General features: G+C 43.2%; 6 protein-coding genes across 9 annotated transcripts in view; 5 read left to right on the plus strand and 1 right to left on the minus strand.

Annotated features, from left to right (window-relative positions):
* The window catches only part of LOC149303869 (cardiotrophin-2-like), a 9569-nt gene extending 6321 nt beyond the window's left edge, over nucleotides 1-3248 (plus strand). Inside the window, exon 3 of the mRNA XM_089480838.1 lies at nucleotides 2716-3248. Within this exon, the coding sequence (XP_089336964.1) occupies nucleotides 2716-3174 (459 nt within the window). The 3' untranslated portion in view covers nucleotides 3175-3248. The remainder of the gene's footprint in view (nucleotides 1-2715) is intronic.
* Nucleotides 3249-18990: 15742 nt separating this feature from the next.
* Nucleotides 18991-31675, minus strand: LOC149303870 (cardiotrophin-1-like). Of its 2 annotated transcripts, none has more exons than XM_089481000.1 (3): nucleotides 31601-31675; nucleotides 23223-23356; nucleotides 18991-20930 (listed from the first exon to the last, which is right to left on the minus strand). In XM_089481000.1, the coding sequence occupies exons 1-3, from the start codon at nucleotides 31614-31616 to the stop codon at nucleotides 20478-20480; spliced, it is 603 nt and encodes a 200-aa protein (XP_089337126.1). In that variant the 5' UTR covers nucleotides 31617-31675; the 3' UTR covers nucleotides 18991-20477. The 2 variants fall into 2 exon arrangements, with proteins under 2 accessions (XP_089337126.1, XP_089337125.1); XM_089480999.1 differs by having other exon boundaries at nucleotides 23187-23356.
* Nucleotides 31676-43664: 11989 nt separating this feature from the next.
* On the plus strand, nucleotides 43665-57572 carry BCL7C (BAF chromatin remodeling complex subunit BCL7C). Of its 2 annotated transcripts, none has more exons than XM_089480997.1 (6): nucleotides 43665-44366; nucleotides 48290-48368; nucleotides 48465-48573; nucleotides 50408-50569; nucleotides 51330-51406; nucleotides 52686-57572. In XM_089480997.1, the coding sequence occupies exons 1-6, from the start codon at nucleotides 44275-44277 to the stop codon at nucleotides 52836-52838; spliced, it is 672 nt and encodes a 223-aa protein (XP_089337123.1). In that variant the 5' UTR covers nucleotides 43665-44274; the 3' UTR covers nucleotides 52839-57572. The 2 variants fall into 2 exon arrangements, with proteins under 2 accessions (XP_089337123.1, XP_089337124.1); XM_089480998.1 differs by having other exon boundaries at nucleotides 44303-44380.
* Nucleotides 57573-58225: 653 nt separating this feature from the next.
* LOC149303872 (uncharacterized) lies at nucleotides 58226-73230 on the plus strand. 2 transcript variants are annotated; one of them, XM_089480956.1, is made up of 6 exons: nucleotides 58226-58415; nucleotides 59191-59267; nucleotides 62754-64039; nucleotides 64893-65019; nucleotides 67587-67700; nucleotides 69293-73230. In XM_089480956.1, the coding sequence occupies exons 3-6, from the start codon at nucleotides 62846-62848 to the stop codon at nucleotides 70846-70848; spliced, it is 2991 nt and encodes a 996-aa protein (XP_089337082.1). In that variant the 5' UTR covers nucleotides 58226-58415; nucleotides 59191-59267; nucleotides 62754-62845; the 3' UTR covers nucleotides 70849-73230. The 2 variants fall into 2 exon arrangements, with proteins under 2 accessions (XP_089337082.1, XP_089337083.1); XM_089480957.1 differs by lacking the exon at nucleotides 59191-59267.
* A 1803-nt stretch (nucleotides 73231-75033) lies between these two features.
* Nucleotides 75034-80529, plus strand: LOC149303873 (zinc-binding protein A33-like). Its single transcript, XM_089480971.1, has 6 exons — nucleotides 75034-75959; nucleotides 77401-77496; nucleotides 77609-77842; nucleotides 79198-79220; nucleotides 79312-79436; nucleotides 79737-80529. The coding sequence occupies exons 1-6, from the start codon at nucleotides 75606-75608 to the stop codon at nucleotides 80285-80287; spliced, it is 1383 nt and encodes a 460-aa protein (XP_089337097.1). The 5' UTR covers nucleotides 75034-75605; the 3' UTR covers nucleotides 80288-80529.
* Nucleotides 80530-84553: 4024 nt separating this feature from the next.
* LOC149303874 (uncharacterized) lies at nucleotides 84554-102363 on the plus strand. The gene is made up of 4 exons (XM_089480955.1): nucleotides 84554-84762; nucleotides 92111-92213; nucleotides 94626-94739; nucleotides 95983-102363. Exons 2-4 carry the CDS (start codon nucleotides 92180-92182, stop codon nucleotides 99279-99281), a joined length of 3447 nt encoding a protein of 1148 aa, XP_089337081.1. The 5' UTR covers nucleotides 84554-84762; nucleotides 92111-92179; the 3' UTR covers nucleotides 99282-102363.
* Nucleotides 102364-103940: the final 1577 nt, after the last annotated feature.

Here is a 103940-nt window from a genome sequence, read left to right on the forward strand (position 1 = left end):
GTTCAATGGCTGAATGAGGAATCGAACCCTCATTTCCAGAATCCTAGTCCCATGCTCAACCACACTCAGGTCTAGGCAAGAGGAAAGGGCCAGGTGCAGATTCCCAGCTCACCTAGCAGAGCAGCAGTTTACGACATTTTTGTAAGGCTTAAGTGATTAAGCCAGGTTTAAGCATGCTAGCCTTACAAAACTGTTGTAAGCTGCTGCTCTACTAGGTGATCTGGGAATCTACACCCAGCCCTTTCCTCTTGTCCAAAGCTGAGTCCTCCCAAAACTGGAGAATGGGAAACTCAAAAATAGGAAACTCAAGTCCAGGCCTTGAGATCTGGAACTTTAACTGGAACTGAGTGCCTGCAGATGGCAAGCCTCCAGGCAATTTTCAGCCAAGTAAGCTATGTTGCAAGCCACTAAAGAGAGGGCCTAGATCGTTGTCTTTATCTAAAACTGCACTCATTTCAAAGCTGCAGTCCCTTTGTGTACTAGCTCATCCAGACCAAACATGTATTGTCAGCAGATATACAGAAAGATAACCCATAAATACAAAATATTTATTAATACAAAAAGATAACCCATAAATTCATTGTTCCTGCAATGCTTCTTCCTTGGCTTTTTAGCTCTGGCAAAGGAGACGAGAAACCTATTCCCTTCCAAAACTGCCTTCGGCCCCTTTGCCTGTATTCTAATCTTGCAGACAGAGTGGCAGACGGCCCAAGGATTTCCCGTGATCCGCTTCCTGCAACCTGCCTGGGCATAAGATGCCAGAGGCAGTGAGGTCACCGCAACCCCAGGGCCCTGGCATGCTGGTTCTCTGCCAGCTGCATCCACGTAAAAGAGAAACTCACATTGGAGGAACTACGGTTGGTCAAACCGGGAAACAACAAGAGGCTTGTTTCTGCAACCCACCCCCGTGAGAAATTCCAAAGAAGTTAAGATGTCTGGGACGGGTGGGTGGGTGCCACTCCTCAGGATTTCTGAGAGGTGACAGGGGAGGAAAAGCATGCTACGCAGCCCTCCTGGAGCCTATACACTCTGGGCTTTCTGCTGCAGCCTGCCCATTGTATTCAGCCCCAGTGCAATCCTCCTATTTAGGCTCTGAATACATTTATCACCTTTGTTTTCTTGGTGTGTGCATGGGTGTGTCTTGTGCCTTTGGCAGAGGCTTAACACAGGCACAGTTTTTCCTCAGCCTGGAGGTATCAAGCTGGGAAGGAGGAGAAAGTGATGAGGATTTTGAAATACTTAATTATTTGAGAGTGGAGAAAGTTCACTCGGTCCAGGGAAGACCACCCTCTCAATGCAGGGCACACTAGCCCCCCAAATTGGTTGGAAGTCCATTTTTGATTGGTGCTAAAGGACAATCACATTTCCAGGAGTGCACTTCTTTTTTTTATTAAAAATGAGGGTTTCTGTCTTTCTTAAATCTGGGTAGAAGGCTACATATGGCTTATATGTTATTCCTGTTCCACTTGATTTATTTACTACGGTGGTATTTAGTACTGTACCTTGGTATCTGCTGGGGTTTGGTTCCAGGATCATCACTGCCCTGTGGATACCAAAATCTATGAATGCTCAAGTCCCATTAAATACAAAGGCATAGTAAAATAGTGTCCCATATACAAAATGGCAAAATCAAGATTTGCTTTTTGGAATGTGTGTGTGTGTGTGTATGTGTGTGTGCTTTCAAACCATGAATGCTCGAATCTGTCGATAAAAAGTTTGTGGATATGGAGGGTTGACTGTACATTTATGTACCATCTTTCTTACCTTACAGAACAGAAGCTGACATAAATTGGGTTGTCCTGTCAGACTAAGCAGGGATTCAAACCTGTCTTCCACAGTCCTAGTCCAATTCTCTAACCACTACACCATGCTGGTTCCCTAACTGTTAGAACTATTTATTCATTCAGCACTTTAATTCCCTTGGAAGTGGTCAGCAGAACAGGCTGTAGATCCAAATGCCTGGATCTCAACATTCAGACTAAAAGACACCCCAACACAAGTCACCCTCAGCTTTTCTCCTTCTTTTGAACTTTGTTAGCAGGCAGTAAAGGTACAGTACTTATAATTTAATCTTTAGAGCCCAAGCTTCTTGTGAACCAAATATATGAAAGTGGTTCAAGAACTGTAAAAAAAGAGCTCTGGATCTCTCAACTTTATTCCCCCGTCCAGGGAAAATCTAAGACAACACTTTAAGTGCTGCTACAGGAGATTCTGTGGTCTAAATACCCTAAAGGCAGAGATCTCATTTGATCTTGGAACCTAAGCAGGGTTAGCTCTGGTTAGTACTTAGATGGGAGACTGCCAATAGACACCAGGTGCTATAGGCTATATTTCAGAGAAAGGAACGGGCAAAACCACCTCTGAGTTTTCCTTGTCTAAGAATACCCTATGAAATTTATGGGGGTCACCATAAATCAACAGATGACTTGCAGGCACATGTGCTTTCAAGTAATTTCTGACTTATGGCAACTCTAAGACAACCTTATCATGGGGTTTTCTTGGCTAGTTTCTTCAGAGGGGCTTTGCCATCCTCTGAAGCTGAGAGACTTGCCCAAGGTCACCCAGTGAGTTTACATGGCAGAGCCAGGATTGGAACCCTGGTCTCCAGAATCACAGTCCAGCGCACAAACCACTACACCACACTGGCTCCCATATGTACACGCATACACTTTGGAGATTCTAACTGTGCCCTTTGCTTTCTCCTTTTCTTCCCAGCTGAGTTGCCAAGGTGGTCCATTTAGTGATTCAAGTTTCAGTGCCCCAAGACTGCACTATGACGGTGTGCCAACGGCTGCCATCCCATTTTGGAAATGGCGAACCCTTTCAGACCTTGAACGCCTGGACAAGAACTATGAAGCGTACAGTGCTCTCTCTGAATTCTTGCAACTGGTCTGGGATGACCAATTTGTGATCAACTCCAAACAAGTGGAACTGCTGGAGATGCTGAAAGTGACACGGTTGCGTATTGAAGGCCTGCTCAGCAACTTGACTGCCATCATGTCTGTCTTGGGTGGGTCACCTACCCCTGTAACAGATTCACTTATGTTGGATTCTGTTGAAGCCAGCACTTTTGAGAAGAAAATTCGGGGCTACGTGGTGTGCCACCTGTACAGACAGTGGGTTGATAGGACCGTGCGTGATTTTGCCCTTCTCATAGAGAAATACCCAAGTTAACGCTTACTCAAGGGGTTGTGGAAGAAAGGGTCATGTTCGTGCCCAACCCCTTCCTGCAGACTTCTCAGGGAAATGAACCTAGGGAGAAGACAAACAAAAGTAGAACTGAATGTGTTTAATGTCAATCTACCTATTTATTTCCAGAGCTGAGCTCTGAAAACATCTCCTTCTTCAAGATTTCAGCTGGCTGTTCATGATACTGAATGGCCACTACTGTCTGTAATGTGTCCTAAGTCCTCTCCCAGTTCTCAAAGCAGTTTGGCCTTTTTATATAAGTATATATATTTATATATTAATCTTTCTCATTATTAAATTATTATTATTTTATTAATATAGCAAATGAACTGATAAATGTGTAAATCTTCACAGGGTCAGAGCTTGGAAAAATTACTTCTCTGTGTATCTTGGAGAATTGGAGAATTCAGTCTCCAGTTTTAGAGCCAGTGTGACATAGTGGTTTGAGTGTTGGACTATGACTGTGGACATCAGGGTTCAATTCCCTGCTCAAGATAAAAACCCATTGGGTGATCTTGAACAAGTTGCACTCTCTCAGCCTCAGAATGGCAAACCCACTATAAAAAAAACTTGTCATGAAAAACCCGTTATGGCATCCTTAGAGTCACCATAACTCAAGAATGACTTGGAGGCACATGACAACAACTACAACTTTCCTTTGCTTTGTTATATCTGGTCAGGGACGTAGCCAAGGGGGGGTTCTTGTGGTCCGGACCCCCCCTTCCATTAGAAAAATGAATGGTGTGCGCTGCCACGCTGCCGTGCCCAAGCCCCATTATAATGGTGGCACTTAGTCTGGACCCCCTCCCCTTCCTAAAATCCTGGCTACGTCCCTGATCTGGTTAGGCAATACTCAGCTAGAGTTCTGATGCTGGCATCTAGGTTTCCTAGCTATGTACTTTGCCTTCATCCTGGGAGTGGAAAGTTGCAGACTAGCTACCATTACTCTCTCTCTCTCTCTCTCTGTGTCTGTATGATGGAGAGAGAAAAAGATAGAGAAAGAGAATATTCAGAGATATAACCATATTAGTCTGCAAAGGGCTCTTCTAACATTTTTGAGACCAACTGAGCAAAAGAAGTTATAGCACAAGCTTTTGTAGACTCGGTCTACTTCCTCAAATGTACCTCTTTGTGATTCTCAAAGGTGCTACATGATCATTTGGCATTCAGAAAAAGAGAGGGCAAGTGATATTTCTTTACATCAAGGGTGAGCTACTTTGGCAGTCTGGGGGGCTTTTTTCTGTCCCTGTGATAGTTTGGGTGTTGCTCAGACAGCCAGAAATGCCACCCAAAGCGGGGGGGGGGGGGGGGGAGGGATATACATAGAGTAAAGAATCTTGAAGTCCTCTTCTAGTATTGAAAAATGGGAATGTTTTGATAACAGACAACACAGGGGGGCCCTGTAATTTATTTAAAAATGACTTCTGCAAGCTGCCAGGTGAGGCAAATCATCTTTCTGGTGGGTTGTCTGGCAAAGTTTTGGAAACTTTGGCCTATGCATTTTGTCAGCCCCTCCTTTATACAGGGACACAGATATCACTTATGAATAAAATTTTGCTTATTTGGTTGTAACTGGATACTGGCAGCTGTGCCATCAGGCTACAAGAGACGAAGAAGAGAATCAGGGCCACTATCAATGCTACTAGGAAGCCACCTCTATGCACTACCAGAATGTATGATGTCCCAGCTTCCTTCTCCATCACCTGCCAGCCCACAGCATCATGTTGAGATCAGGGAGAGAAGTGGCATTCCTCCATGCATTATCCTTAAGAGACTAGCTCCAGTGGACTCCCACTTTCCCTGAACAATTTCCTTACCAGCTGGTTTTTTATCAGAACAACAATATAACTTTAAACATTGGTGCCTGGATTTGCTTTCTTCCTCTTCCCTCATCATCCCTTTTCCTTTTGTGTCACACCTTTTAGATTGTAAATCTGAGGACAAGGACTATCTTATTGCTCTTTATAGGCTGCTTTGGGAGCCCATTATTTTTCTTGAAAAGGAGGGAGGGAGTTAAAATGCAAATAATAATAATAATAATAATAATAATAATAATAATTTATGTTAAAGGGATGTTTACATGGGTTATTTATATGCTATTTAAATATGAGAAAGTGGGATGTAATTTATTCTGTATTTCTGATGTTCTGCAATGCTCTGGAGAATATTTTGGAGAATATTTCAGAAGAACTGGCAGACAGCAAACACTTCCAGAAAAGATTCTGATACCTGACTGTCACTGATCTGTTTTTCAAATCCCTTTGGATTTGACCCTTTCTAATGGCTGTTACTCACAAGTCCAGCAAAGAGTCTGATTCACACATGCCTGTTTGTCACTTGGTGAACCTTGATTGTTGCACAGACACAATGAGTGGGACAGCTGGATGTGTCTCCCCTGAAACAGTATTGCAGTTAAGGTGATGTAGACGGTCATGCGAGTTGTATCTGTGCTAGCCATTTGTACATACAGTCAATATGATGGGCATGCAAGTGTGAACCATGCTCAAATACCTGGGGACAGCAGGAAAGGGTAGTAAGTCAGGAGCCTTCTGTTACCTGCTTTGTGCCTTAGACACTAAACAATCTATCTATCTATCTATCTATCTATCTATCTATCTATCTATCTGTGGGCCCTTGGTATCTGCTGACATTTGGTTCCAGAATCCCTTGTGGATACTAAAATCTGTGGATGCTCAAATCTAATTAAATACAATGGCCTAGTAAAATGATGTCTCTTATATAAAAAAGGTAAAATCAAGGTTTGCTTTTTTGAATTTACATATTTTTAAAATATTTTCAAGCTGTGGATGCTTGATCCATGGATAAAAAAAATCCATGGATATGGACGATGTCTGACTGTATTTTTATTAGCTCTGAGGGGCAATTGCCTTGATAGGGGCATTTATGTCTAGGTGCGTGGTGCAGTGATTTGAGTGTTTGGATTTGACTCCCCACCCAGCCCTGAAACCCATTGGGTGACTTTGGGCAAGTCACAGGCTCTCAGCCTCAGGGAAACTGCCTCTAAACAAGTCTTGTCAAGAAAAGCCATGATAGGTTTGCCTTAAGGTTGCTATAAGTCAGAAATGACTTGAAGGTATACAACGGTCATATGGTCGGAGAAGGGACGTTTTCTCTATGAAAGGCTGTTGATCTATAGGAATGTTGGGTGAACCATAGTAGATGGGGTTGAAACCAGATCCAAAGGTTGGTAGAACCCTTCCTCTCCCCACCTTTTTTCTCATACATTTTCTCTCTTCCAGCCAACCTTTCCCTTCTCTGTATGCCGCCCCCTTTCCATATAACCCCATCCTATTGTATTGGAATGTTATTTTTAAACACAGTGTTGCTGTTTTTTTAAAGTTGAAAATAGTATATTTTGGTACCCTGCAGGGTTTCTTCATGTCTGACTTTTGTACAAGAGACTATTTTGTATAATAAAAAAAAACCAACATCTTAAAACCAATAACAGTATTTTGTATTTGTCTGTGAAAGTGGTGTGTGTGTGTGTTAAGAAATGATGACAGTTTTCTCTCTGCAGATTTAGGCTTAAAAAAAGGAACTGAACATCCAGAATCAAGGGTGAAACTGGCAGGCCCTGAGAAAGTGGTCTTAGCTTTCAAGATTTGGTGCATTTTTGGTATTTTTAAGCCCTTGATGATTCTTGGCTTCCTTCCATCACTTTGTCTCCTTCTCTGTAACCCATTCAAACATTAAAGGAGGCCTGGTGACACAATGGTTAAATGCTGGCACCGCAGCCACAAGGTTGTGGGTTCGATCCCAGGACTCCTAGGTTGACTCAGCCTTCCATCCTTTCACAGTTTGATAAAATGAATACCCAGCTTGTTGGAGGCAATTGCCTTACAGATTGTAAACTGCTTAGAGAGTGCTGCGTTCACAGATCAAGTGGTATAGAAATGTAAAATGCTATTGCTATCCCAACACATTGGTATTAGAGGGTGTGTTTGAGTCAGTCAGTTCTAAGGAAGGGAGAGTGAGAGGAGATTAGGCTGCTGTAGACAGACCTGAATGGCATGGTGCCCAGCATGCCCTTGGAAGATGGCAAACAAAGACACACATTTTTCCCCATTGCCAACAAGTTCCTTGTAAGTTCAAAAGTGCTTGCCAAAACAGTAGTGTCACTTTCGTTTCCTCAGGAGTGACATAGTATCAAGGATACACTGATAGGAGAGGACCTCAGAACATGGAGGGTTACTTAAAAAAAATTAATTCCCACTACTTATTGCAGTGTTTGAAGCTACAATGACTTATGTTTCTGTCACTTTCCATTACTTGCTGATATATGCTGACTACTACCATTACTTGCTGATATAAGCTGATGCTCTTGTCCTCAGATACCTTGCACTAAGAGTTGGAGACGAAAGTCCAGACCTTGAGATCTGGGATCCTACCTGTGGACCAGAGATACTCCTCAACTGTAGATGATGCTTGTGGTTTCTCTCTCCTTCTTCCAAGGAACTCATGGTAGCACACAAGTTTCTTTCCCCCTCCCATTTCCATTTTTAGGGCCTAACAATCCCATGAGATAAGATGAGGACTGGCCTTGCTCACACTTCCTTCCATCATCTCAGGGTCACCAGATGTCCTCTTTTTCTGGGGCATGTCCTACATTTCAATGTATTGTCCAGGAAGAATTTCAAGATCTCCATTTTGAGCATGACAAAGAAGCATGCATTTACATTTCTATGAGTGTTTTAAGCTTTTATTTGGTAATGTCTTACATTTTTCTTGAACATCCTACATTTGTGCAGTGTCTTGTCACCCTGTGTGGTTAAGACATCTGGTCACCCTGAAAATCTTCTCCTCTGGTGCAATTGTGAAGAGGCATTTGGCAGCTTCCATTTTGGACTAGGGAAAAAAATAATGTCAGTAAAGGCAAAAGGCAGTAGGAAACAAGAAATACAATGCTCCCTCCACATTCACTGGGGTTAGGGGTGAAGGACCCACACGAATGTATAAAAACCACAAATAAAAAAAAAACCACTATTTTTTTTACCTAAGAGAACACATCTCTAGGAATCTCCAGGTCCTCCAGTGCAACTCTATGGTCAACATCTGACAGATTTAATCATAGAATCATGCGGGAGGACCTACAAATGCTTAGAGAAGTGTTTTCTCTAGGAAGGTCTAGGTCCATTGTGGCGAACTTATGGCACGTGTGGCAGAGGTGGCATGCGAAGCCATTTTTCATGGTATGTGGAGGGCAGGGAAGAGGAGGAACAGGCGCATGCCTGTTTTTCCTCTTTCTTGGCTGTCCCAGGCTTTCAGTGGCCTCTGGATACACAGCTGAAGGTCTGAGAGCTGCCTCTGGCAGCTGAAGGCCCAGGACAGCAGGGGGAAGAAGTCCCACCCTGGAAGACCTGTCCCTTGAAGGTCCCACCCTTGGCAGAGGGTAACATTTGGTGCCGGAAGGCCTTTTAGTATGGGCACTAATCCCCTAAAAGGTCTCACTGGTCTAGGTTCTCCAGAACAATTCTATGCTCAACTTCTGGCACAGTTGCACTGGAGAACCTACAGACTCCTAGAGATAATATATTAATCAAAACCGCAAATAATCAAATCTGCAAAAGTTAAAGTGCAAATGTGTAGGGCCAACTGTATCTCATTTCAGGATAGGCTCCATCAAGGAAGCTATGGCCCAGAGTTTGCAAGACCTGAGCAGGGCTGATGACAACAGGGTGACTTGGAGGTCTCTCATTTGTAGGGCTGGAAGAGACCTAGGTAGAAATATTTTGCAAAAACAACAACAACACCGTATTTAAAAATAGCATTCAAATATGATGAATGCTAAGGATTCAATGGACAGCCAAAAAGACAAATGGGTCCTAGAACAGATCAAGCCGGAAATCACCCTGGGAGCCAAGATGACTAAACTGAGGCTGTTGTACTTTGGTCACATCATGAGAAGGCACAACTTATTGGAAAAAACAACAATGCTAGGAAATGTGAAGGGAAGCAGAAAGAAAGAAAGGAAGGTTGTATGCTAGATGGGTGGACTCTATTAGGGAGGTCACGGGTATGAATTTTCAGGAACTAAGCAGAGCAGTGGAGGATAGGGAGTCTTAGGGATGTCTCATTCACAGGGTCACCATGAGTTGAGACCCACTCAAGGACAGTTAACAACAACAACAACAACAACAAATGTTAGGATGGGGTTATATGGAAAGGGGGTGGAATACAGAGAAGGAAGAAGGGATTACTGAGAGAGAAAAAGTTGCATGCGAAAAAAGAAAGATCAGAGGGCTGAGAGACGAAAAGGAAGGGATGATTCCAGGTGAAAGCTTCCAGGTGAGGCAGGACATCATTTTGGAGGGTTGGCTGGTGGCCTTTTGGGGGCCTCAAAAACAGCCTTTAGGGGTGCTTGTGATCCCATGGCTGCATTTTACTGTACTTCCTTTACACATGTACACAAAGACCTAGTATGCCTTTGTTTGTCACCTTCTGAGGGCATATGTGTGGGCAGTGTGCCAGTCTCTACCCTCAGTCCAAGTCTATCTACAAGAGCCTAATCTTCTCTTGCTCACTCTCCCTTCCTCAGAACTGACTGACTCAAACACACCCTCTGATACCAATGTGTTGGGATCTTTGAATGGGTTACGGAGAAGGAGAGAAAGTGGTGGAAGGAAGCCAGGAATCTTGGGTGTCATCCACCCCCGCCAGCCCTGGGAATGTGGGCCTTGAAACTGTTTGTGGTCTAGGTTCTCTGAAGCAGATGGTGGTGTTCAGTTTCTCTCTTTGTCTTGCTCCCTTTTCCTTTCCAACATTTAATTCTGTCCTTTCCCCAATCTCCAGTGCCCCAGTGACTCAAGACTTGACTGCTGCTGCCCTCTCTTGGATAAGCCTTGTTGCATTTTATTCTCCTCTATGGTCACCTCCTTCCCTCTCACCTACTCAAACTTCCTCCTGTTATGCCTTTCATCTCATTTACATTACATGATCATGGCACTTTCATATCACATCATGAGCACATTCTATAGAATCCTGGGATTTGTAGTTTTGTGAGCTCTGTGGCAGAATGTTCTAAATACCTCATGGAACTATGAATCCCAGAGTTACATAGAAACAGAGTTGGAGGAGACCACAAGGGCCATCAACCTGTGTTCCTATAAGCTGGAAACACGGCAGGGACATCTGGGATCTCCAAAAGACTTCAAGGGATGCCAGAACCTGAACATCCATCTTTGCTGTAATTCCTGGATGATGCTCAGCCACCACCACACCTCACATCTGGACTCAGGCAACGTTTCAGAAACTCAGTTTCCAATGAGACCCTTTTAATGATTATTTAAGAGTTACAGTCAATGTGTTAAAGTGCTTTGGCAGTATTGTGCTAATTGAACATTGGGATCATTTTCTCTTTCCTCCATTTGATCTCTATTAAATCTGCTGTCCTGGGAAAAGTGGCTCTGTTTCTTTTTAGCATCCATCGTAGCTAGTTATAGGATAACAGAAACACACATTGCCATGCGGAGGTGCATTTCATTTCAGGAAATACCAGTTTAATCTAAACTGATTTTGAAGAGTGGAAATAAAAAGTCCTTGGAAGTGTTCTGAGTTCCCTGGGAATACTTCAGAATGGAGAAAATGCCATGTAGATCTCAAAATGATAATTAAAATAAATAAATAAATAAATAAATAAATAAATAAATCAGAAAGAACAGGAATAAAAATGGGGACTTTCACATTTTTCCAGTATATCCAGAAGGCTCCTTTGAATTCTTATATATATATATTGGGTGATGTATAAGTAGTCACCATACAGTGGTGATCCTATTCCCCCACAATTTCCACTGTAGGAAGGCTGAGGCAGGCAGCAGTAGTGGGTTATTGAAACCTTGCCAGCTGCCCAAGGCTGCCGGTTGCTGATACCATCCTGTGTACCGCTAGACATTTGCAACCTACACTCAGAAGTATCACACTGGAAAATATGCTTATCTGTAGAGCCAGTACTCTTTTACCAGTTTCTCAAAAGTAGGGAAAAGGCTATTCCACTCAGGACTGGATTGTACCAGCAGTTGCAACTGGATTGTACCAGAAATTGCAACTGGATTGCACCAGCAGTTGCAACTGGGTTGCATCAGCAGTTACCAAGCAACTGCCAAATCCTTCCTCCCAAACAAATGCCTGAAATAGGCCTTGGGGCCTTTCTCAATAAGGCATGGAGCTTGCATTTAAAGGAGAGTCTTCCACTTCATATTGAGATCAAAAAGAAACTGGCCCACTTACAGTATATCCTGAAATAGGGCATGGGACAAAAGAAGAGAGGGCAGAACCTTGCTTTTCCCAGTTGTTGTTGTTGTTGTTGTTGTTGTTGTTGTTGTGTGCCTTCAAGTTGTTTCCAACTTATGGTGACCCTAAGACCCTATCATTGGATTTCTTGTCCAGATTTGATCAGAGGAGGTTTGGCATTGCCTTTCCCTGAGGCTGAGAGAGTCTGACTTGCCCAAGGCTATCCAGGAGGTTTCATGGCAGAGCTGGGAATCGAACCTTGGTCTCCAGAGCTGTAGTCAAACATTCAAACCACTGCACTACCCCACACTGGCTCTCAGCCCTTTTCAGTAGACTGATGCTGAAGCAAACTGTTCCAGCCTTTCCTAGCTTGTGTCTTTTTCCTTATTAATAACTGTTGCAATCCTGACCACATTCTGATGTTGTTTGGCCACATATGTCCTGGCTTTCATATCTGAAATGTTGGAGGGGGGAGTATACCATCTACATGATCTATTTTATTTTGATGCCCATTTGCACTGGTATAGGAAAAGAGGCATTTGTAATTTTACTTCTTTATTTCTTTGAGATCAAAACCAAGCTGAACATACTGGCATTGGGTAGGATGATTGAGATCTGGACTCTTTTCTCAGGATGCTTTAAATGCTGATGCCTTTCCAATACATGCTTCCTCTCATCTTCAGTAGTCCATGTTCCATATCTGTGCTCTCTTTCCTCCCAGAATACTTTTAACTGTCTGTTTCATCATCGCTTGGCACTCTTTCACTTCCTTTGAAAAAGAACTTTCACCTTCTTTGAGACAGCCTCTGTTATCTGCAGTTTTACTGTTTTCCTGTCCTGACAGTGTTGATCTCCCATCTTAAGTTTTTAGAAAGAGGAGAAATTTCTGGAGGGGTAAATGCAAACCAAGATAAGATAAATACATTCTGGCTGTGACAAACAGTCACACGGGTTCATGCATATCAAAGGGAAGAGGATGGAAAGTGTTTTCCATGGTATTTATACACACAAGTTGCAGCCTATCCCAATGTTTTAATACTTTAATTTGAATGTGTGGAAGTTCAACAGTAACCTAAGGGGAAAAGTCACATATGAGTCAGCTCTCTTCTACCATGGTTGCAATTATATATATATATATATATATATATATATATATATATATATGAGAAGGATTCAAGATTTTCAAAACACCAGAGAAAGAAGAGTCTACATTTATGCATCAAATAATATTTTCTAAAACAACAAAGAGTCTTGTATTGCCTTAAAGACTTAGTAGTGCATAAACCTTCAAGGACCAGAGCCCATTTCATATGGGCAGAGATGAAATCTGAATTTTTGGGCAGCCGCAGTGGTAGAGCCAGGAGGTACTGAGCATAAGGGCCTTGTCAGGTCCATAGTGCATAGACCACAACCCAAATTCTACCTGTCAATGGGGATTAAAATTCTTGCCCTTTGCTTTTCCAGGTACCATGCATATAGAAGAAGAAGAAAACAAACTCAACTCTGTTGTCTCATTCCTTGTGTACTTGAGGCTTGCAGGGAAAGCTGGTAAGCATCTGAAAATTTGATCAAGACAGGTACAATTGAACTAAGGTAGATAAAGGCCTAAATACCCTATAGGCACCATATTCCACCTGATATTGGAAGCTAAGCAAGGTCATATATGGTTAGCACTTCGCTGGGAGACCACCAAAAAATAACAGGTGCTGTAGGCTATATTTCAGAGGAACTGTCAAAATCACCTCTGAATATTCTTTGTCTAAGAAAACCCTATGAAATTCATGTGGTCGTCATAGGTTGACAGGCAAATACACACACCCAGATAAAGTCAAGTCACAGTAGGTAAAGTCTAGGCAGAAACCTTCTTATGCAGAGAGCAGATGAAAACAGGACCTTGGATAGCTCCAAAGGAGTTCTGTTGGTTGAAATTCACTCTGTCTACGATAGTGATTCCCAAACTTTGTTCCTCCAGATGTTTTGGACTTCAGTTCTTAGAATTCCTGAGTTTGCCAACATGGCTAGGGCTTCTAGGAGTTAAAGTCCAAAAACCCAGAGGACCAAAGTTTGAGAACCACTGGTACAGGACAGCTATATGAAGATGTTGTCTTAGCAGGGAGCTAATCCAACTGAACCCTTATGAAAGCTGAAAAGTCCTGCAGAGAAGGTCTCGCCCCACTCCCAAGAAGCTGACTGGCTTGCAAAAGGATCCTCACCCAGTTTTACAGTCTAATTTGGGGTTTTATGAGGTCTTTAGAATTCACTGCTAGGTAACTCTGGTGCCTCACCAAACTATAAACCCTAGGAGGCTAGTATTTACAGCCATGACAGTTAAAGTGGTATCAAAGTGCTATAATTGTATAATATGAATGATACTTTAGACTTCAGCCAGGTTGAGAAGATGGACACACTAAAGTAGAGAGGGCTAGGGACATGATATCAGCTAGCTAGAAAGCTACATCCTGGGCTGTATCTACACTGTAGAAATAAATGCAGTTTGGCATCCCTTTAACTGCCATGGATCCATCCTACCGAATCTTTTTATATATTTTTATAAAACACTTGCAAAGATAATATAAGCTTAGACCTAAATTCAATTGCTGGTCTTGAAAGCTAAGTAAGGTCAGCCTTGGTTAGTACTTGGATGGGATGCCACCATTTAGTGCAATACCGCCAATGAATACCAGGTGCTGCAAGTTACATTTCAGAGGAAGGAACTGGCAAAACTATTTCTGAGTATTCCTTGCCCAAGAAAACTTTATGAAATTCATGGGGTTGCCATAAATCAACATGAGACTTGAAGGCACACACACATACACACATGTAAACATTCATTTAAAAGCTAAGAATAAAAGTAGTACAAAAGCGAGGGGGATCTATTTTCTTATAAGACCCTCAGTTCCCCAAACCCTGATGGAATAAAAAGGTCTTCACTTGAAAAGAGGGAACAAATTTAAAGGTTATTCAAATGGTGGAAAATAATCCAGGTAGAATCTGGATTGAATCTTTGTTGTTCACATGCATTTCAGATGCATCCAATTAAGTTGAGGGGGGCTGCCAAAAAAACCCACATACCCATGATAATTGATCTCAGCACATTTTTCTGAGTTTTTCTGAATGATTCACATTCTTGGATGTGTGAATAACTGATGCAAATAGACCTGGGATAAAGCAGGTAAACTCAGCATGCCTTTAATGGGTTTCAAGTATAGTGAGACCTTGGTATCTGTGGACTTGCCATCTGCAGATTTCAGTATTCGTGGATGGCAAGCCAACATTGTCCCACTTGCCACCGTGTGCTTGTGGCTGTGACGCCATTAGAAACAGCTCCCGTTTTCCCATTGGGAACAACATGGGTTGAGCATCTGTGGATTTTGGTATCCACGAGGGGTGGGGGTGGTCCAGAATGGATCCCTACTGATACTGAGGTCCCACTGTACATCCACATCATTGAATCCATCCTTATTTGAGTGCTAACATGTGTGAGCAACAGAACATGTAGAGATGTGCAGAGATGCAGTCCCATAGTGTGAACAACAAACCCAGAATGTGTTGGTGAGATTATTTGCATATTCACACTAAAAAGCAACAACGTCTGAATGTCCTCCTAGTCTGCCTAGTAAGGGACTTTCAGAGTCTGGAAGTGGCCAAAAAGAAGGCCCTCCCTTGAAAATGTTGGGACTCAGGAAGACTTATAGGGTTAGACACATTCAGCTATATGGACCCTGGCTATACAGAGCTCTGCTGGTACTTTACTAGTACTTTGAGCTGAGCTCAGAAAGAGACTGGCTACCATTGGAACCATTGTAACAAAGGAACCATGTGCTCTCTTATAACTGACCCCTGTTAAGAATTCGGCTACAACAATTTAGATCACACACACACACACATACACAGCTAATGCCAAATGTAACAAGCGTGGATGGAATTTCCCATATTGTGGAATAGGCAGCAGTTCACCTAAACCTAGAGGTAGACGTTCAGCCCAGTTCACCTAAACAATTTGTAAAGCATTGCTTCGAGATATTGGCTGTCTATCGCACTCGAGAAAGAACATGCTGACAGATTTAAGATGGGAATACATTTCCCAAACTGAAGTTTCTGAGACAGCATGTTACAGTAACTCAAATGGAATTTAACTCTCTGATGTTGCTTGTTGAAATGTTGTTATCATTCCTTTCAATCCTGCTTTGTCTTCAGTCACTGGGAATGAAATTTCTGAATGGCTGGGGGATGGGAACTTGATCCTATAGAACATGTAGAGAAAATACTTATCCATGGGTTTTAAGGGGTCAAAATATGTTGAGTTTGTAAATCAGTGGAGGATAAAATGAGAACCAGCATGATGTTGTGGTTTGATCATTGGACTATGACTCTGGTGATCAGGGTTCGAATCTGCCTCAGCCACAGAAACCCACTGGGCGACCTTGAGCAAGTCACACTCTCTCAGACTCAGAGGAAGGAAAAGGAAAGCTCCCTCTGAGCAAATCTTGCCAAGAATATCTTGTGATAGGTTCACATTAGAGTTGCCATAAAAAAACAACGTGAAGGCATATAAAAACAAAAAAGATGTTGAAGAAAGTCGTGAAGCCTTTGGCATGAAGACAGTGTGGGAAGGATTTTGAGGAATATTGACTGGGATAGGAGTAGTTTGAGTGCTGGGCTAGGATTTCAAGAGTTGTTGTTGTAGTGTGCCTTCGAGTAATTTCTGACTTATGTTGACCCTAAGGCACTCCTATTATGGGGTTTTCTTGGCAAGATTCGTTCAGAGGAGGTTTGCCATTGCTTTCCCCTGAGGCTGAGAGCATGTGATATGCCCAAGGTCACCCAGTGGGTTATATGGTTGAGCCAGGAATTGAACCCTGGTCTACAGTGTTGTAGTCCAACATTCTAGCCATTACGCCATGGGAATTTCAAGAGACCAGGGTTCAAATACCCACTTATTATTATTATTATTATTATTAACTTAGATGTGGAAACTCACTGGATGACCTTGGGTACGTCACTCTCTCTCAGCCTCAGGGCAAGGCAATGACAAAACCTCTCTGACTAAATCTTACTAAGAAAACACTATGATAGGGTGTTTTCTTGAAGGCAAATAAAAACAACAGAGCGGAGGTGAAGGGCTTGAAGGAGGACAGGCAATTTGTGTATCCCTAAGGGAAAGATGAGGAAGGCATTGGAAGAGGAAATTCAGGTGCAAACTGCAACTGATGAGAGGTTTGGATGGTGGCCTATGTTTGTGGGATGAGGAGCAATTTGACTTTATTTTTCCGTTAGTCATCATTCACTTTCCTCTTTTAAATGGATGAATTTGCTCAGTTTATTTGGATTGATTTAAGATATCACAAACCAATCCTGTTATACTATTGTGTACTGACCAATTATTAACAATGTATTATTGTTCCAATGACTGTTTGGGAAATATTATAATTGTTGCTGTTATGTTGTGAGTCCCTCAGGGCACAGTCATGCGAGAAAGCAGAATGCAAATAAACATATGACAATAATGGAGACTTTATTATAATTTATCTTTGTGTGATGAACAAACTTTGCTTTAGAAATCTATTGAGATTTGTCTGCCTTTGTGAATGACTTAGGCTGCTGCCAAACTGCAGAGTTAATGCAGTTTGGCACTGCTTTAAACCGTCATGGCTCCATCCTATGGAACCCTGGGATTTGCAGTTCATTGTGGCACCAGAGCTCTCTGATAGAGAAGGCTAAATATCTCACAAAGTTACAGATCCCAGAATTCTATAGCATTGAGCCGTAGCCGTTAAAGTGGTGTCAAACTGCATTAATTCTGCAGTGTAGGTGCAGCCTTCAGGAAAAATATTGCTGAAATGCGGCTTTTTCAGTGCAGCAGATGGCACTAAATGCTACCCTTCGGTAGTATTTCCTACTAAAATAACAGGAATGTTGCAAACAGATTTTTATTTCCACCTGTAAAACAGTGATGGTTTTTATCATGATGCTGCAACACACACATACACCACACCCTTTAACATTTCAAATTAATAACTTTTAACATCTTGACCACACTCTGGTGTTGCTTGACCTCATGTGCCCCAGGTCAAGCAACATCAGAGTGTGGTCAAGATGCTAAAAGTTATTGATGAGGAGGAACAAACAAGTTAGGAGAGGCTGCAGCAATTTGCTTTTGCCTGAGCCTACTGGGAAGGACAGGATTCTGCCCCCTACTCTCCTTTCCACTTGCTGAGTTTACTGAGTTCAAGCTATGTTTGCATTTTGAACTCAGTTTGCAACAACTGAAACAGGACAACAACAAAGGGGGAAGGAGAGATGAGGAGAGACAAAGTGGACATTTTAAAAGCTGAAAAAGTGCGATCATAGAGAATTAATTTGGACTGTCCCTGCCAAATTGGAGGGTATGCATACACACACCCCAGAGTCTTGTTGTGTGCTAAAATATGTTTCCATGCCAAACAGACGGAGAGCCTTGCCAGTCTACACCGCAGACACTCCACCCTTCTGCAACTTTGATCAGTGGTTTTTCTCTCTCCCTTGACACTAATTTTGCTAGCCCCGAAACTGACAGCAGGCCCAAAAGTCTGTAAAAACAAAACACCAGTTTTATAACAGCACTTCACGCTTCTCTTCTGTTCATAAATGACAAACTGATCTGTTGCAAAGCCAAAGTGCGCTGGCTACTAACCCATCTGTAAAGTCAGGATTGTGCTAGGACAGGACTGATGGACAGCTTAGAATCATCAAACCATACAGCCGGAAGAGACCGCAAGGACAATCTAGTGCAACCTTCTGCCATACAGAAATACCGTGGTCTCTTACAAAACCTGTGGATGCTCAAATCTCATTAAGTGCAATGGCATAGCAAAGTTATGTCCCTTATATAAAAGGGCAAAATCAAGGTTTGTTTTATGGGGTTTATATATTTTTTAAATATTTTCAAGGCATGGATGCTAGTCTGTGGATAAAAAATCCATGGATACAGATGGCCGACTGTAGTTTCCTGTGCTGTCAAAGGACATCAGCCTATGCCATCTTTTCCTCAACATTTTCCACAAAAAGAAAAAGAAAGATGGAAATTATATAGGCTGCAAATTAAAGAAGTTTCCCTTTCTCCTCCTAAAACAGATTGAATCAGACCAAGTCATCCTGTAGATAGTCCCAACTGGAGCAGATGTGTTAAATCAGTTGAATATACATTGAATACCCTAGCATTGAACCATGATAGTTAAAGCAGTGTCAAACTGCGTTAGTTCTGCAGTGCAGATTAGACCTCAACCATCCATCCAGCCTAATGTCACTTTCTGCAGCCCAGCTGCCAGCTTGTGAACCTCTGGGCATAGCTTTAGAAAGTTACTTTTATGGACTACAGCTCCCAGAACCCATCAGCCAGAGAGAGCAATAAATAGGCCAATGCTGTTTCAGTGAACTTTCTTGGTTGCTTCCATAGGCTTCATTAAATTCAGTATTTTACACAAAATGTTTATAAATCAGAGGGGGGAAAATGATGACAATAGCACATCCTGCTATAAATAATTTTATTAAGAATATTAATATAGATTTTGGCAGCTATACATATATAATCATATATATATATATATATTATATTTTATTATATTAATATCAAAACCAAGTATACATTAGAAACTAAAAATCTTTAGGGCGGGAACGTATGCCCTAAAGAGAGACCATAAAACCAGTGTCAAAGAATCAGAGGCTGTACGGAAAAGAGACTTCCCAACCCTTTATTAAATGGAGAGGGCTTGCAGAGGTTTTCAAAGGGCAGAATTGCTACTGTGAGCATTTTACAAGGACCAAAAGAGGTGAAGATTTCTTCCATTCTCTTCAACAGATGAGGCAATTTTGCAAAAGAATTAGTTCAATGATGAGGGGGTGAATTTGCCTAGGGAAGCATGCTCTGCAGCCTAGAAGTGGGCTTTAAACTGAGTGAAAATAACACCACTTATTACATCCTTGCTCATTTAGGACATGGTTTTATACTTATTTTCCACCTCAAGACGCAGACTTTTGCAAGGGTGACTGGCAGGAATGTGCTACCCCTATTGAATCTCTGTGTTTGCCACCCAAGAGCTCCAAAGACACACCGTTTAAATTAGAAAAACTAGCAGCCATCTTGTGTCTACTCCCAGCCCACAAATCCACTCCATCATCAGAGCTATTCAGCTATGTTAAAACCAAGGAACATCATTTCACGGTGCGTGAGGTGAAGGAAGACTTTCCCTTCCTTCAGGAAGCTAGAATTTGTTTGAACAGTTCCGACTGACTGAAACCAGACAACTTGGCACCCTTGTTCTGTTCTTCATCGTAGATGTCAAACTAATGCCATTTCCTGTGCTGGCTTGTCCTCAAGAACGCAACCTCTCTCCCCTTTTTTGCATTCAGAGGCCAATCTACCTCTCATAAAATTGCTGCTATGGGAGAGGAGTGCTTTCTTTCCAAAATGGTTGCCATCCCCCGCACCCATCTTTCTTCTCTCACAGTAATAAGGCTGCCAAGCCTTATCGATAAGTGTGATGGCGGTGGCAACTGCTGCTTTGGGACCAGCCCAAGCCATTTTGCTGCCTGAGGCAAAGGACAGGATACTGGGAATACACATTTTCCATCACAGTGGGCAATATGGCCTCTTTAGGGGAACAGAGGAACCCATACAGCAATGTCCTTCGGTACAACCAGAGGCTCAGACAAAAAAGTCAAGGGATTGTTGTTGCCAACCACCCCTATCTGCCATCTGAGGCAGCTGCTTCAAGATGCCCAATGGTACGGCCAGCTCTGGGCAGCCCCCTGAGAACAATTCCTCATCTGTAAGCTTGTATTAAAAGGAAGACAATAAGAGAAGATGGATAGCTCAGTACTGCAAGGGTGCTGGTACAGGATTAAAACCTTTGTACCACAAGGAAAGGGCTTTAATCAGCCTATCAGTTGATAGATAAAAAGATATCACCCTTCTATTTCCCCCTCACACACCCCTCTACAAAAATGACAACCAACTCAGGTGCCACCTGATGAAGTTTAAGAGCCACAGTGAGGAAGAAAATTCAGGCAGGGTATTTGGCAGCCAGGAGGGCCATATCCTTTTGGCAACGCTTGACCCAGTCCCGGTAGAGACAGCAAATGCTGTAGCCAGTGAGTTTCATGACAAAAATGGCCTCGATCCCTGGCGGCTCCGCTGGCGTCACAGGGCCAGGTACGATGCCCATAGAAGCCATGATGGCTTTAAGGTTGTTCACCAGACCGAGGCACTGGAGGCCTGAAGTGTCAAGCTGGTGATGGAGTTCTTTGGCTTCGAGGTTCATCTCGACCTGTTGGCGCTTCACAGCTGCCAGGTACTCTGGCAAACTAGAGAAGGCTCCGACGTTCTGCTGCAACCGTTCGGCATCGCTAAGGTCCAGCCAGGCTGTGGGCGAAAGCGTCGGCAATGGCAGCCCCGGGAAGGGCTTGACAGGAGGGTTAAAATCAGGATCCCCAAAGGGATTGTCCTGGTAACGTACCTAAAAGGAAGCAAACGAAAACACACAAGACAGTCAGAACTGTTCAACCCATTTTTGACATTTGGACCCCACCCTTCCTCCAAGGAACGTGGAGTAGGGTGGTGTCGGCGCATGAGGCGATCACATTTCCTCTTTACAATAAACGTGTCAGATTGTTTTAAGTTTGGATGAAATATTGCCATTGCTACAAGGTCAGAGAGGGCGGAAAACACATGGCCTTCCAGATGTGGTTGGGACAGTCATCATTACCTCAGGGGTGGGCCATGTCCAGATGTCTGGGGGATGTACGTACCACCCCACCAGACCTCAGAGGACAATATGCATGTGTGTACAGTTGGCTCTCTGTACCCACGGATGTTTTATCCATGGATTCAATCATCCACAGCTTGACAATATTCAAAAATATTATAAATTAACAAAACCAAGCCTTGGTTTTGCCATTTTATATAAGGGACACCATTTAATAATAATAATAATAATAATAATAATAATGACCCGGGACAGACGGTTCCGAAGCACCATGCCGCCATTGGCACACTCGTGACATCCGCCTGGTGACCCAAAAAGAACCCGTTTTTTCTGGGTTCTTTTTCAGTTGGAGGGATGCCAGGCAGTTTGGCTGCTGCAGCGTCCCTCCGCAGGAAAACAGGCTGCCACCAGCCCGGACATTCCCAGAAGTATGTACCGGGCCAATATAACAAAATTTTAATTTTTATCCTGCCTTTCCAACAGGAACAAGGCGGCTTACAATAAAATATTTTATATATATATATATATATATATATATATATATGATAAAATACAATATAAAATATACTGTAAAATACATCCCATTATTCCCTCCCTCCTAAAACAACACATAATAATTCCCCATAACAATAATAAAATACATTTAAATCATTAAAACCGTCAGAGATGGGCATCATTAAAATTGTCAGAGATGCTATTTCACTATACCATTGTATTTAATGGGATTTGAGCATTCACAGATTTTGGTATCCATGGAGGGTCCTGGAACCAAATCCCAGCAGATATCAAGGGCCAACTCTACATGTGTTCATATTGTGGCAAGCCCATAAATTTCATGAGGTATTATTTGGCAAGGAATACTCAAGAGATGGTTTGCAATTGCCTCCCTCTGAAGCATAGCCAACACCTAGTATTCCCTGGTGGTCTCCTTTCTAAGTGTTAAAAGGGGTTGACTCTGTTTAGCTTCCAAGATACAATGGGATCGGGTGCCTTGAGCGTATTTTGTCCACTTTGTTATTTTTAATAACATTTAATAACATCCCTTGTAATGATATTTTTAAATTTTTATATTGTGATGTTTTTAATTGTATTTTATTATCCTTCATTTTTGTAAGCCGCCTTGATCATGCCTTTGAAAAGGCAGGGTAATAATAATAATAATAATAATAATAATAATAATAATAATTATTAAAGATCCCACTGGGCCTAAAACAGCTCAGAGGGTCTCCTAAAACACAGTGAAATTTCTCCATGCCCAGAGGGCACAAGAATTATTTTAAGGTTAAAAATGATGGGTTATTTGGTATGTGGAGGGGACAGATGGGTAATAAAGAGCCACAAAAAGGGTTTGAAGGCCACACGTAGCCCACATTTTGGCCACCTGTGTATTAGTCCTTGTGAAGATAGTTAACAGGAAGCTACAATTCAACAACATCTGGAGGGTCAAATGTTTCCCGTTGCTGTAGGCAAAGGGATACTGCAGTGCCTTTGAGACTAAATGAGAGAAAGAACTTTACAGAACAAGCTTTCATAGATATTTCAGGATATTTAGGTGAACCTCCACTCCTAATGCTACATACCTTCCAACGTTTCACAATGAAAATCGTGACACTTATGGCCAAGCAACAAGATGGCAAAGATGGGAACATTTATCAATGAGGAAAAACACACAAGCCAGGTGAGGCTGCTGCAGCAGTTTGCTTTTGCCTGAGCCTCTTGGGAAGGGCAAGATTCCATCTCCTCCTCTTCTCTCCCTTTGCTGAGTTTAACTGAGTGCAAACTACTTTTGCATTTTGAACTCAATCTGCAGCAAATGAAGTATGCTAAGGACAAAGGGGAAGGTGGGAGGAACAGAGAGAATGTGGGATATATTTTAAAAAGCTGAAGAGGTGGAACAAGGGAGAATCAACTGGGACTGTCCCTGCCAAATCAGGACAGCTGGAAGGTACGTACTTAAGACTCTGTTGCTACAAAAACGCACACACATACAAACAAACACACACACACCTCTGTTAAAGAATCTCGCACATTCTGAAGACTCACGTAGTCTGACAGCAGCTGTTCTGAGCCATCTTGCATGTGGATTGTCAGGTTGTGTGTCTTTTTGATTTTCAATGCTATTTCTTGCTGCGACCGCGATGATGATGATGATGAGGAGAGGCGTTTGGGCAAGTCCACTGCAGACAGAAATGGACTAAAGGTTAAGATATATACAAACATCTGTATTTGCCAATAGTCCACACTAAGCCTCTAGGTTATTTTTCATAGGCAAAGGGGACTTTGGACAATTGTTGGGGGAGAGGAGTGAAAAAAAGGGTAGAGAAAACATGACCGAACCAAATTTCATGCTCAAGTCTTATAGTAGTTTTGTACTTTTAGCTCCACCAATCCCACTTTTGTACCATCACTTACTGTAACAGTTCTACTGGTGTATATAGTTGGGATTTTTGGTTAGAACCCAAAACACAACACAAAACATTGCCATAGGTCTAATCTGCAATACAAAAACAATGCGGTTTGACACTGCTTTAACTGCCATGGCTCAATGAAATGAAATTCTGGGATTTGTAGTTTTGTGTGGTATTTAGTTTTCTCTGTCTGAGAGCTCTGGTGCCACAACAAACTACAAATCCCAGGATTCCATAGGATGGAGCCATGACAGTTAAAGCAGTGTCAAACCGCATTATTTCTGCGATGCAGATTAGTCCCTAATCTCCTCAGTAAGGGTTTGTAAAAGATTTGTGCCAAAAGCTCTTAAGTCTGTTACTATTCTTTCTTAGCATGTGACACACATCCATTTAAAGTTTCATAAACATTTCGAGATTATCTGTCCTGAAGACTTATGTCCTGGGTCCATTCAAAATCCATCCCAAATTTTCTTTTACTAGCTACAAAACTCAACTTTTCTACTTTGGAACCTGTAGTACACAGGGCTGACTGGGATCCAAAGAGGTCATTTGAGGCTTGATGTAGAGTTTTTCACCCATTGAACTGGTAGAGAATGCAGGAAGCATTGAGTTACAGCCAAGTCACACAGCCTTTTAAATGCAGCTGTCTTTATTTAAAGACTTATGTTGCCCTTCAGCTTGCAAGTTTCCAGGGCAGCTTTCAGAGTCATAAAACCAACTCCAACAATGACAGGAACTGGACTTTACAACTGCCTCTCAAACAAGAAAGAAAAAAGTGCTTTAGATTTGCAGCCCATTACAAAATACGTGTCATATGAGGGCCAAGTACATGTCTTTATACCTGTAATATTTATTACTGCAAATATTAAAATACATTAAAATGGAATGTATTTCATTTTCCATTATAGTATATACTGTATACACTGAGTGCCATTCAGCTTTCTACTCACAAACCCAAATGAACTGTGTGCTGCTTGGGCATACCTCTAGCTTTCAGAGGTGAAGGTTTAAAATATCATATTAAAAATACTTTAAAATATTGTTTTAACATATTTAGTTTTTTATTATATGGCTTTAATTCAGATAACCTATTTTAAATTCATTTTGTGAGATGCCTTGGGTCCTGTTTGGAAGAAAGCTGGGGTATTTTCCCCTCACCACTCTCTGTGCTAAATATGGCTGATGGGAGCTACAGTCCAACAACATCTGGAACACTATATATTCCTTCCTTTTGCTCTAGATGAATATCAGGAAATGTGGATCCTTACAGATGTTCCTGGATTGCAACTCTCAGCAGTCCTAGGTAATCTAGCCAATGGTGAAGAATGCTGGAAGTTGCAGTTCAAGAACAGTTGAAGGACTACACAGTTCCCAACTTGACTTTGGTTTTTGTATCAAGCACAGCCATTCAGAAATTCAATGTTCTCTGCCTAACAAAGGGGCTGTAGCTTCACAAAGGATGGAGACAACCTGGATCTCAAAGAAAGCATCTTTTTGTGTTGCTAATGGAATTTAAATTTTATTTCCTGGACTTTAAGATGCTCTGTCTCCTAGAAGGAGGAGATGCCTGCCTCCATACCATCTTAACTAAGAACAAGAACAACATCTTGACAAAATGCAGGCCTGTGACTAACATAATAATGTTTTTTCTTTCTCCTGTATGATTTTTAACACCTTTCCCTGATGAAGAAGCCAATGGAGCTTTGAAAGTTTGACAGCAATGTTTGTTTTGTGCATTCTGGGTGGCCAAATAAAAGTTATCACTGTTTTGCGGATTTTGGATGTGGATTTGCTATATGCCAACACATTTTGGCATATACCTATTCAGACTATTCATATGCACCACCATAATCAGCCTTAACATGTAAAGACCTGGAATTGGTTTTAAGGTGTGTATAAAGATGCTCAGCATTAACAGGAAGATTGTTATTAATTTTGCCTACTTGCAAGTACTTGCAGGGGGAGAGCAAACAGAACTTTATAAACAAATTAACAAAACATTTTGGCTTCTGCCATGTAAACCCACTGGGTGGCCTTAGGCAAGTCACAATCTTTGAGACTCAGAGGATGGCAAGCTCCCTCTGAAAAGGGAGTATGATGAGTCTGGAGTGGATGAGGACTTGAAAACTAGCTTAAGGGAGATGCCGCTTTAGGTCTGCCCTTTGCCCATCTCATCTTTATGCCCTGCTGGGGAGGATTTCCGGCTTCGCTGGGAAACCAAATGCTGGACAAGAAATGGACTTTTGATCATTCGCAGAGGAACTCTTCCGTGTCACTGGTTGTAATTCTTCAACTGGAAAAGCCAAGAACTGCACCTGGCCATGCGTATATGCAAAGCAGAGACGTGTGGTGCCCAAGGCATCTTAAGAAGGGAAAGCTCTTTCAAATACCCAGTTAATAATTAACTCTACCCTCCAGTGCCAAAGTGGAAATATGTGCAGAGATGATCTTTTCATTCATGGCTTTCATGCAGGGCCTCAGGCAGGGGAGTGGAGAAGAAAGAATAGAATACAGGAGATTTACAGCGTAGTATAGCAGTTTGAGTGTTAAATTAGAAACCAGGATTCGAATCTCCACGTGGGCATAGAAACCCACTAGGTAACCTTGGACAAGTCACACTCTCTCAGCCACAGAGGAAGGCAAGGGCAAAACCCTCCTCTGAACAAATCTTGCCAAGAAACCCCTGTGATAGGTTTGCCTTAAGAGCGCCAAAAGTTGGAAGGGCACACAGCAACAGCAGCAACAACAACAAACAGTTAAGGAACTGGGATGACCCAGGGAGGTGGAGAAGGCAAGGGGATGGTTAGCATCAGTTTAGGCTTTTGTTGTAAAATATGGAAAGAGGAAAGTGGGGGCCAACCTAAAAGCTGAAGCCATAGAGATGGGGCTGTTGGTCATGTAACAAAAAGCTCCTGCACCTTTAATGGCTGCATAGAACAGAAGTGAGGATGATACAGGCCTCCTGATGTTGTTGGACTGCAATTCCCAGTATTCTTCAGCTTCACCTATAATGTCTAGGACTGCTTGGTGCTACAGTTCAACAACATTTGGTGGGGGGAGGTACAGGGTTCACAGGCCTGATGCGGGAGAAGGAATTTCGTTGAATCACAGAGTTGGAAGGGACCTCATGGTCCAACTCCTTTCTCAATGCAGGATCCCTGGGTAGAGCATCCCCAGCAGGTAGCTGTCCAGCATCTTTTTGAAGCTATCCAGAGAAGGAGATCTCACCACCTCCCTAGGCAAATGGTTGCATTACCAAACTGCTCTCACTATCAAGAAGTTCCTTCTAATATTAGATCTAGTTCTGTCTCTTAGGGTGCATCCACACAGCAGAAATAATCCAGTTTGACACCACTTTTAACTGTTATCGGTCAATGCTATGGGAACTGTAGTTTGTTGTGGCACCAGAGCTCTGCTCTGGAGCTTTTTCTTCTAGTTCCAACAAACTACAGTTCCCAGAATTCCACAGCACTGAGCCATGGCAGTTAAAGTGGTGTAAAAGTGGATTATTTCTGCTGTGCTGATGTAGCCTTAGGCAGCAGAGAACAAGCCTATCTATCCCTCCCTTTCACTCTTTGTGGCAGCCTTTGTTCACCAAGCTAAACTTGCCCAGCTCTTTCATCCTCTCCTCTTACATTTTGATCTCCATTTAAGAAAGGTGCTGACTTCTGGTTATCCCTGATCATGTATTTCTTAAAATCTATTCACAAAATGTCATGAAACCAGTTAAGAGGAAAGGGAAAGCAGACAAGCTTTTTGTCAACTTTGTTGCTGTTGTGTGCCTTTCAGTTGTTTCCGACGATCACTGGGGTTTCTTGGAAAGATTTGTTCCAAGTGGTTTTGCCAGTGCCTTCCTCAGAGGCTGAGAGAGTGTGACTCACCCAAGGTCACTCATTGTCATTCCATGAGCAGGGATGCAAATCTTGGTCTCCCAGAGTTCTAGTCCAACATTCAGATCACTAAACCACACTGACTCTTGTAAACTGCAATTTTGAAAACACACTCTCTCTCCTCTCTGGCTGCTTGATGACTACCCACAAGTGACATTACCTATAACAGACCAGGCAATTAAGGGGTTTTGTGGTTTATTGGGTTTAACAGAACACAACAGTGCATTCTCCCCCCCCCCCGCCCATTGATGGGGGTCAATTTACAGTGGCTCCAATTTCACTCAGTCTTGGGTTGCTGCACCACACAGTGCACCCACAACCCACTGTCTGTTCGTGTCTTGTCCTTGCCTTTCCACATGGAGACCTTGGACATCTTATTTAACTACATTCCGAACACATGTCTGGCTGCTCCCATAACTGTGCCATAAGTCCATGTTACTCTGGAGCAGGGATGGGTCTGGCAGACCCAGGATTTTTGCCCCTCGGGTCCATTGAGAGACATACGAACTGCCCCAAATGCCCTCCCTCAAAACCAGACCTAGGCAGAAGTCCACTTCTGGTTTCAAAAAATAGGTTTTGAAAAAATATTCTACAGAGCAGGTGGGAATTACAATCAATCAAAAAGGTCAGTTGCTGCTTCAAAGATATCCTGGCGAGGCTGTCAGATTTTGTAAGTTAGGGAAAAAATGGAAATCTGGGGGAGCTGTGGGCCTCAGAAATATACCTGCTTGCACATAGGCTTACACTCTTCCCAGCACTGCCATAATGTAAATTGCACATGGAAAACATACCTATGCCATCTATGATTTGCCAAGCTGAACAGAGATAGTCAGCCATGGAAGATGGCTTGATAAGTCTCCTGTGTTTGCTGGTGCAGAAGGCTGGAAAAGAAAGATTTCTAATAAACTGGCAGGTTATTCATACCTGATTGGCTATTCATACCTGACCAGTTAGTTGGGCCACAGGTTGGACAGGCCAAACAACTTCTCTCTCTCTCTCTCTCTCTCAAACTTCAGCCAAAATCTTGTACTGTATGTTCTTTCATCCAGAGGCACTAAGAAACTGAACTGGGAAGATGTGTAACTGATGTGCACTGGAAATGCACAATGTGCACAGGAACTCACTTGTCAATGTCCCATAGCATATCAGTCCCTTTGCCGGTTCTGCTATACAGTTACGAAGCAGCAAAAAGGAATGATTTTGGCAATGAATAACATTTCTAGTCCCCAAACTGACTGAGGAATTAATCTGGCAGTGTAGTCCCACAAGGCTGTCACGAAGCTATACCTTCTCTGCATACATTCCTCAAACCTTCCCCTTCCATTTAAAAATATATTAACATCCTCTGGATTTTATTCTTCTGCTGTTCTCCTACATATGTAGTTCCTTATGGGATTGCCAAGTGACCAGTGTCATAATCTGCTCCTGTGTCTTTAGTGCTAGTGTGCTCAGCAGAGGTCAGCAAGTCAAGCTCTGTGTGTCAGCTACTCCTTAGCCTAAGTATCCTATTTGAAACTGGGGTGTAGTAGCAGAGTACACCACAGGATTGTTGGTCATGGCCAGTAAGGAGAAGTTTTCCCATTCACAACTTTTTCTCTTGGGCATGAAACTACATCATCTATTCTAGGTTCATTCATGGAGAAGCTGTATGTGTGTGTTTTTATTATCTAGTTTGTTGTTGTTATTGTGCTTTCAAGTCATTTCTGACTTACGGTGATCCTAATGTGAACAAGGTTTTCTTGGTAAGTTTCTTCAGAGGGGGTTTGCCATTGCCTTCCTCTGAGGCTGAGAGAGTACCAGTGGGTTCCAAAGACTGAGCGATGATTCAAACCCTGGTCTCCAGAGTTGTAGACCAACATTCAAACCACTACACCACGCTAGCTCTAGTGATCCAACATACAGTTTAAAGTTCAAACAAAAACCAAGCCAGCTGAATTTCTAACAAGCTTTGGGACAAGCCTTTCCTTTTAACCAGCTTGCACGGCTGATGTTTCAGATATGCTCTGCTAAAACCACTCAGCCTGATTCCCACTACCTTTTAAACCGGATTGCAAATTGGTTTGAACCGGTTCAAATGACCCTGGTTCCCACTTGAATCGATTTGCTGAAGTGATGTGAAGAGGGCAGCCATGTGCTAGACCCACTTAACCCATGTCTTAATCAATTCTGCGCAAGTGTGAACCAGATGTGGATCGGAATTGATTTAAATTTGCCCTTCGGCCGGCTGGAGCAGGTCCATTTTAAACCAATTCATTCATGAATGTGGCCTACAAGTGAGTTATTTTACAGGGAAAAAAATGTGACCAGGACAAAGGTATTGGGAACCATGCTTTGCTGTCGAATCAATCCATCGATTTGGATTGAAAATCACTTTAATGAGGCCCCAGTATTGTACAGGTTGAGTCTCCCTTATCCAGAATTCCGAAATTGGAAATATTGTATTTCAAAATCCAAAGTAGTCCACATGGGTGGCTGAGGTAGTGAAATCTTTGCTTGTTTTTGGTTCACTGCCCACAAATTTTGTTTCATGCACAAAAAATTATTACAAACATGGTGTATAAAATGATCTTCAGTCTATGTGTATAAGATGTACATGAACAATAAATGGATTTCATGTTTAGACTTGGATCTCATCGCCAAGATGTACATCACGTATATGCAAATATCCCCAAATCCAACAAACTCACAAAATTTAAAACATTTCTGGTCCCAAGTGTTTTGGAGAAGTGAGACTCAACTTGTATCCACTCCCAAAAATGCATCTAAGGAAGTAGGCTGAAGTCTACAAAATCTCCTGCTACCAACCTCTTTCTTTCAGGTAGTTTCAAAGGTGCTACAAGATCCATTTACATACTGATTTTACAGACTAACCCGTCTATATCCTTTGAATTCTATCACCGGGTATAAAAGTGTCCAAGACCCTGATTACATTAGACAAATTCAAAAATATAGCCTTGTCAGTCTTCAAAGATAAAGCCATGTTAGTCTGTAGAATCAGTACGGAGAGAGGTCTTGCAGAAACTTTGAGACAAACTGAAAGAAAGAAGATGGCAGCATGAGCTTTCGTAGACTTCAGTCTACTTCCTAAGATGCATTTGAGCGATGGAAAGCCAGGCACAGACATATATGTGCCATTGCTATGTGAGGATGTCAATTCAAATTACAAATCCTTTGTGTATGGAAATGAAGTTGCAGCTCCAGTCTTAACAATGGTCGTTAGTGCCCAGTTCCCTATGCCTTTGTGCACTAAAGACCATAGTTAAAACTGGATCTGCAACTTCATTTCCATACACAAAGGATTTGTAATTTGAACTGACATCCTCACATACCAATGGTAGATACATGTCTGTGCCTGGCTTCCACTCCACCAAATGCATCTGAGTATGTAGAAAAAGCTTATGCTGCCAATTTCTTTCTTTCAGTCAGTCTTAAAGATGCTGCAAGGTCTCTCTGCCCTTGTTAGTCTGTAAAATCAGTACTTAGAAAGATCTTGTAGCTCCTTTGAGACTGTCTGAAAGAAAGAAGTTGGCAGCATGAGCTTTTGTAGACTTCACTGTACTTCCTCAGGTGATTTGGTGGATGGAAAGCCAGGGACAAACTGGACAATTGTAAGAGTGGGGGGTGGGGGGCTTAAAAAGAAGTAACTTCTGGAGGATCAGTATGGAGAGAGATCTTGTAGCCTCTTTGAGACTGACTGAAGGAAAGAAGTTGTCAGCATGAGCTTTCCTACACTTCCTCAGATGCTTAGGAAAGCTCTTGCTGCCAACTTCTTTCTCTCAGTAAGTGCTACAATATCTCTCTCCATGCTGCTTCTCCAGACTAATACAGGCTACAATCTTTGAAATCTGGAGCGGCAGAGATTCACCCAGGGAAATCCTTTCTCCCCAGAAGCAACGATAAGGTTTCACTGGCAAGGAGGAGAAGCAGCAGCCCTGGGTCGAAAAAGGGCTCCATCCAAGTTGGTGCCATCCTTCTCAAAACTTTGCGCCAAGTAGATCCACATGACACCACCGATCCCCGGCCCCATAAGAAGGAAGGGAGCCCCAAGATGTACATCAGAGTGGAAGGAAGGAGTTAGGGGACCCCCCCCCCCAGATTTTGGCAAATCGCCCCCGACTCTTACCTGGCAGCACCTCCATCCTTCTGGTCCAGGTTTGCGCCACTGGCTGCTTGCGCCTTGCAAGGCGCACGAGTTTTATCCGTGTCTTGCCCCCCTTCCCACCCCCGGATCGCCCACCCCCGGCCTCTCTGGGCCCTTCCTCCGCCTCCTCCTCCTCCTCCTCCTCTCCCAGGACCAGGGATTCCAGGCGGTTGACATCACCCTGGCCGCCCTCGTTCCCGGAAAAAGGAACCTAATCCTTCCCCCCCGTTACCTCTCCCAGAGAGAACAAACTTGGCACTGCATCTGAAAGACCGGCCAGGCGCGCACAGAGGGGACTGCTAAGGATTAAGGGCCAAAGCCGGAGGGAAGGGGATATGTCTGTATGTGTGTGTGTGTGTTTGTGTTTGTGTTGCATTACACTGCTTCCACACTCTTTCCTTGTGGCTGGGTGCTTTTTTTCCAAGTCCTTTCCCACTTATTGAGACCCTAGACCTGCACAACTTGGCAGCAGGTAGGGACCAACATTAAAAGAGGCTAAACTTCTTTGGGCCACAGATAGGTTTTAATTATTATTGTTGTTGTTGTTGTTATTGGGAAGTCGAAGGCTTTCATGGCCGACATCCATAGTTTTCTGTGGGTTTTTCAGGCTATGTGGCCATGTTCTAGAAGAGTTTATTTCTGATGTTTCGCCAGCATCAGATGCCAGCCACAGATGCTGGTGAAACGTCAGGAATAAACTCTTCTAGAACATGGCCACATATCCTGAAAAACCCACAGAAAACTATTATTACTATTATTATTTAATTAATAATAATTAATATAATATTAATTCCATCCTGCTCTTCCTCTGCCCAGCCCATTCCTCAGGAGAAAACCAAATGGCAATGGCGGAGGAGCCTTGCCTGGCCTTCCCCTCCTTTGCCTGGACTTCTTTGGAGATGGCCAAAGGATGGAGGAGCTTTGCCCCTCTTCCTCTTCCACCACTTGGCCTTCTCAGGAGAAAGCCAGGCAGCAGGGAAGCGTTGTGGGGTGAGCATTCACCCTTCCTCCTCACTTCTGACCTGGCCCTCTCCTCAGGAGGAGGCCAAGTGGCAGAGGTGCCTTGGAAGTCATTCCACATCCTTGTGGGCCACTCAAAATCCTTTGGTGGGCCGCATGTGGCCCCTGGGCCATATGTTGTGCAGGCCTGAAGGTGAACCCATTCCAGAGTTTTCCTGGCAAGATTTCTGCCTGGCTATGAAAACCCACTGGGTAACCTTAGACAAGTCACACTCTCGCTCAGCCTCAGGCGAAGGCAATGGCAACCAAATCCCCCCAACAAATCTTGCCACCAAAACCCTGGGATAGGTTTACCTTAGGCTCACCATAAGTCGAATATGACTTGAAGACACACAACAACAAAAGGTGACCCTGTCCCAAGGTTTTCTTGGCAAGATGTCTTCAGAAGGAGGTTTGCCATCTAAAGCAGAGTTGAAATCACAAATAAAACCATGGGCCAACATCAGGGGAATTTGGAGGATTGGTAGTTGCACTGTCCATGGACTCAGAGGCTGAGAGACTGTGACTCACCCAAGAGTCGCTCAGTGTCCCTACTACACTATATTGGTTCTTTTGGAAACTTATTGTGTGCCTCTAAGTCATTTTGGACTGATGGTGATTCTTAAGTGAACTTGTTGTTGTTATGTGCCTTCACGTCCTCTCTGATGTCCAAAAGTCTGGAATGACCTGCCGGAGGAGATCCACCATATAACATTTTTGGATGCCTTTAAGAAGGCAATAAATGGATCTCTTCTGGCAGGCCTTCCCAAATTGACCTCTTTGGAATGCTCACTCTCCAGTTGCATAGCTGTTCCCACCGGACTGTGATTGTGCTTGATTTTATTGACTACATTATTGGTAGCATTTTATTGGGAATTGTTGTTTTTAACACTATTTTAAGGTGGAAGGGAGATAGGGAATTGGATTTGCTATGTTTTGCTATGTTTTTACTTGTGGCTTGTTGTGTTCTATTTTTATTGTTCTTATGTCTGTTGTTACCCGCCTTGATCCAATACAGGGAGAGGCAGGATACAAATAATAATAATAATAATAATAATAATAATGATAATAATAAAAACTTAGGGTTTTATTGTCAAGATTTCTTCAGAGGGAGGTTTGCCAGTGCCATCCTCTGAGACAGAGAGTTTGACTTGCTCCAGGGCACCCTGTGACATTCCCTGGCTGAACAAGGATTTAAAGCTGGGTCTCCCAAAGTCTTAGTCCAACCCTCAGACCACTACACCTGGTTGGTTCTTTTGTCAACTTTGTTGTTGTGTGCCTCTAAGTCAGTTTTGATTTATGGTGACCCCAAGGTAAACTTATCATAGGGTTTTCTTGGCAGGTTTCTTCAGAGGGGCTTTGCCATTTGCCATCCTTTGAGGCTGAGAGAGTGAGACTCACCCAAGGCAACCCAACCCTGTGACATTCCCTGACTGAGCAGGGATTCAAGGCTGGGTCTCCCAGAGTCTTAGTCCAACCCTCAGATCACTATACCAAGCTGGCTCTTTTGGAAACTTTATTGTTGTTTAGCATCACCATAAGTCCAAAATTACTTGGACACAACAACAACAAAGTTTCCAAGGGTTTCCACTGCATTTCTCTGAGTTTAAGAGAAGCAGAGAAAGTGTGAGTTGCTCAAGATCAACCAATAGGTTTTCACGACTGTGTGGGAGATTCAAACTCTGACCGCCCCAAATCCTAGCCCAGCTCTTAAACCAGTCCACTACATCGGTACACCTCATTTAAAAGAGACATTGTTCTTCAGTTTTTCTTGGGGGGGGGGGGGGGAGAGGAGATGAACTCAGAGGATAAACTTTTCCAGTGTCCACTTATTTATTTTAATTCTTGAATTTATATCCCTGCTTTCTGACCTGGGAGAAGTTCCAGAGTGCCTGCCAAACTCATCCAAATATTAAAACCACCCAAGCAGAATTGAAATTCCAAATAAATCCATGGGCCAACATCAGGGTGATTTGGAAGAGAACTAGCAGCACTGTCCATGGACTGCAGTTCCCAGCAGCAGGAATCTGGCTAGCCAATAGTGAGGGAGTTACAGTTCATTAAGAACTGGGAGGCTGCACTTTACCTAAAAGTGTTTACCAAGTTCCTATTGGTAATCAGTCTACTCGCTTGTTATGTGCTTTCAGGTTAACTCCAGCTTATGGAACATATCCAGGGGTAACCATGTTGGTCATACAGCAAAGTACCATAACATCCAAAATCCACAAAATAGCTATACCTTTCTTAGGCCAACCAACCATGTTTCAATCTTTTGAAGCTCCACTGCCTTTTTCATCAGGCAAAGGTGTTAAAAACCATACAGGGGAAAGAAAAAATAGGATGATCTTAGAGTTACCACCCTGTTAAGATGTTTTGTTGTTCTCAGTTAAAATGGTATGGAGGGATATTCATGTAGGCAGGCCATTCCTCCTTTCAGCCATGTGAGCTTGGGAAGAAAAAGAGTCATAAAGTCCAGGAAATAAAATTTAAACTCCCTTTTATTTCCTGGACTTTATGACTCTTTGCCTCACGTAGACATGACCAAGTAGGAGAAATGGCCTTTACCTACATGTATATCCCTACATGGATGGTTTTGTGGGTGGAAAACCTAAAATGCCACATGCATGGTTGTTTTGCAGGGGCTTTGGGGTGTTTTTTTGGGTGAAAAACATCCCTGGTAAATTGGCACGTGCGCGCGTGCGCGCACACACACACACACACACATAAAAGATGGGGATTAGGCATCATCAAAATTGCTTTGGAGGTTCAGGGATGCACCCACCTTATAGAGCCACACTGTCGCTACTCCTGTTGTAAAGAACCAGGCTTGCAGTTTGGGGACAGTGTTCTTAGATCAGTATTCCTTCTGAAAGCACAGATGAGGCATGGAACTTAAATTGATATATCTATCAATTTTGGCCCTACCTGGATAGGGAGACTTTAGCAACAGTGATCCATGCTCTGGCAACCTCTTGTGTGGATTAATGAAATAATATCCTCCAACTGTCCTGATCTGGTAAGGACAGACATAATCACTATGGGCCCTTGGTATCCACTGGGGTTTGGTTTCAGTTCAAAGCCCCCTGTGGATATCAAAATCTGTGGATGCTCCAGCCCCATTAAATACAATGTCACAGTCAAATATATAAAATGGCAAAATCAAGGTTTGCTTTTGGAATGTTTTCAAAATATTTATTTATTTTTAATATTTTAAAGCTGTGGATAGTTGAATCCATGGATAAGAAATCCATGGATACAGAGGGCCAATTGTAATACGCTGTCCTACTTTTTCAGCTGCATTTAAAATGTCCCAGTTTCTCTGTCCTCCTCCCACTTTCCTCCTTTGTGCTCAGCTCACTTCAAATACTGCAAACTGAGTGAAAAGTTCAAAAAAAATTTACACTCAGTTAACTCAGCAGAAGGGAGGGGAAGGGGGAGAATCTTGCTATTCCTTGTAGAGTCAGGCAAAGATAAACTGCTGCAGCCTCTTCTAACTCAGTAACTTTTGCCATTTTGAATGTACTTTGATGTCGCTCAGGTATCCTCATTTCATCTGTGAAATGTTGTAGAGCATGAAATTCTGGATACTGCCTTTGAAATTGGTGTGGATCACAGAATCATACATTTGTAAGGGACCTGAAACACTATCCAATCCAATTTCCTGACAGATTTTGGCTGGTCCAAAACAGGGCAGAGAGAGCAATTCTAAACTATTATGGGACAGTACACCCAAAGGATTCTTTTCTGTGCTATGTACCCGCAGACTTGGACTTTATGGCTGCCATCAGAGACAGTTCTACCTGTCAGCTTTCCTCACTCTTTAGAGAATTAACAGCTGCCAGCTGTCTTCTAGAATAGAAACAGATGGGCTTTGCATAACCTATTTCAATATTGACCAAGCAATTTCTGCAATTTAATATCATAGATATACAAAGAAGTTCTTTATAAAAAAAAGCATGTTGGAATCATTCCATAGAGCGATGATACTTGATGAATGGAGAGACCCAGCTCTTTGGACTCAGGATTTCTGGATCCTGTCATTAACTTTGATCTCCAAGCATAATGTAAGGGGTCTATAATGTGGGACTCAGGATGTTCAAATTAGGATATAAATTCTGTCCTCTATGATGACAGGCAGCTTGGAATTCTGCTCCTTGTTTTTTTTAAGGAAGCTAGTTGCATGGCTGGGGTTTTCCCTTCTCATTGTTTACACATGCCTTTGAAAAGGGAAGAATGGAAAGTTTCATCTCATATTTGCAAGGAAACAAAGGAGGGGTCTGATGAGTTGCTATTAAAATTGGTGGTGGTGGGGAGCCAGGAATCTCATGGGGCCTCTGACATCAGGAGAAGGCATTCTGCCCAGTTTTGTTTATTCTCATGAAAAAGAAAATCACCCTTACCCTTCTTCTGAAGCACAGTGATTATCATGTTGCCCTTCAGATGTTGGACTGCAATTCCCAGTAGCTATTCCTAGCATCTGTTGTTGTTAACTGCCCACTAGTCGACCCTGACTCATTGCAACCCTGTGGATGAGATATCTCCAAGCCCTTTTATCCTCCACTGCTTTGTTTAGGTCCTGCAAATCCAGGCCCATGACCTCTTTGATTGAATCCATCCATCTGGCATGTGGTCTTCCTCTCTTTCTACTTCCCTCTACCTTTCCTAGCATTGACGTGGTACAGACCACCAACCAGCGGCATACCAGCACCGGTATTAGGGTTAGGGAGCGCACACCATGTACACGCTCCCTAACTCTAATACGTGCTGGCGGTGCAATAATGGTGGCGTCCTGTGTACACGGGCACCACCATTATGATGTCATGCATGCACTGCGTCCAAACGGTGTGGCCCGTGTGTGACGTCTTCGTGCTGCCCCAGACCGATTATGGTGGCCTGGCTGCAGCATGAGAAGGAACTCTGCGGGAACGAAGCCAGGGAGGAAGGGGCCAAGTGGCCCCTTTCTCCCTTGGCTCTGGCTCCTGGGGTGTCCAGGGGCACGAAGCCTCAAGGACACCCCTTTTCCAGGCCACGAGGAAGCAGCATTTGGCCATTTCTCCATGGCCTGGAAAAGTGCCGGATTGGGGCCTCTGTGCTGCTGGTATGGCTGCCCTGGCCCTAATCCTCCATGGAAAGGGATGGCTGTGGACTGCCCCTTTTCTGCTGTCTATACTGGGCCCATATTATCTTTTATAGTGAGTTGTTCCTTCTCATCAAGTGGCCAAAGTGTGACAGCCTCAGTTTGATTATCTTCGCTTCAAGGGAGATTTCGGGCTTGATCTGTTCAAGGACCCATTTGTTTTGTCTTTTTCATCTCAGTATCTTTAGCACTGTTCTTCAGGACATCTCAGATGAATTGATATTCTTCCTATCTGCTTTCTTCATTGTCCAGCTCTCACATTCATACATGGTTATGGGGAATAAAATGGCTTGGACAGTTCTAACTTTAGCGCTCAGTTGTATATCTTTACTCTTTATGATCTTTTCCAGCTCTTTCATAGCTGTCCTTCCCATTCTTAGTCTTCTTCTGACTTCTTGACTGTGGTCTCCATTCTGTTTAACGTCTGATTCTACGTACAGGAACTCTTTTACTATTTCAGTTTCCTCATTGTCTAGGTTGAATTTATGTATTTCTTCTATGATCATTATTTTTGTTTTCTTTATGTTCAGCATTAGGCCTGTTTTTGCATTTTCAACTTTGACCTTCTTTAGTACTTGTTCCAAGGCTGTGATGTTTTCTGCTAGTACTATGGTGGTTTCTGCATATTTTAGATTGTTTATGTTCCTTCCTTCTAGCTTCACTCCTCCTTCTCAGTCTAACCCAGGGGTAGGCAACCTTTTTGAGCCGGGGGCCGGGTTGCTGTCCCTCGGACAACTGGGGGGGGGGGGGCGAAGCCAAAAAACAAATAATTAAATAATAAAATAAATAAATAAATAAACCGGGACAAATGTAGGACAAAATTTTCAAATGAAGGACACTTTTTTTTAAAAAAAAATTGGAGGACACGCAAAAAAAATTGCTGATTTTTTAAAAAAATGTTAATATAAATGCATGTTTCTGAGGCTACTATAGACAATTGCCCCCCCTTGCCCGCCGCTTCTCCCCGCTTGCTCCCCTTGCCCGCCGCTTGCCCCCCCTTGTCCGCCTCCTCCTGATAGGTCAAAGGCCCTGGCGGCAATCAGCAGCAGGACCGGGCTGGGGCCGGTCCCAAGGCCTCGCCGGGCCGGATCTGGCTCACAGGCTGTAGGTTGCCTACCCTTGGTCTAACCTTTCTTATGATGTTTTCTGCATATGTTGAACAAACAGGGTGATAAAATGCAGTCTTGCCTGACCCCTTTGCCAATTGGGAACCATTCTTTTTCTCCGAATTCTAACAGTAGCCTCTTGTCATGAATACACATTTCTCTTCAGGTCTATCAGATGTGGTGGCACCCCAAAGACCTTACGAGCCATCCATAGCTTTTCATGATCTATGCAGTCAAATGCTTTGCTGTAGTCCATAAAGCACTTGTTGATTTTCCCTTGGAATTCCTTGGTGAACTCCTTTAGCCATCATGGTAAGGAATACTGGGAACTACAGCCAAAAATCTGAATGGCCACATACTTATCGTACCTGCTCTAAAGAATAAATGCATAGTTGTCCCCTATCTTTTAGTGGTTTTAGGGCTGGACACTGCCAACCCTACCATTAGGCAAAGATTTTAAGAGTCCTGAAAGGACAGTATGTGGTTAATTATTTGATTTGTAACTAATACATTTTTACTACCAGGAAAATGCAGAGGGATTTTCTATCTCATGTGTCAAAATAACTTGGGCTGGTGTTGCGGAGGAAAAATCAGCAAACGTGGGCACACAAGCGTTCTTGGTTACAAAGTTCAGGAGGTAATAAGTTCAACTCAGGAGCTAGTAAAGTTCAGCAGCTCAAATTCAAGTACAATGAAAGACTTGCTGCTGCCACTTCCTCTCCCTCTTGTGGCCACAGCAGTTTGACAGTTTAGGAGCTGGAGGGAATAAATCCATTACTCAGGAACAATACTATCCAGCAAATAAAGGATAATCCCATGCCCTCCAACATTTCACAGATGAAAATTGGAACATGTATGGTCAAGCAACATCAGAGTGTGTTCAAGATGGCAAAAGTGTTTAATGAAGGGGGAAAAAGAAGAAAATTGGTTGAAAATGAAAACAGAACTGATATCCTATCATTTCTGGGTTTTGGCATAGCAGTGGAGTGTGAGGTTATGGCAGGGTGAAAAATGGCCCAGATACAGTTGCTCATTCATGTAATGTGACGAATGTCAATAGCTTTCCAGTTGTCACAGAACTCTTTATCAGAAATGCTGGTATAAATAAATAATACAATTAAAATCACAAATTGTGATTTTTAATTATTTATTTGTATCTGTAGTTTGATGAGGTACATACAAATTTTCTGCTTAAGAACCCTAGTGTGCTCCCTTGTGGCTCCCAATGTACACCAAGAAAACTGACAGATAATTAAAATAGGATATTTGGGGAATTATAGTTCAGGGGGGTGCATTAGTGCTCTTGAGCAGAGAATTTTAAGTACCTCACCAAAGTAAAAATCCCAGGATTTTATAGAAGGGAGCGATGGGAGTCAAAGTGCTATCAAATTGCTATGACTGTGGTAGAGCAGTGCCTTTCAGGCTACTTGATGTGGGAGACAGGCATTTCCACTCTAATTCTCCAGGGGACCAGTACAAGATCTGTGCCCAGTGACTACAACTGTCTCTTTCTTTCCTAGAAACTTGTCAGAGATCAGTAGCTGATGGCTTGGACCAACATTTTGCGCTGCTGTAGGTGCACTCTCAGTGAGGAGGAAAAGTGTTAAAGTATCAGTTTATGACAATCTTCTTCCCCTTGTAGGCATAGTCCTATACCCTCCAACTGTCCCAGTTTGGCAGGAACAATTCCGATTAAGCCTCTCCTGTCCCAGTTTCTCATTTGCTTTTAAAATGTCCAAGTTTCTCTCCCATTCTCCCACTTTTCCCCTTCTTCCCAGCTTAGTTGCTGCAAACTGAGTTCAAAATACAAAAATAGTTTAACAACACGGAGGGGAGGGCAAGGCTGAACTGTCCTTTTCCCAGTTGGATCAGGCTAAACAAACTGCTGTAGCTTCTCCTTGCTTGTGCGTTCTTTTCTCATTAAAACGTTTGCCCTCTTGACCACATATTGATGTCGCTTGGCCACATATGTCCCAGTCTTCATCTGTGAAATGGTGGAAGGTATACATAAGCCTGGCTGTAAATGCTAGTAATCAGTTCATTGTTTTGGACTGAAAAAGAAAAGAAAAGAAATCAGAGCTGGGGGAAAACATTACTTTTTGAACTACATTTCCCATTGGCCATGCTGGCTGGGGATTCTGAGACTTGTACAGTAGGCCCTTGGTATCCGCAGGGGCTTAGTTCCAGGACCCCCTGTGGATATCAAAATCCATGCAAGTTCAAATCTCATTATATACAGTGGCACAGTAAAATGGTGTCACTTCAATAAAACAGCAAAATCAAGGTTTGCCATTTGGAATGTATATATTTTTGGAATATTTTCAAGTCATGGGTGCTTGATAAAGAATACGTGAATATGGAAGGCCAACTGTAATCCAAAGTGGAACTCTTTCAAGCTTTCCTTAGACAAAGCACATGGCTGGTGTGTCTGACCTCCACTGTGCAGAGTCCAGGAATGAGTCTGGTTGTGATAAGGAAAACAAAACAAAACATCCCAAAATGGCAATATTCACTTTACACCCAACATACAGCATTGCTTAGTGGTTTGAGTGTTGGATTAGGACTCTGGACACCAGGGCTCGAGTCCTGGCACAGCCATGAAACCCACTGGGTGACCTTGGCCAAGTCACATGCTCTCAACCTCAGGGAAAGGCAATGGCAAACCTCATCAGAAATATTTTTTGTGGGTTTTTCAGGCTATGTGGCCGTGTTCTGGAAGAGTTTATTCCTGATCTTTCACCAGCATCTGAGGCTTTCACCAGCATCTGAGATTCTGAAGATGCCAGCCACAGATGCTGGCAAGACATCAGGAATAAACTCCTCCAAAACACAGCCACATAGCCCGAAAAACCCACCAAAAGCTATGGATGCCAGGTGTGAAAACCTTCAACTTCACACTCATCTGAAATATTGCCAAGAAACACTTATAATAGGTTCGCCTTAGGGTTTCCATAAGTCAGAAGTGACTTGAAGGCACACAATAATAACAACAACCCAAAATACCCAGCATTCTCATGAATGCCCCCTCTTCCTGAGACTTCCTGTAATCTCAAATCCTTCCTGCCCCCCAAACACATGACTCTTTCAAATCTTGACTCACAGCGATTGCTTCCGCCATAACCCCCCCCCCCCCCCACAAAGCTCGATCAGGCTGAGAGGATGGTGACCCCAGCTAATGCCAAGTCTGACTCATTTTCCCGATGCGGGAACATGGCCTGAGCTGCTCAGTTCCAATCCCCCGGAAAGCTGCTTTCAAAGATTACAATGGACCTGTCTCACCACCAGCTTTGCAAAAGGGGATGTGTGGGGGAAGATGTTTTGGGAGAAGGGAAGTTGAGAGCCAAACAAGCCTTTAATTGTAAAACATAAATATTAAAGATGCTGGAAAAATGCTACAAAGTTGTACCTCCTCCCCGAAGATAAATTCTCCTGAGCTTGTGCAGAGTGCATTTCTCTCATCACTGAACAACAAAGGCATGTCCCTGTCCCACATTACAATTGGCCCTCTGTATCCAGGGATTCTTTATCCAGGGATTCAAGCATCCACAGCTTGAAAATATTCAAAAAATAGTGTCGATTCCAAATAGCAAACCTTGATTTTGCCATTTTATATAAAGGACACTATTTTACTATGCCATTGTATTTAATGGGACTTGAGCATCCCGGGATTTTGGGATTCACTGGGGGTCCTGGATTCATGAAGGGGGATATGAACCATGAAGGTCATTCACACTACAAAATTATAGCACTATGATTCCACTTTAACAGCCAGGATTCCATTCTATGGAACAATAGGACCGGCAATTTAAAACCAATAGAAAAAAATCATAGAAATCATAGAATATGGAAGAGACCGCAAGGGCCATCCAGTCCAACCCCCTGCCATGCAGGAAATCCAGATCAAAGCATCCCCGACAGATGGCCATAAAATCAATGATAAGATATAACAAAATGATCAAATCTAATCCAAACTCATTGGTAACACCGAGAAATCCTTGACACATTGGTGTCAAAAGGTAATCAGCTTTCCTGAATGAGATGGCAACTGCTAAGCAAAAATGAGGCCGAATTAAAATGCATTCTGACACTGCTGAGGGGTTGGACTAAATGACCCTTGGGACATCTTCGAACTCTTTGATTCTATGAATAATGCAAATAAAATAATAAATAAATTATTTTTCCTTTATCCCACAGTGAGTTTTCCCTCTTAAAACCTGCAGCTCTACTATAAATACAAGTAATCAGTATTGCGTGGTGTAGAGTCCGTGTGGCATAGTGGTTTGACTGTTGGACTGTGCCTCTGGAGACCGGGCTTCGATTCCCTGCTTGGCCATGAAACCCAACGGGTAACCTTGGCCAAGTCACACTCTCTCAGCCTCAGGGGAAGGCAATGACAAACCCCCTCTGAACAAATCTTGCCAAGAAAACACCAGGAGAGGTTCGCTTTAGAGTCGCCTTAGATCTGAAACGACTTGAAGGCACACAACAACATACTGGTGTGTAGTGGTTTGAGCATTGGGCTGACTCTGGAGACCAGAGTTTGAATCCCTGCTCAGCCATGTGATCTTGGGCAAGTCACATTCTCTCAGCCTCAGAGGATGAGAATGGCAAATTCCTCTGAAGAAACTTGCCAAGAAAACCCTGTGCTAGGGTCTCCATAAATCAGAAACGACTTGAAAGCACGCAACAACAGCATTGTCTCTTAGCCTAAAAGAGAGTGTTGTGACATCCACAGCTTTGTTTGTGTTTATCTATGTTTCTTTTCCCCTTTTCTACAATTTTCACCTGCAGGATAGAATCTTACAAACATTCAATTGACATTTCTAGCTTCTCCTAGTCACCAGAGGGCGCTCCTTTGGTTACAAATCTCTATGAGAAAGAAAGAAAAAAACCTTCAGAAAGAACTATATTATTTTCTTCCGATGGTGAACCGCCTTTTTTCCGTTCTCTATTTTTTCCCCCTTCCCCTTTCCTTTTTGGCAGAGGGAGGACAGGAAAAGAAGACAAAGAGGAGGAAGTGCAGGGCTGCAGAACCTCCAGAGGGAGAGAGATGCAGAGGGGAAGACTTGAATAAAAAGAAGAAGAGAGTGAGAAAGAGAGAAAAGGAGAAATTATTGACACATCATTGACAGAGGAAGACCGCTTGATGGAGAAGCAGGCATGGACGCAAGGGTGGCTAGACAGGATAGCCGAGTGACGCACATGTTTCCACCACTGCAATTGTTGTGCTGAGCAAAAACAGGCAGAGGTAGAGCAGAAAGAAAGAAAGAAAGAAAAAGTAAGCAAAGAGTGAAATGGGATAAACAGAACCAACGAGCATCAGCAAAAGGTGGTGATCCGGGTTTCCAAAAACACTGCTTATCTTCCCCATCCATCTCAACGCGACGTGTGCAACTCTCCAAAGTTGGACCCCGATGTCGGGACGGGCAGTTCGAGCTGAGACACGAAGCCGGGCGAAAGATGACATCAAGAAAGTGATGGCAGCCATCGAACATGTCCGCAGATGGTGAGGCCCACCAGGCTAGTGGAAATGATGGTGATGATAACTGTCAGTAGTGGTCCAAGCCACTTTGGCAGATGTGTGAACTATTGACTGGGGGTTATTCAGATGGTGTAATTAATTCTGGTAGGACATGAGTTGAATCTGTGTTGTTCACATGAATTTTCAATGCATCTGATTAGGTTTGGGGGTCAGCTGTCAACCCCCCCATAAAACCCAGGATAATTGAATTTGTTTTTTTCCTGAGTTTTCCTGAAAGATTTGCATGATTGGCGGTGCAAATAACTGATGCTGATGGACCTGGGATAAACTGGGATAAAACTCTGCACGTCTTGAACATGTTTCAAATACATCCCCATCGTTGACCCCAGTTTTATTTGCAGAACTGACATGTGTGGGCAACAGAACTTGCAGAGATGGGCAGAGATACGGTTCTGATATAAAAAATAGTGTGAACAACAAATTGGGAATGTGTGAGTGAGATTATTCACATAGTCGCATTGCAAAACTAAACGTGTGAATAACCCCCTGGACAAATCTAGCCATTTTTTGATGGGTTGTGAGGTTGTTGTAATGTGGGTCTGTGTGGGAAGGTGACTTTTTGATTTCAGAGAGGCTTGGCAACCATATTCTCTCTCTCTGTTTATATGTACATATGTGGGCCTCTAAACCAAGCTTGTGGGGCACATGATCAATTCAATGTGGTTTTGCAATTGTTTGCCACATCCAGTTTGGAATGGGCCACATCAAATTTTAATTTGTATTTTTCCAGAGACTGGTCAGAGTTTAGAAAAGTTGTTTTTTAAATTATACCTCCCAGAACCATCATTCCACCATGGGCATGCTGGCGTGTGTGTGTGTGTGTGTGTGTGTGTGTGTGTGTGTGTGTGTGTTTTGTAGGGGGGAGTTCTAGGAGCTGTAGTCCCCCTAAAAAGTAACTTTTTCAAGCTTTGTATTAAATGACTATGACTAAACTGCAGTGGGGGAAGCTATTTGCTAAGGCTACATTATTCTTGCGCCGGTCTGTAAGGAGAGGCAGGTTGAGATTGTGCCTGGATTAGTGTTTCAATGTCTGTTATATCTTGAACTGTTGGGGAAACTTTGTGCTACATGATTTGCCTGTTTTACCCCAAAGCACAGGTGGAAAGCCATAGGTAAGAGGGAATAGGAATGCTTTTCCTTTTGGGGTAGGTGGGTGTAACTTTACATTTGGAAGCCAGAATGGTTTAGTGTTTTGAGTGTTTTACTACAACTCTGGGCACGACTGCCCACTTGGTTATGGAAACCCACAGGGTAACCATGGGCAAATCACACTCTGTTGCCACCAGGCTTTACATATAACAAAACCCATCTTTAGTGCATGTTGTTGTTGTTGTTGTGTGCCTTCAAGTCATTTCTGACTTATGGCGACTATTACTAGATTTTCTCGGCAAGATTTGTTCAGAGGAGGTTTGCCATTGCCTTCCCCTGAGGCTGAGAGTGTGTGACTTGCCCAAGGTCGCCCAGTGGGTTTCACGACTGAGTGGGGAATTGTATCCTGGTCTCCAGTGTTGTAGTAAAACACTCAGACCACTACGTCACGTTGGCACAGGCATATGCAGTTCCACAATTGCATTTTCTGCCTACCACAACTTGATCCAGCTCACACATGCACAGTGGATTTGATGGTGTGGGGGGTTAATGCTCTTGAGTTAAGGGGCTGTGGAGGAATCTGACTCTAGCAGTAGAAAGTTAAAATGGCAACTTAAGAACTTGCTAGGGCTAGGTGGCATTTATTGTTGGTTTTGCCTTTCTAGCTAGAAGACTGTGGTAGTAGAAGGAAAGAAGGAGAACAGGACCCAAGGCCTGTGTGTGTTCAGCTGGGGACTTTCCCCATCCTTTCTAGTGGTGATAGCATATATGTGCAGGACTACCATGTTTCCAGATTGTCTTAAAAAAACAATAATAATGGAAAATGAGTGGAACAAATGAGAAAGTCAAGATGCCTCTTTCAAGCCACAAAGTGTTTATGTGGAGTTTAATGTCTGTCAGAGTTAGAAGTGGCATACCTTCCAAAATTTCATAGATACAAATTGGGACACATGTGGTCAAGCAACATCAGATTGTAGTCAGGAGGGCAAAAGTTATTACTGAGGAAGGACAGACAAGTTAGGGGAGACTGCAGAAGTTTGCTTTTGCCTGGACCTACTAGGAAGGGCCTTTCGTCCTTTCCTCTTCTTCCTGCTGAGTGAACTGCTTGCAAACTTAGTTTGCAAATTCTGTTTACAGGAGTTGAAGTAAAGTGAGGACAAAGAGGGAAAGTAGGAGGAGAAAATGGGTCATTTTAAAAGCATCTGAAAAAGGAGTACAGAAGAGAAATCAAGACTGTTGGAGGATTTGAAATGGATAAACTTGTCTGAACAAGTTTCTGTAGCTTTTATGTGTGTATGTGCCTTCAAGTCGCCTGTTGACATATGGGACCCCTTGAATTTCATAGGGTTTTCTTAGGCAAGGAATCCTCAGAGGTGGTTTTGCCAGTTCCTTCCTCTGAAAGCCTACAGCACCTGGCATTTGTTAGTGGCCTCCTATCCAAGTACTAGCCAGGGCTGAGCCGCCTTAGTTTTCAAGACCAGACAGGATCTGGTGCCGGTATACATTTAAAAACGTGCACCTTCTCTGAAAACAACCCCCCCCCCCCCCATACACACAAAGTTTGAATATACTCCTTTGCTCTTTTACACTTACCTTGTAAGGTGCCTTGGGTCCTATGCCAGTAGAAAGGCAGAGTGAAGACAAAATAAAATAGAATCCCTGCTAGGTTCATAGAGGTAGAGTAGCCAAAGACAACTCTCCATTACCACACTCTGTTGGGATCATTTAACCGCAATAAGAGAAAAAGCAGTATTTGAAAATCCTGACTTGGAACATATAACTTCATTATTAAGTCAGCTATACTGGTTTTTGTTTGTTTCTGGGCTCGGTTCAAAGAGCTGGCCGTAATCCTGAAGGCCCCAAACAGTCTGAGATCATGAAAGGCTAAAGGCTATCTCTTTCTGCACAAGCCTGCTTGAGCATTCTGTTCAAAATCAGGGCCTGATGTTCAAAGAATGGGGACAACCATCCCTTGATGTTCAGGCACTGGTGTGTGTGGCTTGTGTACCTTCAAATTGTTTCTGATTTATGGTAGCCCTAAGGCAAACCCATCACGGCTTTTTTTTTTTTTTTGCAAGATCTGTTCAGAAGAGGTTTGTCATGGCCTTGTCCTGAGGCTGAGAGAGTGTGATTTGCCCAAGGTCAACCAGTTGAGAATTGAACCCTAGTCTCCAGAGACATAGTCCGATGCCCAAACTACTCCAATGGAAGTGCCAAAGGTATATGGCGGAATTACCAGCAGGGTTGAGGAAATATCTATGTACTGTATTCAGGAGGTATAGACAGACAAAGAGCAACCCTGACAGGAGGAGTAGCTATGGGATAGGAGGCAAAATGAGGGCATTGCCCATTCCAAATAAGAATTATTTCTCCCCTAAAGCAATTTTCCTTCAGTACCAAATTTCTAGCATTGCAGTAATTATATGGGTGAGAGCCAGGCTATATGACAGACTGTGGCTGCATCCTCACTGCAGTAGTAATGCAGTTTGACACTGAACTGTCATGGCTCAGTCCTATGGAATCCTGGGAGCTGCAGTTTTGTGAGACATTAAGCCTTCTCTGTTAAAGAGCTCTGGTGCCACAACAAACTACAAATCCCAGGATTTCATAGCACTGAGCCATGACACTTAAGGCAGTGTCAAACTGCATTTATTCTGCAGTGAAGATGCAGCCTGTTTCTCTTTCATCCTCTTCCATCCACAGTAAATTCATGGGAGTTTACTAGATGTTAAGTAAGTAGTGGGGCTCACATGACAAGTCCCTGGCTTGTATATATATATTTTTTCTCTGTTTCCTAGGGAAAAACGGTGGGTGACGGTGGGAGACACATCTTTACGCATCTACAAGTGGGTACCCATTGTGGACCCGCGAGATGAGGTAAGGGGAGGAAATCTCTATGCTGTCCCTAATCTCCTTTTCTTTCCATTTCCAGCTTGTTTCCTCTTTCTTATTTCTTTCTTCTCTTCTCAACAGGAAAAAAGGAGGCTAGCAGGCAGCAATGAGCAACAGAGGGCGAAAGAGAGAAGATCCCAGGTGCCCAGCCCTCGGAGCAATCCTGCCCTGCTCATGTTGGATCTCAATGGTAATTTTAAAATAAATAAATTATTGAGTGAAAGGACTCAGATACAACAGTTATTTACATACTCATGCATACATGCATATCATCAATATTTCTGTTCATTATTTCTAAATACATTACCGGTATATAAAATCTTGTTCTTCATAACCGTCTATTCTTATTCCATCTTTCATCTTGTGTCTTTTGCATTTCTTTATCTTCATTTCACATGCTTCTCTTCATTTCACTTGCTTTCTTCTTGTTCCGCTTCTCCACGTTTTCTCCCTATCCTTCCTTCCTTTTCTTTGTTATCCTTCTCTAATTAAATCTCCCTGTTCTTACATTTCGATCATTCTATCCTATCATTTCTTCATATCCTCATAACACATTCACGCTCAGTGCTACATGTTGGTTGACGGGGAACATGAAAGGAGAAGCACACCCCACCAATCAGGTCAGATAGGTTCCATCTCATGTGATAGCCCAAGCCCTGCCCACCTTAAAATAATCCTAGGGACTAGCCACTTAATTTTGGGCTTGATTATAGCTCTTTTAGAATGAGTTAACAAGTAATACAATTGCCTGTAACAAGTGGGTGTAACAAAGAGGTCACTCAGATATTTTTTTTTAGCACGATGATGCAAATAATCTCACGCATGCATTCCAGGTTTGTTATTCACACTATGGAACAGCATCAGTGCATATCTCTGCAAGTTCAGTGGCTTACACATGCAAGCATTTGAATAAAGATCTAGTTGACAATGCAAATGCATTTAGAACACTTTCAAGGCATACACCATTTTATCCCAGGACTATTTGGGTCTATTTGCATTAGTTATTCAAACAACCAATGATGTAGATCTTTCTTAAAAACTCAGGGGAAAAACTGATATTATCCTGGATTAAGTGCTTTTTTGGGCAGCCCTCAAAACAACTTAATCGGGTACATTCAGGATGCATGTGAACAATTCAACCCCAAATTCATCCTGGATTATTTTCACAGTGTGACTAACTCCTAAACTCCATTTCAAAAGACATCTTAACAAGTAGGACCAAACTTTATTGGCGTTACAAAGAACTTTTTCCAGTTGTTTTTAAAACCTGCTTTTAAATGGCATTGCAGGTATACCTCAGTTAACAAGTAGTCTGAAGTATCTTTTTCACACTACACAGTTATAGCACTGTGGTTCCACTTTAACTGCCATGGTTCCTTCCTGTGGGACCCTGGGGTTTGTAGTTTAGGGCGGTACTAGAGCTCTCTGCTTGAGAATTCTAAATACCCTTCCCTCATTGTAAATCCCAGGATTCTACAGGACAAAACCACAGCAGTTAAAGTGGAATTATAACTGTGTAGTGTGGAAAGGCTCCTAGCAACCCATGATGTCACTAGAGGGTGTGGGGGATGCAGTCCACACTGGGTGACACCCTAGAAGAGGGGTGTCACCTGGTCGGGTCATCCTCCCGCTGTGGGGTGAGAAGGGGCAAGGGTGCCATTGCAGCTTCACCATGGTGGCGGCTTTCTCCTGAGGAAGAGGCCACTGCCACAGCAAAGGAAAAGAGTGAGCATGCCCCTTCCAGCTTTGCTGCAGTGTGACTTCCTCCTCAAGAGGAGGCTGCTGCCATGGTGAAGGAGAAGGGCACATACAACCTTTTGGTCACTGCTGCCACCCCTGGCAGCCACCTCTGCAATGGGTGACACCACGGTTAGGGATGCTACTGCTAGCAACCTGACATATTAGTGCAGAACCATTTCCGCTGGGATGACTAATTTGCCCTGTGAAGAAGTACTGCCTTTGGTCCATCCACACAGCTGCTTATTCTTGACAGCCTCTAATGGTTACATTTTTGCTTTTCCCAGATGAGAACAGCAATCAGAGCTCTATTTCTGAAACTTCCTTGCTGAAAGGTGGAGACACCAGTCCCAGCCCTACTCCAGATCGCAGCCAGACTGTCACTCCTACACCTTTGGGGGAGCTAAAGGCCGAGGATTCACAGCCTCCTCTGTTGGGACAGGAAGGAGGTAGGTTCAGCCAAGGGGAGAGCTGAAGGACATAGGAGTGTGGACCCCACCGATGGATCTATATGGCTTGGATACAGGCTATCTGAAGGATGATATTATCCTGCACAAGTTCTAGGTTCTTCAAGGGAGGCCCTTGTCTCAGTCCCACCATTTGGTGGGGGAAAGTGAGAGGGCCTTTTCAGTGGTTGTCCCCACGCTTTGAAACATCCTTCCTAGCGAGGCTAGAATGGCTCACTCCTAGCTCTCCTTCCACTTTTCTTTTCCCAGAGACTTTTAGGAACCAATTCCAATAGACTTTTAATGGAATGCATGTCTTGTTCATTTTTATCTTCTCGTCTCTTAATAAATTTTTAACTGTATTAATTCTACAGCTTGTTTATAGATTGCCTTTTAAAATAACGTATTTTACTGATGTCTTTGTTTGCATTTTGATCTATATTTATGTTGTTGTTGTTGTTGTTGTGTGCCTTCAAGTTGTTTCTGACTTATGGTGACCTTAAGGGGACCCTCTAATGAGGTTTTCTTGGCAAGATTTGTTCAGAAGGGGTTTGCCATTGCCTTCCCCTGAGGCTGAGAGCATATGACTTGCCCAAGGTTACTCAGTGAGTTTCATGGCTGAGCTGGGAATCAAACCTTGGTCTCCAGAGTCGTAGTCCAATGCCAATAACAATTAGTGACAGCTGCTAGACTGGGAAATGATGGTGATGATGATGATGATTCTGTGTAGTTTGATCTCTTAGTTTTTTTCTTCTGGTTGTAGATTCTGGGGTGCTGCTTCTAGAGGGAAGAGATGAGCCTCCCATGCTTACCAAAGAAGAGCCAGATCCCAAGACCGAGGTGAGTCTACTTTAGAGTCGTCACAAGGGGGGGAGGGGTTCAGGGGCTGAGGGCCGCACCATGTGACACCCTGGGGGTGATACTATTGCTCCCCAAACGTATACCTTTGGGCAAAAATGGGCAGTGTCCATTAAAAATGCTGGAGCTCAGTGGAAGAGATGGTGGGAGTGAGGTGAGGCTTAGTGGTAGGAAAAAGGAGAAGCCTCAGGTTAAACAAAGAAACAAACAAACAATATTTTTTAAAAACTCATCACATTTTACCTTATTTTCACTTTAACAACATGAAACTATGCACATGTAAATACTTTTAGGCTGTGTGTATGATATTGTAATGTAAAGGTATAATTTTAATTTTGCTAGTTGTTTATGTCACAATTCTCTCTCTCTGGCTTTTCTTTGCGAACGAAGATTCAGGAAGGACTCATCCCGCGTTTTCTACAAGCGCGTTGATGACTAAAAAAGCCAATCTGAGATAAACAAGTCCGGTTGCAGAAAGCACAGCAGAAAGTCTCCTTGGGTGGTGTTTATTGCCATTACATTCAGTGATATGTGGGAATTATGATTTATGAGTAACATAGTACAAAAAACATTACTAAGGGTTCTGTATGGTGTGGTATGAGAGGAGGTCAAGGGGTGTGTGTGATTCCATGACTTACCAAACTGGGTAACGCCAACCATAGTGACACCTTTGATCAACTGGTATAGAAAAGTGGATGGGTTGTGCTGTTATGATCTGGTCCATCCAAGGCTCAGTCATATCAGTTGATCATTTTCACTAGAGCTTTTTTGAGGGTGAGCCCGCTACAGTTTAGCAGCAAAAGTGTGTTCCACAGACAGTTTTCCAGCTGATTTTTGGGTTGATTTTTTAAAAAATAATTAATGAGGATTTGCGGTAAGGTTGCCAGAGTGAAAACTGGAAGGGGTGAGAGAGAAGAAAAAGGGCCCCTACATTTTCCCACTAGGATTGCCAGAGTGAAAACTGGAGAGGGTTCCTGTACTTTTATTGGTTGTATAGAAGAGGAAATTTTAACAGATGTTCCTTGTTACCTGTTTGTGTAATTGTCTTTTTACACAGCTATTCAAGGGATAAAAAGCACTGTCCAGTTTTTATTCTGGCAACTCCAGAGGTGATGAGGTTCTGGGATGCCAAGAGCCTTGCTGGACACCCCTCCAATGTTGTTTATAGCTTGTGGGCCACATAAATCCCACATCTGGGGTGTGGGATTTTTCCATCCTTCTTCTAGAGGATGTTTCCATCTTTCTTTCTCTTATCTTCAAGGTGAAGGAGACTGCCAGCCCTTCGGAGCCTGTGAAGGCCTTTGATGACCCCACACCTGAAGCGGAAGAGGTGCTGCCCTTAGGGGCTCCTCCACTGAAACGTATCCGCACGGAGGCACAAGATTCAGAGTCTAGTCAGCCCTCAGAGGCTTAAGCTCAAGCCAGTTTCTGCCTTCCCCATTTATTTTGGTTGGGTGTGTAGGGGAAACCTAGATTGAAGAACATCTATTAACATCTTATCAGCTAAAATATGGTACCAGCAGCCAAAGTACCGGCTCTTGTTTTATTCCCCTATCCAGATTCTCACCATAGGGCTATGCCTGCTGCCCCTTGGTGGAAGCATCATGCAAATATGTGAATAAACATGGTAGCATCCTTGGATGCCTAGGGGGGCATGTTTGTTTACAAGCAGCAGCCATTTCTTTGACACTGTGCATTGATGATCTGCAGTATTAAAAGGAGACATGTTGGTGGGGAGTGAAGCACATGAAACAGACAAATGTGAGGAGAAGAGAGGAACAGGCTGAGCGGCTTGAGAGGTTTGCCTTGTCTTAGATGCCTTGTAACTTTTGTGGAAATGAGAATTATACTGAATGGGAGAAGCAAGAGCACAGTTGCTGGAAGAAAGGGATACTTTAAAATTACTTGCCAGTAAAGTCTAAAAGGTGGCCAAGTTCTGTGTTCCAGTCTAGATCTGCGAACTGCACATACTGGTTTTAAAGGCAAGGTAGCATATGAGCCTTCTCTTATTCCAATTTTGAAATCAGGACAAAATAAAATAAAATAAAATAAAACAACCCCCCCCCCCCCAACACACACACACACATTCTATGACTACAGCCAAACAGCAAAATTTAGTGTATTAGTTTTGCAAAATTAGTTTTACATGATTTTATTCTTGTTATGATTCAAAGGAGGGGAGAAGAATGTGGAGAGGGTTTTCAGATTTTCTCCAGAATTGTGAGAACTGGGAGCTTAGGAGCTCGATCCTTGCATCTCAGGGGTGCAAATCCCACTCTGCTTTGTAGGCATGAAAGATGTCTTGAGCCTTAATTAATTTGATTGTTGAGCATCAAGTCTACATTGAAGTTGTATATTCTTTTTCTCAAAACCCATTCCACTTTATGAATTGGGTTTGCTTTTTGGTTACTTTGTTGGAAAGAGAAAGGCACTCTTCACATGCTTAAAGTATTAGTTATACTATTGTAATTAGAGCTTGCTTCCTCATAATTGAAATGTTCTGGGGCTACGGTTCTAGCTTTAAGTAATCCCTGGCAAGGAACTTAGATGGCCTCAAGTTGTACACTTTCCCTCTAGGAGGGCAAGGAAGTCTTCACTGTAGAGATAAGTTGGGACAGACTTTGAAAAGGTGACTTTTTTGGCCTACAGATTACCCTCCAACTGTCTCAATTCAGCAAGGATACTACCAATTTAATCCTCTGTCTTTCTACTTCATCAGCTGCTTTTAAAATGTCCCAGCTTTTTTATCTTCCTGCTTTCCTCCTTTGTCCTCAGTTTAATTCTATTATTGCAAACTCAGTTCAAAGTGCAAAGGAAGTTTGCAGTCAGTTGACTCATGGATGGGGGAGAGAGGAAAGGAGAGGGCAAAGTCTTGCCCTTCCCATTAGGCTCAGGCAAAAGCAAATTGTTGCAGCTTTTTCTAGCATGTGTGTTTGCCCTCCTTAATAACTTTTTCCTGTTTTGACCATACTCAGATGTTGATTTGGCCACGTGTGCCCTAGCTTTCATCCTAGAGACGTTGGAGGGTATGCTGCAGCTCCCAGAATCCTCCAGATAACATTGGTATTGGGGATTTAGTTCATCCAGAAAACTAATTTTTCTAAGCTTTGACTTGGAGCTGGATGTTGGTGACTCACACGCCCTTAGTTGTACCCAATTTTAGCAGAGAGGTGTAGAATGAGGTAGGTTATCAGTTTGCTACCAAGAACCAGGAATCCTGGGTTCTTTTCACCATCCCCTGATGGTGACATTGATGAAAAGCAAGAGCCAAAAGTTCCTCTGACTATTCACAGAGGAACAATCTATCAGAGCTGGTGGCAGGGTGTAGAGAATTACTCTCCCTTGTGAATTCTGTGTTGTTAGAGATGCAAGTTTCTCATGGTAGAGTTGACTCTCCCAACAGCAAGCTCTGTCTGGGTATGTGATTATTCCCCAGTACCATGCCTTATGCAAAACAGATTGGAGGATCCAGATCCCAGCATATACAACTGGACTGGCAGAAGCAGAAGCCTTGGCCTCTTCTCCAGACCCAAGAAAATGCAGCACAGAAGGGCCTACTGAATATAGGGTGAGCTGAGGTACAGGCAGGGTTGGGGACAGCTGCATCTGCACTGCAGAAATGATCCAGTTTGACACCACTATAAATGCCACAACAACTCAAGGTTATGGAATTCTTGGAATTATAGTTTGCTGTGAGCTTTCTGACAGAGAAACCTAAATGTCTCACAACAGTACAATCCCCATGATTCCATAGCACTGAGCCATGGCAGGTAAAGTGGCATCAAACTGGATTATTCCTGCAGTGTGGATGCAGCCAAAGAGAGTTCTCTCCACACTCTCCTTTTTTACCACCCAAAGAAGCAGATCCTAGATTTAATATGATATCACTAACCTTCTTTTCAGTGACCTAAACTTTAGTATTGCTTTTCGTTCAGCTGCCCTATTCCTCTCCGCTCCCTGAGTCAAATAATACTTTCCAGCCATCTCTGGCAGCACAGCTAATAACCAAAATGGATATTGCTCTTTACAAGATGCTCATTTTCACAGGCTCACAGAATTCTGAAGTGCTCAAAAAGCAGTCCTTTGAAACCATTCCTTCTACCAAGATGGCTGAGAAGCACCAGTGGCTTGACCAGTGTAACCAACACTCCCATCAAATGTATTCAGCTGTGTTGGCCATGCAGCAAAATACAGAAATAATCCAAAATCCATAAAACAGCGATACCTTTGTTAGAACAACTAAAAAAGCACAAAATACAAGATACAAGCTTTTGAAGCTCCACTAGCTTCTTTGTCGGGCAAGGGTGTTAAAAATCATACAGAAGGAAAAATAATGATGTTAGAGCCACAGGCCTATATTTTATCTTAAGATCTTCTGTTGTCAGTTAAGATGGTTTAGAGAGGGATACCAATGCAGGTAAAGATCACTCCCTTTCTTTTGGTCATGTGGAAACAGAGCATAAAATCCAAGAAATCAAATTTTAACTCCCTTAGCAACTGATGAGTAACTCCAGTTGAGATCCAAGCTGTCCTGTGGAGGATACTGCCCTCTTTCTTAGGCAGAGAACATTGAATTTCTCAATTTCTCTGTACTGTTACATCTGGAAAAACTTTCAGATGCTGCAGGGGTTGTTGTTGTGTGTCTTCAAATCATTTCTGACTTAAAGCAAACCTATCACAGGGTTTTAATGGCAAGAAGGGGTTTGCTATTGCCTTCCTCTGAGGCTGAGAGAGTGTGACTTGCCCAACCTCACCCAGTGGGTTTCTGTGGCTGAGCAGGGATTTGAATCCTGGTCTTCAAAATCCTGGGGCACATCTACATTGTAGAAATAATGCAGTTTGATGCCACTTTAACTACAGTGGCTCCATCCTACAGGACCCTGGGATTTGTGGTTTTGTGAAGCATGAGCACTCTTTGGCAGAGAAGGCTGAATACTTTGTAAAACTACATATCCCAGGATTCCATAGGATGGAGCTATGGCACTTAAAGTGGTGCCAAATTGCATTACGACAACAGCATAGCTGCACGCCTACTCAATCTACACAGTCCAAGGATGTAGCTATGGAGGACAGGGAGCAAAATGTGAGTATTAGTCCCCTTCAAATAAGAATTCTGCCCTTGCAAATGAAATCTTACATCAGCCCCCAAATTTCTAGCATTTCAGAGGGTGAGACACTTGAAAATTGTTCTCATTTAGAATATTTGCATTACCTGCATTTCTTTCCGTGGTCACTTTGCCTTCCCCACTTTCTTTGCATGCCTGAACTGTATTTGCAAATGATCAACTGACGTTTTAAGTTACCGCAGTGCTAGAAATTTGAAGGAACATTTCATGTGGTGCAGAACTTTTATTTGGGGGCAATGCCCTGATTTTGTCCCCCTGTGGCAACACCCCTGGGATGGCCAAATGTTCTCAGCCCAGCTCTTTGAGCATGCGCTAAAGCCTTTTTCTTTATGTTCAGAACAGTGTGGTCTCAAGCCAGTCTGGTGTAGTGGTTTAAGCATCAGACTAACCGCATTGCACTCTTATAGTGCTGCTATTCCACTTTAACTGCTCTGGCTGCCTCCTGTTGCATGCAAACCTATTAGGTGACCATAAGCAAGTCACACTCTCTCAGCTTCAAGCAATGGCAAAAGCTCAGTCTGAACAAATCTTGCCAAGAAAACCCTATGATAGGTTTGCCTTAGGGTTGCCGTAAGTTGACCTGAAGGCACAGAACAACAACACAGCATGCTCCCAATGCTACAACGTTGACCTGGCCAGATATGCCGCATGTAGATTGACATGACAGGCCCACATTGCTGCCTGATGCATGGCACAAGCAAATCACAGCCTCGTTGTGAGCTTGCCTTGAGGAGAACGTCCAGCTGTGGACACAACCATCTTTATAAAATACACGGTATTTGCACAATTTCGCACACAGACACAATTTCCATGCAGAAGCTTTAGAGTCCACCATAGGCCCCAAAACTTTCATTCACTTTAGAGGACGTGTTTAGTAGCGGTAGCAGTGTGCTATTTTTGTTTTAGCAATTGTAGGCTAACGTTGATCTTTATACTCATTCGTTCTGTATGCAAAATGTTTATTTTTTGAGTTGACATTGTCATTTTCTTGGTCTATAAAGGATATCATTCCTCATGTAAAACCTTGCGTATGCGTCTGTTTATGTGGAGGAAGAAGGGAGAGCGAATGCTGCCTCAGAAGCCTCAGCCATGTTGGCCAATAAGCCTGGGATTCTGGGAGCTGGAGTCCAAAATGCTTTAAAGTCAGAGCACAGTTTTTTTTTTTGGGGGGGGGGACCACTGTCTTATACTGTATAGTGCTGCTGTTCCACTCTGGCTGCCTCCTGTTGCATTCTGGGGCTTGTAGTCCAGCGAGGGCCTAAGTAAGAGCTCTTTGGCTGAGAATTCTAAACGCCCTTTCCTTAAAACTACAAATCCCAGAATGCAACAGGAGGCAGCCAGAGAGCAGTTATAGTGGAATAGAAGCGGTATAAAGAGTTTAGTGAGGTAAATCTAGGCTGCATACAGACTGGGGAAATAACCCGGTTTGGGAGCACTTTAACTTGTCTGGCTCAAGGCTATGGAATTCTGGGAGTTGGAGTTTGTTGTGGGGCCCAGAGCTCCGCTCTGGGCCCCACAACAAACTCCATCTCCCAGAATTCCATAGCCTTGAACCAGAAAAGCGTTAAAGCGCTCCCAAACCGGGTTATTACTCCTTTGTGGATGCAGACAGGCAGAGGAATAAGAGAGGAGGAACCTTTTCTTCCCCAAATCCCGCCCTTTTTCTTCTCCATGTGGAGAGAGAGAGAGAGAGAGAGAGAGAGAGAGGCGGAAGAGGAGGAGGCAGGCGGCGCTTTGCTGCTCATTTCCTGAGGGGGGTGTGTTTGTGTGACTGTGTGTGACTGAGAGTGTGTATTTGGGGGAAGGGGCTCCAAAGGAAGGGGGAAGGCTGGGGAGCCTCCTCCCCCACCCAGCCACTCGCCCAGGTGAGTCCTCTGGGAAGGTTTGGCGCAGGTAGAAAGGCGACCCCAACAGGGAAGGAAGGAGGGGAGGGTGGGTTTGTGGGGAGGGAGGAGAGGGATAGTTCCCCCCTGGTAATGGGGGTCTCGGTTTTATTCATGCCCCCCCCCCTTCGCCTTGGAAGAGCACAGGGAAAAGAGCCAGGAATGAGTCTTCTTCGTCTCCTCTTCTCCACCTTTTCTCCCCAGTCGCCTCAAGGCCCCCCAGGGCTTCCCACACCTTCCCAGTCGGGGGGCGACGGAGTTTCCTGGCTTCCTCGCCTGCCTTCCTTCCTGCTTGCCTTCCCTCCTTCCTTCATGGCTTCCTTCCTTCCTTCCTGCCTGCCTTCCTTCCCTCCCTCCTTCCTTCCTGCCTGCCTTCCTTCTTGCATTCCTTCCTACCTTCCTTCCTTCCTTCCTGCCTGCCTTCCTTCCCTCCCTCCTTCCTTCCTGCCTGCCTTCCTTGTATTCCTTCCATCTAGCCTTCCTTTTTTCCTTCCTTCCTTCCTTCCTTCCTTTCCTTTTTTCCTTCCTTCCTGCCTGCCTGCCTTCCTTCCCTCCCGCCCGCCTTCCTTCCTTCCTTCCTTCTTGCCTTCCTTCCTGCCTTTGAACCCTTGTCTCCAAAAGGATAGCCCAGCTCTCATCCCACTGCACCTCACTGGCTCACCTCTTACTTTCTTCTGCCAACTTAGTGCTTCCTTTGTTTCCCACCTGGCTTCCAATTGCTTCGAACTCTGCTCTTCTCATTTCTCTTTTCTTCCAGGCAGGGTTTTGATTGTCGGACTGAGACTGGGTTCAAATCTCCTGTTGGAATTTCCTGCTTCTGAGCCAGCTTTCAAGGTACAAGGAGTGCTTTCGAGGTCTCATGAGAAGACAGGTGTTGTTGTTTGCGTGCCTTCAAGTCTTTTTAGCCTTATGGTGACCCACAGAGTCGCCATAAGTCTTAAGTCACCTTTAAGACAGTTAACAACAACAAACATATACAGGCATCCCTTAGTTGAGAAATCCAGGCTTCAGTAGTGAGAACACAGAAAACCTTTATTCAGAAAATTATAGAGGTTCTCTCCATGGGGGCTTATGGTCAGAAGTAATCAGCAAGTGTTTGCAAAGCATAGTTAAAGCATTTGTTGGTGTTGTTAACTGCGAGTCGTCTTCGACTCATGGCAGTCCTGTGGATGAGACATCTCCAAGGCTTGCATCCACATGGCAAAAATAATTCAGTTTGAGAGCACTTCAGCTGCTATGGTTGAATTCTATGGAATGCTGGGAACTGTAGTTTGTTATGTGCGAGCTCTGGTGCCACAACAAGCTACAGTACCCAGAATTACATAGTATTGAGACACTGTAGTTAAAATGGTGTCAAACCGGATTATTTCTTCTGTGCAGATGTGGCCCAATACTCCCTGTCTTCTGCTGCTTTGCTTAAGTTCTGCAAACTCATGCCCATGACCTTCTTACTTGAGTCTATCCATCTGGCATGTGGTCTCCCTCTTTTTCTACACCCCTCTACTTTTCCTAGCATTATTATCTTTTCTAATGAGCCGTGCCTTCTCATGATGTGGCCAAAGTACAATAGCTTCAATTTGATCATCTTGGCATCTAGGGATATTTCAGACTTGATATGTTCAAGGACCCATTTGTTCGTCGTTTTGGCTTTCCATGGGATCCTCAGCACCCTTCTCCAGCACCACATTTCAAATGAGTTGATTATTTTATCCACTTTTTTCATTTTCCAGCTCTCACATCCATATATAATGATGGGGAATACCATGGCTTGGACGATTCTATCTGTAGTGCTCAGTTGTATATGTTTACTCCTTAGGATCTTTTCTAACTCTTTCATGACTGCCCTTCCCATTCTTAGTCTCCTTATCTCTTGACTGCAGTCTCCCTTCTGTTCACTGTTTGGTCAAAGATAGGAGAAATCTTTGACGGTTTCAATTTCGTCATGGTCTAGTTTGAACTCATCTAGGTCTTCCATTTGCATTTTTGTTTTATGTTTAGCAATAAGCCTGCCTTTGAACTTTCTTGGATAAATGTAAGGTACTGCACTTAGGGCTGAAAAATGAAATGCACAGATATAGGACGGGAGACACCTGGCCTAAGGAGACGTCAACAGTGTGATGCAGAAGCTAAAAAGGCCAATGCAATTCTAGGCTGCAGCAATAGAAGTATAGTGTCTAGAACAAGGGAAGTAATAGTGTCACTCTATTCTGCTTTGGTCAGGCCTCACCTGAAATAATCTTGTATCCAGTTCTGGGCACCACAATTCAAAAAGGATGTTGACAAGCTGGAGCCTGTCCAGAGGAGGGTGACCAAAATGGTGAAGAGTCTGGAAACCATGCCCTATGAGGAGAGACTTAGGGAGCTAAGTAGTTTAACGTGGAGAAGAGACGGTGAAGAGGTGATATGATTACCTTGTTTAAGTATTTGAAGGGGTGTCATGTTGAGGATGGAGCAAGCCTATTTTCTGCTGCTCCAAAGAATAGTACCTGAAGCAATGGATGCAGGAAAAGATGTTCCAGCTCAGCATTAGGAGCAACTTCCTGACAGTAAGAGCTGTTCGACAGTGGAACACACTTCCTCGGAGGGTGGTGGAGTCTCCTTCTTTGGAGGTTTTTTAACAGAGGCTGGATAACCATCTGTCAAAGGTGTCTTGATTGTGAGTTCCTGCATGGCAGGGGGTTGGACTGGATGGCCCTTGGGGTCTCTTCCAACTCTATGATTCTATGATTCCTTGACCTTCCTCAGCAATTGTTCCAGGTCCATGATGTTTTTCACTAGTAATATTGTGTCACCTTCATATCTTAGATTGTTGCTGTTCCTTCCTCCTATCTCCTCAGCATTCCAAGCATTCACTTCTCTTCCTTCTAATTCTAATCCTGCTCTTCAGATACCCATATATCCAATTTCAAAACTTAGGTAGGTGTCCCAAATGCAAAACATTCTTTTCAGCCCCCCTCCTTCTCTCCCCCCTGATGCTCTCAAGAAACTGACCTTGGATCTTCCTGGCACAGCCTCCACTCCCTTCCCATTTACTCCTTAACCACAGAGGAATGTGGTCAACAATTTAAGCAATTAACACACTACTATATGTTTCATTATTTAACTGCAGTACTCTGTAGCAAATAAGAAGCAAGTGCCCATTTAACCCAATAATGACTGGCAATGTGAAGGATTCAGCTCCACACCCCCACTCCCCCCAGCTTATGGAACCCAGGAGTCCTATTGTTTAAACTCACTCTTCCTTTCTCTCTCCCTCTCTCTCCTCCCTTTCTAATTCCAGACATACTTTCTGCCCTTCTCCTCTCCCCATACAGCCAAAGTTGGGAAACTCAGGGGTCTTATTTATTGTATTTATTTTTTACTGATTAAAATATTAGTGTGTCCTTGGTATCTGCAGGGGTTAGGTTCCAGGACCACCCATGGATACCAAAAGCCATGGATGCTCAAGTCCCATTGTATACAGTGGCATTGTAAAATGGTAAAATCAATGTGTGCTTTTTGAAATTTATATATTTTTAAGAAATATTTTCAAGCTCTGGATGCTTGAATCCATAGATAAAAAATCCGTGGATATGGAGAGCTAACTGTAGATCCAAGGATCTCAGTGTGTGGTGCAATTGGTTTAGAACAGTTTGAAATAATAAGAATAATACTTAAAGGTTTAAAGCATATTAACACTTTTTAGTTCCTGTTAACCATTTATCTTTGACAACACTTAAAAACAAGTTAAACGAATTTAAAATAATGTGAACAATGCCTCATGCACGTATTGAATCAAATCAGTTAGGTTTTAATAAAAAGTCATGTTTTGAAACCAGTCTTGGCACCAATTGGGCTTTTGCATGGAGGGTAATATGTAAGTGGGATGTCACAGCAGAGTAGGCTTTCTCTCATATATTGTCACTATATATTGCCCCCAGTGGTGGGCCACAGAAGAAGGCCATCCAACAGTAATCATTTCTTGGGCAGGCATATATGGATTGAGGCCTACTGAAAACCCATATACCACTATTTCCCTCTACAGCCCCTCTCAAAACAGTGACAGGACATGGTATCCCTTACTGTTGCCATTTTGAGAGGGACTAGTGAAGAAAATGGACGTATTTGGGTTTGCTGTATGTGGGAGTATAGCTAGAGTAGGATTAGAGGAGAGTGATCCCTGGCTCTCATATAGTTGCCGACTCCTGCTGCAAAAGCAGTTTTTCTCTCAGGATTTTCTTGCCACTTGCCTGAGGGTGATCTTGTTTATTCACATAACAGTGTTTTTTGTTTGTTTGTTTTCTTTTTTCTGGATAACCTTCATTTCTCTCTCTCTTTCAGGTACCTGACTTCAAAAGAGAAACCACAGTGATCACTTTACAACCAGCAGATGATTGTTCATAGGCTGAAAATAATTTCAGGCTCAAGAACCAATGTCGGGCGACAACAACCACCTATCTTCTCCCATGGAAGCTGAATCCAGAATGACTGCTAAGCCTGGTGGGCCATCCACGTGGGTTCTCAGGTTCCCTTCACCATTGGAACCAGGTTTCCAGATCAATGTTGAAATGGAAGAGAATTCACCTCCTGTTGGAACCATTAAGGAAATCTTAAAGCGCACACGGTCTCGGAAAGACCGGATGGATCTCACTGGAACTAACTTGACACCCCAGTGTTGGGAAGTCCGCCAACAGGTGCTCCTGCCCACTCCAAAGGATGGGGAAGCTGGCAATGAAATATCTGAGGAGATTCTGGAGGATGATATTGAGATTTGTGTGGTCCCTTTTGAAAATGGCTGTGACACCAAAGAAGAGAGGGTGAAAAAAACTGAGGTGATGGTTGGGCCCAATTGCATGATTACTATTGAAGAAGAAGAGGTTGACCTTAAAGAACTTGATTCCCCAAAACCTGAGGTTGTGTTGGAAGATGAAATTGAGGCCTGTGTGGTATGTCCTGAAGAAGAGAATAACCCCCGGAAAGAAGAAACTCAAACTATGGTCAAAGATGTAGGTTGTATTGGAGACTTTGTGGAATCCCTTGAAGACACAGCCCACCCAAAAATAGAAAAGGCCACTCAAACTGACATTATGGAGAAGAACATCTCTAAGGTCTGTGAGGTCTGTGCCCAGAAAGCAGCTGACTCAAAAGAAGAGGACTTGACACAGCTTGAGGAGAATAACCAGATTAGTGTGTCTTCCTCGCAAAAGACCAAAGATTCTAAAGGAGAAGAAGCAGCACGACTTGAGAAAGAACCACGAGAGCCTTATAAAAACCCAGATGCTGGAGAGAAAGGAGATGATGGAAAAGCTGAACCAACCATCTTGGAAGGGGGAATTGTAATGGAGACTGCTCGCCAGGGCTTCAGGTGGTTTCGCTACCAAGAAGCTGAGGGCCCACAAAATGCTTACAGGCAACTTCAGGAACTTTGCCATCTCTGGCTGAAGCCAGAGAGCCGTACCAAGGAACAGATTCTTGAGCTGCTGGTCCTAGAGCAATTTTTGGCCATTTTGCCTCAAGAAATACAGACCTGGTTATGGCAGCAGCACCCAGAGACATGCACTCAGGCTGTTGACCTGGTAGAAAATTTCCTGACAGGACTTTCTCTGCTTGAGAGACATGGGGCGAAGGTGAGAAATTCCCAACAGGGATGCTGTGTGGCCTCATCACAAAGCACATTTAGTGGCTGTGGTGTGGCACATTGGTACATCCAGAGTTTCAGAAGTGGGGTTGAGATGACATAGTTTAGCCCAGAGCTTGCTGGTGGCAAGCAGCATGCCTAAGTCTGAGGGTGAATGAAGAGGAAGGTTTTCCTCAGGGTTGCATCACTACAACAATTGACAGGCATATTGGGAATGAAGCAGAAATAGTGCTTCTGGGACAGTTTAGGTTGATGTATATAAGTTTGTGACAGAGAGAAACCTAAGTTGTCTCATCTGATGTCAAGGCTACACGTACTCTGCATTTAAAATAAAACAACAATCATAATCAAATACAGCTAAATTGCACAATGAGAAAAATTATGCATATCAGTATGTTTCATTTTCTTGGGTAATCAATTTGGCAAGGAATCACATTTGGCAGAAAAGCAGGATATAAACCAAATTAATAAGATTCCTGCAAAAGGTATTTACTAAATCTTTGCTCATCTCCATCCTTTGATTTGGCACTCTTTTGGTGCATTTCTGTGATGCTTTCTGATTTATTGTTCAGCCATATAGACTAGTGACTTGCTATAAAAATGAAAAGATTGAGGTGTCTAGAATCCTTAATATTTATCCCAATTCCATGTTTTTCTGCAATGTCTAAAACTTTGACAGTGCTGGCCATTTTCTTTGGATGAATAACAGAAGGGAGCATTGCTTGTTCCAAGACTAATGAAAGATCAGACACACATGAATGGCTTAATTAAGCTAGGGTAGATACTATTTTCCAAAAAAGCAGTGGGTGAATTATATATCTTGTAAAATTGTACTGTTTCAGGCACTAGTGACTTTTGAAGAGGTGGCTATGTATTTCTCTAAAGAACAGTGGCGTCTCCTGGATGAAACTCAGAGGAAGATCTACCGGGACATCATGCTTGAGAATTATGAGAATGTCAAGTCACTAGGTGAGGACTGGCTGTGTGGGGGCTAGGAACTTTCCTTCAGGACTTACTATATTTACCTTTAAAGCCCTACATGGCTTGGGCCCAACCTATCCAAGGGATTGTCTACTTCCTTATAATCCGCCCTGTACTCTCAGGTCCTCTGGGAACTTTGCAGAGGGCCTTTTCTGTGGAACGGCCTCTGCCGGACAAGATCTATCAAATCACCAACTTAGACAGCTTCAAGAAAGCTATCAAGATGGATCTCTTCCGGCAGGCCTTTCCAGAATAAACTACTTGGCCATGTGGTGAGTGCCCCCCCCCCCACATATATATTATGACTCTGCCACTTTTATTTGTTTTAATTGTTATGTAATTTTAAATTTTATATTGTTTAATTGTCTTTTAAGGGGGGATATTTTGTATATATGGATGTATTTTAACTCTTGTAAGCCACTTTGATTGTTTTTAACAAAAAGCGGGATATAAATAAAAGTTTTATTATATTATTTTTATTATATTGGTGTACATGGGGTTGACCTTGAAGACTGGCTAGATTTACAGAAGGTAACAGGCTAACCCTCCATGCAGGGCTTGTGCCTTGTGAGATACAAGCCTAATGCAAAAAGGCTAAGCTGGTTGACCCACACCTAGGACATACCAGTGTTTGGGGGAAGTTACTTTTCTTAGGCATCAAATTTCAGAAGTTCCCTATGTGATCAGTAGCTGGAGGATTCTAAGATTTGTAGCCTCCCCACAATAACCTCTCCAAGCTTTTAAATATACAGCTACACTATTCAGATGTGCTAGATATTATGTGTAGCTTTTAAAAGTGCAAATGGCTGCAAATGCATGCTATTGATCAATATGCACTAACTAACTTTTAGTCAGTAGTGGAAGTGCATTTATTAGGGAAGAAATGCCAAAGTACATGCATATATTGTGGAAAACACATCTGGAAAATGTGCTCAAATTTGCTTTCAAGAAAAGAAAATGAAGGCTTGTAACCTGATGCAAACAAAGGGTGGGACTGGAATGCAGGTGGAATTCAGAGAAACTCAATAAAATTTGGCTGTTAGTCACTGCAGTGCTATAGAACCTATATAAGTTTGCCCGTGTCTTTAGATCTTCTGGGAAGCCCTTCCTGTCGTTCCCATCACATTTGGTGACAACATGGGTCAGGGCCTCCTTGGTGGCTGCTCTCAGGCTCTGAAACTTGCTTCCCAGTGTGGATAGACTGATACCCTCCTTGCTATTCTTTCATAGCCAAGTGAAGACTGAAGCCAGATTGCTAAGGGATGCTGGTTACAGTGAGCACACAACGCCCTTGTTAACAGCTTCACTGGCTGCCAGTCTGTTTCCAGGCACAATTCAAAGTGTTGGTTATGACCTATAAAACCTCACATGGCTCAGGCCCAGGCTGTTTCTAGGACCAAATTTTTCACCATGAGCCTGACCAAGCTCTAAAATCTGCAGGGAAAGTACTTTTCTCCATCCCACTGCCTTTACTGGCATGGTTGGTAGGAACACAGGAGAAGGCCGTCTTTGTGGCTGCTCCCACACTTTGAATCTTCCTTCCTAAGGGAGTTAGGTTGGTTCCTCCTTTCTTTTCCTTTTGACAACAGATTAAGACCATTATTTTCCAGCAAGCTTTTGCAGACAGATTCTAACCAAAATGGCTTTTATGGTGATGTATTTTTTAAATCTGTTTTAAAGTATGATTTCAGTTGCTTTTAATTAAATTGTTATTTAATAGCCTTTTAATTGAATAGTTATTTAATACTGTTTTAATCTCAAAATTGTATATTTTAAAGCTATATGTGTTTTATTGTATTCTGTTTTTGGTAAGCTGCCTTGAGTCCTGACCTGGGAGAAAGGAGGGATATAAATAAAGGGAAGGATAGATGAAGAAGTTTATGTTTCAGCAGGCTCGGAGGGAAAGGGCTTTTCATGTGCTATGTTATTTATATTTTGTTTTTGTTTTTTTTAATGGTTGTGCTTTGAATGGTCTTTAATTTTATTGATATTTTATATTTTTAACTTTGGTATGAGGGCTTTTTTAGAAGCTGTTTTCTGTTTTTACTTTTGTAAGTTGCTTTGACTCCTGGATAGGGAGAATACAAGAGCAACAGGAATACAAGAGCAACAGGAACAATAACCAATGTTCACAGGCCACATTCCACTGACTACTAGTGGCCAGAAAGCAATAGCAGTTGCCCTAAGCTTCTTGATAGCTTTCTTATTTGAAGGGCACCAGATTGTGGAGATATAGAGTAACAACTGTATAACACCAGTCAGTATTAGCATCCCCAAACTTCGGGTGTAGTGAGTTGGGCCTTGCCACTAGGCAGAGGCATTTTGGAGTCATTAGCATAATCTACACTGCAGAATTGAGGCAGTTGGGCACCACTTTAACTACCATGACTCAATGCTGTGGAATTCTGGGATTTGTAGTTTTGTGAAATATTCAGCCTTCTCTGTCAGAAAGCTCTGATTCTGCAACAAACTACAAATCCCAGGATTATATATATCCTTCTTTATATATACTTCTGTTAAATGTTCTTTATTCTGCTTTGCTCCTTTATGAGCAGGATTTCCAGTTCACAAGCCAGACCTGATCTTCAGGATGGAGAATAGTAGTAACCAGGACTTGAGTTTACAAGACTCTGAGGATTCTGCAGAAAGGCCACCAATGGGAGTTGTAGGTGAGAGAAGAATTGTCTTGTGATGTCACTGTTTTTTCTTCTGTGTTACATACATACATACATACATACATACATTTATTTATTTATTTCAAGGATTGTTATCCTGCTTTTCTCCCACAATGGGATTCACATTACAGATGATACAAGCTTGCTCGGTCTTTAACCAAGTCTTAACAGTATTTAACCACAAACTGGTTTCTGATCACTATATTGCAATGTGCAATAGCCAAAGCAGGAGATTCAAGTGTTGTGTTTTAGGAGTGGGCACAAGGATGGATTACAACAGTATTTGGAGACCATGGGACAACTGCTAGTGGCCCACCTAGTGCCTGTTGATTCCTGCAAAATGCCAAATTTAGTGGACCTCAGTTTAATACAGCAAGCTGTTTCATATTCTTAACCAACAGTGTAAGACAAGTCTGCTTGGCACTCAGGATAAACCAGGGTTTGGGGAGAATCTTAGCCTTATTTACTTGCAGGGTGCTTATGTCTGCTCCCAGATTGCTCCTACAAGTTTGAGCAGCTGAACAAACCACAGACATACATGTAAAAAAGGGATTGGCTAATGCTAGCACATTGGCTTCCCCATTACAAGGGCTCAGAAGTCTGTTCCATATGCACCTACCTCCACATTTTAAAAACTTTTAAAAAATCAATTAAGAATACCTTTGATATCTTATAGGATACTTTCTTCTGCTTTACTTCCTGGTTGAAAGAAAAAGAACCTCTGGGGGCATTTTTGGTAACTAGTAAATAAATAAGTGAAAGTGAGCCTGGTGTAATGGTTTGAGCACCGCACTAGAACTCTAGAGACCAGGATTCAGTTCCCCGCTTGGACATGGAAACCTACTGTCTGACTTTGTGTGAGTCACATACTCTCAGTCCCTGAAAACTCCATGGTAGCTTCACCTTAGGGAGCGACTTGAAAGCACACAACAAAATCAACAACAACAACAACAACAACAACAACAACAACAACATAAATAAGTCAGGTTGGCCAAAATAAATTGAAAGGGCTGGAGATCTCACAATTATCAGTGTGTGTGTGTACATATGTTTCAACGACTCTACTTGCCCATTCTGTAGATGCAAAGACTAAGGTGCCTCTGAGCACATGCTGAGCCCAGGTATTTATTTTTAATACCAGAACGAAACTTGTGGTCCTTTCACACAAAGAAGAAAAATGTCTGAGTTTCTCCCCCAAGCTTTCTTAATTTTAGCAGCCAAAACGAACAGGTGAAAGAATACTTTTTAGTAAACAGTGAGGCAGCAGATGACAAACAGCGGAGGAAACATCACCCTCTTATAGATGATATGCTCCAGCCTTCCTTTGATGCTGCAAAATGGTTGAACTGGGCCCTTAAATATTGAATTTTACTTTGACTATACTGGCGATGGTACTCTAGATCCCTGTGCTTGCCTGCTGGGTTCCTTGGGCTGGGGTGCACCTCCTTTCCCCATGCAAGGCCACTGGAAGATGGACTACCAAGGATTATGTAATACAGAAGCAAACAAGAAACTGAAATGCACAGACAGGACTTCTGCAGCAGAGCATCTGCTCCCTAATCTTTTTTTGTCTTCCTCTTTCCCAGCTGAGCTCTTGAGTGACTGTGAGAAGCTGACAACCTGGAAGGAAGAGGAAGCTACAGACAAGCTACCTCCAGTGCCGAGATCGAAAAGCCCCCTCAAAGGCTGGGAGGCCACTGCCATAAGTAGCCCTCCCAGCAAAGAAGGGAATACGCTCCGCTGGCATCGGACTGAACCACGTTTTGGGTGTCCTGACTGTGAGAAGACCTTCCCCTGGCAGTCGGCCTTGGCTCGGCACCAGCTTTCACACTCTGGGGAGAAGCATTACTGCTGCTCAGACTGCCCAAAGACCTTTGCCCAGCGCTCCAAGCTAGCCCAGCACAGGCGCCTCCATAAGAAGGAGGTCCCCTGTGAGTGCCTGGAATGTGGCAAGCGCTTCTGTGACCGCTATAAGCTTGCCCGCCACCAGAAGATCCACTCTGATGAGCGACCTTACAGCTGTGACATTTGTGGCCGTGGTTTCTGCATCAGCTCTAACCTGCAGCAGCATCGGCGGGTGCATACAGGCGAGCGCCCCCATGAGTGCTTGGAGTGCGGAAGGCACTTCAGTCGCCGCTCCAATCTCGTCCAGCACCTCCGGGTTCACCAGCCACAGTGGCAGCAGCAGGAGGAGGAAGGTAGGCAGGGCATGGGACTCTTCCCAGGAGACTCTGAGTTTGGAACAGGCTCTGATCTGTGTGAAGAAGAGTGGGAATATGAGTGGATTGCAGACACCCAGGATAGTGAACAGATGGCTGAGCTCCCTGTGGAAAATGGTGAGGAGAAGACAGTTGAGCCTCCTGTGGAAAATGGTGGGGGTGAGCCAATTTCAGAGCTCCGCACCATGAACCAGGAAGATGAGGAGATCCTACAGCTCTGTGTAGGGGGTTATGACCATGGGTGGACTACGGAAATCAGTGGCAAGCAGGGTGATATGGCACTCCAGGTTGGAAACCATGAACAACAACAGAGTTTGGGGCTATGCACTGGGAACCCTGAGAGTGAAGAGATCATGGAGCTCCGTGTAGGGGATGGAGACGAACAGGGGTGGAATGAGGAATTGGATGGTGAGGATGATGACTGCTTAGTGGTTAGTGACAGAGGGTTACTCCAGCCTGACAATCAGAAAAGTTGTCCCAGTCCGAATCCCCCCTCCAATCAGACGCTCATACCACGAACTGAGGTCCCGCAGAGCTCCGATTGTGGACAGATGTTTACCCGCTACTCCAGCTTCTCCCGACACCAGCAAATCCATGCCATGGAGCACCCCCATGAGGGCCGGGAGTACCAGTCCTTCGCCTTGCCCAGCCTGCTGTCCCAGCTCCAGCACTCCCATACATCTGGGAAGCCCCACCCATGCCCTAACTGCCCCAAAAGCTTCAGCCACCGTTCCAAATTACTGCGCCATCAGCGCATCCACACAGGTGAGCGCCCTTTCCAGTGTAATGACTGTGGGAAAAGCTACAGCGACAATTCGACCCTCCTCCGACACCAGCGTGTCCATGGAAATCCCCAGTCTTTGGGATCTGCCCCTGTGTGGGAACATAACTCTCCTTCATCTCCCCAGATCGTGTGGTGCTGATGTTATAAACCTCCTTTTTTATGTGAGAATTCATTGAAAAAGCCAGCTGCTGGGAATACTTGCTGTGGACTAATTACATTTTCATGTGCTGGTTTAACAGTTCATTGTTGCAACTGCAATTTTGTGGTGCTGGGGTAGTTTGTTTTTATTGCAGTTTTGGAAAAGTTTGGAGTCATTTTGAGGAGTGACCAGAGTTATATTTGAAAAACGTGTCAAAGGGGGATGGGGTAGCCAACCTGGAAATCCAAATGCCTCTACTAGCCAGGGTTTGTGGTTTTTCCTATTACCGGGTTTCATGGCCAAATGGGATCTCCAGAGTCGTAGTCCATCACTCAAACCACTACACTCACTTTTACAACTCCTGAAATCCCCAAACCCACACCCCAATTCAATTGAAATTCTTAAAGTTTCAGGGTGATTTTTTTTAAGAGTGGTCTAGAGATCCAGCATGTCATAGTGCTTTGAGTGTTGGCCCATGACTCTGGAGACCAGGGTTCAATTCCCAGCTTGGCCATGAAACCCACTGGGTGACTTTGGAAAAAGGCAATGACAAACCTTCCATGAAGAAATATTGCCAAGAAAAAGGCCTGATAGGTTCAACCTTAGGGTCGCCATAATTCGGAAACGACTGGAAGGCATACAACAAAGATACTTGGAATCACCACAAAACATGATGGTTGTTTCCCAGCTTCCCCAAAGTGAACTCCCAAGCACTCAGTAATGCAAAACCATCAGATATTTAGCCGAAAAGAAACCGGGAAGTGACACAGTTTGTTTCTGGTTTTGTTTTTGATGGGTCAATATGGATGTCATGACAATTGCAATTGGCCACCCCCTTGCATAAATGACTGCAATCATTAACACTTTTTGTGTGAGACACTTCTCTCTCTGGACTGTTCCATATCAGGTTACAAGTGGATGGCTAGATGGATGAATGCTAATACATGAAGAAAAGCAAATTGCAGCATTCAGAATAATCTAGCATGTTGTGGAAGCCTGGTTTTGAACTGTTCCTTAGACATGCCAAAGAATACAGTAGTACCTTTTTCTCTGCACAGAGAATTGAATGGAAAAGCATTCAGCCATCTCATTCTAGCGGTGCAGTCTAGAAACAGATTTATCTCCTAATTTCATTTTGTGGGAACTAGGCCTTCTATAGTTTCAGGGTTCAAAATGGAAATAATGGCGCGATACAGACCGCCCAAAATGGGCGGTCTGCTTGCGCCTTCATTTGCTGGGTGGAGGAGCCTCAGCGGCCAAACTGCGAGGCTCCTCCGCGCCGCAAAAAAGAAGCCCCAAAATGGTGCTTCTTGTTGCGGCGCGTGACGTGCAGACACTAGGCGTCCACAACGTCAAGATGGCGGCGCCCATGTAGAACGGGAACCGCCATTTTGTACGTCTCCAGGATGTACTAGAGTTAGGGGCGTGCGTAAAGCACGCCCTTTCCTAACCCTAGTATGTCCTGGGGACGTACTTTACGCCCGTGCGGAACAGGCCAATGTTATCCTTTCTTCTGCAGAGGCAGAACCCAACATACTTCCTTATTTTAATTTTTGCCCTCCAGCTTGCTTGCAAGATTTTCTTCAGTCCTCCAACAGCCCAGTCAGTGCTGCTTTCCAGGCTGAAATCAAAGACAGCCTGGTTAGTCTGGAAAATCAGTATGCAAAGGGATCTTGTAGCACCTTTGAGACTAACTGAAAGAAAGATCTTGGTAGCATGAGCTTTGAGTCTATGAAAGCCTATAGCTTCCTTCTTTCCTGCTACATCTGCACTATAGAAATAACCCAGTTTGACACCACTTTAACTGCCATAGCTCAGTTCTATGGAATTCTGGGAACTGTAGTTTTGTGAGACATTTAGCCTTCTCTGTCCAAGAGTTCTGAACAAACTATAGTTCCCAGAATTGCATAGCATTGAGCTTGGCAGTTAAAGTGTCAAATTAGATTATTTCTGCAGTACGGATTCAGCCTCAGTCTCAAAGGTGCTATAAGATCCCTTTGCATCCCAGGCTGAAAATTTGCTAATGACAAAGAAACTACTGTTGTTTTTGTCTTGCCATTCTGGGTTTTGTCCACTGAATTCTTCCTGATGATTTTCAGTTGAGTGGGGAAGGCTGATAGGCCCTTGAAAATAAGGCCAACCAAAAACAGTGTGTTGCCTGAAGCAAAACAACCTGAAGAACCCCTCCTAACCAAAAGCTAGAGAAGTTACTTTGATATAAGGTATCTCACTGCAAGGACCTCTCCCTGAAAGTAACATCCTCATTCTGTCTAATGGTCTTGCTGGTCTTCCTTGGGAGACTCAGTGTTATGAGAGAATTTATGGGATGATAGTTATTCACTGTTTGTACATAATGAATAAAATCTATTTCCTTTTTTTGTTTCTGTGGCTCTTTCAGTCAAGATAATTTTGTTGTCCAAAGTAATTTTGTGTGACTAAAGGGACAAACTTACTTTCACATTTCACATATCCTAAAGTCCCACTGAGACCTCTAAATCAGAAGTAGGGAATCTGTGTCCCTCCAGATGATGTTGGACTGCAAGGCCCAGCATTGCCAGTGGTGAGGAATCATGTGAATTTCAGTCTACCGAAAGGAGAGCCACACATCTTTCCTCCCAGTAGAAGCAATTACATTTCTGAAAGTACAGTATTACAGAACTATCAATAGTGATAGATCTGGAAAATGGACTTTGCTATGTCAGCAGTAATGGTCTTCATTGCACTGAATCTGGCTTGCTTATCTGGAAGAGATGGACTGGCAATTCTTTTCTTTCTTCTCTGACAGGCAATTTTTTTTAAAAAAACCTTGATGATCTTCTTCAGATTAAACACTCCCAGCTCCCTTAAGTATTCCTCATACTGGCTTAGTTTACAGATTCTTTACATATTCTAGCCATGGTTTAAAGATTTGTTGTGGTGGGAGACAAAGATGGAGGAACAGAAAGGATGGGAAGGAGATAAGGATGAGTAGAGGTAAGTAGAACTGGTAAAGGTAAAAAGTGAGGGAGGGAAAGATGGATAAAAAGTCGTGGTAAGAGACTGGAGAAGAGGGAGGAGAGAAAAGGAAAAGGAAAATGCATTTAGGCAGGAGTTTGGGGGAAAGAGAACAGATAACAAAATGTGTGTTGCTGGGAGTTTTTTGGGGGAAAGGAGGCTGACAAGGTGGAGAGGGAAGACATTTAGCCAGGAGTTTGGGGGGGGGGGGCAGGGAAAAGAAGAGAAGTAAAATCAAAAGTTAAAAGAAAGGAATCAAGTGCTCAAGCAGAGCTGGGAAAAAACAAGCAAAGGATCCTACCAAGCTTTTTGTTAACAATAACTTTCAGGTCACCTGTTACATATAACTGAATAATTCAATAGTACAAAATAACCTAAAGGCACTAGAACCTATCTGATCTTGGAAGCTAAGCTCTGGTTAGTACTTGGGAAGCTAACAAACAGGCTATATTTGAGAGGTTGCCTGTTGACTTGGGTTGACTTCACAAATTTCATAGGGTTTTCTTAGACAAGGAATATTCAAGAGGTGGTTTTGCCAGTTCGTTTTTCTGAGATACAGCTTATAGCACTAGATTCATTGGTGGCCTCCTATTCAGGGACTGAGTCTGCTTAGCTTCCATGCTCATAGGACACAATAAACATCAAAAGAGATTGGTTTGCTGCTGAATGAATGCAGAACGAACCAATAACATCATGCTGTTTTAGTTTAGGGTTTTCAGAGACTTGTGTGCCTTCAAGTCATTCTCAACTTACAGCAACCCTAAGGCAAACCTATCAAGTGATTTTCTTGGCAAAATTTGTTCAAAGGGGGTTTGCCATTGCCTTCCCCTGATGTTGAGAGAGTGCGACTTGATCAGTGTCACACACTGGGTTTCTGTGGCTGAGCAGAAATTTGAACTCTGGTTCCAGAGTCCTAGTCCAACACCCAAACCACTACACCACACTGGCGCTCTGGCGGCAGCAGTGAGGGGCCCATTTCTATTTTTTGCCACTGGTCCTAAGCTTTCCGACTGATTGGACTAGCAGTGTTTTTACTGGCAGTGCTCTTGTGCCTCTCACACCTGCAGTTATAGCATTCAATACTACTTTGGTTTACTAGGGATCCATCCTACAGACTTTTGAGATGTGTGGTTTGCTGAGTTCCAAGAGCCCTCTGATAGAGAATTCTAAATAGCCTCACAAAACTACAAATTCTAGGATCTGATACAATGCAGACATGGCAGTTAAAGTAGCACCAAATTAGCACTATAATTTTGTAGTGTGGAAAGGTCCATAGTAGCTTGAAATGCTTGTGTTTAGCATTTGAAGCTTTTTATAAAATTAGTTCAGTTATTTTAGCTGTGTGTGTTTAATTTCAAGGGTACAGGAGTGGAGCAAGGGAAAAGAACAAGCCTGAAGCCTACACAGTCACCTGTGCAAAAGCAGTATGTGCACAAAGGGTGGGTGGCTGGAGCTGTGTTCCTACCTCCCCACCCCTGTTGAGTGATAAACGACAAATCAATTGGGTGTTTGGAACAAAGTCCAGCACAAGAGTTTAGAGAAAGCCAGACAACGCTTGGGTCAAGAGCAAACTCCGTAATGTCACAAGAAAGTGGCCTCTCTGACCATTAGGGAGTTCTTGATTTTTGCTTTGGGATCAGGTGGTTGGAGGAAAGAAAAACGAGAATGATCCATACAGACTGAATTATGTAGGGGATTCTCATTGTGGGAAGAGGAAGAAGGCTGGGGGAGCCACAATTCTTGGAGGCTTGGCTCCTTTGGCCATGGCTTTGGCCACACTGTTTGAGGATCTGGTTCCGGATTTCTCCTGCCCGATATGCCTGGAGTGGTTCTGGGAGCCAGTCGCCCTCCCTTGTGGGCACCTCTACTGCCAGGCCTGCATTGAGACAGCTTGGGGAGCCCATGGTAGCAAGCACATCTGCCCCCAGTGCCGGGAGGAATTTCCAGAGAAGAGGTACACCCCCTGCAAGCTCTTGGGGACCTTGGTTCATCGAATTGGACAAATTAATCCTGGGGAGGCTGAGGAGGGGCGACGCAGCAGTGCCAACTGCAGAGAATCCGCACTGCAGCAGAAACATGCAGTGCTCCCTGTCTGCGAAGCAACAAAGTGGTATAAGGTGAGACAGTGTCCAAACATAAGGAAGAAGGGAAGGGGAGAGAAAAAGAAACATGGCAGCGCCTTTAAGACTACAGTGGGCCTATGGTATCTGGGTTCGATTCCAGGACCTCCCATGGATACCAAAATCAGTGGTTGTTCAAGTCCCATTGTATACAATAGCATTGTGAAATTCATCCCTTATATAAAATGGTAAAATCAAGGATTGCTTTGGAAATATATTTGGTGTGTGAATGTTTTTGAACCGTGGTTGGTTGAATCCATAGATGCCAAATGCATGGAAATGGGCTCTAACCTGATTTTAGCATGAGAAATCGTGCATGTAAACCCACTTCTTCAGATGCAATACTGAATGGTATTAAGGCATCAGTTATAAGGCATATTTATACAGTTATGCAAGTGTAATAAAATGTAATAGGATCCAGAAAGATGCAAATCAGGCCCCTTACTTCACATTTTCAAAGGGTTGGGTGAGAAAATGCAGGTCTTTGTGATCTTTATAGTAGTCAGTTTATGTTGAAGTGTGAAAACAATCTGCTAATCAAAAGTCAGTTTCTGTGGGTTCAAAACTATTCAAAGAGGGTAACAATATACCTTGTACAAAGCAGTGATAAGCCGAATCAGTTAATGAAATGAGCTCTTCTGGCTTTTTTATCTGCAAAATGTCTAATAACACTAGCAAAATCAATTCTATTTCTAACAACACTATCAAAATCAGCTTCTTTCTTTTGACTTCAAACAAGCCAGTCCCTCTTGTGTAATTTTCCATTAGTGCCCCGAAATTTCAAGGCACTTTCTTGCCCTGGAAAGCTTGATTGTTTATGACCTTTGGGAATTGTTTAGGTTGCGGGATGTGGCCACTGATAACATATTTTTTTCTATTTCTACTTGAGAAGGAAATTCATTTGTAACATAACACACCCAAGGCCAACGCTCTATTTAACATTCCTCCTGTCAGAACAATCAGACTTAGTTCTGTAGAATTCAGAAGTCTAAGGCTGCATCTGCACTGAAGACGTAATCCAGTTGGACACCACTTTAATTGCCATGGTCAGTGATATGGAATTTTGGAAATGGTAGTTTGTTGGGAACCAGAACAAACTACCATTCCCAGAATTCCATAGCATTGAGTCATGGCAGTTAAAGTGATGTCAAACAGGATTATTTCTGCAATATGGATGCAGCCACGGTAAATACACTCCAAATTCACAGGGTTTTATAACACAAGGTCCAGCCAATTCAACCTCCTCAATAACTCACAATCACAGATGAGTGCAACGTCATGGAATGTTATGTGATAATGTTCATGCAATCGTGTGATAAGGATGGGAGCAGCCTGCTTCTCTCCCATCCTTTTTCTTCATGTAATAATATCCAAAGAGTAATATTTTTATATTTTATAACACCTAACCTTTTCCCCTTCCACTCACATTTTTGAACAGGAGGAGCTGTCTCTGGCTGTTTCTCAGATGGAATCTAACTTGGCCAAACTTCTCATGCTTAAAACAGAGGAAGAAGAAAAACTACAGAACCACCAGGTAAAAAAAGAAGAAGGAAAGATTAGAAAAGAAAAAGATAATAGTGACAAAGTAAAACCGAGAATTGCTCTCTCAAGCTAGTGATGCAAAAATACCCACCTCTGTTTTCCAGGCAGTTATGCTCAGCCTGGATGACCACATCTCTACTGAATTCAGGGAGCTCCACCACTTCCTCTATGCCCAGGAAAAGACGTGCAAGATGAGGTTGGCAGAGGAAGGAGGTGCCCGGCTCCAGGAGACAAAGGAAAGGCTAAGGATGCTGAGGGAGGCTTGCCGTGGTTGCCAGGAGCTGCTGTTGGAAGCCCAGGATCATCTTGAACTGCAAGACTCTTCAGGTTTCCTGACGGTAAGGGGAAAACTGGTTGAAACTAAAGCCTTGATTGGGTATTCATGCATGGCAGTGGGTCAGACTGGTTGGCCCAGTATGACTCTATGATTGACCCCGCACACTCCGGTCCTCTGGGAGAGGCCTACTTCAGCCACAAACATCTAGGCTTTCGGCTACCTCCCAGAGGACATTTTCCATCGTCGCCCCCAGACTGTGGAACGGCCTGCCGGATGAGATCCGTCTGCTAACATCCTTACACAGCTTTAAAAAGGCTGTTAAGATGGATCTCTTCCGGCAGGCCTTCCCAGAATAGAGAACCCGGCCGCAGGAAACTCCTATGAATAAATAGATACCGCCACTCCCATTGATTATTGTTATATTGATTATTGTTATGTTGTTTGACCTTTGGGTCAGTTTTAACTTGTATGGTTTTAATTCTCTAGTAGATTTAATACCTTTTTAAGGGGGGGAGGGTACTAGGGATTTGATATGTTTTGTATTTTTAACTTGTTAGCCGCCCTGATTGTTCTCAGGGGGGCGGGATACAAATAAATTTTATGATGATGATGATGATTCTAGATCTCACCAAGGTGATAAACTTGTGTATCTGCTTGAAGGATGGAGAATGGCCTGGTGGTGGAGCATTTGCTTTTAATGCAGACAGTCCCAGGTTCTTTCCCCCAACATCTCTAGGTAGTGCTGGGGAAAACCCTGCCTTACATGTGGCCCCTCAGATGAAGCTGGACTGCAAGTCTCCATATTCTTTACCACTGGCCATGTTGGCCAGGGGCTGCTGGAATTTGCAGTCCAACAAAATATTGAGGGCCATATGATTTCCACCCATGTTCTTTCTAGTTATATCATAGTTATTAAACTAGTTATTTGCAACAAGTTACTTTAGTGCTTTGGAGAATCCATGACTCATATCTTCAATTGTGTGTGAACTTTCCATGCCATCATATCAGCTCAGTCAATGACTGAATGACAAGGGATTTGCACACAAGCCATCTGTTATCCTATTATATACATAAAATAGTACAGCGGGCCCTTGGTATCCACTGGGGTTTGGTTCCAGGACCCCTCATGAATAATGAAATCCATGGATGTTCAAGTCCCATTGAATACAATGGGTAGTAAAATGCTGTCCCTTATATCAGATGGCAAAATCGAGGCTTGTTTTTTGAAATTTGTATATTTTTTTGAATATTTTCAAGCTGTGGATGCTTGGATCCATGGATGAAGAATCTGTAGATAAGGAAGGCCAATTGTAAATCCAGGGCTTTCTGACTCCAGGGTTTAATAAATTTAAAAGAATACCAAATATTCATCTAATCTGTTAATTTTGTTCTCTTTTGTTTCCTTCTTCTCCACAGGGTATACACTCCCTCCTGAATAGGTGAGTGCAATGAAACAGGCCTTTTCTTCTTACAATAAAGAAACCCTTGTATTTATATTTATTAACACATTCTTCTGTGTGTCTGTGTAAGGATGAAACACCAGCAAGCCACCCCAGCTTTTCCTGTTGTAACACCCACATTGGAGATTCTTGGACAATTCAAAGGACCCATGCAATATGTTGCCTGGAAGGAAATGAAATCTGCTCTCAATGTAGGTAAGGTGATAATCTGGGAGAACCACCAAAGGTTATTAGCTCTTCTGAATGCCACACATGGAAAATAAAAAAACTAGACCAATTGGTAGATATTTCCTTTCACTTTCTCTTTCTGTCTCTCATTAAAGAGTGAATTTTCTTTTTTAAATGTATTAAGCATGAGACATTTGGTTAAGTTAAATTCCATGTGAGAAACAGCCAGTGCTGATGGCTGGGATATGGGCTCATTAAGGGATTGTTATTAAAAGACAAGGCATCTTGATTTATAGAAGTGTTCTTTTCTCTCTCTCCATTCTTCAGATTTCCCCCTAATAACCTTGGATCCTGAAACAGCTCATCCTTGTCTTGTCCTTTCGGATGATTGTACCTGTGTCCGAGATGGCCATGTACGCCGGGATGTCCCAGACACTCCTATGCGCTTCAACTACTGTGTAGCAGTGTTAGGTTGCCAGGGTTTCTCCTCTGGAAGACATTACTGGGAGGTGGAAGTTGGTAACAAGCCCTCTTGGACTTTAGGTCTGGTTAGCATCTCCATCAACCGCAAGGGGAAAATCGCTGCTTCCCCTGGCAATGGATTTTGGGTAATCCGGCTGAGGAATGGAGTGGAGCTAATGGCCAAGGACAGCCCACCTCAAAGGCTCTGGCCCACTTCCTTTCCCAAGAGAGTTGGTGTCTATCTGGACTACGGTGGGGGGATGGTGTCCTTCTATGATGCCTCTACTATGGTCCATATTTACACTTTTGTCACCCCCAGATTCACTGGGAGGCTATTCCCCTATTTTTGCCCTGGGCTGTACAATTCAGGGGAGAATGCAGCCCCCTTAAAAATATGCCAACTGTCACTTTTATAGCGGAGAAAAGGGCTTTTCTTGTTCCGATCTCAGTTTATGAGATACGTTGGGACCTTGTTCCTTCAAGCAGAATTCCTTGAACAGAAATCACATCCTTTATTCTAAAAGTTCTCTGATCTTCACCCTATTGGGTGTCTTTTTACCCACAGTGCTGTAACTACAGACTCATCCCTGGACATGGCTTATTGCTTGAAGGATCTACTGTACATAGAATGACCAACAGGAGTAAAAATCCCATTAAACTAGGCAATTATTTTAAAATTAGCAGTCAGTGCAATAAAAGCTGGACACAAAACCTATGGATCATTTCTTAAAACTTGCCAGCACCATCTCTAAAATGCAACATGGTTTTAAAGCAGTGTTTCTCTGATTTGTATAAACTTGGAACACAAGTCCCTCACAACCTGTTAGCATCTTCACTATGCAAACCCCAAAGTCTCTCCCAAGAATGTATGCCTAAAGATTTGAGGACTGAAGCACTAGCCTGATGCTGGCATTAGAAAAAGAGGATGTGAACATGCAGGGCTGGTTCCAGATTTGGGAGAAAGGGCTTGAAAATGCATATATTGGGTATTTCTGTAAGCTTATGTTAAAAAGCTATTCAATACTAGTTAACTACCCTGAATGTTCCTAATAAAGTGAAAAGGAAATGTTTACTTGTATTATATTCAGGGGTAGCTGTGTTGGCCATATAGCAAAATAACAGGCTCTGCCAAAGTGGTGGAGTTTCATTAGCTATCCATACATGTCAGAAACATAGTTTCTGGATTATGCAGTTTTGGCAGAACCTGTCAATTTTTGTGGGTTTCACAGAGTGATAAAGAAATATAAATATATAACAAATAAATCAATTTCCAGTGAACGTGCTTAGGACTGAAATCTAGTTTTGTTGCATGCAAGAGTTATGCAGCTGTATTAAGTTTGTGATTGATGGTAGGTGTGGACAGGTAAGTTTTCAGCCCCAGAACGTAATACAGAAATGTGTAACAAGTGAGAATTAAAAAGAGGCATCTTCTGAGAGTATCATCAGAATGTCTTTATTTTGCTGTTGTTAACTGCTGACTTATGGCGACCCTATGAATGAGAGACCTCCAAGTCCCACTATCATTAATAGCCCTGCTGAGGTCTTGCAGACTCAGAACCCTGGCTTCCTTGACTGAGTGTATCCATTTGGAATGTGGTCTTCCTTCCTACTGTCCTCTAACTTAAAAACATTATTCTCTTTTCTGGTGAGTCATATCTTCTCACGATATGGTCAAAGAACAACAGTCTCAGTTTAGTCATCTTGACTTCTAGGGAGAGTTCTGCCTATCAATTCTGCAAAGGGGAATTGGGATCATATGAGTTAGGAGCCATCAGGCATGTTAGCCTATCAATGCTGCATTTTTCTCTTGCCAAGAAAACACCCCATAGAAATGTAGTTTTTTGTGGATTTTTCGGGCTATGAGGCTGTGTTTTAGAAGAGTGTATTTCTGATGTTTCACCAGGAATACTCTTCACCAGAAAACTCTTCTAGAACATGGCCTCATAGCCCGAAAATTATGGATGCTGGATGTGAAAGCCTTCGACTTTACAGTACAGAAATGTACTTGCTATTGCTGTATTGCTATATGGAAGTATAAAATATACAAGTAAACAATAATATTAAAACAATTAAATTGCTACACTCTAAAGCTGTCTGTCCTTTGCACCTGAAACTGAGCTCAAGTCTGCAGAAAGCAGATGGCATCAAACTGGTTTGAATAATAATAATAAAAAACCACTAGGGTCCCTTATTTTGGTTCAGTGAATCTTCAACCAACTATGGTTAGCAAGGACATTGCCTACCAGCTAATGATATAATTAACCATACTTGAGGAGCGTGTTTGTGGGTTTGATTGCATAACTGCATAATTAAAAATTAATTTCTTCATTAGCCCAGGCCCTAGGGAAACACCTGACTTGTTGCAAGAGGAACTAGGGCTGTCTTCTACATGCTCAGCAGAAGAAAAGCCAAGGAGCTCTGATTGCCTCAGAATGTTCTGTACTTTTCACCTCTGAGCCAACTCCTGGCTTCTGTTCCTGAGCTGCAAATGAACCCATCTGAGTGTGGGAAGACAACTGCGATGGCAGAATGCATGCCTAGCAGGTCTCAGATTCAACTTCTGGCACATGGCTAATTAGCAAGGATTTCACAGGGCGAAGCTGGACTTTCTTTTGAGAGTCTTGGAAGAGCAGGTGGCAGTTAAAACAATCAGGACTGGATTAAAGGGACTAATGACTAGCCCCACCATAGGGCAGATTTCAATGCTGCCCTGTCTTCCTGCTTGTCCCTTTCCCTCTCCTCAGATGGTGATATGACAGCCAGAAATCCAACAGGCTGCAGGCACAGTGCTATCCCCTCCAGCATGGTAATACAATGTGAGCAAAGTGTCACCTTCCCCATCACCATGTACAGATGGGAGAGCTGTACTGCGAAGAAAGCCGATAGAAAGAAAATAAACTCATCTGAGATATTAGAATTCAAAGACACAGCTGTGTTAATCTGGAAAGTGCGTATGCAAAAAGATGTTGTAGCATATTTGAGACTAACTGAAGGAAAGAAGTTGGTAGCATGAGCTTTCGTAGACTTAAGTCTACCTTCTCAGGTACAGTTACTCTCTCTTTTAATTTTCCCATCCTTTATTTGTTTTGCTGCACTTTCAACCCATCATTACTTTGCAATTCTGCCTATTACTATTGATTGGGATCTTTAGTTTCCTTTGTTTTCTCTTTCTTCAATATTCTTTGAGACTATTCTTTTCTTTTCTCTAGCCTCCTTAACATCAGTCAACCTACCTTATTAGTTTCCTTTCTTCTCCTTCTCTTTCCCCTCTAATTTATTCCCTACCTAACCAGTCTTCTTTTCCTTAATACTCATGACCTTCTTCTTCTATGTCATCTCCATCTCCTCCACTTCCAACTTGTCCTCTTGACCCTTCCACTTTTTCCTTCTTTCTCCCTTCTCTCCTGCTTTCACTTACCTTCTCACTTACCATTTCTTTCACTTACTTTCCCCTTTTCCTTATCTCTTTCTTCTTTCTATTTCTCACTTCTTAATTTCTTTATTTCTTAATAAAGATGCAGTCAGTCTCGAAGACCACGCTAAAGCCTCACAGCCCGAAAGTCTCAAAGGTGCTACAAGATTCCTTTGAAGAGTGCTGCAGAAGAGTGCTGAAGACACCAGGGACAGCCAGGAAGACAAACAAATGGGTTCTCAAACAGATTAAGCCCAAATTCTGCTTGGAAGCCAGGATGACTAAAGGGAGGCTGTCGTATTTTGGCCACATCACAAGGAAAAATGAATTGTTAGAAAGGACATAGATGCTAGGAAAGTTGGAAGGATGTAGAAGGAGAGGGAGACCTCATGCAAAAGCCAATAGGGAATCATTGGGTCTGAACAGACAGGCCAAAATAAAGCTGCTTTGGGTCACTTTGGAGGTATGCTGTTTAAATGATGCATGAGTCCTTAGAGGCCGGAAGCTGTGCCAAAGCCACGCTCCAGATCTAAAGACTGGAGTGCAGCTTTAGCGCAGCTTCTGGCCTCTTAAGATGTGTGTGTCATTTAAACAGCATACCTCTAAAGTCACCCGAAGCAGCTTTATTTTGGTCTGTCTGTTCGGGTCCATTGTTTAATAGAATAGCTATAATTAAGAATTTCTATCCTGCCTTTCTCCCACAATGGGATTCAGGGCGCCTTGTTATTGATTCTAACTTATGGTGATCCTATCACAGATGTTGCCCTTGCCTTTCTGAGGCCGAGAGAGTGTGCCTCTCAGGGATTCTGGTGAGTTTTGCAGAACCCACCCACATCCTTTGCCTCATCTGCTGTTAGAATCACAGGATCTCCCAGGGCTTGGAAATATCTGGGGACCATGGTTATTTCTTAATAGAATAGCTATAACAGACAATCTGAAAAAAGTCAGATATTTGAAACACTTCTTCCCCCAAGCGTTTTGGATAAGGGATTTGAACGGTGGGCTGCAAGTCTGGAGACCAGTGTATCCCTATAGACAGATATTCCCCAATGTCTCCCTAAGAGCAAATATTCCCCTATGTGTCCCTAGGGGCAAATATTCTGCAATGTCTCCTTATGGGGAAGTCCTGCCATGTGTTCCAGTGCCTCCTCTCTAGAAGTGAAATGGTTAAGCACCATAGAGAAAGAAAGAGAGAGGGAAAGAGCCGGGCTTCCTCCTCCTGCTGCTGCTGCTCTCCTTTCTTTTGCCAGCAGCAGCGGAAGAGGGGAGCTGTGCAAGAGGCCACTTCCTCCCAGCCTCCTGCTGCCTCTGAGCTGGAGGTGTCAAAGGAGCCTGGGGGCAGCCCCTTTGCCTCTATGGGCTGCAAGGGCAGTGCCCCCCAGCAGTGGCTCTCTCTGGAGCCACCAGCTTTTGAGCCTGGGGCAGCTGCAAAGGGCACTGGAGCAGCAGCCAGAGCTGGGAAACAAATGGGAGCATGTGGTCAGTATGTTTTTGCATTTTGCAGACAAAAGAGGGCTGTCTGGGTTGCTATTATTATTACTGTTGTTGTTATTAAAGTCTGGTTGTTGGTTGGTTTGCAAACAAAAGATGGGCTGGGTTGGCCCTTTTGTGGATGAGAAATGGTGCTCTACATTATGCATTCTTATTTTGTTTCATTTTTTTGCCGCCTTTCTCCCCAAAAAGGGACCCAAGGTGGCTCACAAGATTAAAAACACCTTAAAAATAATAAAAAACAATTAAAATAACCTAGTTATTTTATTATATATTAAATATGTTATCTATCTATCTGTAACATATAATATAATATAAAATACGTTATATATAATATTACACAGACATATATATATATGTAATAAGTACATATAATATAATAGATAAATATTATATATATATATATATATATATAAACTGGGTTATTTTAATTGTTTTTATAATAATATATAATATATATATTAATATATATATTATATATTAAAACAGTTAAAATAACTGTCAATTATATATTATTATATTATATTATATTATATATTATGTATATTATTATGTATTTATTATATATTAAAACAGTTATAATAACCATGGGCTGGAATTTTAATACCATAATCGTGGGATGGCATTTTCCTATGGGGTGTTTGCTTGTTTTATATATATATATATATATATATATATATATATATATATCTGTTTGTGTGTGTGTGTGTGTGTGTATTTTAGTAGTGTCTGTTGTAGTTGTGGGAAGGAAGTGCAAAGGCAGGCTTGCTGTTGAGGATAAAGAAAACAAAAATAATGGCCACAGAGAACCTACATAAATTCAACCAAGACCATGAAGAAATTGAAATAGCTGAAGATTTCCCGTACTTTGGCTCAAACATTGATCAGAAAGGAGACAGCAGTCAAGAAATCAGCAGAAGATGAAGAATGGGAAGAGCGCCTGCGAAAGAACTGGAAAAGATTCTAAAATGCAAAGATAAAAAACTGAGCACAAAAAATTAGAACCGTACAAGGCTTTGTATTTCCTGTTATCATGTATGGGTTCAAAGATATAGCTGTGTTAGTCTGTAGAATCAGTATGTAGAGAGATCTGGTAGCACCTTTGAGACTAACTGAAAGAAAGAAGTTGGCAGCATGAGCTTTCGCGGACTTAAGTCTACTTCCGCAGGTGCATGCATGGGTGTGACAGCTGGACAATTAAGAAATGAGATAGGAGGAAAATCAATTCGTTTGAGATGTGCTGCTGGAGAAGAGAGCTGAGGATGCCATGCACAGCCAAAAAGACAAACAAATGGGTCCTTTAACAGATCAAGCCAGAACACTCCTTGGAAGCTAAGATGATCAAATTGAGGCTATTGTACTTTGGCCACATCAGGAGAAGACATGGATCACTAGAAAAAACAATAATGCTGGGAAAGGTGTAGGGATGTAGAAAGGGAGGAAGGCTGCATACTAGATGGAGGGACTCTATTAAGGAGGTCATGGGTATGACTTTGCTGGACCTAAGCAGAACAGTGGATGATAGGGGGTCTTGGAGACCTCTTATCCATGGGTCGAGATTGACTTGAGGGTTGTTAAAAACAACATCAACTTGTAGTTTTTAATCACAGAATCTTAAAAGTTGGAAGCAACCTTAAGGGCCATCAAGTTCAACAGTAATGTATGTATCCTGTTTTTGCTCGATGCTTTGAATTGCTTTTAAAACTTTTGTTGTAAAGTCTTTTAAATTGCTTTTATTTGTTAGCCACCTTGGGCCCCATTCCAGGAGAAAAGTGGCTTACAATGAAATAAATCACTGAGTAAATAAATAAGGATTTTACATAGTAGCATAAATCACAGAGTTGGAAGCGACCTCATGGGTCATCTAGTCCGACCCCCTGTCATTAAAAAAAGAAATAAAATGAAAAAGTGGTGGTTTCTCCAGCACTTAGAAAGGTTTATAATTCCAGATTGTTTGACATCAATTATGTTTTAAACCTTGTGTCACGCTCACAGCCAAGATTATATGCAAAGTGGTCTTATCCTGATTCCTCTAAAGCACAGCTTTATGTTCCAGGAAGTATTTGAACCCTGCTCTCAGAGTTGTAGTCTGATGCTCAAACCATATCCCTGTTTCCTCCAAAGCCCAGCCTACTGGGCTTAATCCTAAGTAAACTTCCATAAAGTTTTTAGGCTAAGACGTGGGTTTACACCTCTACCTATCAAGGATCATAGGCTGCATCTGCAATACAGAAATAAATCAGTTCAGCATCACTAACTGCCATGGTTCAGTGCTATTAAATTCTAGGAATTGTGCTTTTGCGAGACATTTAGCCTTCTCTGTTGGAGCGCTCTGGCACCACAACAAATTACAAATCCCAGAACTCCATAGCACTGTACCATGGAAATTAAAGTGCCGTCAGACTAGATTATTTCTGCTCTGCAGATGCAGCCATAGCTGAGAGAAATAACACTGCTTATATCTTGTGTTAGTGATTCAAACTCTGCAGCTAAATACAGGTCTCCCATTTATTCTGAATTTATTGCTGCAAAATTGATTGCATGTGTGTATTTTTGGGGAGGGCAAGAGAAATGGGTGGAGGGAGGGCTGCTAAGGCTGGAGGAAATTCCTATCAAAAATGGGATACAACTTTTGCAGTAGCTTAGATGTGAATCCAACATGGTCTTCCCTCCTCTTCCCATACTGCGCATTTAATCTTTTGATCCATTTTAGATTGTAGTCTCTTTGGGACAAGGTCTTGTTTTTTTCACTTGATGTTCTATGAAGGATGATAGAACTAATACTACTTAGCTCTTCATATGCACCTCTTCTCTCTCTTCCTTTCTTATCCCAAAGGTGTCTTCCAAAAGTCTTGGGGCACTACTACTGTTGGTCTTGTGCAAGAGCATAGAGATCATAGTCTAATGGCAGCACATGTATTTTGCATGGAGGAGATGTGCTTGCTGGCACTCTCAGTTGCAAAAGATGTATAGGAGTTCAAAAAGATGATAGAAGGACTACAATAGTAGGAAAACATGTGGAATAGCAGGATTGGGAAGGTCTCATTCAGAGGTCTTACTGCTCAGATGAAAAGGCAAGCTATTATCCTGCCACTGAATGCTGGGGACTTCATTTCCTATCATCCTTGACCATTGGTGATGCAGATGGGACTAATGATACTTGTTGTCCAAATAAATATCGAGGGTGACCAGTTGGATAAAGAGTAGCAAGGCAGCTTCTTACACCATGATATTTGTTATCCTTTTGGAGTATACCTGCTTGCTTTTTTTAAAAAAATGAATATTTTAAATTAATTTTCACATACACTTAAACAAAAGTATAAAACACAAAAGACGAAAAAATATTTGCGCACATATCTAACAGGTGTTTACCTGCTATCGTGACAAATCTTTTATCTCTCTCTGCACCCTCCACCCCCGCAAATTGTGTCAGGGCCCCAACACATCCAAGTTACAAAGATAGCATCAGTTAGGTGTGTATGTTGCTTCCAGGCATGAAGAAATCACAGGAGGAGGACTTTGTATCTGGACTTGGCTCCCTGCAGTTGGCAGCTCAATAGATCCTGGCTGCAAAAACTGAGTTTAGTGGTAGACTATAGTAGACAAATGTAAAATCAGGATCTGCTCTTTAGATGTATGAATTTGATAAAACAAGAACATTGTCCGAGTCCTTCATGATTTTCCATTTACACTGCAGCTTGAACTAAGGGCTCAGGTTGTGTAAACTTGTTGCTTTGAATGAGTGAATCCACCCGTACTGCTGTCTTCTTCTTTTCTGACTCCCTTCCATTTTACCAAGTGTTATTGTCTTTTCCAACGTTATGTTATCTCATGTTATGTCATGATATGTCCAAAGTATGACAGCCTCAGTTTAGTCATCTTGGCTTTTAATGAGAGTGCAGGCCTGATTTGCTCTTGGACCCATTCCTTTCTCTTTTTAGAGACCTGTGGCATATATAGAACTCTTGTCCTCATCACATTTCAGATGAGTTGAGTCTCTTCCTATCAGCTTTCTTCACTGTCCAGGTGAAGAAAGAAATTAGAACCACAAACAGAAATTAGAAATTTGGCATGGAGAATCTTGACTTTGGTATTCAGTGATACATTATTATACTTCATAGCTGCCCGTCTTAGTCTTCTTTTTATTTCTTGACTCCAATCCCCATTTTGATGAATGACTGAACCAAGGTGTAGAATATCTTGAGCTATTTCAGTGTCTTCATTACCCTCTTTAAAGTTATGTAAATCCCCTATGGTCATTTATTTATGTTTGTTTTCTTGTATATTCAACTGTAGCCTGACTTTTGCATTTTCTTCTTTAACTTTCATCAGTAATCTTTCCAAGTCTGGATGGTGCGATGCATAGAGCTCTCTTGATGGGTTTAGTTTCAGCTCCATCACAGTAGTATTCCTTTCATTCCTCACATAGGGCACTGTGATTTTGTGGGAGCAGTAGATAAACTTAAAATTGACCCCCCCCCCCCCCACACACACATACACTCCTGCTTGGGTTTCTGTACTAGTTTGAAAACAATTCAGGAGTTAAAGCAGCTTGAAAGAGTCTGGAAACCAAGCCTTATGAGGAATGTTTGAGGGTATATGTTTAGTTTGGAGAAGAGAAGATTGAGAGGTGACATGATAGCTTTCTTTAATTATCTAAAGGGATGTTATATAGAAAATGGAGAAAGCTTGTCTGCTGCACTAGAGATTATGCCACAAACCAATGGGTTCAAATTACAAGAACAGAGATCCTACCTACACATTGGGATGAACTTTTGTTTTTACTGGAAGAGCTGTTTGACAGTGGAATAGATTGCCTTAGAGGTGGTGGGCTCTTCATCTTTGGAGGTCTTTAAACATAGATTGGCTGAGTCTCTTTCAGGAGTGCCACACTTGTATTTTTCCTGCATGGCAGGTATTGGAGTAGATAGCCTTGTGGACCCTTTCAGCTCTAAGAGTGTATGATTCTTTGAACTGTTTCTGTCTGGTGTCAAAGTGGTAGGAGACATTTGACTGTTTCTCCCAGAGGTTCAAGATGCTTAAGGTTGGCCTTGCATCTGGCAGTACAGTTATGTAGGAGAGGAGAAGAAGCACTTCATGGTACCTTGGCAGTTTGAGGCTGGGAAAAGATACAAAGGCTGTGAATGGGCTGGGGTAAATTAACTTTCCTCTTATACTAACCAGCTTGCACCATTCTCATAGCTGTTGGGGAGTGAGATGGATCATGTTTGCACACTGGTTTCTTTGTTTGCTTCTACACGATATAACCCTTGTGAGTACCATTAGACTTGTCCCGAGGGAATGCACACCAGTCCAGCTGTGCAGATTTAGCTTGCCAGCCAGGCATAGTCAAGGTAGCATTTGTTGTTAGGGGCCCAGTTTTCCCATTGGCAGTGCGGGGTTCCTGGATACCATTAGCGAAAGGGCTGGGATGCTTCCCTGCTGTATATCATCTGCTGGATCATTTACTCTTTTTAAATTATTATTGTGATCATTTACTCCTAATAAAACTTATCATTAAATACCAAAGTAAGAACTAAGAATCACTCAGGCCATAGTGCTTCTGATTTGTATGTATGGTTGTGAAACTTGAACAGAAAGCTGAATTAAGGGAAATGACTCATCTGAAATGTGGTGTTGGAGAAAAGTTGTATAGATACCATGGACAGCTCAAAAGACAAACCTGTGGGTTTTAGACCAAATCAAGCCAGAACTCTTACTAGAAGTGAAGATGACTACAACTGAGACTGTTATACTTGGGACATATTGTGAGATCACTTGTTGGAAAACACGATAATGCTGGGAAACATAGAAGGGTGTAGGAAAAGAGGAAGATAATATTACAGGTGGATTGACACCTGTCAATCAAGGAAGCCGAAGCCCTAAGTTTTCAATTATTATTATTATTATTATTATTATTATTATTATTATTAACCTTTATTTATAAAGCGCTGTAAATTTACACAGCGCTGAACATACAATCTTTTTAATTGGACGGTTCCCTGCCCTAAGGCTTACAATCTAAAAAGACACAACACAAAAGGAGAAGGGGAAGGGGATGAGGGCCAACAGTTCAAGACCTGAGGAAGGTAGCTGATGACCAGGAATCTTGGAGATCTCTCATTTGCAGGGTCGCCATAAATTGAAGTCAACTTGGCGGCAAATAACAACAACAAACAAAGCTTATCTTATAGCAGCAATGTTTTTGGCACCGAATGAAGTTTTGTGGAGTCCTGGAGCTATGTCCAGTTCCAGATCAGAATAGAACAGATGGCAACAGTTTTGAGAGTGTTCAGCCTTGCAATTTGGTGAGATTAACAGCCTGGCTGTAGGCTGTAATTCAAAGGAAGGAAATGGCAAAACCACCTTGCAGTGTTCCTTGCTTAAGAAAACCCTATGAAAGTTATGAAGTTACTGTAAGTCAACAGGCAATTTGAAAGCAGACACACACACACACACACACACACACACACACACACCAGCCTGATCCCGTGCATTTTCTCCCTAAACTACTCAAATAGGACACAAAATGTTGTGGTCATAACAGAAACATACAGAGATCCAGAAAGTGGCTGGGGAAAAAGAGGAAACAAGTAACTTCCCCCACATAAAGCACTGGGCCCCTGGCTTGTGTGAAGGTTGTGGAGCAAGTTCAGCACTTTAACCAGTAATAATCCAACCCTGTCTCTATGGATGGTTAATTACTAGGTAGTCACAGCTAAATGCTTCCTCTTGGGACATTGCCACCTTGCTATCTGGCTTGGCTAGGACCAAAGCATGATGATAAGAGAAGTATTTGGATAAATCATTATTTGTCCACTAATCAAAGCAGGTGTCGTTTTAGAACAGGAGTGGGCAAAGTGTGGGCTGTGGGTTGCATGATGCCCTCATGAACTGTTTTTGTAGCCTCAAGGCCTCCTAGAGGTCAAATGTTTTTGACTGCAGAATGTCCAAAAATAACCTTTAGGGGATATGGAGAACATTTCCACCACATTTGGTGGACCACTGGACTGCCATGATGTCAAAACAGTTTTTTTGTGATTTTATTTTTGCATCTAAATGCCCTAAAGTGCCCTCTAGAGCCCCAGGAAGGACCAAAAACGTGTTGAGAATGCCACCATGTCCCCTTGAGGGCATTTGTGGGCAACAATTTATTTTTGTTTTTGTTTTTGAAGGTGTGGTGAGGGTGTGTAACCCCCTAGCCTCCCACAGTTGCCCAACCCTGCTTTAGAAACTCAGCATGGCATTCTTCATCTAGGTAAACTGCTATTCCAACCCTGCTTCAACTGGAGGGACCATTTTGCTACCCAAGAGTGAGGCTCTTTCTTTGTTTCAGATGATGTTGATCCTGCCACCTGAAGTACTATAGACTACAGGTCCAGAGAGCTGGCACAGGGAAGAAGCCATGCAGGAGAATTTGGAAACTGATGCCACATTGGGTATGTCCATAGCTCGCTGTATATTTTTGTTTAGCTTTTAGGCTCAGCTGTGCCCAGAAGACTTGCAGAAAATAAGTGTGCCTTGAAAATGTTCCAAAAATAAGGAGATTACTACATGCGGCATTTAAGCTGCAACTAGAACTGGGAAAAAATGTCTTTGGAAATACTTAGCTGCTGTGTCCCTGAAGTCTGGTTAGGATGTCCCTTTTCATGACTGGTGGAAACTCATCAATGACCTCCCAATCACACAAGTCCCCAGGTGCAAAATGCTGCTATTGGGCAGTTGCGATATTGGCAGTCGTGGTGTCACATGCTCCTCTTCCTGTCCTATTCCCAAGCAGGCTGGTTGCCTTTATCTCCCCCCCCCCCAATGTCTTTTCACCTATTTTTAAAACGTACATTGCAGTAGCAGAGCTCCAAAGTTGCATGAAAAAGTTAAAATAAAAAGAAATTAAAATAAACCCCAAAGGGATACTCAGTAGGGCATAGGGCAGATTGGTGGGGTTAAGGGAGAGTCAGGAAGGGAGTGCAATGGCAGTAGCAGCCGCAGTTGTGTGATTGCAAAGACATGTGATATTGGTTGTTTTAAACCTGGTATGTTTCCATCTATTTTAGACTGACACAATTATGTACTAAGGATTGTCAGAGCATAAATGGTATCCAAAGAAAGAGGAGTCCACTTGGCAAGGACCACCTTTGGTAAATGCCTTGTGGAAAAGACTTCAGGAGCATGTGGCACCACCTGGGTGGCTTCTTCAGATGACCTCAGCAACGAGAGGGCTCTATAGAAGAGATAATCTGGTCCCATGGTCTTGGATCTGTAGAAGAGAAGGTGGTGTCCTAGATAACCTGGTCCCATGGTATTTAGGTCTTTATGGACTAAAAGGAAATCCTTAAGTTTCATGTTGGTGTGCTGTAGAGCAGGGTTGGGAACAGTTTGCCTTTTCAGATGTTGCTGGACTGCAGCTCCCAGTGTTCTCATCATGAGCGATGCTTGCTAGGGCTGCTAGGAGGTGCAGTCTAATAGCAGCTGGTAGGCTGCATGATTCCTGCTATAAAGTCTTACATATGTGTAAGAACATGCTAACCACCAAATGTTTTGATCTGTAACTCCCATTAGCCTCAGATAGCATGGCAAGTGGTTGGTCAGTGATATGAAAGTGGTAGTCCAGAAATATCTGAAGCTCTTTCTGGTGAGGGAAAGTTGGATTAGAATATCTGATGAGTAAATGTTTAAAGAGAGGATTAAAAATTATTTTTTTACATTTAAAAAGATTAAAATTTAATTAAAAAAAATTAAAGAGAGGATTGGTTCTGTAAACCAGGGCCTCATGATTGTCTGCCAATCTCTAAGGGGGAGTGACATCTAGTGGAGAGAGTGGTTGACAGCAAAACAGCAAAATCTTCTCCTGTACTCACCAGCCTTGGGTCCAAGTCATTGCTGGTATAAGGACCTGTTATATGGAGACATATACAAAAAATTAATAAAGATTAATCATTTTCCCAACTCTCTTGCTTCAGGGATTCCTTTCATGTGTATTGACCAACTGGAGCAGTGGCCCTCAGCCTTTGGTCCATTTAATGTTTTACATCTGAACTCCTAGCATCTCTGACATCTCTGGAAGTTGAAACTTCTGGATTAACGAAGGTTGAAACCATTGCACTGGAGATGAAGTCCTGTTCTGAACCTCTATCGTTTGCTTAGGTTGCAGATGTCCTGTATTTGTTGCATATATCTCAGATTTAGTTCATGCAAGACACCAAATGGGCCTGTAACCTGCTCCCCCCTCTACCTGGACCATGTTCTCTGTGGGCTTGCAGCTATATATTACGGAAGTAGTGATAGTGATAATCAGTAGCATCTTTCAGAAAGGTTTGTTAACCATTATGAATCTCCTCCTAAACTGAAGAACCACAAAGATCCCTAGAATACAAAGGTGGGAAACAGACTGCCCAAAGCGATCGGTCTCCCGCCGCCCTAGTTTGCTCCACGGGGAAGCCGCAGTCTTCAGACCGTGGGGCTTCCCCGCGGAGCAAAAAGAACCCTTAAAAGACGGGTTCTTTATGTGCCGCGTTTGTGATGCTGCAATGCGCCAATGGCGCACTTGCGACATCACAAGCGCGCCGGGATGTGTGAATGCTAGGTGTCTGTCACATCAAAATGGCAATGCCCATGTAGACAGGGTGCCGCCATTTTGACGTCCTGGCGATGTACTAGGGTTAGGGAGCGTCTAAAAACTACGCTCCCGGGCAACCCTAGTACATCGTCAGGACATACTAAAAGGCCCATGTAAACAAGGCCAAAATGAAATATTTTTATACAGCTTGTAGCTTGACAACCCAAACAGTGTTAGAGCCCAGAGTGTTCTGATGCCTTGGTTCACTTTTCTGTTCTTAATGCTGTGTTCTCAGATCACCCAGAAAATACTCCTCCTGCTGGCTCCCAAATCCCAGGAATGAAGGCATGTGCCCCTGATGGTCTTGAAGTTTTGGAGGAAGAAAAGACACCGAGAGTCACCCATGCAGGTGGGAAATATGGAAGTGGACAGACTTGTCTTGAAACAAAGGGGTGGAAGATCCACACCTTCCTTCCTCTCATTCATAACCAGAACAACTTCAGCTCATTTTCCCCCTTAAAGATGAAGATTTCCCCCCCCCCCCCAACAAATCTCCTTCCACCTTGTTTGTTAAACTACAAAATGTCACATTCCGGCCATAACATGTGATAACATTTCCCTTCCTAATGCAGCTTCCTTCATTTCTAGTTGTTTCTTTCTGTTTCCTCGTGACCTCTAACTTCATTGCTTTTCATAGAATTCTAGGTTAATCAGTTTGCAGATGGATGAATCTAGGAGGAGTTGTAATAGTACTACATGGAAGGGAGTCTTGAATGTGCAGAAGATAAATCCCTCTCCCCCCAGTTCACTAACTAGTCTGGTTTGGAAGTGGAGATATCTGTCCCTTCCTCCTTATCTAGTGATTGACTGGATGCTGAAAATAGTGTAGAATCAGGGTCCCCCCAGCAAAGGAATGCTGGAAGTGAAGTTTCCTGACCTTACTGGAGGGGACCCCCTGATATCAACTATGTTGAAGCGCTACACAATTGGCATGGATAATCCTGGGCTAGATTAACCCTAGTGTGACTTGGCAGAAGTCAGTGTCATATACTTAATGGAATCTTCTCCCATACATAATGACTGACGTCCTGTTAGTTACTTATAGAAGGAGCCCTTGTGGAGCGGTGGTTAAATGCCCGTCCTGCAGCCACAACATTGTGAGTTTGATCCCAGGGTTCCAAGGTCCACTCAATCTTCCATCCTTCCGTAGGTCGGTAAAATGAGTACCCAACTTGTTGGGGACAATTGGTTTACAGATTGTAAACCACATAGAGAGTGCTGAGTTCACTATTAAGTGGAATAGAAATGTAAATTCTGTTGCTATTGCTACTCCTTCATAAGTCATTTTTTCTTTTGGCTTTGTTTTTAATAGAAGTCTGATGCATTTAACTGCTGTAAATTGTATATCCCAGCATCCTGCAATCCATGTATAAAAAAATCAGTGGATATAGGGGGCTGACTGTATTAACTAAGTAAATGTACAAATAAATACAGTGGGCACGAGCCCCTTACTTCAAATGGGGCTTGAGCTTACACATTTTTTTCTTACTTGGGGGGGGGGGTCCCTGAACGGATCCCTCACGTAAGAGAAGGGCTCACTGTAAGTACATCCCAGTCTCTTCCCTGATTCATTCTTTCTCTTTCCTTGTCAGATGATGGTGAGATGGCAGAACCCTTGAAGGACGAAGAGGAGGAGGAGGAGGAGGAGGAAGAGGAAATGGGTGTCTTATATATTGAGCCCCGAAGCCATCTTGGGAAGCAGGGCTTGCCAGTGGCCACTTCAACACCTCCACCCCGTGGAAAGGGAGAGCGCCCTTACCCCTGCAGTGAGTGTGGGAAGGCCTTCAGCCAATGGTCCAAGCTGGTGCGCCACAGGCGCATCCACACTGGGGAGCGCCCCAACACCTGCACTGACTGTGGCAAGTCCTTCACGCAGAGTTCCCACCTGGTCCAGCACCGGCGGACCCACACAGGGGAGAAGCCCTACGTCTGCGGTGACTGTGGCAAGGCCTTTTCCTGGAGTTCCAACTTGGCTCAGCACCAGCGCACCCACACGGGCGAGAAGCCCTACGTCTGCCGGGAGTGCGGCAAGGCCTTCTCCCAGAGCACCAACCTCATAAAGCACCAGCGCAGCCACACTGGTGAGAAGCCTTACCACTGCCCAGAGTGCCCCAAAAGTTTCTATCGCTCCTCAGACCTCATCCAGCACCAGATCACCCACACAGGCGAGCGCCCCTTCAAGTGCGAAGAGTGTGGGAAGGGGTTCACCCAGAGTGCCAACCTGGTCAAGCACCGGAAGATCCATGCTGGGGAGAAGCCCTTCCGGTGCAACGACTGTGGCAAGACCTTCATCCAAAGCTCTGAGCTCATCCAACACCAGCGCACCCACTCGGGGGAGAAGCCCTACCAGTGCCAGGAGTGTGGCAAACGCTTTGGCCATGGGGCTACTCTAGTCAAGCACCAGCGGCTCCACATGGGGGTTGAGCCTTACCGCTGCGGCGACTGTGGCAAAACCTTTGGACTAAGCTCGGCCCTGGAGCGGCACCGGCGATGCCACAGTGAGAGCCGCCCATATGCCTGCACTGAGTGTGGCCAGAGCTTCTCTTTGGCCTCCAACCTCACCCTCCATTCCCGCATTCACCGGGGTGAGAAGCCCTATCGATGTGCTGACTGTGGCAAGTGCTTTGGCATGAGCTCCACTCTCATTCGCCATCAGCGTATCCACACAGGTGAAAAGCCCTATGCATGCCTTGACTGTGGCAAGGCCTTCGTTCGCAGCTCACACCTCACTCAGCACCGCCGGACGCACACTGGTGAGCGGCCATACCACTGCGAGGAGTGTGGCCGACGCTTCTCCCAGAGCTCCAACCTCATTACCCACCAGCGCATCCACATGGAGGAACGGCCCCATGTCTGCCACGGCTGTGGGCGGCGTTTTGCTCAGGAGGAGGAACTGCAGCGCCACCAGCAGGAGGAGAAAGAGAAATGTAGCGCGCGAAAAAGAGAATCTAAAGAGTCAGAGAGTGACATATGTGAGAAGAGTGGTGAGGATGGCCATGTGCTGGCACTTTGTCAAGAGAGCAGTGTAACCTGTGCCATATGTGGGCTGGACTGCAAAGATGTTGCTACACTGGGTCAGCATCAGGAGATCCATGGTGTCCACCTCTGTAACCTTTGTGGGCAGACCTTCCAAGACAGTGCAGGGTTAGTGCACCACCGAGAAAGCCATACATCCTATATCTGTACTGAGTGTGGGAGAAGTTTTGGTGATGCCCATGCCTTGGCCTGCCATCAGGAGAATCATGAATCATTGATCTGTGGCATATGTGGCCAGAATTTCAAGGATAGCTTGACCTTGGCACACCATGAGGAAACCCACTCACTGCTGAACCGCAGGACATTTGAAGGGAATTGTGTCAAGAGTAAAGCACGTGTTCTGCACAACAAGAGCGGGAAGTGCTTTAAGGGGAACCCAAAGCTTAGGTTTGACCAGAAATCTTGTAAGGATCTTGTATGTAGTGATTCCCTGGAAAGTTTTGCAGTTGGGGCTGTTCTGGTGGAGCATCAGGAAACACAAGCTTGTGTCTGTCTGGAATGTGGAGAGAGCTGCCAGGATCGTTTGGCACTGGCGGATCACTGCCAGAGTCATGGCAGACTCCACTGTTGCTCTGAATGTGGGCTGTCCTTTACTAAACACACAGCTCTCCACCACCACCAGCTCATCCATTTGCAGGAGAAACTTTACAAATGCTCAGAGTGTGAGCAAAGTTTTGGTGGCATCCTAGCTCTCACTCGACACCAGAAAGAACACACTGGTAAGAGAGTACAACGAGGTGTGCAGTGCCGGCAAAACCTTATGGGCACTACAACCCTGAAATGTCACCAGAGCAGCCCCAAGAAGGACAGTATGGATGGATGTCTTGAACCTGTAGGATCTTTTAACATTGACTCAGATTTTTCTCAGAAGAATCACATGGGGAGGTTTCCCAATAAATGTCTTCTTGCACCTCAAAAAATCTTCCCCAATGGTGAACCCTGCACTGAAAATTCAGTCCCTAGCTCCTGTCAGAGCATGTCACTGGAGGGCCAGCCATTTCAGAGCCAATCAAGTCTTACTGCACAGCAAGGAATCCCTGCAGAAGACAAGGCTCTTGGTAGTGCACCTCAGAGAAGCCCTGCTGAAGAGAAAGCACCCTTGTCTGGGCTTCTCAAGGACAGCTGCATTCTTGCCTCCCAGAAGCAAACTCACATTGAAGAGAAGCCTGGCTCAGATCACCAGGGAGTGAGTCCATTGCAAGAAATCTCTCCTGTCACTCCACCTCATAAAATAACCCCTCCTGGGGAGCGGCCTACTCCAGCTTCCACTGAAATGGCTGCCCTCATCCGGCACCCCAGCCCCAATCCCTACAAATGTCACAACTGCAAGCAGAGTTTTGCAGATGCTACTGGCTTGTCCCACCACCAAATCGACCATAGGAAGGAACGGTTGCTGAAATGTCCTGACTGTGGGAGGGGCTTCCCGGAAAGGCTGGCTCTGATTCGCCACCAGACAGAACACACAGCAGAGAAATCCAGGGGCTCATGGCAAACGCTGCGAAGAAAAAGCAGTCATGGCAAGGAGAGGGACCAGGGGAGTTCTCTGGAATTTGGGGAAAGTTTCACAGAGATCTCAGCCATCCTTTTGCAGAGGAGGAACCATGTCCCTGAAACGGGCACCCGACAGCACTTGAAGAACCATGGGACTGATAGGAAGCGAGATGCAGGAGATGTGCTGGAGCCCTACTTTCATCTTGAATTTGGGAAAAATTCCAACATGGGTGGTGGGTTGGCGCGTCACCATGTACAGCAGGACAGGGGGAAATATTTTGCACATTCTGAGCCTGGGAAGATGTCTAGAAATAGCTCAATATTGTTACAGCATCTCCAGAACCACACGGGAGAGAAATCATAACACCCCAGGAACTGTGGGATATGTTTCAATTCCAGAGAGGTGATGGGTATGGCCCATGAGATTGTGTCTCCTATTGTTCTCTCTCCCCCACTGCTCAGGGTGTATTATGTTGGGGGGCAGGCATATAGACTGATATCATTGGGGTGCTTAGGATTGCCAGGTCTGAAGACATGCATTAAGAGGTAGAGAAGATATTACAGACATTGTTATTAGACTGGAGTATGCAGATGGACAGAATGGAAACAGGATGTTGTAGCAAACGGTGCAGGGTGAGAAATTATTGCTTTCTTTGCCAGCAAAACATAGTGTGTGTCCCCCTGTCCTGGTATCCTTTTCTTTTTTCTCATTTTTCCTGCTTTCCCTCTCTTCCCCTGCCCAACCTCTGGCACCAAACATCTTTTAAGGAATTATGTGAATATCTGTATTGTGGAATGAAGAGGAGATGGCTTGTACAGAATATGGTTCATATTATGTTGAGATGGACTTCCAGAGTGTATGTGAGTGTATGTGAGAGAGAAAGTGTGTGTGTGTGTGTGTACATGTACAGGTACTTATGTACCTGTATTTGAAGACAAGCAAGTAGAAATGGGAATCTTCCAAAAGCCATCTCCCTACCATTTCCCAGGAATGCTGTTCCACCATGGTCATATTTTTTGAAGGATGAGAAACATTTGCTTTCATTGCTGGAAATCCTCCTCCTGTCCAAAATGGCTGCCTTTGACACTTCATGTTGTATCTGCTATTCCTCATATTCATTACCATGTGACATCTTTTGGTCATTTCCTGTTCTGACCACATTAGCAGGATATTGACAGTGGCTTTGGGTAATCAGAGCTTGCTCCCCTTTTCCATGGGTTCTTTTGGTGCTTGCCCAAGTTCAGTGGCATTAGTGAACTGGAATAGTCTGCTACCGCATATCTGCTCCTCCTTAGATTTCTATTCCATGGAATTTTGTAAATCCTAGGAGTGGCGGAGAACATGAAGTTGGGAGGATCTTCTTATGGATGATTTAATCCACAGCTGACCATCATTGGTAGAATTCTGAAAATTGCACAGTCCATTTTAAAAACAGAATTTTGCTTGCCCCCATGATTTCAGAGGTTTTTTTTTTTTAAGTGAAGCAGATTTCTGGGCTTTCAAACCATCAAATGTGTTTCTGACATCACACTCTCTTTTTCTTCCTTATTAGATTTTAAACATACTTCCTATCCCAGTACAATTTTAGTTTAAAGAGCCATTCATTACCAACATCTACCTCACCACTTCAAGCTGGCTCATGTCAGGCAATTTTTATACAAAAAGTGCAGTAGAGAGGATAGGTAAAACTTATCATAGAAAGAACAGTCCATTTGTCAGTGGAACTCCAGGACACAAAGACAGCCATAGTAACAGGTTTCTTAACTTGTCACATAAAACAGATTTTCTGCATCTTAAAAATTATCCTCTGTTGCTGGTACAGCTTTGATTTCAAATTCCTTCTCAATTTTAGTAACTATCTCATCCACTTTGTCTGTGTTGTCCCTTTATCAAAAAGAAAGTAAGTTAAGTAGAGGAGTTGGCTGTTGCATCTCCAGAATCCTTGCCACTTGCTACCTAAAGACTAAGACCCTAGAGACCAGTAGAGGCCACGGGTGGATAACTTACACAACCACATATCAGCCTGAAAACCAGTAATTTTTGTAAGGAGCTAGTTGACATAGCCTGTGGCCCATTAGCAAGAGACTGAAGGTTCTCAAAGCCTTCCAGCTATAGGAATGGTTGATAGCATCATCCCTACACGTGAACCCACAATATACTTGGGCTGAACCTGTGGCAACTCTCAACCTTTCTGTTCTGGGGTTCGAAGTCAAGGGTGAGGAGCATGATGGCAAGATGGCCTTGCAAGAGTGTCCTTTTGTCCTTTCTGCAAGAATCATAGAGTTGGAAGAGACCAGTCCATCACCTGCCATGCAGGATCTCTCACAATGAAAGCATCCCTGAGAGATGGCCATCAAGCCTCTGCTTAAAGACCTCCAAAGAGGGAGACTCCATAATTCTCCGAGGGAGTTTGTTCCACTGTCAAACAGCTCTAACTGTCAGGAAGTTCCTCCTAATGTTGAGCTGGAATCTCTTCCTGTAGCTTGCATCCATTGTTCCATATCCTATTCTCTGGAGCAGCAGAAAACAAGCTTGCCCCATCCTCAGTATGACACCCCTTCAAATACTTAAAGAGGGCTATCATATCACCTCTCAACCGTCTCTTTTAGCACTATTGAAGTCAAGAAGAAATGGTTCCTTCACTTCAGCATGAGTGGCTTCTTCCCTCAAAATGTTGGGCATTGGTTGCCATTTTTAACATGGTTGGATAAGGTTCTGAGGTTTGGCTGCTTGAAGTTCAACGGAGAGATACAGGAAGGCTCTGTGGTTCCTATATGGTTCCTTTATGGTGTCTATAAGCCATCCTATCTGTGATGTCAATAATTTCCATTGCCCTTGGCTTGAATGTGAGATCTTTGGGAAACCCCGACTCCTTTAAGTTTATTGAGGCTGGCTGAGATAAAATGAAGCATTAATTAAATTAATACTTTGCTTTTCCCTTATCTCCCCTTTCTCTGTTCCTCTTTCCCTTCAACCTCCTCACATTATTATTTTTTGGCTAGCTTTCTCAACTTCGTTTTAAACAGTGCAATCCTATGCATCGTTACTGAGAAGTCAGCCCCAATGTATTTGATGGGGATTACTCCAAGGTAGATATACATAGTGTGTTGCTGCCTTAAGCACTCATCTTTTGTAACTCAGGGCTAACCTCTTATTTTCTTGGTGTGTTCCTATACCTGTCTCTCCGCAAGAAGAAGAAAAGATTTTTTCCCTGTATAATCCAAATGATTACTGTGTAGGATCTCACTCTATATTTGTGTCTGTGATATTTTTTCCCCTATGGGTTGGGATTATTGTGGTAGTAAAAATTCATTACCTCTTCCCTGCCCTTGGATTATTTCTGCTTGACGGATTCAGTGGGATGGTTTGTCTCCAAATTTTCCTTGTAATTCTAGGAATGTATCAAACCTGAGACTAATACAAACTCAAAACTGGTTTATGCAAATAGTTTTATGTTGGTGTTGTAATTTTTTTTAAAAAAAAGCAAAATCCCATAATCATCTTAATTTAAAAGCTCTTGTTGTGGAGCTGTAAACTTCAGTGGATCCAGAAGTTGAATGAAAAGTGAAATCAAATGCTAAGACTTCTTATCTGCATATCTGCTGTGCCTCTTTTTCATAGTTTTCAGCTCATGAACACTCAGTAAGGGATTAGAGAGGTAGCTGCTCTTTACCTGCCTATTGCAGACAGGAACACACAGCTATAGTAGGATCAATTTAGTGCACTGTGTACTGCAGACAAGCTAACACTGAAAATCTGCATTTCTCCTGGCTGTCTTCATCCTCTCAGTGCCAGTGCTGCTAAAACATTTCCAGCTGGACAGAGGATAAAGAAGAAAAGGGGGCTGGATGAATGTGAAAAGCCTTTGTCTAAAGGAGCTTCTTTATCAGTGGCCTTGGCGTGGAACAGACCACCTGAAAAGCACGACCTGTTGGCGGCCTAATTTTCTCTGGAAGGAAGCCGCAGCAGCCAAACCGCGCGGCTTCCCTCTGGAGGAAAAAGGACCTGGAAAAACTGGGTTCTTTTTGAGCCGCAGGGGCTGTGTAACAAGTGTGCCACTGGCGCACTTGTCATGTAAGTGCCGCTTGGCAGTGTGTGGATGCTGTGAGGCACTTACGTAACAATGGCGGTGCCGGTGTACACAGGACACCACCATTGTTACGCCTCCCGCACATATTAGAGTTGCCGCGCAGTCCCTAACCCTAGAATCGGCACCGGTACGCCGCTTGTTGGCGGTGTATACCGCACCTTTGTTAACTTTGGTATGCTTGCATTAAAAAAAAACATTTTGATATTAAAAAATGCCCTCTATCAAGGCACCATTTAAAAAAACACTTGTTATTTTTCGTACAGCATACACACTTTTTTAGAAGAAGTGTTCCTTTCTGTGAGATGCAATGTTGAGAACATCTCTGAAACTGATAACAAGCTGATATCCTTTTTGGTCTATTTTCTTACCCTGCTTGTCTTAATCCATGTAATATCTTGAATCAACTACCAGTATAATGCAGTTAATGAAGTAGATGGGTTCTTTGGCATGAGTCCAAGAAAATTTGCTACCAGAGGTTGAAATAACATGAAAAGAATAGGGATAGGTTTCTACACAGAAAAATAGAACAGTTCCAGAATTTTCAACAAACTTAATACAAAACTGACAATATGGACATGTGAACTGTAACTACAGATTGAGTCCCTTTTCTGAAATGTTTGGGACAAGAAGTGTTACAGATTTTTATTTTTGAATATTTGCATATACATGATGAAATATCTTGGAGATGGGACCCAATTTTGTATACACCTTATGACCTGAAGGTAATTTTATACCTACTGTATAACTTGACTATAAGTCGACCTCACGTATAAGCTAAGAGTGGGTTTTGAGGCCAAAATTGTGGAATTTAGGAGCATGTAACAGGATATAAACAATGAAGCAAAGGAAAACAATGCCAAAGAACTTACAAAATTCCAGCAAGTATATCTTTTGTACTCACACTAAAGGCTGGATGGATGAGAGAGTATAGG

This window comes from Sceloporus occidentalis, unplaced genomic scaffold (assembly GCF_023333645.1).
Source record: "Sceloporus occidentalis isolate IW3139 unplaced genomic scaffold, rSceOcc1.0.p SCAF_14, whole genome shotgun sequence".
NCBI lineage: Eukaryota > Metazoa > Chordata > Lepidosauria > Squamata > Phrynosomatidae > Sceloporus > Sceloporus occidentalis.

Coding starts and splice junctions, on each gene's coding strand:
- LOC149303870 (XM_089480999.1), bottom strand. Junction 20,931..23,186: donor TGCGAGATTCTTTAACAGAG/GTGTGTGTGTGT, acceptor GCTTCCTTTTAG/GTACGTTACCAGGACAATCC.
- BCL7C (XM_089480997.1), top strand. CDS start 44,275: ATGTCGGGACGGGCAGTTCGAGCTGAGACACGAAGCCGGGCGAAAGAT. Junction 48,574..50,407: donor GCTCATGTTGGATCTCAATG/GTAATTTTAAAA, acceptor TGCTTTTCCCAG/ATGAGAACAGCAATCAGAGC. Junction 51,407..52,685: donor AGCCAGATCCCAAGACCGAG/GTGAGTCTACTT, acceptor CTTATCTTCAAG/GTGAAGGAGACTGCCAGCCC.
- LOC149303872 (XM_089480956.1), top strand. CDS start 62,846: ATGTCGGGCGACAACAACCACCTATCTTCTCCCATGGAAGCTGAATCC. Junction 64,040..64,892: donor TTGAGAGACATGGGGCGAAG/GTGAGAAATTCC, acceptor GTACTGTTTCAG/GCACTAGTGACTTTTGAAGA. Junction 67,701..69,292: donor GCCACCAATGGGAGTTGTAG/GTGAGAGAAGAA, acceptor CCTCTTTCCCAG/CTGAGCTCTTGAGTGACTGT.
- LOC149303873 (XM_089480971.1), top strand. CDS start 75,606: ATGGCTTTGGCCACACTGTTTGAGGATCTGGTTCCGGATTTCTCCTGC. Junction 79,221..79,311: donor ATACACTCCCTCCTGAATAG/GTGAGTGCAATG, acceptor TGTCTGTGTAAG/GATGAAACACCAGCAAGCCA. Junction 79,437..79,736: donor GAAATCTGCTCTCAATGTAG/GTAAGGTGATAA, acceptor TCCATTCTTCAG/ATTTCCCCCTAATAACCTTG.
- LOC149303874 (XM_089480955.1), top strand. CDS start 92,180: ATGCAGGAGAATTTGGAAACTGATGCCACATTGG. Junction 92,214..94,625: donor GGAAACTGATGCCACATTGG/GTATGTCCATAG, acceptor CTGTGTTCTCAG/ATCACCCAGAAAATACTCCT. Junction 94,740..95,982: donor ACCGAGAGTCACCCATGCAG/GTGGGAAATATG, acceptor TTTCCTTGTCAG/ATGATGGTGAGATGGCAGAA.